This window comes from Watersipora subatra, chromosome 7 (assembly GCF_963576615.1).
Source record: "Watersipora subatra chromosome 7, tzWatSuba1.1, whole genome shotgun sequence".
In the NCBI taxonomy this organism is placed as follows: Eukaryota; Metazoa; Bryozoa; class Gymnolaemata; order Cheilostomatida; family Watersiporidae; genus Watersipora; species Watersipora subatra.
In genome coordinates this window covers 32,195,304-32,311,293 of record NC_088714.1, presented here as the reverse complement: position 1 = coordinate 32,311,293, position 115,990 = coordinate 32,195,304, and the positions used below count along the sequence as shown (strand labels likewise).

General features: G+C 34.9%; 2 protein-coding genes across 2 annotated transcripts; one reads left to right on the top strand and one right to left on the bottom strand.

The window, feature by feature from the left end:
* Positions 1–3,071: 3,071 nt before the first annotated feature.
* On the bottom strand, positions 3,072–41,098 carry LOC137400681 (regulator of G-protein signaling 22-like). Its single transcript, XM_068087013.1, has 25 exons — positions 41,080–41,098; positions 40,684–40,772; positions 38,717–38,931; positions 37,702–37,970; positions 36,217–36,393; positions 35,317–35,377; positions 33,969–34,197; positions 33,147–33,295; positions 31,862–32,047; positions 30,782–31,024; positions 29,588–29,668; positions 28,728–28,885; positions 27,475–27,634; positions 26,809–26,931; positions 22,037–22,214; positions 17,890–18,110; positions 15,587–15,719; positions 13,864–14,043; positions 13,029–13,157; positions 9,444–9,600; positions 8,022–8,155; positions 7,194–7,377; positions 6,689–6,852; positions 4,676–4,696; positions 3,072–3,908 (listed from the first exon to the last, which is right to left on the bottom strand). The coding sequence occupies exons 1-25, from the start codon at positions 41,096–41,098 to the stop codon at positions 3,759–3,761; spliced, it is 3,810 nt and encodes a 1,269-aa protein (XP_067943114.1). The 3' UTR covers positions 3,072–3,758.
* Positions 41,099–42,832: 1,734 nt separating this feature from the next.
* On the top strand, positions 42,833–66,176 carry LOC137400272 (polypeptide N-acetylgalactosaminyltransferase 2-like). Its single transcript, XM_068086601.1, has 12 exons — positions 42,833–43,020; positions 43,298–43,470; positions 49,610–49,711; positions 52,203–52,270; positions 53,541–53,728; positions 56,817–56,992; positions 57,240–57,470; positions 58,286–58,378; positions 59,755–59,838; positions 63,199–63,296; positions 63,635–63,771; positions 65,176–66,176. The coding sequence occupies exons 1-12, from the start codon at positions 42,919–42,921 to the stop codon at positions 65,332–65,334; spliced, it is 1,611 nt and encodes a 536-aa protein (XP_067942702.1). The 5' UTR covers positions 42,833–42,918; the 3' UTR covers positions 65,335–66,176.
* Positions 66,177–115,990: the final 49,814 nt, after the last annotated feature.

Here is a 115,990-nt window from a genome sequence, read left to right as displayed (position 1 = left end):
TTATTCAGTTACTTGGGGCTCGTTTATTAACTTCACTGCATCACTAGCTGCCTCATTATTTCTGCCTGTCTACAGCGCCCCATGTACTGCAAAGCTCACATTCATAAGTAACCTCTCTTAAACATAGTTGTCATTAGCGTGCAAAACTAAGCTGTGACAAATCTGCTCCAAATCATGAAATGAGCATGTTCCGCTAAGATCTTCCAGTCACATATTGATTGACACACAAACCCTTCTCACACTTATTTTTTTTAAATTTATATTGCTCAACAAACACATTACTTTTGGTAAAAATACTAATCAACTTTTTTTTAAACATGTGTGAAATTCCTCGTTAGTCAATGTATGTTCTGGAGTAGACTCTGGTAGGTTAGTAAATGTGTAATCAGTTCTCTGTTTTATAACACCAAGAGGGTCAAGCAGAAATGCCAGTGCTCATGCTGGCAGACATTTTTCAGTGTCAATGAGCATGTATAGTGTTATGTATAGCAATGTATAGTTAAGAGACAATTTTTTTCAAATAGTCCAAGGAACAACAGGATTCTCAAGCACAAATAAAAAAATTGGAGGAAGTCCAATATCCGTTGTTGCCATTTGTAGTGTTTACAGGTGTTAGGTATATTAGCAGATAGTATTAGTGTAAGCTCTTTAACATAGTATGATATTATCATATTATATCAAAGAGCTCCTGCTCTAAGATGATAATATTAAAGTTCCTGCTCTAATATTGTCATATTAGAGCAGGAACTTGGATAGAAGTTCTAAAACCAATAAAAACAGAAACTGTGAAAGCAAATAATAATAATAAGAACACACTACATTGTAAAATAACAGAGGACTCTAGTCTACATAAGGTAAAGACCGATGTGATTAGCAAACAATCGTGAGAAGTACACAAACAAAATCAAATGCCTTACTCATGCCTCACAAGCCTATTTCATAAAAGCAAAAAATATGAATGCCCCCTAAAGCTTGCCACCACCAAAATATATCTGTCAAATTAAAGTCAAACCTCAACATGTGAAGTAAAACTGTTATGGTAAAAGTGGAGTGTTCTTTGAACAAGTTCATTATCCTATTTGGAGCTTTTGAGACTTGCTTTTATCTTTGTTTTTGGGAGTTGTTCTCTCTCACCAATGTTCATCAACGTTTCAAGCCGACTCGCTAAAAATAGTCCTAATTATTATATTGATTAAACTACTCACGCTACCATCATAGATGTTTTTCTAACGATGTAACTATTAGAACTTAAAATATTAGAATAGAATGATGTCTATGTAAATGTTGGTCTTTGGCTAACAACCAGCTCTGTAACCGGCTGTAGAATAAGAGATAAAGTACTCCTGTGAATTTGCAGCAATCATCATGCTATCTTCGATCATTCGCAGAACAGTGCTTTCTCCTAGGCACTCTATTCAGAACATACAGAAGGCTACCAATGTTTCTGGCCCTCCAGCTAACCCCATATCAACCACTGTAAGCTATTAACTACTTTGCTTCGTCAAGGACTAAATAGGGTTTCAGCTCGTCTTTTAACATTGCCCGTAAACCTTTTGTCTCAGCATGTTCTAAACGTTCTGATTACTGCATACTTCATGTATTGATTGGAAATAACTTTTTCCAGAATTACTTTGATCATGTTATGCACTTTTCTCCATCTTTGCAGGTAAATGCTTGTTTAGAATAAGGGTTTTTATAATTCTTTATAATATTTCGAGTTCTTAAGAATATTCTTTCGTGAAAAAAACATCAATTGTTTTTAGTTACGAATACTAACGAACGCGTCGTATAAATCATAAGGAGTGAATGCCGGCACATTCACATCATCGCGATTCACGAAGTCAGTTAAACGTTTGTATTCAAGTGCAACAACGTCAAAGACATTAAAATATTGTAATGATTTACTATAGTAAGTTAATATAACCTAGTGGTATGTATATTCGCACTTATCTTTTACTATCTAACATCTTTTTGGTTTGCAATCGATAACTTGTAGTTATCGATTAGTGATTATCGAACAGTAGTTCCACTGAGCTAAGAAAAATTAAATCTCTTGAATCCTTGGAAGAGAGACGAGTTAAACTTCGTCATACTTTTGTTAGGAAAGTTCTGTGGGGTGATATTGACATAGCTTTGGGAGTTAGGGTTAGAGATAGCAGTTTACCAGAGGAGGCTTAGTCTCCTGCATTCTCCACTCGTTTTGGCCAATACTACCTACCTTTTATTAAAACTGACCAGCTTAAATATTTTTTCTGGTCTTGTTCTGTACGAGAACTGCGTACCGAGATCCAGTAGATGTTTAGAATAATATGAGTTCCGTTGTAATTTTTACCTCTTTAGAGGGTCTTTTGTGGAAAATTTTAAACTCAACTGACAAAATGTCATTTACGTAATGATCCGATCTGTGTGTTTATGAATCATCGATTTCGTCCAGCCATTTTTCCTCATTCCTTCATACTCAACTGTTGTGCATTAGGCTACGTTGGTCATTTTGGTTGGAATTGGCGTAGACTGAATATTTATTGGGAGACTTAACTATATAGTGTTCATTGTTATATGTTACAGGAAAAAGTTGTTTCGATAACTGCAATTTCCATTGCTATCTTGGCCTATCCTGCATGGGTGCTTGCTAACATCAAGTATTACAGATTTAAAGAGCCACAATCGTAATTAACATAAAGTTAACAGGTACGGCTTTTTACTATTGCTGTGGCATACTAGCAATACAGCCTACTATGACCATGGCAGTTTAGCTACATAAGCGTGCAAATTTTTGTTTCTGCAAATGTTACCTCTAGCTGTTACATATAGAATTGCATTCATCTTAGTATTAACTTGGAAAAGAAAACTAATTTTTGCTACTTATTCGCCTCTTTATCGCAACATCTGTACATTCTTTGTACGTTGGCCTCTATATTTCGCATGTTTTTGTATTTACTATAGATTGCATATGTGCAAAAGTATGCTGTACTCAATATTAAATTGTTAGTTTGGCGAATGCTACTTCAAACGAGGATTGCTAATGTGATATAAATATATATTCAGGGGAGATTATTCTTTCTTTTAGAGACTTCTAATGCCACATGGACTGAGTGTTACTGAATCTTAGACAACCTCTCTGAATGCTGATTACATTATGACACAACAGCCTTAGCGCTGTTTTGCTACGGTGCCATTAGAGAGACTATTTTAGTCCCAAACTCACATGTCAGTCCATGTGCAGCAGAACTCGTACATTCATTGATTTGTGTGCTTTTGTTGTGTAATTATGATATATATATAACAAGATTAATTTGATTACAAATAAACCGTTAGATATTATTTTTAGTTCATAATGTCATGAAGTACATAGATGCACAAAAACTGGGGAAAATGCTGGAGTCATATTTAAAGAATTGCTATAAATGTAGCGTTAATATAGCAAAAGCTATATAGGTCTAGGAATAAATAATGAGAGTCTTGGTCTCAGCATTCCAACATAGAAGAGCTGAATTGAGCAAGTCACAGAAAGAAGGTTGTTACCATGAAATATACATCAAAAACAAAGAAGATTCAATTATCAAAAACCAGTCAAGCTTGATCACTAAAAGCTGCATTGGTGCTGGCTCTAGGTTTCTATACCATAACTTGAAAACAACAATTAGAAACATGTGTGAAACTTGCACAGAAAAGCCGAATTATAAACTGTTATCATGTGACCAGGGTGTGTGTTATAGTTAAGTTGGGGGTGTTTATTAAGTGAAGAGTGCTATAATCTGTTAGGCTGGGACTGCTGAGCTCATATCAGCCTTGCTGGTTGACTGGAGACTGCTGAGACCACTCGTCCTTCTTCGGTTGGCTAGCATCTTTAATTGTTGCTGAGGTCCACGGGCTTTGGCCTCACCTCCTGCTTCAGCATCATCATCACTCTGCAATGTACAAGTAAGAAATGCTGTAACAAGGTAGCAATTACAGTATTTCCTACTCCGGCAGCAATAATAAAGTAGGTGCATTGAAGAGAACATCTGCAAACCTGTAGATACCACAACTTTTTGTGATTTTACTTTGTCTCTAAATTTTAGTATTAACACAAAGTCATGAGACCATCAAACATCATTTAACGGCATAATTAAATTTAAGTAAATTTAACTTCTAAAATATAGTATTGTTCATATTATTCTTTTTGTTTAAAACCGTGTCGAGCAGGGACTTGAAAGGATGGTAATGTAGCACATTTTAGGCAAGGTGCAATTTATTATCAAAAGGCTATAGTTTAGTTTGCATGCAAATGGCTTTATGCCAATTATTTTATACAAATCTATAGTATATTCACTATGCTAAATCAATAAAACACGCCAGCATTGCAATGAGAGATAGGATAATCAAGGTACCAGAAGAGTTCACACGCCACGCGCTTGCAACTGCTCCAACTTACATTAGACACGATCTTCTTCCATTGATGGCAGTCTAAACTCTAGATAGACTAATAAGAGAGCATAGAAAGTCAAGAAACATTCAACTAAAATCGTTTGAAAATCAGTTTGGTAGTCAGCAATGAAATTTTCAATATATCTGGAGTTGTCCACACTTTATACTAAAGGAGACAACTTCTAATGTGCATCAGAAGAGTAAAGGTTGGAAGCATTGACAACAGTGCAGAAACAGTACAAGGGGAAAGCATTGATTGATTGCAAACCTTGGCATCCTCAGACTCGTCCTAAATGAATAAGACAACACAGAATGTACAGTGTACTAATGTAAGGAATATAAGGTAGCCCATGCATTTTATATTAGCGGCGTGGCACAAATTTCATCGACAAACAGTAGGGTTACAAAGCATTATCACACGGCAACCTTAGCATCCTACCGAGATCGATCAAAATGTCGACATTTTTATCCCAACGTAGGACCACCTTCGGTCTAAAACATCAACTAGCCTAGTGAGCAATACAAGGCATGCATACGTACACAGTGTGTTATGGTTTATTTGTATAATATATACAAGACATGTCAAACAACAGAGCTACTCTGCACTAATCAATAATACACAGTCGGCTAGATTAAATATAGCCTGGAGTTAGCCTGTAGTCATTTTCTACGCATACCACCCTTATGACGTTTCTGAAAAGAACAAGAGTATAGCAAAATATTCAAGCTAAATAGCATTCTGGACACATCGTCTTACAAGGAGCCAATGAGAGAAATACTGCCACTTTACTAGTAAAGTAAGTTAATATAACTTACTTTAACTTAGTACACTCATTAAGCTGACATAATATGCATAACTTAACATGGTGAATAAATGGTAACTATTTGAAATTATGACAACATAACATGAAACCAATCAAGTCACAGCCTTGAAAAATTTCCATGACAGTTTGTAAACAATCTTGCAAAACTATCGCTTGATAGGTTGTTTCAGTAGAGCAAAAGACCGGTGCACAAATGATACGAAGCACTTAATCACCCCAAGCATCGTGCTGACTCACTAATATGAATTCAAGGTCACTTATTACACATATACAACAGGCAGACTACTTGGTAATTCATTTTAGGCATCTCATATAACAACAATCATTCGCACAAGATATATACTAAATCAGAATATTAGTTAATTCATTTAAACCCTCATTTGGTATATGTATACCTCAGCTGAACGCCACCATAAATATTGAAACAAATAAATTTGAAACGCAGCAACCAACCTGAAGTAACCAGTCATTCACAAGCATATGAATAACTAATGAATAACACTAAGCTTTGGGAACAGCATGATGGGTACATGATCATTAAATTAGAGTTGCTAATACGGTAGATTAAAGTTCTGTTCAAGTTTTCGTTAGAGTTGTGTAAACCTGACCATTAGATATAATGACCAATAAAAACTCAGTTGCTTAAATAAATCACTGATCACTATTTTTTATTACTATAGACAATTTATTAACATATTGTTACCTTCGAGGTGTTCCCAACTAACAATGTGATAGAAGTTGAACTACATGTACCTAGTAGAGACAATGGTTATATTGAACAGTGTTGGGCTGACAGTATGCAACCTCGAGCATATTGTGATGCTATTGTTCATTTGTAAAATACATCAACACAACTATAGTTTTTCTTGTTAAAAAATTGTTTAATCGTGTTTGCAACCAATAGGACTTTATCTTGCCCAAATAAGGAAGCTGTTCTCTGATATCAATAGTAGGCTACATAACCCATCCTAAAAGCTATAAAAAACCACACAAGTCATCTGATGAGTTTGGGAGTTTTCCCTCTAGAGTGTAAGGTAAGTATGCAAAAATTTGGGTACACAAATTCTGATGCACACTTCTAGGTAGCAGTTAAATATGTTTTTATTTACATAATTTATTTTATTATGAATTATTTATAATTTTATAATATTTTACGATTCTATTTTTATTTCTTGTTCATGTATTTTTTATACCAGACCATGCAATGTCTGTTAGTATGTTATTTGTTCAAATTGGTGATTTTATTGTTTATATGAGCCTCAAAGTACTATATTTTTTTAATTATTTTATGTTCTATTTATTGCACCTTTATTTGTTTTGCAAATTCAATTCTCTATATGTAAGGCTGAAACGCCTCAGTCAAACACGGATTATCACAGATTACCAAAGATGTATAACGAATTTTAAAACTTTTACTCATGAAATTGAAAAAAATATAAAAAAATTTGGCTGTTTACCTTGACTTTTAGTCCGTCAGTGATGCTGTAAGTCAGCGAGGATATCTTAGTCGTATGTACGGCAGCGTGTTTTATTACTGGAAGACTGAGACGGTCCTCTGTTGGAGGCGTCGCGTTTACAAACTCTTCATAGCGTTTCTGAACCACTTTCTGTCTCTTGCTCACTGCAGCAGTCACCATAGCAACCATTTGCAAACAGTAAGTGAACAGTTTTTTAATTACGCAATAGATAAACAATAAAAACAGCTACTAATAGTATTGATTTTAACAATAAGTTTTTGCATTATCTATCAGCTATGAAATAAAATAAAGCACATTTCAAAGCGCCCAGGTTGGATAGTTCACTTGCCCCATTTACAGCAGATACCCCTAAGCTAAAAAACTCTCCCAAAAAGTAAATTTGTTGACATAAAAATACTTTGAGACTCAAAATAAAAAAGAAACTTTAACGCACATAAAACCAAACAATCATTTTCAAAATATTTGCATTGTCTGAGAGACTCACAAGTTTTCTTGGTAGGATCTTCAGGAGGTTTGTAGGTCTTCATGAATCCTGCCCAGTATGGGAGAATCTCTTTGAACACAATAAACTGAGCTTCATCAAACAGGTTTGCCATTGTCTCCTTGCCTTGCATCACCTTCACCGCATTTTTCACCATTCGACTACACATCTCTGCTGATATATCGATCTGAAGACAACAGGAGTGGTGAATTGTCAAAAATTTTTAAAAAGCTGGCAATTTTAATGAAAAACCACTTATTTATGCAGACAAACGCTATCATACTTAGTCTGTTAAAACTATCTTATGTTGAAGCAGATATCCTTATAATGTTCTGTTGCATGCCGCTTAATTTGTTCACAAAACAATGACAAATGCTCTAATAAATGGCATACAGCATTAAAATGTGATACAACAAGTTTTTATTTTGTTTGAGAGACACATGGACAGAAGTGTAGACACAAAAATGAGTAGCTCTGATCACAGAGGCATTGTTGTTACTTCACAAAATGACTGGCGCTAAGTTACACTAAAAACAGTTTAAATTAATCTATATGTTGTTTTATTACTTTCACACATTATTTTTAATTTCTGGTTGTCCTACCAGTGCTTACAAAGTTGTAATGTTTCGAGAAATTTGAGTTTGGCATGTTGAAACTTACTTTGCGTGTCGAGACAAACAAACTTATCTTATGCTCAACAAGTGCCACAAAATTATTGATTGCCCTTGATACAACACCGGTGAAGCTAAAAGCGTGATGTCATGCACTGTTGGTATAAAAACATCTATGCCCAGCTCTTGCATAACCACTCTACTTGGTATTATGGTTTACCTGGCAGGAGGGCTGTATGGAAGATTCCAGAAAACAATCAACAATGGCTTGACATTTCTTCTTGACAAGCTCTTCGTCATTGAAGTTGTGAGAGAGTTCTTTGTACTTTTGGACTTCCAAGTAAAACATGAGATCTGTAAGCGCACAGAGAGCTGCAGATTTACTATAAAAATAATTTAAAGGAAAGCACTCGATTATTTTACCAGACTAATAGATTTTAGGCGGTGAAAAGGCAGTCATTATTGTCATAGGGAATAACACAAGATGTGAAAAATCCACCACTCCATGCTATTGCTGTGGTATATCTTGTCTTTAGAAAAGTTGCTTAGCACTAATAAAACGTTAACAAATATAGTGTAATATTCCTTACATAATATTATGATACTGCAGCATGTATTTAATAAATAAAACATTGTATAAATATGTACAGTCAAATCTCTACTTATACATCACTACGCAGATGTTTCAACAGACAACATAAAATTTCAGCAAATAGTGGACTTTAAACCAGAAGCAATTTTTAGCATAAACCGTTTTAAATCTGCTGAAGCATCACATTTTCAGTGAAGCTAGTAAAATTTTAAAAGCGCAAAAGAATATGAAAATTCTAAAAACATCTAAGATGAGTAGTTTAATATTTACTTAGTGTAAGTTACCACTTCTACCTCTGTATCTACAAATCATCAAAGTTAGTAATTAGGGTAAGTTACACCACATATCTCTATGACCGAGCCAACACTTCTGTTCCAATTTTCTTTAAGGTAAAGTAATAATGAAAGTATCATTTTAATGGTAGTTATTTCATTAATTCAGTTTGTACAAATAATTTAGTTTATACAAACTAACAAATACAATAATTATACAAATACTTGTACAACTTAGTTGTATCTAATGCACACAGCCTAATGTTAAGTGTGGTTGTACGCAGTACTTATTTAAGAGCTAGCATAGGTTTTCGGTTATGCAACAGATTAAATGAATTACAATGTATTCTTATACAAACATTTAATCCAACATACGAAGTTTTAGGGCACAAAGAAAATCAGAAATGAATTAACTTCCTACGTAGAGATTTTACTGTAGATGGAAGTGTAAGCGACGGTTGAGATGCTTATATAAAATATTGGAATAAATTTGAACGTAGTTTCTAGAATTCACCAATGAGAGACCAGTATTTCTTAGATGTACACAACAAGTTGGTTTGCAGACCCAGACTATGTGGTCTTCATTTTAAAATTTTAAGGCATCTCAACTTAAAACCTCCCTATAACTAAACATACCTCAATTCAACTTGCGGCTGTTGAACAGATCTACATATGAACACTAATATGAGTTTTGGTAAAATCCTGTATCGAGAAAAACAACTCCAAGAGAGAACACAATGCAAGGTTGTTTATTCCATAGATTTGAAAGAGAAATCACCTTTATCAATGAGGGGGCTATTATCCTCCTCCCCGTGTTTGATGAGGTACTTATAGAACGCATCCATCTGCACTGTAGGTTTACCATTGAGCAGCGAACCCTGGAGTGAATGCATTAAACTTAACTTGTCCTCTTTTGATGGAGGAGCTCTTCCAGTCTGTAACACCAGCGGATTTCTTCAGTAAAGACATGAAAAAAATTTGAGACATTTAAAAAACTGCGCTTTATTACACAGTTTGAGGAAATGACAATCTAAAATTTTAGCAGCATTTTACCATTCTACTGGTGGTTTGATGCTAATTTCTCAACCGCAATTTAGTCAGATTATGGTTATTGTTAAAAATTGTTGTCTTTATTTCTTACTTGCAAACTAACAAGATATATGTCAAGATTGTATGTGAAAAGAAGAGCTGTAGTTCACAGAGAAGTGTCGTGCTAATACTGTTACTACAACCAAATCGGAAAGCATTTGTTAGCTAAAGCAGCTTGAAAGTGCAGAAGTGAGCTGGTGGTTAGCGTAAGCAAAAAGATGGTCTTAGTCAATAAATTGTAGTTTGTTGTAAATGAGAGAAGTTCAGAAATGGGCTGGTAACATATGAGAGACTCAAATTGAATTGAATCTGAAGATGCTGGGGCTATACTAAAACTAGTAAAGACAACTAGCTAAAGCCTACAAACTAAAATAACAGCTTCAAACTTGAAACTGTGAAAATATCATACATGATACAATACAAGTATACATATAGTTGGAAAGACAAAACATTCCGATCAATTCAACGGGGTTGTCCAAATCAGTTTGCTAACCTACTCTTCCGGATGGTGTATTTAGGACTAAATCCACTGAACAACTAAACAATAACTTCAGCTACAAATGACATTTAGCTCTATGGTTGCTAGAGCTAAGGCTAGCACTAGCAAAAACTCTTCACTTACTCCTTTGTACCGTATTTTAGGTGGTGGAGATAAGAACCAATCAGATATGTCTGCCATGGACAGACGGGAGGTTCTTGACGCAGTGTAAGTTTGCACTGCGATCTTCAGACTCATCTGAACCAGAATGGTTAGAAATGCAAACTGTGAGACCGGAACAAGGAAAAGTAGTAGAAGTAGTTATTTTTGGAGAATTTAATGAATTACCACAAAAAGTGAAATCTTTCTAAACGCGTACAATTGATTGAATGTATGTATGAAGAGTCAACCCTCAGTCATGAACTTCTAACCTTGCAACCGCAAGTCTACACCCTTCATCATCATTTCTAACCATCTGCACCATTTTGAGTCAAAGTCAAAGAAAACAACTGTCAAAGTCAGTTAAAATTTAAAGCCTTTGTTTCACATCTTCGTGTTACCCTTCTCTCATAACATACTGATCCTATAGAATGCATGATGATGTAGGAGTTGTAGGCACCACCCTCAAATACATGCACTATACTTGCTTACAAAAAACCTTGACCTTATTTGACCTTTGATTATTATTTTATTTTGATATAATATTTTTATTTATCAGTTATAGACCTTCAAAAAACTGGCCAAAGATGAGAAATGATGTACCAGTAAAAACTTGCATAAAAGATGGCTCCTTAATACTATAATGAGTTGTATAAACAGAGTATTGACATGCATTGCACTGATCCAGGTTTATTACAATGACATGGTTACCTGTCTCTCAATTGTACTCCTACTAGCTAAAAGAAACTGCAAAGTGCTAAGTGACTAGTATGAATGTGGTCACACAGTGATTAGCTGATCACACACGCAAAATAGCGAGGCCCAGAGTGAACATGATGGCCTAACTTATATGTGATCGCGCTACAGTTTATTAAGGTTAAAATTACTATAAACATTAAGTTTTAGTTTGTAAAAAATAACTTTATTCACTATAACCTTAATTTTTTTGGCTGCGTATATATGACTGAATGGATAGATGATGATATTCTATGATCTGACACATAGCATCTTGTTATTTTATTTGTATGAGAATAGAGTTATGTTTGTATAGTTGACCTTTTAGTTTGATAACCTTTTTGAGTTTTAGAGGTGGCCAATATGCAAGCAGCTACGATACTTTCAAACAGGTTTAAATGTGTCAGTATTTGTCAAACTGTGAGAAGAACACTGTGTTAACAGAATCACAACACATGTTAACAGTGTTAACATGTGTTAACAGAATCACAACACATGTTAACAGTGTTAACATGTGTTAACAGAATTACAACACATGGAAACAGTTAGTAAATGGAGCTAAATCAAAATCGTTGTAAAATAGCTATTCTAATAAAATCTTGTACATGTACGTTTTTAACCAGAACTATAACATTTTGCAATATCTAGCATCGGATTTAAAGATTGGGAGTTGCCTTCTCTCAATATAAAATACTAACATTGAATGCACGATATTCATGCTCTTCAATACTCATGGGACAAGAAACATTCGTAGATGTGAATTCTGCACATAAAGTTACACCGTTATACGATTAACAAGGCCCACGCCAACTCATAAGTCGTGTGTAGTATGATGTAATAAACCTGAAAGATGAACTATACAGCATTACGTGCATGCATCTACAGAGCGTGCAACTCTCTCTCGAGGCAGTGAATCTCTCTTGAGATTACATCCCATTCCAACTCATTACCTGTTTCTTTTTACGCTGCTTTGGAGCAGCGAGGCCAGCAGGTTGCTCATTAGCATTTACGCTGCCGCCGTCGTCTCCTTCATCATCATCCTTGACGTGTGAAAAAATCTCTCAGAGTTAAAGCAAACGGTTCCAGAAAAATTTCAGATTTATCAAATGCTCAAAGTATGACCATTAGCAATTATAAAGAACTTTGCGCTAGAAACAAAAAGCTTTTACATTTTCTCACACTTCCTACCTTGTGATTTGACAAGTGTTTGAAACATGCTAACTAAACCTACAGAAGCAAGTCAGTAGTAAAAACTGTAAAACATTTTACAATTTTCAAATCAATAAATCATTGCATGTACCATATCACTTATTATTACATTATATATACATTATTATATATATTAATTATTATATACTATTTTACTATACTATTATAATACATTATATTATTATAACTATTATATCGTTATATATATATTACTATATATTATTATCATACATATTATTATATATTATATTACATATTTCCATATTACATTTACGTGGAAGAGTTTCAAATAAGCAATATGACAAGAGGAGGCAACCTTTAAAAAACTCTGACCTTAGTTTAAAAGTTGATTGCAGTTATTGCGGAACTAGCAATTAATTCATTTTTGGCAATATGAAATTCATCATTGAACTACGTAAGCAACAGTCCAGCATCATTCCAACATTTTATCTTTAAGTTGTGTTAATATTTTCCAAAAGTTCTTTTAATCACTAGTGAATGGGTAAAGCTGAAGACAAGAATCCTTTGTGTGGAAAAAATTTATGTCCTGTGAGTTGTCTTCTTTTTTATATATGCTATATTTGCGAAATATTATAGCCCTAAAAGTTATTAAAACTCTAGCCTACCTATTTGCGATAATAAGCACAACGAGGGTACTCAAATTTATGGAGTCTCAAGTTGTGCAGCAATTACCTTTCTTTGACGTCCTCCCTTCCTCCCTCTAGTCATTCCCATATCTGTGTCTGAAGACCTCATCGCGAGTTCCGCCTGAGACATTGTTGCTAGCACCCTTGGCTCCACGCCAAACTCTTCAGCCTGAGCCTAATACAACAAGTAGTTTATATAATCGCTTGTTGCCACCTGCTAACACAAGTCTACTCAAGAACTCAGGCTATTAACAACACCATAAGTCTACTCAAAAACTCAGGCTATTAACAACACCATTTAGATATAATTTTTTTAAACAAACAGATTATTTAGATTGCCACTATTGCCTTTGAAAGGAAATGTTTGTGAGACTTGAAGATTCATGAAAACATCAATACTCAAGTGTAACCAAAAATTCATGTCAATTGGCACTAGAAAAATGTAGGGCTATGTATAACTGCAATAATGCAAGTTGACTGAAATGATAGTTAGGGCTTGTCCCTCCTGCCAAAAAAGCTCCATTGATAAATCTTGATAAAGATGAAAGAGCTGACTGTTTGGAGATTGAGTTTGTCACACCTAGTGCTTGCATTAGTTGAGCATTCTGATTGGTTGCACTACTTTCATGGCATGATGCCGAGCATATTGGGTCACAGGCTTTCCTACTTAAAAATAGTGCCAGACAAATCCTTGGAGTATCTGGTCGAAATTACTTGGCATTGTGTTATGCGGTTTGTCCCCCAATTGACTACAATTATACAGCTGACTGTATAGAGACTGTATAGTTTGTACCTAATTTGTACAGAATTTGTACAAAGTTGTGCATAGTTTATACATGGTTGTACCTAGTTGGTAAAATGTTGGCTTATTTAAAATTTACCTCAAAGAACTGTCGAAACATAGGATTGATGAGAACGACAAGAGCTTTCTGAGCCTCGTTGAATGTTGCTGTCTTTGGTCTATCTTTCTCTGTAGCCAGACGTGACTTGACTTTTTCGTTGTTGAGTTTAACAGCCTTTTTGGCATTTGCCTCAAGATAGGTTTTGTATATGAAGGTTGCCTACAAGTGAAAGACATTGTATTCGGTTAAATCATTTAAGTACATTTCAGATCCTAAAAACTCACGGCAGTTGAGACTCCATGAAATATGCTCATGATTCTTGATAAAGAAAGAAGATTTGTAACAAAAAATACCCAAAAAACTAAAGGAACCAGAAGTTATTTGAAAGAAAGAACTACAAAATTATATATAATAGTATATCTTCTTGTTTTTTCTCACCTGAATGATCAAACGAGCCCAACTGGTGGAGTAAAAAACTTAAAACATTTAGGTTACAGTGAGCCCACACATGGATTTTTATTGATTAAAAATATAGCATGCTGCCGTCTCTTGGTATATCTTCTCTATGTCTAAAAATAGTATAATTAGCAATTAAAAGTTAGTTTACAATTGTTGTGGTCCAATAGGATGACCTTATTTGACTACAACAATTGTAAGAAAAGTGACGAGAAAAATTTCGAATCAGACGCATTGGTTAAATAAAATTGTAATGATGCTATTAGAATGTCTTTTTATAGTAAAATACTGCTGGTTAACTAGTTTGGGCAGAATTAAAGTTAGGCTACGCTAAAAATTAAATGTTTTCCAGCAGTGGTTCTTTACTTTGTTGGATATACTGAACCCCACCAGTTTCATATGCGCTTTCACTGAATTGTTCTTTATTTAAAAATAAAACATGATTTTTTCACATTCAAGACATAGTTCTATATTTTACTGGTGCACAAAATGAACTATGCATTAACATCACTGTCTTCAAGGAAAAAAATCAATACAATGCATGAACTCACGACAAATTACATATCTTTATATGAAGTCATGACCTTGTAAACCAGTGTCACATTTGCTGCTGCCTTTGAGAGACTAGTTCAGAAATGTGTGACTTCATCTTGACAAGTGCTACACTCGTGTCAATTTTAAAGCAGTCTGTTACTTTTTTTCGTTTTTACGTGCAGCATCCTCGAAAAGGATTGCTCGCAAAGATATACAAAATCTTTGCTTGGCCTATCACTTATGTGTCTTTACCTCCAGCTGACTTACCCTGAGCCTGACCAAACCCTTAGGGTTCCATGGAACTCAGGTTAAGAACCATAGCTCTAGATTTAGGAGAGCATCATAAGGTGGCTATAAACACAGTTATGCTTATCAATATGTTATTTAGTGTTTCATTATACCGTTTCACTAACCAATTACTGTTCACATACTTAAAAAATACTAGCAGATGAGTACAGCTGTTTTCTTAATTATTTGATCTAGAAAAAAAGACAATTAAAACGTTTTTTATAAACTTTTATATCTTACATAGCTGGATAGTTACCAGTAGCAGTAGCTAGTTAACAGTAGCATCTTAGAAAATAGATTTTTTCAAAGCTTTCTCGCCCTCAATACTATGAGATGAGTTCAAAACTTGTTTACCTACAATTACTTCCAAATAACACACCGTGTATCATCACTTGAGAGAAGTCCATGCTATAGTAACATTATGATGAAATTTAGATATCTAATAGCTGTATATTGCAGGTAAACAAAAGCACATCTGCATTACCTGCAAGTCTTTCTTGGTCTTAGGTTTAGACTCAGTCTTATGGTAGACGTCTATTTCATGGTAGAGGTTAACGGCGTTGATGAAGTCTCGTGCCTCATTATCAACCAGGTATTTCTTGAACATGGTCATCATTCTGTAAAGACGATTTCAATATTCATGTTATAAATTTATATTTTAGTCATGTAATCTGTAATGTATTACACTTGTAATATAATCACAACTTTACTCGAATGATGCTAAAATTAGGGTGCCAATAATTTGTCTGGTGAACTTAAAACAAAGACCAATAGACTAGATATTTTATAATACATAGTGACAATACGCTACGTGTACTACCACTATTATTATCATGCGTATTACCATTATTATTACTAGTACGCTGGCAGCCCTGTGGGCCATGAAAGACTATAATCTGCAATAATTATGTACAAGTTGGCAGAGTGGTGCAGAGGTAAGTGAGTTGATCTACCGCATCAAATATATGAGTTCAATTTTTGTATGATTGATTTTTTTTCTAACACTATAAGAGTGCCTTTGGACAAACGAACGAATAAACACGGCTCTCATTATAGTAAAATTTAAATATTATTGTTATTATTATCATGTAATAATGTAATGCCTATAATGTGTAATAAATACCTATAGACAATCTAGTGTTCAGACAAACACTTGTATATACTATCAATTTATTTTGCATCAGTTATCCTGCGCAACTTATTTGAAGTCATCCTCTCATGTAAATTTTCTTTCAATTCTTACACAAAAAATCTTAAACTAAACATGAATTGTTCTTTGCTATCTTGTATTCAAGTTACTTTTACAGTTTCCATTTTATTTGATAATAAGTATGTCTGCATATCGTAAATTGCCGTTATTATTATCAATTATCTATTTGATGGATTTTATTATTTTCATATTTTTACCGCTATTATTACAATATTAATTATTATTGTGAGTATTTTATCTTAAAATACTTAAACAGTAATATCATGATAATAATCATAGTAATAATATGATAGTAATTATGATAATAGAAAGGATAATGATAATACTAAAACAAGGTAATAACAGACAATAATAATAAAAGTAATAACAGTAACACAGTAAAAATCAGAAGTTATCATGTTTATTACAAGTTGCCCAAAATGCCAACATTATAATGAATAACCGGTAATATATAAAATAACTCAAATCATGGTTACTTTATAGTTGATGTTCAGCTCATTCTGTTGATAATACCCGAAACATTAAACTAGTTTTAATCTGCTACTAACTAAAGACTAACACACATTTACTATCAACTGACACAATAGAGTTGATTTTTTAAAGTAGAACCCCAAGGAAAATCCTTTACTCAAAAATACCCATATACATCAAAATGTACATCAAAATGCCCATATACATAATACATCTGACTCACTCAGTACTTGACCGCTAAAACCTAAAGCTAGTAAGGCACAGAATATGGTTGGTTGAATTTCTAGTTAAAATATGATGTCAGCTACAGCAGTAAATGAAGACCTCCTATTTCAACAAATCAAATATACTTAATTTAGTTTTTACTAGTACACTGGCAGTCTTGTGTATCACGAGAGATTGTGAGGTGAGCCAATAAAGCACAGATAATAACTATGGGCACAAATATTTGGCAATTTTTAGTGCGGCTGATTGCCACAGATGTTACTGTGTCGGTAACATCCGTGGCTGTCGGCTGCGAATCTTATCTTACCGTGCCAATCAGTCAAAAGACATGAGTACGAATCCCGCACCATGTAATCTTTTTCCACAACCTCAAACTGAGGCTTCAGACAGACAAATGAACACAGCTCTTATTATAGTAAAAATTTGTTGATTACGAAGGCTTATGAATAGAGAGAGTAGTGGCTTGCGGTATACTATTTGTGTATTGTTGCAGTTTATTTTCAATTTTCTGCAACCTCTTCACTTTCACATACAAAAGACTGAAACTTGTTAAGAAATTTTATGTATGTTGAAATGACCTAGGGTGCAAAATCAAATGTTTGCTCTAATTTGTCAGAAGTTCGTATGTTGCAGTGATTGTAAGTAGAAGTTTGTATGTTGAAGTGATTGTAAGTAGAGGTTCCACTGTAAGGCACTAGCATGGATTAGTTATACTTGATGAATATGAAATTGTATTATATTATTATTATACTATATTATTACATTCCCAAGTCTGTTTGCCAAAAGAAGCAAGACATTTCTTTTTTTGTAGCAGTTAAACATTGTCAGTAGCCAGTTTGTACCGGCCACTTGGCAAAGTACTAACAAAAGCAAACACTCACGTTCTGTTTTTTACCATATCCACAAAGTCTGCTTCTTTGTCATGTAATACAGCATTGATTCTGGCTGACTTCTGTTCATCCTTAGTAGGCGTTTCTCTTGAGAAACCACTTTTATGTGACTTTCCTGAGCGAGCAAACATTCCATCACCAAAGTCATCAATTGGCACCCCATCTGGTCCGAGTGCCACTTGGCCGGACTGGCGGCTTTTGGCATTCAGATCCTAAAAACATCAAAAATAAATCACTGACAAATTCTTTAAATTTTCTGATTATGTTGAAGTCAAAAAGCTTTTTGCCAGAAAATCGGGCATTGGATACACTTAAAATAAACGAGTCAAGTTCGCATATTAGTAAAAATACTATACAATAGCAACACAAATCTTAAAAAACTCTGTCCTGCAGAGGTGTATGAAACTTCAATAATAAGTTAGTGGGCTCAAGCAGCCTATTGGACTAAGAAGACAAGCTCTGACAGTATTTAATTTAGCACAACGGTAATAACAAGCTACGCTACAGCAGCTAGCAATTGGTTCATTTTCGGCAAGATAAAATTCAACATGAAACTACAGAAGTAACTATCTGATATCAATTTTACAGATCAGAGATGAATGCATCATTTTACATTCTAACTTGAGTTGAGCCTAAAAAGGTCTTATCGTTAAATTTGCAAGATACTCTGTTTTTTTATATAATTTATGGCTTGTGAATTGTCTTCTCTTTTATATATGCCATCTTCAAAGGTCATACCACCAATTCAATTTTACAAATCAGAGACAAACTCATTATATCCAATACTAAACCTTGTTAACTACCTTAACTAGTAGCTACTATTTTGTACTACAACAATGCACAATATTCTAGAATGTTCTTCAGCTAGAAACTTTAAAAAAGTACATTTAACGAGATTGTATACGTTGCTGACTTCGTACAGAACAATTAAACAAGGAAGGGAAGCAGTGAAAATTAGCTCGCAGAGGTTACACTCTTCAAATCCACACATTTTCAACCCACGCATGGTAGTCATACACTTGTGTGGCCCCTAGGCTCATCCAACCACGCAAACAGGGACATTCACTAGTAACCTTTGAGTGTAACGAGTCAGACTAACATATTCTAAATATAGATATATACTATACAAAAGTCAGGTTTTATTCCATAAAAATAAATCCTTTAATCAAATTCTTTAACCAAAATTAACACTGATATTATATTAGAAACACTCATTGTTACAATAACACTAATTCATTGAATATAACAGTTTTTAGTTGTTTTAATTAACTATTGAGCCAATGGTTTGGTTTCTATTGATTATTTATTAGTTATTGATAGTCTGAACAATAGTTTCTTTATTATATTTAAAGCACTTGAATAAAATATTCAAAAAATCTTTAATATTGGCATTGTTCCTTCGGGTGATCACATCATAGAATGATAATTTATATATTGCTCTTTTGACTATGTTAGAACGAGGCAACAGTATTAAATCATCATCCCGGCTGACTCAATGAACCATATTTATAAAAATTCATTTACTCCTAATTAGTTCCCTATGCACAGACTTGTTAATCTGAACTCATAGTAGTTGAATATTACAAAAAAGTTAAACGAGTTAAAAAAATGACAATTATATTTTTTTGTATAATTTAGATCTACTGATCTCAACATATCTTCTCTTTTATTTAGTTTAGAATTATAAGTTTCTTGACTTCAAAAAAAATAAACTGTTTGAGCTGGCTTTTAAAAGTTAACCACCATCTTAGACAGTTTTTAGAAATTATTCAACTTGACTACCAGATATGGCAAAACATGGCATGATAAAAACCCTGTAGGCTTAGAATGGGATACTTTAAATCCATCGGTTAACTTAGAGGCACAAGAAAGTTTTACCAGGTAGAAACGCACAACTGCAAATCATGCATAGGGTCATCAAAAGTTACCTTCTTACGTATTTGTGGTAGAACTAGTTTTTCTACCAATCGAGTTCGGCCAATTTTTGAATGAACCGACTCGAGTCGACTTGACTTAGGCCGATTTGATGTAGGCCGACTAGATTCAGCCGACTACAAAAAGACTGATTACAGTTGTTCAGTCTAGAACAGTTATATGAAAAAATAAACCTTGGACTGCACAACATCCACAAAAGTGTGTTTACTTATGCAAGTATTTATCTGTATATATATCTATACACGTGTATATATAAATCTTAAAGTCTGTCGTTTGGTCCAGCTATAGCTATTAAAACCTAGAAATGAAAGTTCCTCATTGTGGTGGATTTGATCTCGGAACCTCAGAGCTCTTTATTAGTAAGTTTAGCAATTCAGATAGTAGCATACTCAAATTAGTCATTGGCAATGTGCCAGAATAATGGCAAGTGGCAGGGAACTACCTTATCTGCCACTGTTTATAAGCTGTTTTTAATACCCAGGCAAGGCCGGGCATTCGGCTAATAGGTTCATAAACTCTGATAAAGTTCGTGAAGCATTAGTTTATAGAGAGATATAGTTGATACCTGATAGAGTTTGTGAAACATTAGCTTATAGAGAGATATAGTTGATATCTGATAGAGTTTGTGAAACATTAGTTTATATAGAGATATAGTTGATATCTGATAGAGTTTGTGAAACATTAGTTTATAGAGAGACATAGTTGATATCTGATAGAATTTGTGAAACATTAGTTTATAGAGAGACATAGTTGATATCTGATAGAGTTTGTGAAACATTAGTTTATAGAGAGACATAGTTGATATCTGATAGAGTTTGTGAAACATTAGTTTATAGAGAGACATAGTTGATATCTGATAGAGTTTGTGAAACATTAGTTTATAGAGAGATATAGTTGATATCTGATAGAGTTTGTGAAACATTAGTTTATAGAGAGACATAGTTGATATCTGATAGAGTTTGTGAAACATTAGTTTATAGAGAGACATAGTTGATATCTGATAGAGTTTGTGAAACATTAGTTTATATAGAGATATAGTTGATATCTGATAGAGTTTGTGAAACATTAGTTTATAGAGAGACATAGTTGATATCTGATAGAGTTTGTGAAACATTAGTTTATAGAGAGATATAGTTGATATCTGATAGAGTTTGTGAAACATTAGTTTATAGAGAGACATAGTTGATATCTGATAGAGTTTGTGAAACATTAGTTTATAGAGAGACATAGTTGATATCTGATAGAGTTTGTGAAACATTAGTTTATAGAGAGACATAGTTGATATCTGATAGAGTTTGTGAAACATTAGTTTATAGAGATATAGAGTTGATATCTGATAGAGTTTGTGAAACATTAGTTTATAGAGAGATATAGTTGATATCTGATAGAGTTTGTGAAACATTAGTTTATAGAGAGATATAGTTGATATCTGATAGAGTTTGTGAAACATTAGCTTATAGAGATATAGAGTTGATATCTGATAGAGTTTGTGAAACATTAGCTAATAGAGAGACATAGTTGATAGCTGATAGAGTTTGTGAGAGATTAGCTTACAAAAACTGGAAGATATTTATGAGTTGAAAGAGTTTGTGAGATTACAGTTAAAAGAGAAGTATATTAAGCTGATACAGAGAGTATTTAAGATGACATATAAACTTTAATAGATTGATAAAATAAAAGACAAACTTAGCACAGTATCCAATAACACAACTTGTGATTTCTCAACTGAAGTTATTATAGCAGAAAACAAACTAGGAGCAGTGGATTGTTATCAGTGAAGAGGATATTAGAAAGCATTATGGAGGATGCTACATATCTATACGCCAACCAAAAAGAAAACAATTGCGTGTTTTTACTGCTCCGAATAAGACTTTACCATAACCTACAATATAATGCAATTCTATAAGCGAGTTGGAGTTGTCATACCCTTCGCTGTACAGCAAATCACAAACTGGCATTCAATCAAACTTAAAACAGCGTTTACAAAAAAGGTTTTTCAGAGATTTTTTAACAACTGAACAGCATGGTATCTATGACTTGGGTTTTTGTAATAAAAATAAAAACTATTCTCAATACAAAATGAAAACATCAACAGTAGATTTCCATAATTTAAAAATAAGAAAAAATTGCCAATCACATTTAGAAGATCACTGAAAGGAAAGGCAACTACCCAGATGATATAATAAGGAATCAGTAGACTAACCACAATTCTCTGTTTTCGCTCCTCTTGTCGAGCTTTAACCATCTTGAGCAGAGCTTTCTGTTCTTTGAGAAGCTGCAACCTCCGTTCTTTTCGACGCTGCCGTCTTTCCTCCTTGGCGGACTGAGTGAGAGGTGTCCGTCTGAGCACCATGGTTGTCACCGAGGAGGCAGTTGGTTGCCTAACAACAGTGTAAACGATATATGATAAGTTACTCGTAATGAAGTTTACTATCAGTGACAATGTTATCAGTTATATTACTACTAATAATAGCAGGAATATTATATAAAATATTGACAAGGAACTGATGTTGTACTAAGTGCATTGAACATCTCTTTGCTCTCAGCACACATCTTCAAAATCTACTCATGTGAGAATCATACAAAAAGTTGCTCTTGAAGTAGGCTAATATTCACATGGATGTAAATTTGCATTACAAAATAAAAGTCAGCTTTCAAAAATGTGTTTTGAGAGTTCAAAAGGATTTTTGGTTTACATGCATATTGAAAGTAATAGATGCTAGTTATTATCTTCTCTTGTAAATTTTCCTCTTATCAAACAGCAAATTAGTCTTAGCAATAACCGCTCCTCTCAAGGTACTTTTAATATTACGGTTATATATATATGGTTGTAATTTAGTGATAATGTTGTTGGCTTTTTGGTCTAATCATACCTCATAGAGGTATGATTAGACTTGAGACTTGACTTTAGACTGGAGAGCCCAAATTTATAGTAAAAAAACTCTCATTATTCACTCAAGATCTAAGTACCCTTTAATTTTATGGCTTCTTTTAAGCTAACCACAAAATATAATGAGATATAGACAATCTAGATCATTATTGCATCATAGGCCTCCAACCATCCAATGATACGCTGCGTTATACCATCTTGGAGAATTCACCCCCTGCATTGTTTTAGTTATTGAATTTTAAAAACATCCCTAAAAGTAAACCCAGATTCAACACTGCACATATCTTATCACATGATAAAATTTAATTAGCTGAATATGCAAAGAGATTTCAGATTTGCTTAACAACTATAGCTGTAGCAGACTTGCCAACTATAGCTATAGCAGACTTGCCAACTATAGCAATAACAGACTTACCAACTATAGCAGATGTGCATATGATAATATTGACCTTAAGCTAGTAAGCGTGCTTAAACATACGCACTGCCAATCTACTTGTACAAGTTACTTCTATCTAAATATAGTTTATTTTGAATACTATTGTTTGAAAATGATGAATAAGAACGAACACACCTCTAGAAAGCCTCTGTAAAAACTATGAAGTCTATATAAAAATATAACTTTTTCATAACTCAAGCTGTTAACAGAAATTAGACTAAAAGTTTGCCATATCGATATGAATGATTTGAGAGAAGCTGAACGCAATCATTATCAGAAGAGAACATATGAGCAGAACATAGTAAGAACAGAAGAGAATACACTATTGGTCCACAAGAAGCAAAGATCTATTGCCCGCTTATACCACTGACCTGGAACAGTTTAATAAGAGTTGGACCAACCAGTAAGCGATGTTCCTGATGTGTTTATGTTAAAAGGTAGAGCGTATTATTTTAGCTGATTACTTTTCCCACGCTATATTTCAAATGCATGCTTGTTAGTGTGAACAAGCCCAGCTGGTGAATAGACTCATCTTTGTAATAAGTAGTTGTCTACTCTTTCATGCTATAAAGAGATCTCTGTGAGCTGTTTGTTTTATGCTTGAAAAATAGTGAATAATCTATCGGTAGAAACTATGTTGTATGTGAGAATAGGAAGTTAGCCAGCCATTCTATATGATATTGATGTTAATATATCATTTTATATGGAATTGTTATTAACACACTATTTTTATAACACTGATGTTAATAGGCTGTTTCATGCGGCATTGATGTTAACAGATTATCTTAAGACATTGTTAACAGAATACGCTATGACTTTGATGCTAACATATTATTCATTTTATATGAAATTGTTGTTAACAGCTTATTTTATATGCCACAAATGTTAGCATACCACTTTTATAACACTGATGCTAACAAAGTATTTTAGATGACACTAATATTAATAGACCATGTTATGATTTTGTTACCAAACTATGCCCTGACATCGATGTTAACATATTATTTTATGTGGAACTGATATTAACTATTTTATATGACATTGATGTTAACATACCACTTTTACAACACTGATGTTAACAGAGTATTTTATGTGACATTGATGTTAACAGAGTATTTTATATGACACTGATGTTAACAAGGCTATTTTATATGACACTAATGTTAACAGACCACATTGTTACTTTAGTGTTAAGACATCATTTTATATGAACTGGCTGTTAGCAAACTATTTTATATGATTTAATAATTATAAAAACTAATTATAGACAAGTTGAAGCTCTAGAATATAAAAAGCAAAAAAGATCAATAAAACTTTTTACACCTTTCATAAGAATGGAATGGAAAGTTAATGCAAAAATATTTTCCTCAACTGAAAAACATTTTAAAATGAAAAGCCTGTTAAAATATGGTATATTACTAGGAGAGTACCACTTATCGCACTAGAGAATTTGAAAATTACAAAAAATACCTATTTAGAATGTTATTTTTTTTCTAATTGCACTTAAACCAATAATAATAAATATTGATAAGCATGTTTGCTTACGATCACAAATTATTTAAATAAAGTTTGTCTACAAAGCGAACGAGCACAGCTGAGAAGCAAGTAATAGGTTGATGAGTATTTATATAGCATTACTTTTAATAAGCAATGTAGTAGTGAGGCCTCTGATAGGCTGTTGCATGTTTGTGAAGCATGAGTTCTATTATTAAGTGTAGCAGGAGAGTTTCATGATAGCTAGCAGAATGTTTGTATAGCGTGAATTCTGAAAAAAATCATTAAATCTCAGCATGTATTTAACTGTTTGAAAAGTCTGGATGCCAATTATTCACAAAATAAATTTAGCTTAATTTCAAATTTCATTAAATTTCTTAACACAGCAAATGACATTTATTAAATTCTAAAAGCCTAGGCTAAAAATGCTTCAGATTTATGGGAATTTAAAGCAGTGATGTCATCAAGTGCCATTTACACAACTATTTTTCCAGCAAAAAGATTCACACAATTTTATCATTTTGTGACTGGAAGCATCCAAACTTTTCAAACCCATTTAGCTAAGAAGTGAATCATGGTAATACCTGTTTGGAATCTGAGGGAGAGACCTGTAAACATGTGATTATTTGCATAAGCCAAACACGAGCAGACGAATCTACTATTTAGCTTAGTGAACCACAACACCAGCCGCTTTAGATGCATTACGGTTTGCCTATACTAAAAAGCACAGACACTGCAAAAATACACGTTAAATAAAAGGTAAGTCACTAGGGTCGTGTACAATTGAAATTGCGATCTGTCCATAGAGTGATGCTAAAATAGCTACTAATAACGGGACTAATGTGGTGTAACTCTAAAACAGGACACTCTAGTCTTGATAGTTTTATACATTTATTTGACATTGGCTATAGCACATGATAAAAAACTTATCTACTACTTTCAGCGCAGACCAAGCAAAACAGAGATCCAGAAGAAAAAACATTGCAAACTACAGTTCATATGCAGTTCGTGGTTTCGCACAAATATGTGAACTGGGTCAGTAGCACTACAACGTGTCAGGCACAGAACGTCATCTATTTTAGAATTACGCAGAATGTGTTAGTAAAGGTATAAAATTTGCCTTAAATACTTTGTGACCTCTCATTTTTTGGACTAAAACTTTCTCTAAGATGTCAACAAGTAGCGGTCTTGACTCATCAATCATTATAACCACCTCAATCGACATGAAAAGGTAAGCTAGTATCACAAAATATTAAACATTCATTTTCAGATGTTACTCTCCAAACTACTATCAAAATAATAATAATTATGAATTGCTATAAATAATATAAATAGCCTGAACTCTCTGTATAAAACTAAATAAAATACATTGTATTAACAACAGAAATTGAAAATAAATTTTATCAATACTAAAACCATAACGGAAACATATCTTCTCATGTTTATAAATGCAGCACCAGAACAACAGACAGCTCAGGATTTGTACTTAGAAATAGGCTGAGAACACCTCAAATCAAAAGGCAAGCTTTGTTACTATCTAGAATCGAAGTTGTGTATGATGCCGCTCTAAATACTCATATTTACAAAAAGTTCAATTAAGGTCTCTCATTGGTCAGTTGGCAGCACCCACAGAGACACATGCCACCACCTTTCTTATACACAATCAAACCAAATGTAAAGCGTTTTATTCTTAGTTAATGCTAATTGGAACTTATTTATCTTATAATACATTGTTATTAAACCAGAGTGGTCAGTTTATTATAATCAAAATGAACAATATATTTGCATTCATGGAGACAAGCATAGGGCTGAGTGCATTGGATAAGAGAATAGGCTTGAAACACACGCCCGCTACAGCAAGCAACTGTCGAGATATGACTTAGCAATTGTAGGAAAATGACTTCAAATCTTGCATTATATGCTGCTAATTATCAGTTTCTAGTGAATCCATGTGTCCTGTTTGTTTTAGTGCAAAACATACTTAGCAGTCGTTATTTCCTTTAACTATTTTCAGAACTGAGTTTGCTAAAAGGTTGTTATGATCCCTGTGAAACACACATGATGCAAAACTCATCAAAGCTACATTAGTAGTGCTGCAACATACTGCTCCCTTTACATGCAACAGGAGAAGGGATGTTGAGATCATGACACTTACCTAAGCCTCATGAGGGGTTTCTTTATGAGCACTCGGGAACTTTCAGGGTCACATATGACAAAAATCTTTTCAAGCGCAAATGATGGCCTTACATCTATCGTACCAAATCTGGCAGCTTGAGCACTGTAAATTGTAACAAAGACACTGTAAATTGTAACAAAGACACTATAAAGATGGCTCTGGAGTAAGTTAGAATTGGGAGACAAGCGTAATTAATAACTAACCTTTCAGTGAAATACTAGTAGAAATTTTACCTACCGTAAAACCTCTAATTGAACCTCTATTTGACCGCAACTATGGAAGGGTTGAAAAATAGAACGGCTTGGCGCTCTATTAGAGGTTTTACGGTATATTTCGATTATGCTTTATATATTAATTCCTGATTTCGAAATTGGCAAGTAAAATTGAGTCTTATCAAGTGTTGTTAAGCGACTACAAAATACTTATTTCAGAGACAGTACATGGCAGATAATTCTCTATGCAAGCTGATTTTCTTAGTCATTTTTGCTTTTAACAAACTTCTGAGCAATTCAAGTTTTGAACTTAAGAACTACATGCAAAAACGATTGCCAAAAAATATCCAAATTAAAATACGGTATTTCAGAGGGAACAGTTATAAAAAACACGAAGAGTAAGGTACTAGAGCATGAACAGTAAAGTACTCACTCGAGGAAAAGTTTCACGTCGTACTTTAGGTAGAGTTTCCAGGGCTCGATGAGCGAATCAACAGCGTGGGACTGCGCTGACTGTAGAAGGTCAGCGCTGACAAAATCTGTTGACTTTTTTAAGCAGTTTAAGATATCGGATCGAGCCCTTCCGCTGATATCTGTAACAGGAGGATAAGTTTATGTAAATTTGAACAAGTAAATTTCTTTTACTATATACGTAAAACTGAGAAGACACTTTAGTTATTTCAATGATGAATTTATGCAAAAATTTAGTATATTTTATTAGAAAGTAGCGGTATTTTTCTATTATTTGCGATTGTTTTCGATGTTTGAAATGATCTGATAGCCAGGATGTTGTAAGATTAAAATACACAAAACTTGATCACGGTTAAAACTCTCAGAAGAAAACTACGTGTTGAAATGACATCACTAGTATCATGGCTGACTGTCTCTCTCTTTATTGATATCGGCTACTGCGGTCAAGTTGCAGCGTTAAGCAAGTCTATTCTGTCGATATGTTTGCTGCGATGCTACTATAGACATCATAATCACACTTTTGCATGAATCCGAGCATCTCAACCGTAATCAAGTTTTGTTGATTTTAATTTTGAAACATCCTGGAAGTCAGATCACCTCAAACATCCAAAATAATCACAAAAGATAGAAAAATATCAATACTTTCTGATAAAATCTACAAAAATTTTGTGTAAGTTAAGCTTTACATAACAGTTACTGTACGCATATTAACATTTAGGCACAAGCGACCAAATTTAAAGCGCTTGAGATTTATCTTTCCAATAAAAGAAGGCAACTCTACACAAGCGATTAATATTATGCACATACATACAGTTCACTTAAGAATTCCTGACACAACATTTTATCCCATATTTCGATGATTAACTAAGAGTTTGCTCGCTATCTGAGTCTACATCTCACCTACATGTCTATTATCTATTGCCTGACAGTCTATGGTTTATAGCCTATAGTTTACAATCTATAGTTCATAGTCTGGAGCATATGGGTTAGAGGAATGAAGGATACTTCCATGGATGATATTGCATGACAGATATAATGCCAAGTTTTGCATTAAATGATAATGTAAAACAAGTGAAATTTTTTGTGGAATGTTTTTTCAGATACTAAATAAATCATAATTTGTAGTTTGTCTAAGCTTGCAAACAACGGGTTCTGGGAAAGACTTTGGGCTCTAGGAATAGAGATGAAAAATGCTTAAAATTTCACAACTCTTACCAATATCATAAGGACTGTTCTCTCCTATATACAAATTATATATATTCCACGCCTGATTCATTCTTAACAACCTGTCCGCTGACCTGTCCTCCGCGCTGCCGTAGTCTGTGACAGCCTCCCAAAAGAGCAATTTAGAAAGTAAAGTACACTTTTCAAATCTGCAAGCAAGAAGATGGATGACAAAATCGTTGAGTGGATTAGCATCAGGACCAATGAATATGACAAAATGTGTGAAAAATACTCATACTTTTTATTCATATAAACGGGAGATACAGGTTTTCTCAGCATCACCTTAGAAATGTAGTTAGACATAAAAATAACAATGAATGTAAATAGCTACGTGCATGAGGCAACAGCTTTTGCACATGTACAATGTATGTCCAGGGCAAGTCAATCTCATCTTCACTACTTTAATCTATGTTCGTGTAGGATCATTCGATATTTATGATTTATAAAATACCATGTGTAAAAAGTCAATGATCTGATAGAAACAGTGTAACTAGAAGTCAATAAATTGATAGAGGCGGTTTAACTAGAAGCCAATAGAGTGCAAGGAAAATGCGCATGATCCAGGATGGTCTTGCACTTTTTTCTTCACAAGTCGCTACTATCCTTCTAAATGGAATAGCTTGTACGCAATACAAGCCTTCACTCTTTCTTTGCACAAACTTGATTATAAAATGTTTTAATAAATTTCTAGCCACATAAAACTACCACTAGTTGCAGAATTTCAATTTAATATCTTACCAATCATCTTCTTCAATAAATGAATGCGCTTAGACCGCACTGGATGCCAGAAATGTAAAAACAACAAATCAAAGTTTGTCAATTTGGTACAAGAATAACATGTAAGAACATACTTGGCTAGGTAGGCTCTGAAGGGCCCTCCAGCATTTCTGTCACACTGGAGCGCTAGAAGCATCCTCTCTCGAATGTCACCACTAGAACAGACAACAAGATAATTTAGTCAAAACTAACCATGTAACTCCCTACTTTTACCCAGACAGATTCAGTCCAAGATCTTGGTAGTCATGCAGATGGACATGCATTGCAGGATTGCCAGAGGGCGGAGTTGAATGCACTTCCGGTCTGTCAAAACCAGTAGAATTGAAACCCTATTGGCTGCTCTCCAACCCTCTAACTTCCTATCAGTAAAATATTCCAGATTTATTGAAAACAGCTGAATGCACTTTTTAGCTGATATGACCTGTTTAGAAAAATACTTCCTTTATGATTTTCCACTGTAATTTGGCAAATGAGCCACAAATATAGCAAGTGTCCATAATCAACTTTGAAAATATAAAACTAAGAGTTGTCTTCTCTTTCATTTTGCAACAACAAACTCAAATTTCATTGCTTTTTATAAAACTTACATGATAGCTCTTACAAACTAATATGCAAAAAAATCATTGGTTCAAACATTAGTGAAAAAAATCTCAAATTTGGCTCCTAAACAGCTCCTAAAGTTGCAGTTTGTTAGATTCAAAGCTAACATCAGACCTATTTAACATCTTCTATGATAAAGAAAGTCTTGTTTAGTGAGCTTAAAATTAATAGTCAACACTAAGAGCTGTGGTGTTAGTGCAAAGTCATAACCTAGGGAGCTATGGCTATGTTGCTACTTTTATGACCACAGTTCACAACCTGAAATGCAAGTATGTATATGGAATTCTTTACATAGTACGAAACAAAAGCTACACATAAAGTCTTAACGTCATCTGGAATTTACGTTATAGGGGCGTCTACTGTATACAATATATCTGGTCCTTTGTGACAATTAGTGCATGTTTGTTTGTCTGCGTCACCTCACCTATATTACTCCACGTGTGATATTTTGCATGTTATTTCTTGTGCATCATTTTGTCTGCGTTACTTTGTGCATCTTCATGCAATGCTTGTCATTTTCCGACACCCTCATGCTAATTACTTGCAAAACTTCTATAACACTTTTCGTACTAGACGTTTTGTGCAGACACAAAGTAATTTCTTGAAGGGTTAACAAATAAGTTTAGATAAGACTGCAGCATTCATGAGTTCGAAAGATTTTTACCAACCGTCCTTCACTTTGGCTCACTGATTGAATAATTCTGGCAGACTTTACTCTGGCGTCGAGTTTACGCCCGCCTTGCAACACTGTAGTCCAGGTTTCTGAACCCGACTCGGCCAGCTGCATAATTCTGTTGTGGTCGATAGGTAGTGAGTTTACAAATGAGATCTTCGGAAGGAACTGATCGCTACGTTTATCGGTAGATGTCTGTTGACTGGCGACATTAAGCTGATGGAGTCCAAGCAGAGAGCTAAACAAACAAATACTCTATGTCATGGTTTAAAAATAAGTCATGTCATCTCACAAATATAAAAGCTCAAGTTTGTAACCATCTCAGGCCATCCAGTTATCGCAGTTAATAAGAAAATGCTAATACAACTAACAACAGCTATCAGTTTTTATATGTACTCTCTACAAGACACCAATAAACTCTAGGAATGAAATCTAGGTATCTAGGAATAGTTGTACCATCTCATTAATTTCTAATTATAACCAAAACTGTTTTGGTAAATCTTTACTATAATATGAGCCCTGTCCAGCCATTTATCTGAAACCACATGAAAAGCATTAGGAAAAAAGCTTGCTCCATACTGGAATTGAACTCAAATTTGTTGTTTTGGAGTCAAGTGTGCTACCAACTGCACCACTAGACAACCTTTCAACTTCATGGAATAATTGCGAACTTAATTATTATACATGAAGATCTCTCACGGTGCACGCGACTGCTAGAGTAATAAAGTGATATAATACTCTACCAACTGAAGAGCATTTTACTAAGACAGACCTTAGTCCGTGTTGTCATGATCGTTGTTATTCAAATCAAGATCGACAAGCAGACAATAAATGACAAAACTGCAATGTTTACGGATATCTTTCATGTCATATGTTGAAAATGACTCTGCATTTCGAGAGTAATATTTGCTCAAATTAATGTCCCATGCCATAAAATTTGTCTGGAAATATGATTGTAAATCACAATTCGACTGCACTTGCTGATCTACAACAAATTTAATCAGGATTATTTGAAACAAAATGTCTGAATCTAGCATCTCCGCTTTTTATCTACAAACAAAAATTAGGAATATACTTGAGCTCATTAGCCTTCTCCTTGTGTAGAATGAACCTCGGTAGCCAGTAGGTACGCAGTCGACGAAGAACGTCATACTGGGTGCGTATGAACACAGTGTGGCTGAGCTGGTAGGAGCTCGCAGCTTTCTGTATCTGCGCTCTGGCATCGGCAGTTAGGCTGAGCTTGTACTTGTCTTGAATATCTCTAAAATAAAAGAGATCACCAAAATTGCAGATTATTTCACACATACTTGTATTACCATAAGGAGGCAGAAACTCCAGCAAGGTTGTTAACATTTCTGTCATATTTTTAAATTTGCCAGCAATTTTATTTATTTCCAACCATTTTAAGAGTTGTCTTACTAAAACATTCACGAGTAACACTTTTCCTACATCTATGCTATGGTCTGTATTGCACTGCTACACAGACATCTGCAATAGATTTCTATTATAATCACTCAGAATTACTGTGTCAAATTTTATTGACACCTGCTATGCACCTCCTAACAATGCAACGGATCAATAGTCCAGAAATAAATACAGTAACTGGACTTGGAAGAGCTTAGCTCTAAGAGCTATCACTATGGTAACAGGTATTTTTAGCTTACTGCTTCTGATAATAATGTCTATGCAACCACATTTAAAAATCTGTAAATGAAATCCACTAAAATAACAGACAGAGAATGGAAATAAAAAATAAACAAAATTATAACATATTTAATGTCATAACCACAATTTACAAGGAAAACAGAACTTGAAATTGCGTCATATATTTGAGGTTCAAGCTTGGGTTCTCATAAAGCTTAGCCTATGCTCTCAAGGAACTAACCACTGGAGAGTAGAGTTTAGGTTGTTAAGCTGACAGTCTCCATCACATGTGTATCAATAGTAAATTGTACTTGAAAAGCAGGCTAAGGAAAGATGGAGGGGTCAATGCACAACAACTGTATCATCTTTGTTAACAAGGTTGATATTCTATGCAATCTACGCACAGTTACTGTTTAAATATCATCTGAAATTATCCAAACAAACCTTGAAAGCTGCATTGAACTCTTTGTCAAAATAGATTTTATGAACTGCTACATGCACAAAGGCTCCACCCTATGAAGTGTTTCCTCTTATAAGATTAAATATCTATACATAGCAAACCCATTCTTAATACAAGAGTGTCTAAAACTTACATAAAAAGAGTTAAGGCTGTTACTTTCTTTGGCTACTTATAGATTAAAGAAAATACCCTATAACAAAATCTTAGACTTGAAAAATTTTTTCTAAGAATTTTTTCTCGAATTTGAGCTATTTACCTGAACAGCTGATTTCTAGAAGCCATTTTCATGATTTCATCATGGTCAGCCATTGTGTCCTTGAATGTTTCGCAGTCGATCCAAAAGTTGAACAGGTCCATTCCATTTGTGTCAGCGAGGAACTCTGTCAACTCTGCCATGCCCGCTCTCTGATAATAATAATAACGATGATGATAGTAGTAATAATAATAATAGCTGCTAGTAATAGAGAGCAGAGAGTAAATTACTGCTGCAACAGATAGCTTAGTCTTTATAATGTACTAGCAGTAAGTCTGATGATGCCTGGGACTTCTGTTATTTTCAATCTGATAGACAGTAGGTGGGTGTCTGAGAGGCTGGTGATCAGGAACTAGACAATGTTTTGAAACCAAACACTTTCAGCGACCTGGTGGAAGGCACAGAACACATGCGTGTGTAGTTTGGATAAGATTAGGCAAATAATGTGGAACTGCATAGCGCTTACGCAGACTAACAGACAGACATGATGACAGAGTGGAAGACATTAATATACGTAGATATCTCATTAGTAATGTTCAGCAACTAGTTGACAATAAGTCAGTTTTCAAACCTGCTACCCCATTCATTCAGAAAAAGGGCACTAAGAGTTATGCTTAATGTCATTACAACTATTTCCTACCTGCAGATCTGCTGTTCTTGGACTATTTAATTATTGCCTATAAATGTAGAACGGCCCAAGAGCATCAGCTCTGCAGGTAATAAACCATCTTACTTCTACCAAAACCAATACTCTTTTTTGATTGTTTGAAATATCAACCTACTGTACTAAACAGCTTGGGCAGATGCAGGCTGTCAGTTACTTACAGAGCTAAAGATCCTCTCCTTCATTTGCTGCAAAGACATGTTGATCTTTCCTTCGAGATTCTTAATATCAGATTCCGTCTGCTGCTCGCTCGCCTTGTCCTCATTATATGTCACAAATTTATCTTCCTCTGTTCCACCGACAAGGTCGTCATTAATAAATATGTCACCAAAATCTGTATACATGGGTATGTGTAGAAACTCTTTGTAGTTCACCGGTGCTGATATCGATCTGAGGGAGAAGAATAAGTAACTTCAGATATAGAATATACACTGTATAGTAGTAGTAGTAGTAGTATGTAGTAGTAGTAGTAGTAGTAGTAGTAGTACTGTGTTCTATATACTTTTACTACTATGTCATAAAGGTAATAGTAGTAGTAATAGTAGTTGTAATAACAATCTTTACTATAATAAGAGCCGTATCTGTCCGTCTGTCTAAAGCCCGCTAAAAGGTTAGAAAAAAATACATTGCACAAGAATCAAACTCAGATACTCAGCTTAGCAGCCAGGAACGCTACCATCTGCACCTTTCTACATTCCAGAATAATTGTGCTCATACTTAATACACATGATGACTTCTCACAGCGTACCAGACTGCCAGGGTGTTAGTTACTATAGTAAGAATCATCTGTCTGAAGCCACACTAAGAACATTAATAAAAAAGGATTACACCCCAGAAGAATCGAACCCAGATGTTTGGATTTGCTACCATCTGCGCCACTCAATCACCTTTTCACAACATGGAATGATTGTGCACATATTTATTACACACATCGCTCTTTCACGGCACACTGTACTACCGGTGTACTAGTAAGAATAATAATTGTAGTATTATTAGTAGCAACAATAGTAGTAATGTTGGTGACATAAAAATTGTAAGAGAAAATATAGGATAAAATAATTGATAAAAGCATGATTATAATAAGTTGAGCAAAAATGGAGGAAATTCAAAGCTGATATCTAACAATATCTGTACCATCTCAGTTATTACTTATTATAACTAAAAGTGTTTTGGTGAATGTGATAGAACACTTTACTGACTGGAGGGCATTTTACTAAGACAAACCTTTGTTTGTGTTGTGATGGTCACTGCTATTCAAATCAAGATCGACAAGCGGACAGTGAATGAACGGGCAAACTCGCAACTTATCGAATTAATGCGGCTGCACATTCTTAATAACCTAGCAGCTATGCAAGCACAATATCAATCTTCAAGATGACCTTGGTTTGTTAGGTCATATTATTTTATAACCATTAAATGTTTTCTAACTATCGTGAAATCAGTGAAATAGACAATGTAACTGGTAAATGTTGATCCTTGGGCTATACAGAAAGGGTGAAGAAAACTTACCTTGGATATCCATATTTTCCATTTGAAGAGAAAAACCCTGAACCCTCTTCTTGAATTCCGGCTAAAATCAATCAATAGTAAACTAATGGCTAACAAGAATGAACAAAAAATTAAACAAACCAATGTATATTTTGGTAACAAAAATGTTCCACAATGCAAGACATGGCTTCAAATATTAGTAAAACTTTATAAGATTTCTGTAATTGTCGAAAATTCTTAATTTCTCATGCAACACTTTAAAGACAAAAACATAGATAAATATAATTTGACAAAAAAATACAGTCAACATATTTTTAGTATTACTTGCACAAAATCCAAATATATAAAGTAAACTGTTTGAGCTTGTACAAGTCAAGATGATTCTTAAAACTACACAAAGCCTAAAGAAGAGTAAATTTATTTACTACAACAAGAGCTGTGTCCATCCGACGTCACAGTTGGCGGTTAGGAAAAAGTTGCTGAACAGCTGGGAACAGTTGAAAAAAGAATTATACTGTACTGGGTTCAAACCCATAACATTTAGGACACACACCCAGCATTCTACCATTTGCACCAATCAATCACCTTCCAGAGATTAATTATTATTGTGTGTATAGTTATTGTCAGTTATTTATTGTTACACCTGATGATCTCTAATGGCACCCTAGACTGCAAGGGTGTTAGTGTTATAAAAATAACAATATAAAAAACAAAACAACCACTGACCAATTAAAAATCTAATAGCAAGAAATTGAGAGTTCCGTAGGAAGATACAAAATGTATCTAGTTAGTTGAGCAAATATTAAAGATGTGCTACCTTCACTATGATTATATTATTATATTATTTTAATTTTGTTCAAATACGTTTCATAGAATACTATTTCTATGGAGGGCTCATCCAAAGTATTAAAAATGGCAGACCTTGTGCATCTGTAGAGGTGAAGGTCATCTGTCTCACTGCACCAATGATGGCATTGTTATCTTCATCTCCTGTTTCAGTGTCACTAGATTTTCCTTTTCGTGAAAAAATAACTTTTTTGGTTTGGTTCGTCTGCTTTCCGGTCTGGCGTCTATGCTTGGCACTTTTAGCTGAACGAGCTAAAAGAAAAAAAAGAAAGGTGAAATAATCTAAATCTTTACTATAATAACAGCCGTGTTTGTCCAAAGCTATGCGTAAAAGTTAACAGACAAGATTGCTTTCAACCAAGTTCGAACTCACAACTTTCAGCTTAGCAGGTTGACACTCTACCACCTGCACCAATCGACCGCCTTTCCACATTTTAGAATAATTATACATATAGTTATTACACCTGACAGCGCATTGGACTGCGAGGGTTCTAGTCTCTAGAAAAATTGATCGTAAAGCATCCATGTGTTAGTCAAATTTGAAAATATTTTTACAGCTTTTCTAAGACTTCAACCTAAACCCAATGTTCCCAGGTCAGTAGTACTAGACTACCAGCCACAGTCTCCCTGACAAAATCATCGTGTAAATTAGGCACTTCAGTTTCTTTCACAAGATTTAATCAAACATTTACTAGAATGAATTTAAGACAAATACCTATAACCTACAGAAGATTATTATTCACAGAGTTATATTTTACGAAAGTTGTCTTTTCATGCATTTTTGCGGACTATTTTATTGGGAGAGGAACACATACGCAAATAAATTAATCTGTGAATCCAGCTAGCAATAGAGTACAAAACCTTCACATGCGTATAGCCCGTGTTTAACTTTATGTATGACTTTATATAATCGTATCTGCAAATCAAATCATATTACATACCATCTCTAAATCAAAATCATCATTGTCAATTTTATCGACTTGAGTAGAAGTTGTTGGAGGTGATTTCACAGTGAAAAACTGCAAGAGCGACTTTTGACAACGGTACGCTGAATTCTGAAAAATTGTGACCACCTTAAACAATTTTGGAAAGAATTGGGATGCATTTGCAATGGTCGCAACTTTAACCCTCAGCGATGGTTACAAATGAGTTTGGAACTCAGCTATGTTTACTGACTACGCTTGGCCACTAGTTTTTAATGTTAGGTAGTAGTTATTTTCCCTTTTTCTTTTAAGAAGAGAGCCAACTACTAATTATTCGCAGATTTTAACCATTCATGAAATTGTCTGTCCGCGAATACCTGAATTTTTAAATTCATCGAATAATATCACCCTGTAGGGTATCCTGTAGGCAAGACCACAATATTTCACAGATTAACTTTCGAATGTGGCCTCATTTTTAAGAAACCCCTAGCTAAGTCACCATTTTCAGCAAACTATAATTAGCCTGTGTTATAGGTTATTAACCTGGTCATATTTGTAAATTGTCCAAAATATTGTGTGAATCCAAGTGAACATCCACTCTAAAATGTTTGACATGTTAACCAACAATGCTACTAACCATGTCCAAGCTGGGCAGGCAGACTGACAGTGTGGCTCCCAGGCTGGCCTTCTGTATACACATCACGAGAATCTCCGTTCCAGCCTTCATCATATTCATCTTCATTAGCCGAGTTATCTGCTGAGTTACTGAGAGAAGAGACGTAGCTTTCAGTCTGCCGACTATAGCCTCTAATCTGTGAAGATTTATGGCTAGCGCTTCTTTGAAACCTTTCGTCTAAAGCTCTAAGCAACAACTTCAGTAGCTTTAGTTCTCGGAAGAGTTTGGTTCTAAAAGAAGAATTCACTTACTTAGAAATAGACTCTATTATGTAGAAATAGACTCTATTATGTAGAAATAGACTCTATTATGTAGAAATAGACTTTATTATGTAGAAATAGACTCTATTATGTAGAAATAGATATTATTAGTTATGTAGAGATAGATATGTAGATATTGTCACTTTTGTAGAAATAAGGATTATTATTTACGTGGAAATAGTGTATTTAAGTGAACCTTCTCAGCAACTATCTAGACATTGACTAGCAAAAAATCAGTGTATATAATAAAGATGTTGCTATTTAATCACTGGTTCCAACTTTGGCATGTATGCAATTGGGAAAAGGTTATTTTTATCGCCACCCTGACTAAGGTTAAACTTGTGGCCTCTTATGGAAAGGTAACTAAAAACTTTAGAAACTTCATGTGACATATTAATGTGCCACACATTGTTATTGTTTTAAATAGGCCTCACTGAGACATTTATCTGTACTACAATAATGCAAAAAAGTAGCTTATAATAGATAATAAATAAGTTGACTCAATATTTTTAGCAGCCTTAGCTTATGGTAGGCAGGAAATAACTTTGTATTCAAAGATATTAGCACTGGAACAAAGGCAAATCTGATTGGATTGTCTCATGTTACCATTTAAGTATTCAACTCCTGATTTCCGAAGTAATTCATCAACATGTCATACTACTGATAAATACTACTACTGATAAAGGTTAACAAAAATAAGATACTGTTCAACTCACTCTAGAAAGTAAGGAAGCCTATTGTTCTTACACCACTCCAACATACTTTCCCTCTCTTCATCAGATACGCCATAACGTTTACCACTTCGCGAACCAAATGGTGACCTGGATAAAGCTGATGTGGGCGGAACAGGAGTAGTTGGCTCAGCGGGTACAGTGATGACCTCCTGGAATGTCCCGACAAGCCGATCGTATTCTAATGGCTCAGCGAACGCCTAAAATAACAACAATAACCCGATATTTGCTATAATAAGAGCCCCAGCTGTCCAAAGCAATAGTTGGCAGCTGAGAAAAAAATTGCATCATACGGGATTCACACTCGTAACTTTCAACATGATTCACCAACAAGCTAACAATTGCACCAATCGACCGCCACCTGGCATTCCAGAATAATTGTATGTCTAGTTATTACAACTAATGATCTCTCATGCGGCACTGAACTGCCAGGGTTCTAGTAGCGGTAATAACAACTTGTATGTGTGTCTGCAACACAAATACACTAGTGAAACATTCCCGTATAGCACCGGTTTATTAATTTTATTACCTAATTTCCTGAAAAACTAAGTTTAAGAAATTCTTTTATAAAATACAACTGAATGACATTTCATGTTGAAAGAATTGAGAAAAAGGAACTTGGGGGAGATAAATCCTAAGAATTTGCAATTAAACAGATATAATTATGTCTGTTAATTGCAAATGTCAATTACTATATTGGCTGGGTTTCCATGCTTTGAGTGGGTTCGGAGTTGCTCGCTGCGAAAAAATTCACATCCTATGTTTTACAGGTTACACCCTAGTGTAAGGTGTAAAAAATTTCACTTTAAAGCTTAACTTTTTTATAGAAGAAGATAACTCCATTTTTATGGCCCAGCATGAGGTTAGCAAGCAAGTAGTAGTGTGATGTATATATTGTGCAGATAAATCATGTTTTTGTCTGTTGCAGAAACAGTAGGTAAGTGCATATTCTTGAAAAAAACTATCTTTAAGCCACTACTCTTATTCACAGTGTTTCCAGGCTTCGACTAGGTTCGGAGTTGCCCGCTTCCAATGAATTTACACCCTAATTTTAAAGACTCAGAGTTGCGCTATAGATCTTTCTAAGATTCGTGATGTATCCCTCAAAACAGAACTTGTTAAAGTAAACTCGCTCTCTTACAGCGAATGCCTTCGCACTAGTTAAGAGACGCGAAATGGCTTAGAATGCGTTCGGATTTCAACATTTCCATAATTCGGAATATAAGCAACTCTGAACCCAACAAAAGCAAGGAAATGCAGTGTTTATCTCTTATACGTAAAGGAATATTTGCAAAAACAAAGGAGTGCGAGGGAGATAAACCTGAAAAATCATGTCTAGCATACTTGAAGCTGTCCGTGATGCCAAGGACGGAGTATTAATCATTAGCAATTTGAACTGACAAATATAAATAAATGCAAATTGTTTATCACTAGATTATTGATTATTTGCTGAGAAGTTCCTCTAAGTACAACCTTCAGTTTGCTAGCTTTGAATGGTGCTAACATATTGGCCTCTTGAGTAAAAGAACTTAACGAGCAATATCTAGGAACATCTATATAACCACATGCGTGACTGTTATTTATATTGCTTGGCTCACGCTAATAACATGCAAGCCTGATTTGAATAACTACATCTAATTCTCACGAGGGTTTGCATGCACTCTTGAGTAGGATTTCCAAATATAGAGAATCATAATCAGTACAATAACTGGTCACGGAGTGTTGTTTCATCTGTCATATAAAGTTCAAATATTGGTTATAGTATTTATAGCTGCCACATGCTTGCTGCCAGCTTAGCGTGCAACAATTACAAGTTTAATGCTTATTCATAAACATGAGTAAACAAAAAAACAAAACTTTATTCAATGTTATTCATTATAAGTAAACAAAAAACATCAAATAAAGTACTTAAATGGGAAAACCAGTTCCTAGATGATGTCTATATAACTCACAGGAAGCTGCAGAAAAGCATTGAAATAGTCTAGAAATAAGTCATCATATGTGAGCAGGTCTTCCAACGTATCTTCATTTAGGTCAACAGCTGAAAAATAAAATAAAATGAAAAAACATTCTAATTAAAATACAAATGAGTAATAAAACAATGAGATGTAAAATAACATCAACTATTACGAAGCAAATACTCCAAAACAATTATGTAACCAAATTTAAACCTCTCCCAGAGTTTAAGAATAAACCTTATCTATGCTAAAACTGCATGACAATGCGTGTTTCAAGTACTTTTTTTTACCAAGCATACAAAAAATATACAGTCACTATGCAGTCATTGTACAATCAATATGTAAATGCAAGAAAATACAAGCCATAAATCAAGGAAAGTGAATTCAAACCTCTAATATACTCGGACATAACCGTATATCACAAATTAATGAAACTATCCAATTTATATGTTAAAAAAATGGCGTCTATAAATTTGTTAAAACATATTGTGTATTAATTTGCAGTAAACATATTTTTGTCCCCACAATCACATGAATACCTAAAACAAATCATAGTTTCATTCCAAACATAGAGATGTAAACGCATTAGCGCACTTGTAAATTGGTTTAAAAATTTAATATACATTAGCGTTTGCCACTAATTTTTTTAATTAGATTTGTTGCTACTATAAACAAGCCTATTGAAAAAACTTGCATTCAGCATATATATATGACTTGCTTGAGCGATTGGTAGTTTAAAATAGATATTCAAAGCTAAAATCGTGCAAGGACCGTTGGTGGTGTTAGAAAAATTTTAATGCTCCTGTGCTATATCAGTCCGAAGTTTGTAGAGACAGTTAAAAACCCCCAAGCTTACTCAGTGTTATAAGACTATACATACTCCGAATATTTTTTATTCAAAGTTAAAAAAACAATAGTCACAGCTCAGAGCATTCACCAATAATTGTACACATAATAAGAATCCTTCCTATAGCATGAATGACAACCTGTTCATACAATAACAATAGAATGGGTTAATAGGCAAATAAGATCATTTACCCTTCATGACTCTCTTGGCAATCTAGGAAAGAGCCATCAAGCTGTATGGAACAAGGTCAGTGTTGTTATAACATCTGCTGAAATGCAATATCACAAAGAATAAAAATACTGTATGTTTATAGACATGTTTCATCTTTATCTCTATTCCGGTCCTCGACCAGGTAAGTTCATGATTGAATTTTGTCAACAAAAAAACAATACAGTATAGCGCTTCGTTCATAACGTGTAGCCTATTTACCATAAAATTGATTTATTAATTCAGTAATTTGCGGAGGTATTCAATCTATGTTTAAAATCAAACAATTGTAAGTTGTGGCTCATATGGCTTTACCAATTAACCCGTATAAGCTAAACGCATTAAATAATTGTGAAGGTTTTAGTTAATGATTGCACACTGTAGACCTACGACCTGTATAAATTCCCATGTAGTAATGTAATATTTATTTGTACAAAATAAGCTAGAGTGTCAAAAACTTATTACCTTATTTAGTACCTTCCAGTAAATAAGTAATACAATTTTAATATGAAGTAATAAGCCAAATTGAATCGTTGAATTAGGTCTTTACCCAACTAACAATGCAGATGAAACCGTTGATCAATAGACACTATCAACGAAAAATTAAAAAACAGTGTTGCAACAAAATGATTTCACAGTGTTTCCCAGTTAAAAATTACCGCAAGTAAACACATTAAACATGTTTTCTATTTGATATTTGGAAGGACAGTCTGCGGTACAAACATTTTATGTGAATTGCCTAGCTTCATTAAAATGAGCAATTTGTTTGATGAAACTGATGAAATGTGAAACATACTGTATAAAATTTGTTTTAATACTCACTCAGGTTTTTAGTGTTTAATAACAATCCCAAAGTGCAAGGTTTAAAGGTGTTGTTCAAACATACTTGATTCGTTCTCAGTAGTTAGCAATAGAAGTCTTCATGCTCTATGCTAGTGGTTGTCAAGGGAAAGTAAGAGTACCAAGCAGCACGTCGGGAACACCGTGGATACCCGATTGATTGTGTAAAAATATGTATCCTGTTTGCTCTTACGAATAGAAGGCGTGGTTTTTAGCGCTCCACGATTCCTCTCAGTCGTTTGCGAGATATGCAAAGACTTTATCATATGTATCCGTCGCGCTGCTACATACCTGAATAATTATTGTCAGTATCTGATGCCAATACAAGCATTTCAATGAAACGATGGCTTCGCATGTTAGCTATGTTAATAGCTTTGTGGCTTTTTATTATGACAGGATATATTTTTCGCGTTTGGAGAGGGCCTACTTCTAGCGAGGTACGTTGAATAATTCGGCCATAATGGTAGACATACCGTAATTAATGCTTTATATACATTTATTTGTAAATAAGCTATAGTACGTTTGAATGAGATTGTTATATTTTTAATTGGTTTTCAGTAGCAGCATTTTCTTTACTGCAATTTGGTCACAGATGCCCTAAGCCAAAACTAAAAACAGACCTGATACACGACGTTTATGTTGTAACGAGAGTATATTTACCGGAACCAAATATTCTCTAGACTCATTGGTTTTACGTATAGGTTTCTATTGTAGGCTGTCAAGAGCACTAAAAGCAAGGTAGTGATGCAAGAGTTCGATGCAGCAGCATATATTGATGCAAAGAGAGTTGCAGACGGTGAGGATGCCTATATGTCCAATAAATTCAACCAACGGGCGAGTGACGATTTAGCTTTGGATAGGCCTGTACCTGATGTTCGCAATTCTAGGTATGGTTTTACGCATCTTCTGGTGGTTTGTTTCTTCTAAAATATTTCCAACTTTGTAAATAGCATTGGTTGTTTTGTTTTTAGTATAATTTGTGCCGTCTACCTGGGAATAAGCATAGGTTTAAAAAATTAGCTTTATGTTTTAATGAATAAAATTTAGAGCAACCTATTTCTTTATTGATGATCGTTGCGAAGAGTAAAGGAAAAGTTTTTTACAGATTTCTACTAGCTATGACATGGCATTAAATAGCAGTCAATTCTCTACTATCACCCTTGTGTATACACAGTAAATCTTCTATTATAACCCTTCTGTATACCCAGTCAGACCTCTACTATAACCTTTGTGTATACAAAGTCCAACTTAACTATAAAAACCTCATATTATTGCTCAATATTTTAATCTTTCATATATATAATTCAAAATTTATGTCATTTTCTACATTGTATTGCTCTGTGTAATTAATTACTTCAAGTATTTTTTAAAAAGCTGTAAGATGTTGGGGAATGTCGAATGAATTAAATTAATTACAGTGTATTCCTATAAGAATATTTATTCCAACACACAACAGCTTCAACATGCCAAGCAGATCTCAGAATGAATTAACTTGGTATGTAGACATTTGACAATGATAAATTTGGTAAGTAGAGGTTTTACTGTAATTAACTTTGTGTGTAGAGGTTTGAGTGTAATTAGCTTGGTATGTAGATGTTTGACTGTGGTTAACTTTCCATGTAGAGATTTGACTGTAATGCACTTGGTATGTAGAGGTTTGACTGTAATAACTTTTTATATATATGTTTGACTATAATTACATTGATATGTAGGTGTTTGACTGTACTCATTATCACCTGAGCCATTGAACTTCAGCGCGTCTTTTCATTCCTTCACTTCTGTAATTACAAAGGTCATATTTGGCTGGTTGTAGTAGCCTTGATGGTGGCTGCAATTTCTATTATAAGCTTCACCATTTTTAAGATAAAGTTTATAAGTTCTAAAATGAGTAAAGGCCTACCAGTCTGTCTATACTGTTATAGGCTCATTTAGCCAGAGAAGTGTTAGTGTATAACTTGCTAATGGAAACATCACTAGACTTCCAATTAGTAAATTATTAATCAATCATATCAGACTCGGCCAGTCCACTTCCTTGACAAGCTGTGGTTTGTTGTGACGTGCTTTAGCTACTTCCTTTAAACGCTTTTGCTATGGTTGCTGGGCTCTGCATGGTTTAAATTTGATTGCACTTGTAGGACCCGCTCAAGTTCGGCACTTACGGGCGGACTAAGTTTTCAACAAAAAATTTGTTTCACAAAAATAATTGTAACGGTTCTAAACGATGATAGATTGACGAGGAATGCACTGCACTCATAAATAGACCTGCGGGAGTTGTTTAATTCCATTGTTTCAGCTAATGTTCTGCCAGCAAATCCTTTTTTTTTCAAAAAAGAAAGTCAAAAATTTGTGCAATGAGCAAGAAGAATTGAAAGAGCTTGACGAGGCTGTAATTCAACACGTATATATGTATAATCTTTTGGTGGGCATTCATAATCATCAGCAAAACGATGTTTTTCGTTACATGCCAAAAAATGAAATGACAGAAATCAGGATTTATTTAATGAGTTGAACAAAAGTGTTTTAAAAGTTGATAATCTAATAGTATTGCGGAGGAGTCGAGATAATGAATTGAAGGTTGTAGTAACAGGAAGTTTATAAACTTAAACATGTGATGGTGGATTTAGTATGTTGTTTGTTTCTATTTGGTGTCACAAAATAGAAACGATGTTTGTCATAATTGTGGGAGGATAAATATCTATATTCTGGCATAGTTTACGCAGGATTTTGAAACCTGTAACACAAATGCAGAAATGTGTCAATTGTGACGGTAAAATGTTTAAAGATTTTGTGATGTGATTGGTGGAACTGTGGTGAGCTGAAATACGTAGTCAGTAGTACGCAAGTCTCAGTATAGATTTCTGTAAGAGGAATATCATATTTGTCACATCAACAGATTTGCTGTATGTAAACAATGTTTATCATCTGATATGCTGTTGTTTAGTTGAGGCCGGCCGCGTTATCAGCTTTATGTTTAGTTTAGTAGATCGTAGTAGTAAGCAATGATATTCTATGTTGTCTAAAGTAGCACTGTCTCACGCGCGTGAGGGACAGCGGAATAATGCTTCAGTTCCTAGATTTTAATCTCGAGGACTGGTAACCTGTTTACTGATGGTTGATCTGAAGGATTTTTAAACATTAATATTTCAAAATGTGAATCTAAGACAGTACTTCCTTATGGACACTATTCCTTGTTTTTATCTCCTGGTGCATAAATAAATAGGTTCTTTGGATTCCTATCTCTTCAGCATCTGATATGCAACTGACCTTGGGAGAAACACAGAATTTTTTATTTCGTACTCAGTGATAGGTGATTGTTTTGCGATGTATTCAGTAGCAGTATTATATTACCGAATAATTACCTGAACTTGTTAAGAATGTATTCAGTAATCTAATTACCCTGCTGTCACATTCCCGCGTAGTTTCAAGCATTTTATGTTCTGAAATTTGATAGTCATGCTCAGATATTCCAATACGGTAGTCTAAATATAGACAGCAGGACAGAGCCTACTTGTCGAGACTAACCTAACCGGTGTTAGAAATATGTTATGTTTTGGATGTACATCTAGAGAAGGTAGCGATACTTTCAATGTTTTGTCATTCATTTTGTTATTGTTTACCTGTACAACGGAAGCGGAAGACTTTGTCAGAGTTTAGTCCTACTAACTGCTAAGTATAAACTTGCAGCAGAACGTGTGAGAGGTCCGGAAAATCCACTAGATATTCTCCTGTCATACAGCCTACGACCAAAGTGATAATGGAAAAAGAAAGGGTACTGCCGGTTGAGAAATGCAATATTAGCAGTCAAATGGCACTGCAGTGCAATAGGAGAACTGCAATGGTAGCTGCAATGGTAGCTGTAATGTACTGGGTGTTATTATGTACAACAAACAGCAATAATAAAAGGAAAAGATTATATGTTTATATCACTCCCCTGCAATAGGAGAAATGCAATATTAGAAGTAAAATGGCAAGCTGCTGTGTAATATACACAGGCTGGGGGCTGTATATCATTGGTCATAGCAACCAATATCAACAAGTTGTGATATTTATCTAGATTTCTGTATTTATATCTAAAAATTATGCTGAATTTAAAAATCTAAACAGATTTTAGCTGGTTGTCATAGAAATAGATGTATATCTATAAGAAAATGTAGGCCTATTACTTAATTTTGCAGATATTAAAAATGGCTTGGCAGTACCGCGATATTGGGCACAGCCGCAGTATCATCAACAAAATCTTTAAAAAAATAATAACAGTAACATATTGCACTCCATCGGCCACTATATACTTTGATCTTGTAAATTCGAATGATTATTCTTATAACTAAATCTTATAATAATCTTATAAAATCGAATAATTATTCTTACAATTAAATATTGTAATAATCTTATAAGAATCATTAGAAAAATATCATCGCCACTTCCTTTACTTTCACTGCTTTGGACATCAGTTGGAATATCAAATTACTCATTATAAGTGTCCAAAATGTCATAGTCCAGTAGAATCGGCAAAAAGAAAATGATTACTTTTCAGTACTTCTACGTTAATTACAGAAACTTTTGGCAATTGGACAATGCCATAGATTGGTGACATGTGCACGTTTTTCTTGTGAAATGCGCACGACTTAATGGTTCTACTCTCTGTCGCACGGCCTTATCGGTGTTTCGTTGGCCGGTCTTAATTTTAATTAAAAAAGGCTTGTCAAGTTTTAATGGCGATTTTAGGCCAAATTAAACTATTTATGTATAATCCGATCAGATGGGTTAGTTTTAGGATATTGCGTCAACTTTTCAAAGACTTGGTAACATATTTAAATATGTTTATATGCGTTTTGTAGCATTATTATACTTAAACGACTCTACACAAAAATGGTTAAATTTTTTGATGAGATTTCGGTACAAGGGCTTGGTAACGGTTGTTGACGGATAATTTTTCGGGAGTTGTGTGTTCGTATGCATTTATCATAAAGCTCCCAAACAATCGCTTCGCTCGTGTTTGGTCATGGTTTGGTCATATTTAGGAGTGATCTTGAGAATTGCATTCGCTACAATCGATATCATCAAGTTGTAAGCTAGTTGCATTTGTAAAATAGCTATGAAATAGCAATTTTATAGCATATGTACATTCCCTTGGCATGCATAATCACTTGTGTATACGTTCTAGTCCATATTTATGTAAAGTAAGATTCCATACAGTGATAGTGTATCGACACCTGGGTGCGTCAGTGCCGAAGCGCTACCCTGGGCCGACAAGCAGACCATGTTTTCATAGGGCGCTATAGTAGAGTGATAGTTGTGCGACACCTTATTTCGTTGCATACTTGTGTCTGCATATAAAGCAACAGGAAAGCAAGGCCTACGGTGCCTGTCGGTCACTAAGGTCATTTTCATGGCACAAATATGGTGCATCGCACAGGTGTTTCACTTCCAAACAGCCACACTAAATCATGATGGAGTGAAAGCGACACAGCTGTTTCTATGATGGCGTTGCAGTGCCAGATGTGTCCGCTACATCATTGCTGTATGGACACTTAGCTATAATAGTCTCCATGTAGGATTGACCAGTCTAGACTTAGGCCCTTGTCATGGGAAAAATGTTAAAAGTATTGCAAGAAAAGAGATGTCTGCATTAGAACTATCTTAACAGATGACTGTTCCTAGGCATCAACCTTATATCTGTAACTGCTTGTGTAGTTTTCACCAGCGCTCGCTCATTCAGGATACAGCTAATGAGTGGCTAAACAATCGAGTGTTTTGTGTCATCTCAAGTTTCTTACGATATTGATCAGCTCAAAATCTGTCGTGTAAGTGCTTGCTTGGAAAAGCTTTTGGATCGCTGGTATCTTATTGGCTAATTTCATTATGAGTGATGAGTGCACTTTGTTTTTTGAGAGTTGCGTAAAACTTGATGCTGTTTCAATAACTTTGTATGGTGGACTAAAACAAAGGAGGTTAATGTAATTAAAAATCGTAATGGGGACTTCATTGCTCAGCGGTGTCATATCTGCTCTAACTGACTGGTAAAGCGTGAACACTACAGCCTTTGCTGAAGATTGATAGACTAAAGTATTGACATGTGGAATGATCATTTAAAGGGTTCCACCTATATCCGTGCTCTGACCTGTTGTTGGCTTTTTCGTCTTACTATCGCTGGTGAGGGGTTGACAGGTGTAATAACTAACTGCACAACTAATCCATAATATGGCAAGGCGATTGATTGGCACAAGTGGGTGGAGTGTCGGTCTAGCGAGCCGGAAGTTGTGAATTCAAATACTGTTAAAAGCAATCATTTTCCTGACCATGCATGGAAGAAGATACACATACACTTCTCTTCCTCCTAATCGTTGCTTCAGATGAACGCAGCACTTATTATAGTAAGAAGTGGGCTATTATATCAAGAAATCAGTTTGCTTTGTACACAGGTTGTTCTACACTTTTAACAAGGTTTTTCAAGTTTTCTATTTTACAAAATATGAATGTATGTAGTGATGTTATGTTATTCATGTGTCCATTTACGTTCCTTGGGCTAATGGAAAGAAAGACGGAGCCGATTGATGTTTGAATGCGTTATTCATTTTATGAGTGACAGGGTTTGTACAGCCTCGCAGCCAATTACTGCATTTCCTGTTTGTGTACCAGTCATTATTTTATAAAGGGCATGTTGTTTCAATGAAGCTTTTTATTGATGTCAGAGTGATCATTTGCAAATGTCTAGTTTTTGATTTGGTGAAAGACATTAGGGAAGTTGTATGTAGGACCAGAGGTAGGCCTACATAGACTGGGAGTCGTCATCTATTGACTGAGCCATATTCAGCGTGCCTAGTTAATAAATAGTTAGCAATATATTCAGCTATGTGTATGAAGGATTAATCACAGCATGTTGTTCATACTCTACTGTCAGTAGTCAAGGCCAAATGATTAATTTATGTTTACTAAATAAAATTGAAATGTGCGTTTTGAGTAGTTTGTATTTGTCCTCAAAAGTTCAAATTAGGAGCATTAATATTATTTATGGTATTAACGCAGGTGCTCCAGTTTGCAATACTCTACAGATGAGCTCCCTGATACCTCCGTCATTATAACATTCCACAATGAGGCTCGCTCCACCCTTCTTAGAACCATAATCAGGTAAGACCCAAAACTACTTTCAGAAAAGCCTTAGAACCATAAGTGAGTCGTAGTACCTTAGGGGTGAGCTTTAGGGACACAGTAGTAGGACCTGAGACCAAAGATGAGCCTCAAGGCTGAGGAGAGCCTTGGATAGGAGAGCTTTAGAACTACGGTTAGCCTGAGTATCATGGTAGGTAAGTCTTAGAACCACAGTAGTTGAACCCTAGGACCAAAGAAGATAAGCCTCAGGACCACAGCTGGAAAGCCTTAGTACAATGTTAGGTGACCCTTAGGACTACAATAGTTAAAGGTTGACTCGCAACAAAATTCACATTACAGTTATTTGGTATCAAAAGATTCACCATGTCTTACTCTGCTGTGTTGTAGGTGCAAAATATGTGGAAATGGGATTACAAGCTCTTAAAAGCTAAAAAACGAACAGTTAATCGCAGCCTCCACGAAAACGCCTTAGGTTGGAATCCCTTTATTTCGACGACGCACTCAACGTGGTTATTGTTTTGACAAGTGATGTTATCACGTGAAATGAAAGGCTAATAAAAGGCTGAATATAAAACTTGTCGTAGCACTAGTTTATGACAAACACTTCGGGTTTTACCGAAGACCCTGTATCAAATATAGATGCCCACTACTTCACAGTTTCATTTCAGTTTGGTCTAATCATCTAGTCGTAATCTGATCATGTGACCCATACTTCCTGCCAATTGGGGCGAACAATTTCTGCAGCATTTTCTGACTATCACAGGCGACCAACAGGCTCATCATGTCCATCAGAGGATGATATGCACTCCTTCGAGCTAAGGTTAAAAATTAAACAAATTTTTACGGTAGGTTTTGAGATATCAGTGCTCAAAGTGACAGCATTACAATGATGATGAAATAGACGCGTAAGGATAATAGACATGGTTTTATTGAACGCGTGAAGTATATTTGTGAAAATATTTCGACGAATGAGGTTGCGTGAAAGGGTAAACAGATGCCATTTTGTTCAACTACGTCCCATTTAAGCCGTTTTGGAAAGGGATTCCAACTTGCGGCGTTCTCGTGATGGCTGCGATTAACTGTTCGTTTTTGAGCTTTTAGAGCTTGTAATCTCATTCCCACATATTTGGCACCTACAGCACAGCAGAGTAAAACATGGTGAATCTTTTGATACCAAATAACTGTCATGTGAATGTTGTTGCAAACCAACCTTTAAGCCTCAAGACCACAAAAGGAAAGCCTTAGGACCATACTAGCTGAGCCTTAGGACCACTGTAGGTGCTCAGGATCACAGTAGGTGGACCTTAAAGGTGCAAACAGGCTAGGCGATATTTAGTGCATTATCGCGCTGCGTGCCGCTACTCTGCGCTAGAACTCAATCAGCGATAATGCTAGACATTCTCTCTCACAACTTTAGCGCATGCGAGATGCATTTTGATTGGTTGATTTCTCCCAGAATGCAATTCTATGGCTGATAATTTTTTGTATCGACGTTCACCAACACACAGCAACAACATTTTGCTATTTTGTTACGATTGAAACATCATCAAATTGAACCCTACATTTTTCTTATATGTACTAAGAGCACACCCAGTTCTATATGACACAACACACAAAAATTACAAAGAAACCCAATTGAAAACCAACATTTGGGAGTCAATTGTTGCGCAGGTTGACCATATTGAGAATGTTAAATATTTATTATATATTAAAAATGAAAACTACTATAAAGTAAACTATAAATAAAAATTGTAAAATATTACTATTAAAATACAAGAATTATTTTTTTCTTCTGTCTTTGTGTTGTGTACATTCCATGAAAGTTAGATAGGCCTAATAATAAAAGCGGAAGTTGTTTACGTCGTTGTCTGGAAGGTGCCATTTTGACTTGAATTTATTAACAGTTCCGAAGAAAATAATTATACTGAATTTTATTGGCAGTTTGTAAGTGTGCCCATGTATGGTTTGCCGGTGAATCGCTCAAATGTGTTCAGGCACACGCCAGCGATATCTTCGCGCTTCTCGTGGCGCACGCGATAAAATCACCTAGTGTGTTTTCACCTTGAAGCTAGTTCAATTATGCTATCCTGATGTCGCTGAAATATTCACATCATTAATATCTGAAAACAATAGTATTCATGTAATCTGATACCAAATGGTTTATCAAGTGTTTATAGAGCATCCAAATCTCATGCGGTGTTAATGTGGTGTTACATGAGATGATAACTCCCTATCTAATATGTTAGTTGTCATTTCATCTTAGTCTTACTATTCATTTTCTTTTTACTAAAATATGCTACTATTATTATTGCTAGTAAGTATTATGATCTGCTGTCATCAGAGTTATATTAAATTGTTGTTGTATCCTGCTGACAGAGAAACCCTTTAGTTGGGTTGTTCATCAGTAAATTTACATTAGTTTTTGAGATTGCAATACATTTGGGCAGCTGGTTGCCTAGACACAGATGTTCAATAACGCCCAACATTGACATCTAACCTTAAATTTCAGTGTCCTGAACAGGAGTCCAGCTTCTCTCATAAAGGAGATCATACTAGTAGATGACTACAGTGATGATCGTAAGTGCATCTAATTGGGATTTGTCTTCTACTTTTTTAGTATGCTTTTGAACTCTATAAATACTTGAAACTATGATTGCTCAGTCATTCATGAAATCGCATTGCTGATGTTAGGCTGATGTTAGTAGGTTAGAGCAGTCAATTTCGACTATCAGGTGTGGATTGGCTAGAATAGTAGCGAAGTTTGTTTTTCCTTGCTATTTTTTCGGCCTTTTTTTTTCTTGAACTCTACTGCTTTTATGATACAAATACATTATTACTAGTACCCAGCCAATTCAGTGCGCTGTAAGTGATTGTCAGGTGTACCGATAAAGTGCAGAGAATAAGTATGTGTATAATTATTCTGAAATTCCTTTATGTGGTTGATTGGCGCAGTTGTTAGTGTTGGTCCACTATGCCGAAAATTGCGAGTTGGAAGTATGTTGCAATCTTTTTCCCTACATTCAGCTGTGGCTTCAAATGCACAGAAACAACTTTTATCATAGTAGAGATTTATAGTGTGGGGGTCATTAGGCGAAATATATTTATTGCAGATATTAAATGTGAGATATTCTTACGAAAAATCTCTTTATAAGAATAATTCCTAGAGTACTTAGTTTGATTTTTACTCTATTGGAGTTTCGCCCTCTTTTTTGTAATAGCAAATACATTTTTTAAGTGGTTTCAGCTCTTTCCATAGCTCTAATGATGATAAAGTTTTGGTGAGTTCTTGACACCCGCCCCACCATCTTCAGCTTCTATTAATCACTATTTAGGTTCTCAGGCTGCACTAATCTAAAATATAAACTGCCTTGCACTAATTATGTTATGCATATGACTATTTTGTTGCATTTTGATAAAAAAAACTCTTGAATATAGAAATTTTTTTTATAAAATATAGAAAATTTTGATAATAGCATTAATAATTTGTCTTTATTCTGTTCTGTGCGTCTTTAAAATAGGTTTTCACTAGCCTATCTACACCATTTAGGCATACATATTTATAGTTTGAAGTTGTTTTTTACAGAAAGGTTTACTTGAACAAATATTCATCAAAGTAACTCTGCCTTTAATATTTTCTAGATATGTTACCGGTTGCTTTTTTGTTATTGATAGGGTTAGGTTACTATTATTATTATTATTGGTAGGGTTAGGTAAATTACCCTGTTTCACTTACAAAATGAGTTTTTGTATTTGGTCTGCTTTTTTACTTGGGTGTGCCTTGCTTTGCCTAAGATTTATCATCGCGTGTATATTGGCTCACGAGATCGATTCGATGTGCTCATTACAGCGGAAGACGGTCATGCTTTGGCTAGTATTAACAAAGTTACAGTCATTAGAAATGCAAAAAGAGAGGGCCTTATGAGGTCAAGGGTGAAGGGTGCTGACGCAGCAACCGGGACGGTGTTGACCTTTCTCGACAGTCACTGCGAATGCAACGAACAGTGGCTTGAGCCTCTTTTACACCGAATACATGAGGTGAGCCTTTCTCGTAACCATAGTTGGCCTTAGGGTCAGTTCCAATTGGTTACTTCCTGGTCAGATTCACATGCACTACGTTTCCATTCTTCGAATGGGTTTCGGAGTTGTCGCTTGCAGACAGAATCACGCCTTAGCGCTTTTTATGGTTCGGGGTCGCACTATAGATCTTTTCAAGATTTGTGATGTATCCTTCTAACAAAACTTGTTAAAGAAGACTCACTGTCAGGTCAAGGTCACTTTTAAATTCATGTGTTGTCAATTAGTTGCACTAAAAAGTTATTATTTCGTCATCCTCATCCAGCAACCCATCCTTGGAATGTAAATGTTAATGTAAGGACAGAAAGTCAACCAGAATAGGTAGTGAGTAGCGGTTGTAGGTTTTTGTAGCAGAGACCTGCATGGAATTTTATTTTACTTCTTCTGGGAAGAGCTTAGCCAAGTATTATCGATTTGGATCCATCAGCAGGGAGCGTTTTTATGATCTCAAAGATACCACCAATACCTTCACACTAATCTAGTGAAACGGCATCAAATGCGTTTGGATTTTACCGTTTACATGATTCGTAGAGGAAGCAATTCCGAATCTATTCACAGCATGGAAAATTCGTGAGGGAGAGATTTACATACATGTAGTATTGATTTTGCTACCTTGTCTCCTGTGAGTATTTACTAGCAGTTGTATATCAAGGTACTAGTAAGTACACTTCAGAATGCTGCTCATGAACATTGCATTGCCTTCCGTGACAATGCAATGTTTCTCTCAGCAAGGACTTGGTTGGCCTAGAGATGATCACAGATTCATTCAATGAAATGTGTTACACTGGTATACTTTAGGTTTGACACTAGACACTTGACACTTAATAAAGTGTGTTACACTGGTATACTCTAGGTTTGACACTAGACACTTGACACTTAATGAAGTGTGTTACACTGATATACTCTAGGTTTGACACTAGACACTTGACACTTAATGAAGTGTGTTACACTGGTATACTCTAGGCTAGACACTTGACACTTAATGAAGTGTGTTACACTGGTATACTCTAGGTTTGACACTAAACACTTGACATTTAATGAAGTGTGTTACACTGATATACTCTAGGTTTGACACTAGACACTTGACACTTAATGAAGTGTGTTACACTGGTATACTCTAGGCTTGACACTTAACACTTAGAAACTTGATAACTTAAAATATGTTTGCCTTGGCATGTATACCTCAAGGATTAATAAGTATGTTTTTTTTTAAATGCTTCTGCTAACTCAGCAAAGAGGAGATGATGATGTAAGCATTTAGAAAAAGCCTTCCTTATATTTATTCTTCGAATTTAAAACTTGAAATAAACAAACCACAGTAAAGAAGACAAATTTTTACTTACCAATTTTTTGTATAGTTCTACATAATGCATTAGTTTTAATTCTATGTGCAATTACTTGAAATATTTATTATTATTGTTTTATAAGTATTGACTAAAGCAAAGTGTAATATTTTGGTTGAAAAGATTATTCCGACATGTGATGGTTTTAACATGAAAAGCAAATATCAGAACATGCTAAGATTGTATGTCAAAGTTTGTCTGTACAGTAATACTTCAACTTACGAGTGCTCCAACGTACGAGAAACTTGAGATACGAGCCAGCTTTCAAGCAAGTTTTAGCACTAACATACGAGCCATGTTTGAGATACGAGCACTTGAGTCAGTTGCCAAGTATGCCGGAAGTGTTTTATGAGAACAGAATCACTCTGTATTTTCCAACTGCTCAGGTTATACTTTTGTACCGTGTTTTTGTGCGCGATTTCCACTGCAGAATTATGTGAATTAAAAGTACTGTGCGTAGACCAAAAGTTTGTCAGTCAAATGAAAGATAATGCAAAGACTAAGCAAATGATAACAATTGATATTAAACGAAAAATTATTAAAAAATATGCGAAATGTGTATGCGTGATTGAGCTAGCTCGGCAATATGACAGAAATACATTCATAATTATCAAACAAAAGGATTATATTCAGGGCATTTAGTTCGCAAAAGGACTAACCATAGTTTCTAAACGGCGCAGCGATCTTCACGACTGCTGATGGCATTGGACAAACAATTGGCCGGTGACAGCGTAACTGAAACGATGCTATGTGAAAAGGCCGGCGCTATCTATCCAAACTGTTTAATAGACATTCGGACAAGTTGGCTAGTGGTCGTGCATTAACCATTTGTGACGACACCTGTGTTCGTCCTAATCGCAACATGTTGCAAGGGCGACAAAGGCAAACGTCCTTAGATAGGTTTATCTTAAAACGGCCGGCTAGTCGTGAAAGCGAAAAAAAGGAAAGATTTCTCGCTAACCAGTGAGAAATTTCAAACTATGAACGCCGAAGAAATTTTAATTACGTTTAGTTGAAAATGAAAGTTTGCTTTTAGGTTTGCTTCTAAGTTTGTCTTTTAACACTTTGATAAAATCCAAATTTATCAAAGTCAACTGTTGTAACGAAGGATAACTTGTATCTCCCTCCCTGGCAAATGCGAGTGTTAACTGCTTTTGTATGTATTTAATTTTACATTTTAATTAATCACATTTCCTTGCATTATTTTTTATTTGTTGCTTTTTGAAAGCATGTAGTACGTAAGGACAATAACCAACATGTTCTTTCTGTTACAATATCTTGTTTTGAGTGTTTTATTTGCTTTTTTAGAGTATGGAAACCAATCAATATATATTTAATTGTTCTATATATAAATAAATTGCACCAACATGCGAGTAAATTGACATACGAGCTCAGTCTCGGAACGCATTAAGCTCGTAAGTTGAAGTATGACTGTACCATTAGATGAAAAGCATTTGTTGCTAGTTGGCTCACACTTGGAAGTAAAATATAGATTATGAACACTAATAAGAAAGGGTGTCGAGCTTGGAAACTAGTTGAGATGTGTAAGTTATAAGGTCTTTATCTTTGTGGTATTTGCCTTTGGAATCGTTTTTCCTTGTTTAATAATCGGATTATCTTTGACTTTTCATTTCTTAGCTGAAAACTCTGTACAGCTCTCCAGTTTATCAAGCTTGTTGGTAATACATCTTTCTCTTCACATTCAGAGTAAGAAAGCGGTTGTCTCTCCTGTGATAGATGTCATAAACATGGATAACTTTGACTATGTGGCTGCTGCCAGCAATCTCAAAGGAGGGTTTGACTGGAATCTTGTTTTTAAATGGGACTCTATGTCAGCGGAAGAGATTGCTGCCAGATCAAGTAATCCTATCGCCCCGATAAGGTTTGTATTTCATGTTTTAGTTTAAATTTCATCAGTATCTTCATACGCAATCTTTCAAGAAATTTTGCAATTCTTATGTGGGAATAATGTAATATATTGAAAAATATTTTTTACAAATTTAGGCCACATTTTATAAAAATTAGTAATTGAAAGTAGAGGCTTGACTGTGTCAAGTTGAAAGTTTGAGGAGTTTTTACTATAAATGGTTGATGACTCTTTTCGGATTGGTCACTATGTTTTTCTGTAGAACACCGATGATAGCTGGCGGTCTGTTTAGTATCGATAGGAGCTGGTTCAATGAAGTTGGCAAGTATGACATGCAGATGGAAGTCTGGGGTGGAGAGAACCTCGAGATCTCCTTCCGTGTCTGGCAATGTCATGGCAGCCTTGAAATCATTCCCTGCAGCAGGGTCGGGCATGTCTTCAGGAAACAGCATCCCTACACATTCCCTGGCGGCAGTGGTCGTGTCTTTGCTAAGTATGTCTTATAATATGGAGCATGCCTTATAATATAATATGCCTGACACGGTTAATGGTTAACTTCATTAGCCATCAACCTCATCCTTAATGGTTGGATGAGCTGTTTCTTAAAAAGTGAAACCAAACATATTTATTTGTTTGGTTAAGCTTCATGAATGTATAGGAGGTTCTAGTGTTTAGTCTGCAGTTGTATTGTACCTACTAGTAGTGTCTCCATGATTACTGTAATGATATCATTGTAGTTGATAGCTAGAAATCGCAACTACATTATTTGATTTATCCTAAAATCTATGCTGGTCTGAGGTTGGCTACCCACATAGCACAACAGAGTCCTTGAAAATTTATATGTTCTTCTTATAACTGTTAATTCTTCCATCAGCAGTTGAGAAGCTGCCTCTCTAAATTCAACAGAATCTGTGTTTATTGGTTGGGAGTTGGATGACTTGTTTTAATCACTATTTGTATTATATTTCTTGTTACGCTTGTTACAATGCAGTACAACAGACTAGCTTATGTATCCCTACGCAATGGCCAGTGTTTGAAGCTACTTATGAATTGGTTTGCTGATGTTAGTTTTCAGGCTATGTGTGCCAGTTTTGTTTCATACTAGGTTTAGGCTGTGGTCGCAAGTAAACTCAAGTTGTTGTACACTGCTACATGTACATCAACTCTCAGGTTGATGTACACATAGCAGTGTACATCAACTGGTGCGTTGATGTACACTGCTATTGGACAATTAGGTTTGAAGGTGGGACTGTAGCACAGTCTTAAGAGTATACCAGCAGTCTTATGAGTAGTTATTCTGTTTGCTAGAAATACAAGGAGGGCTGCCGAAGTCTGGATGGACGACTACAAGGAGCACTACTACAAGGCTGTACCCTCTGCTAAGCATGTACCTTTTGGAAAGTACGTGTACTACATCATTCTTCGTATGTCTCTTATGTAGATAAGGTGTCATCTGCACTTCTGACTACAACCAAATTTGTCTATAGTTGTATTTTTAGATTGAGCACTAGCACTATGATACGTGAAGTTTGTTGTAAAATTATTAGCTCGTTAGTGTGCAGTGTGTGTATAGTTTTTGTAGTTGTAGAGAATAAAAATTATAGAGTCACCTGTTTGAGGTCAAATAAGATTGCAAATAAATAAATTTGGTTGGATGTGTGACGTTTCGTCTTTATGATTTCATTTGCAACCGACTAATTTTTGTGCGATTTACACTAACTACCTAACACTCACTCACTAGAAAATGCATTCTTTTATTAGAACATAACAATTCAGATTGGCAGAATTAAATGTTAATAATATTGAAAGGTAAATAATTGTTTTTAGAATTTGGTTTGTGCAGTCCTTTACCTTCTTACCTTTTCTGACTCTGCATCTTCACTTCTAGAGTCAACAGAAAACTCATCGCGGTCGATCTAGTTTGAAGCCGCCATGATGTTTTATGGTTTATGTTGATGTCAACATAGCTTTAGTATTTTGATTATAATTATTGCAGAATATTTCATTGAGACAAAGTTTTGATTTTGACGGGATTAGTCAAATTTTATTTTACATAATAATCTAAATTTTTCTTTCATAACTTAGAAATGACAATACTTGGAATGGCTAAAGTTTCAAGGTGAGATAACTCATGTTGGTAGCCTAGCAACGATCACAATACACGATTATACTCACAATGGTTGCGAATGATTTGAAACAGCTGTACTGTTATCATAGCATTGCGAGAGAAGAGATATACCTGACACACATTCTCACAGCTGTGATGTTGTCCAATCTTGGTTGAAGGAGACATACATGTTGGCTTGTATAAGGCAAATGTTCAGTTGTTTAAGGACAGTGGAAGGAGAGATACATATCTGTCATGTATAATACAGCCTTACAGTTGTCTAAGCATGGCTGAAGGAGAGATATGTCCTATCTTATCCAAACATCTCTCAAACATCTTCCGCAGCCCACCTTGTACTTCTAGTAAATAGAAGAACTACTTTGAGGTTGCCTTGCTTTTAATAATGTCACTAAGTTGTTTGGCAGCTGCTGAGAGATGAACTCAACAGGAGAAACTGATCAACATTCTGGTGCAGTGACATGAGCTTATATCTGTACTCAATTTTTACCTGTATTGACTTGAGTCAAGCTTCTAGTAATGGCTGAGGCCTATAAACTGAAGTCGGGTTTGGTATGCCCTCTGGTTTTTGGAGTTGCCTTATCAATGGTGGAAATGTCTGCACATAGCGATGTAATCAATGTTGGTGCTATAGTTGCTATTATTATTTCAGCATAATGGAAAGGAAAAAGCTGAGAGAGCGATTGAAGTGTAAATCCTTTGAGTGGTTCATTGTCAACATATACCCAGAGCTAAAGTAAGTGCTTGCATGCTCACTGGAAACATGCGCTCACAATAAAGCTGTTTATATCGGCAGCGGTCGCTCTGGCTGTTTTGAAGCTCACACGACACTACTAGAGTAGCATTCATTGTCCATGATTAACACATTGATTAAGAACAGAGTCTTGTCGACTGATGTTTTGCTCCTACTGTGATAAACACCAATAAAATTAAATTTTACTTAGTTTCTTTAGTCAGTGCAGACTGAAATTTTCAGACACCTGGTATAAAATGGAGTTTCGATTGTGTTTCAAATAATGTTTTTCTAAAGCTCTTCATTACAAAATTGCTTTCAACCAAAAAATTTTATTAGCTTCAAAGCAATTTCTGCGAGCTTTTTTCCTTTCTTTTGCGAAAGAACATTATGGATGGTTTAAAAAAATTATTTGAAACAATCAAATCATCATTTTATACCAGATGTTAGAAGATTTCTTAGTTTGCCTTGGCTATAGGTACTTTTCATAAACATTTGTGTGATAATTCTAATGTCAATAGTGCTATCACTATGTTATTTTTGTATCCTTAGAACGATTTTAAAAGAATATATATCTTTGAGTTATATTGATGGCAAAATTCGCATTTCATGTATATTCACAAGTAGGATGTAGTACGGCATTCCAAGTTGTTTGTCTATGTTAGAGTTTTGTCAGGTGTGGTATAGGCTAGATAGAGAGTTTAATTGGCTACCTCTATGGAGTGAATAAGATTTGTCTTTTTTGATTGCTAAGCTTTGAGTGTGCTGGTTGTGGATGCTAGTGGTTTCTGCTTTCTGATTGCTCCACCTGATGACTACGACATCAAAACCGGGCACATTTTATAATTTGTGTATTTTTTGCTTTTAGCTAATTGTATTTTGATAAGTCTGTACTTATATACAACAATTACTGTATATATGTCAAATAGTGTTAAGTGGTATTTGTCTTATCTATATTAAAGTTGAAATTACTGCTAGTGTTTTATTTTTAGTGTTGTGAAGAAAACTAACCTTATCAATGGGAAATCTTTGTGGTTTTTTAATGTTTTTTTTGTCGGTCAACATTCCTTCAGCTCTCCATAGTTCGATGGAGCTCAAGCTTTTTATAAAGCAGTAGTTATGACATATTTTAGTGTTATGGAAAACACTTAATTCTAAGCATCACAGACCAGAAATCTGCAATCATCATGTATCAAATAGTAGCAGATTGTTCATGTTGATAAAAAACAAGTTTTCATCGGTTTCTATTCAGTTCATAATTATTTGCATAAGGAGTTCTGTTTTGTTAAGGTTTTATCTGAATATTTTATTATTCTAATTAAAATTCTAGCAAACGAGTTTATGCATATATTGCCAAACTACTTGGTGCAACAATGACTACTCTCAAAAGCTTTTTAAAGACTAGTAAATATGTGTCTAATAGTGTAGAAAACCATTTTTCTGGTTCTATCGAAGTGATACCGTAATACCTCTATGGAAATCAATGGTTCAATGCATAATAGTATCCAAATATAACATGTTATCTGGATAACGTAATTTTTGTGCCACCAAAATGGAACCTTTTAGTGAAGAGACTTCTAGTCATTTATCAAAAAGCAAATGCCACTAATGTGATTACAACTTGATAAGTTTGGTTCTTATCAAGGTGTAATCAGCTGATTCAGAAATGGGTGCCCTTTATCTTACGCTCGCTTGGTGACAGGTGATTACAGGTGATTACAGGTGATTCGGGTTGATCTGTTGCAGACAAAAGATTAGGAAGCAGTGATTTGGGGCCAGTTCTTCCACTTTATCAGCTCTATCTCGACTAACTATCAGAAGTCGCTCTCTCATGCACTATCAGCTGATTTATCCGCTCTCATTTGCCTTGTTAATTCACTTATCGCTGTGCAGCAGCATGTGTGTATTTCATTGCATCCTACTTCCTGTTATTTTGTAGCGTAAACAAACCGCTCAGGTTGTATTACATAAAATATGCTAGTCGTACTTGGTTCTATGTTTCTTTTTTTATTTCACAGAAAGTCGGCAAAAATCACTTTTGGAAATGTTTTGGTGTATTAGTAGAAGAGAATTTCTAGCTTTTCTGATTCAATCACCGAGTCATGTGATGTCTTCCAAGAATAGCTATGTAGTGAAAAGCCTATGTATAGTTAGGGAAAGCAAGTTTTGTAAAGAGAACTAATTTTTTATTTAGTTTAAGGAGATTTTTGCTTCAGAAATATTCTCCATTTCAATTTTAGATTGTTGCAATTTTTCCTTTGTTCAACCATTTTTGGTGCTAGCTGCTTTCCACGCGTGAAACATTTGTTATTGATTTGAATTTTGATTAACATATCATAGATACATAGATATTTGTAGTTTTATTGTATGATGAGCATACATGAAGGCCTTTCTCTCTGTTGCCCTCACATCTGTACATAAGATATTTATTTTGTGAATGCGATCTCCAAGCGTAGTCTTATCGGTTAATAAACCTTTATGAAGTTATCTGTTCTTGTCTCCTCTGAGCGGCATTCGGTAATGTTTTTAAAATTTTGTTGACTGCACCGATTTTATGTATATCATGAATGAATTTATTGTCTATTTTGTAAGAAACCTATTTTAATCATAGGTGGGCAGGCGCAATAATATTGTACAGTATTTGACCCATCCATGCATCTGCACCTCGATATTTCATACTTTGCATAGAAAGGCTTACTGGCGTTACTTTCCTGTGAAGTCAAATACCAGTGCAAAAAGGTGTTGACAACTTCCAAGATAAAGCTTTTCAAATTGACAAAAGATCAACTAACAGGGAGAAATTTGATTGATCTGTAGCTACAGATCACTGTAGCCCTTATAACTTATAAGGGCTACAGTGATAACCCTAAACCCTATCAATGCCATAGTGATCTGTAGATACAGATCACTACGGTTAACTAAAGTTATAAGGAAATCATCAAAAGCTGCCCATTAGCAATTGTTTTCTTTGTGATGAAACTCGTTTCTCTAGGGTAAGGGTATTTTCAATCCTAGGTTTGTCGTATGATCATCCTTTAATTTAAAAAAACATGTTTTATATCTTTTGTTAGAAAAAGCAAAACTAACATACAGTAATTGTATTAGCAATATGGTTATAGCAAATTAGCTTATGGCTTGGAATTCTTTGGTTCCTGCCAAATAATAGGATCTGGTTGTCTAACCTGTCATAGTGAAGCATTTGTAAACTGGCTATACTGTCAGTAAAACAGCAATTGGCTGAGTATAAAATACTGCACTATGATTCCAAAAATCTATTTATAAGTGCTTAACCTAAGAAGCTAAAATAGCCTGTGTAACTTGATGATAGTCCCAGAGTATATATTGTGTAGTAAAATGTGTTAGGGAGGAGATGGAGGAAGTTGGCATGCTGACCCAAACTGGGCGCGAATGTGTTGAAAGAGGTGGCGACTCCCAGCTAGTACTCAGAGACTGTGAAACTGGTAAGCGATAACTGTTTACTCGAGTTTTTTTCATTACCATTGTTTATGATAAATAGTAAACATCCAACAAATTAATTTTATTATAACTAGTAAAACTTTTCATGCGTTTTTATTAGAACAGTAAGTTGTTAAAATGGCACTAGCTAAAGTCTTTTCACACCCGTTAGACAACTAGCATGGCTTTTATCACTTTCCAAAGTAAATAAACCGAGACAAATACTAAAAAGTCAAGCATAATATTTTTTTATCTTGCCCTAGTGAAAGCATTTTGTACTTCAGTCAGCAAACCAATTGAACCTTTAAACTTGAAGCTTGCAACTGTATTCTTACAATTGTAGGGGATTATTCACCTCAGAGTTGGATGTACAACAAGAACTTTCAAATGATGCTAGAAGGCAGGTGCATGTCGATAGGAGACGAGTACAAGGTTCCTGTCCCTATCGTGGAGGAGTGTGATGAGGAATCGGACTACCAGGTCAGTTACCATGGTGACAAGCTCATCGCTTTACATGTCACTGAGTATTACTTCATATAAGAGATGATATAATACTTCATCTCTGATATGAAGTAATCGTATGAGAGAACGATTACTTCATATTAGAGAGAGTGGTAGGTGGAATGTAAGCCTAGACTACAGAGTAAATCTTTTGGTGATATCATAATTTAATCATTTATATGCAGTTCACTCAACTAAGGTTCATTTTGCTCATTCATTTACTGTCAATATATACCATCATCAGATTTACCAAGTCAATTGTGCATTCTAGAAGGAGTTGTCTGTCTATGCGCTGCACATGGTACCATGAATCATGATAAATCTCAATTTTTGTCTGTCTGCGTGTCCAGTTATAGCGATTAAGGAATTAAAAATTTGCTGCACGCTGAATTTGAACTCAGAACCTCCAGTTCTGCAAAAAGGCATTTATCTGATCACTTCTGTCCAACTGGCTATGATATGGAATAAATTGGGCACATACTTATTACACATGCCAATCTTATATGGCTTCACGCATAACACTGCAGCTAATGTTATGCATGAAGCCATACTAAAGAAAAATGTGTGCCCGTACGGAAAAAGTGCTTAAGCTCACATGGCCAACAAGACTATTGCAATCAGTATAGATCTGTGGTTGGCATTGCAGCCAGTAAACTAAGAATTTCATAGAAATAAATACAGTGCACAGAAATAAACACCGGCACAGAAATAAACACGGTACACAGAAATAAACACGCTACACAGAAATAAACACTGTACACAGAAATAAACACAGTACACAGAAATAAACACAGTACGCAGAAAGAAACACAGTGCACAGAAATAAACACGGTACACAGAAATAAACATAGTACACAGAAATAAACATGATTCACAGAAATAAACACGCTACACAGAAATAAACATGGTACACGGAAATAAACACTGTACACAGAAATAAACACAGTACACAGAAATAAACACAGTACACAGAAAGAAACACAGTGCACAGAAATAAACACAGTACACAGAGCGAAACACAGTGCACAGAAATATACAAAATACCTTCATTAAAAGTTAGAATAGCAAATGTACATGATGAGTAAAAATTAATTTTTTGTGCAAACAATCTTTTATTATCCATCCAACGCCAAGCATTAATCTAGTATCTGCTTTAAAATAGACAATCATGTCAAAAAAATTTATGTTATTGTTATTTTTTGACTTAAACTATAAAGACCCTATAATTGCAAGTCGGCACACTTTTTCCTAGACCTAAATCAATGTCAAATTTAGCAGAATAAGCATAGATGATGCTATTCTCGGAGTCTATGCCTTAGACTTGCACAGTCATAAATGTCTGCTGAGTAACTTCCATAACCAGTCAACTGTTTCTTTATGTAGAAATGGACAATGGACAAGAATACCGGTTTTCTGCGCCATCTTGACCTTGACCTGTGTCTGAATAAACTCTCCGAGACAGGACTTGGCCTTACTGAGTGTGATCCAGACAATCACAGTATGACCTGGTTTCTTATTAGTCCTGAAGTCAGCAAGATATGAGACAGTCTATCAGGCATTATACAGGGTCAAAACAAACTATAGATTTTATTATTATAGCTTTTTATGAGAGACCGTTTTATAGGTCTGTTTCTTCCGTGTAATAGAAATTTGCTGTTTTTATAATTACTGCAGTGTACATCATAAAGTATTTGCAAGAGTAAGAGTATTTGCAAAACAAGATTTCATTGGCCATTATGCAGAATAAGAAATCAAATTGTGTGTTAGTTTTACTTATGAGATTCTATTATTTCCATTTAATAAATTTTTATGTCAACAACAGCAAAATATAAAATGAGGAAAGTAAAAGATGCACAAAAATTTATTTACGTATTAAAAGGAATATGTAAATGTTCATGATAGGTATCTAAGCTGTTGTATGTGAGTGTTTGTGTGCACATGTGAGTGTGCGCTTGTTTGTGTGTGTTACACACAAAAGTGATAATTGAATAAATAGTTGATTCACGATTCTACTAAGGATCACTCTGAACTAATCTGATAGGGCATATGACTTCCCTTTGCATCAAGTCAAAAACCTACATATCATTGGGTAAAGTTAGGGTGCAGCTGATTTCAAATAAAATTGAGTTCTTTTTGTGGCCAGTGGAACTTGCATCAGTTTTTCTTTCCGATGGTATATTTGAGTAGCACTTACTTTATAAAAATGAGTGTCCAGAATGTATACTTCTATTTATGCATCGGGAACAAGGTTCTTGTCAATTCAAGTTTCCAATTACAATTCATTTTTTCATGATGTGGCACCTAAAGTAGTTATTAAAATTAATGTTTTTTTATGCCACTAGCTTTTTGTAAGTACTTTGCATTTTACTCATTTCAAACTTTCTCAGCGATTCCTCCTGTTGTGCCATTTATACTACTACTGTGGTTATAGTAGTTGACTGTAGGGGGCATTAGTTAGCTCTCACTTTTTTACGCTAATTTATTTTGATTATAAAAATATAGATGAACTACTGAAAACTCAAGCATTTCGCGTAAATGAAGCCAGTAATTACATTAACAGATGATTTTTTCAGTGTTTATGTGAATAGGAGAGAGGCTAGTGGCATGAGACTATTAAACAACTCATATAAATTTCCACTGAAGTATTAAAATGTGGTTTAAATAAATTTATGATTCCATTCAGCCGTATATTCATTTTCATGTTACTAATAGTGGTGTGCAAAAGTATGACAACTCCCAAAGGCCTAAACAATATGACATACATTGTTTCATTTAATGTTGCTGCGGTGAAAATCACCAAAACTTAGCAACTCTCAACATATATCATTTTATACACAATTTATGAGCAGTTCAAATATGCAATCAAAACGTAATATATTTCAACTCCATTGTTTTTCTTCAACAAAAACCTGACACTTGTCCATAGCACAAATTTATAGCCAGCTCTTTGCTTTGAGATATTTCTACGTTGTAGGTACAATCCTCAGACGTTTCCTCTGCGTTGTACAGCGAGACTAAGCAGATTATAAAACTTTCAAGAATGTTTTTGAGATATGCACCGATTGAAAAGTTTACTCTATGTTTTGAGATCAGATCTCAGTTTAGCATGTAACTCTTGTCGTCAAAGATCAGAACATTTTCATTTAATTAGATGATAAGATTACACATCACGCTTTAAAATGATGTACAGATTTATGCACTTAGAACTGAGATGAAATATGAGAAGATCTTTCAATCAATAACTAACACTCATTGCCATAATTTTGCACATCGCTGTATATACATTGTTTGACGCAATACAAATAGGAACTTCATTAAGATAACTTTCACTTGCTAAGAATTTTTTACAGAGATTTGTCCAGAAAAACATGAAGGAAAACGAAAAGGGCAATGTAATAGAAAACATCTTTAGAATGTGAGACAAGTTTGACAGGTTGTTAAGAAGGATACTGTGAGATGTTAAATACAATTCAAAAGGTCAATTAATTAATGTAGTTTTTGATTGCCTCCTTGGGAAATATTATTGATATGATTTCAACAACATTCGTGTAAATGACTTTTTACGTGAATCGCATACAGTTTGATGTTTAACTTTTACAGAGACTTTTACAGTCAATTTTATGATTCTGCCATCTTAAATGTTCTTTTAGAACCTGTAAAAACTTTAACTTCCAGCAGCACCAAATGTGTGATGTCGGCAGCAGCTACCTATGCAACCACACCCTTTTCATTATCTAGCAGAGTGTCTTTAGCTGCCAAACAATAATAAACAATACAAACAACTAATTCAGGAATAATGACCAGATCTGTATCTTTCTTCGCTACCTGGTATCTTTTTCTTCAAGAAAATAAATGGTTAAGGAGAAAAACACAAAAAAGAAGACAAAAAGAGAAAAACAGGCTTGAAAAGAAGACATTCTTGTCTTTTTTTTAAAGGTCATGAACTTTGGCCTGGTGTAGACTGCACTAGGCCCCTAAAATGCACAAGAAATTGTGCACTCCTTGCTACTTGTGTTCTTATGTTGATTCCTTCATACACACAACAGCTCATACTGCCATTTAGCTCAATATATCAATTACACGTCATATTGATCCTAGTTCTACATAAACACTAGCAACTGCTCATTTTATCAATCTGTTCCCTTTCAGATGTGATATAGAGGTATTGATTAGTCTATGTTCGCAGTAAATAATTTACAGTGATGGATTATAGATGAGCTGACATCTATTTGTTTACTGCTATGGTGACCTATTGTCAATGTACAATACCATACCTATTGTCAAGGTACAATACCGTACCTATTGTCAATGTACAATACCGAAGATATACATTATTTAGAGACAATGGCATCTTTATTGTGTGACGACACATCTTCTTATCGATCACATGTGATACTCAACCAGTATGTGCATTATCTAATAGCCAAAATGGCCGCCTCAGCAATTTCATAAAGTAGCGGATTCGTTGTTTTGACGATGCTTCACATTTTCATATATGTCGCTGCTTTTGTGACAACTGTTGCGGGTAAGTTACCATTTGACACAAGTAGATACTTACTGTATAAGATGACGTTAAGGTAGGTGCTGGCTCTTTTAAGAAGAGCTACTTGTAATAATTTTTGAGTGTGATTTAAATTAGCCTTAACATATGCCAGATGTTAATGGTTTCTTCAAACAAATTGTTTAACAGAACTTGTATGACTCACTATAACCAGCAATGTTAGATTTCACGAAAGCTTAGGCTAAATAATAACTGAGTACAATTCACAGGCTATTATAGAACTGCCACAGGACACTTGTTATTACTAGAAGTATTGGAGCATGATTCAGCCATTACGGAACAAGATAAATTAGAATTCTGCGAGAATTACTCGATGAAATAATAGAAGAAATGACAGATGGCTGGTTATCCTAAAACTTTATCAACCAATAGATATTGAATAAATATTAGGCCTAATAATATAATATTTACTCCTCATGATGGCTGACCAAGCAATAGTTAAACTTTTTCTCAAAACTTTGGCAAAGTTTAGCTATTAGAAAGATGGTGTGCTCTGTGGCACACCTAGGATGCTTTCAGAATTTTTGGCAATGTAATAAAAAGACACGCAATGTGTTCAGATTTGAATCGCATACCACTCATATTTTACAAGAATTATGATGCCGTTTACCTTGCTTGGTTGCATGAGGGTGCATGATAAATAAAGCGGGTAGTTCATTGACAGTGGATGAGTCTGTGGTAGGGCAATTCATCATAAACACCTGGAAGCAGCTCCCTGGTCTTCCCTGAGGCACTCAGCTAGCCCTATTAAACACTATTTTGATGGCCCAACAGTATCTAAGCTCAGATGTTCTATGTAATGTCTTACACCAACGTCTTGTTGTGAAATGAATTGTCTGCTGAACTCTGTAAGAGATTAGGGCTACGCTGTCCTTGGTTTTTTATCACTAAAGAACAATAGTTTGTTTTCATGAACACAGGAAAACCCACTGGTGTGTTACAACAAAACTTGTTTTAAAACAGTTTGTATTTTCTCAATAAAAACCTCAAGAATTGGTGGCCTGAAAATGAGTTGAGCAATCCAGTAAAAAGTTTGAGGAGTGAGGCACCCAATATTAAAACTGCTATGAAAAGAAAACACCACAGACAATTTCTTACTATATCTATTCTTACTACACAGTCTTATATGAAATACCAAATATACTAGGTGAATGCCCGATGTTGCCTGATTAATAAAAAGACTGCGCAGAAAACTAGTTTTTATTTAACATCTACAACATTTACCATTTTAACTTTCAAACTTCATATCATGAGAAAAGTGTTTTTGTGCAGTTCAAATAAATTAAGAGAAAAAATAAACAGTGAGTACATAGAATTGTGTATATAAAAAAGGTTACTGTTACAGCAGAAGCTCGTTGTATTCAAAGTGTTGATGGATGATAATGGTACCTCTCGATACTGGTAGAAACATGAAAATGAGATATCGGACTTTCTTTGCCTGACACTTTGTCTGACCGAATGGAGGGAATGGAGAGTCAATTCCTACTCTAGATAATACGTGATAAGCATTTAGCTTTTACAGATTTACAAAAAACTGGAAATATGAGTGTAATGACACAGTTGAAATTGAAACAGCACATTTGAAAATTACAAATTAAGTAATAAGTAATAGTGAAAAAATTAACTTTCAAAAAAGTTTTAAAAAATAACAAACGCAAAAGGTCATATTAATTAATAATAAAAAGTGCACATTTGACATATTGCAAAAAGGATGTGGTGCAGTATATGGTAAGAGAGATGGGAGTGATGAGAACGGCTTAGTCTGGTGGTTACGGATGCTTGTTAGTAGAGTTGCTAGTAGAGTTGTTAGTAGAGTTATTAGTAGACTTGTTAGTAGACTTGTTAGTAGACTTGTTAGTAGACTTGTTAGTAGACTTGTTAGTAGACTTGTTAGTAGACTGGTTAGTAGACTTGTGATTACGGATGCTTGTTAGTAGACTTGTTAGTATACTGGCGACTTGAATGTCACGAGTACAAATCCAGTAGGAAAGAGATTTTCCGTAGATAAAACTCTATTGCTATAACTGGATGAATGACAGACAAATATCGAGATTTGTATAATAAGCCTTCATCAAGCACTAGAATATGACTGTGGAGTGATATCTTCATATACCTGCCTTTTAAGTTTAAACCTGCATGTAGATGGCTATTTTCAGATTCGTATATCAGAAACATTGCATAGTACTAGTAACTCGGTTGACTTTCTAATGTTGCATACAAAAAACCAGTTAGGTGAAGGTGTTTGCATAAATTTAAAAACTTGTTTCAGGTCAGTGTGGGTTACCTCCTACTGTGCTGCATGGCACAGCTGACAGCACTCCGATCAGCAGTGGGGCAGGCAACACCATTACTTATACATGTGATGAGGGTTATGAATTTGATTTTACTACAGACGGCGCATCCACATATACTATAGAGTGCCTAAACACAGATGTCTGGGAGACAATACAAGATTGTCAGAGTAGGATATATTCATGCTGATTATATAGTTTTTATTTTCTCATTTTTAAATATTTAATATCAATGTGTTTGTTATTTCTCTTGAAAGTTATATATTTTATATTACTACTCTAATTTTACAAATTATATTAGAAAAAAGTGAAATTTATTATGATGCATTGGTGTTATTTTAGCTTTAGACATGCATGTATTTCGAAATCAATGTAGCTACGAAAACAAGCTTTTAATCCCAAAAAAGACTAGATATGACATCATAAACTTGATGTTTTATTACAAACAAATCATTGGCTATAAAAATAGAGTACATAAAATGTATGCGTATCTAATATTTATCCAGAGAAGTATCAAAAAACATTGAAGTTTTGGTTGGGCAGCCAATAAGACACAGATTCTACTAGTTTTCACAATATTTATTATCTAATAAGTTGAATGATTCTTTTATGCTAGTATTACACCTACGACTATCATTATAAGCAATCAAAACCTTCTGGTCAGCGTGTCGAGTCATGAGGTTATGACCGCATTCTCCAAGTCATATATTTATGCTCTGAAATACGCAACATTACAATGAGATTGCTGCACATGATTTGCTTGCATTATTCATACTAGTACCATGCTGTGAGAGACCAGCAGGTGTAATAACAATACATACAGTTATTCAACATTACCAGTGAGCAGTAAGTGCAGTTGTTGGAGTGTCTGCCTACTTAGCTGAGATTTGGGAGCTCATATCCTGTATGATGCAATTTTTTTCCCAGTTGTCACTCTTATTATAGCAAAGATTAGTGTATATCGAGTTGTCCTTCTGTCACCATGGGTGGATGTTGGGAAAAGAATTGCATCATATGGGATTCAAACTCTAACACCCAGCTTAGCTGCCAGGCATGCTACCATCTGCACCAGGCAACCATCATGCTGCATTTTGGAATAATTGTGCAAATACTTATTACCCCTGATGATCTCTCATGGTACTATAGACTGCCCGTATGCTCGCATATACAGTTGCCTTATTTCCCCTGATGATCTCTCATGGTACTATAGACTGCCCGTATGCTCGCATATACAGTTGCCTTATTACCCCTGATGATCTCTCATGGTACTATAGACTGCCCGTATGCTCGCATATACAGTTGCCTTATTACCCCTGATGATCTCTCATGGTACTATAGACTGCCCGTATGCTCGCATATACAGTTGCCTTATTACCCCTGATGATCTCTCATGGTACTATAGACTGCCCGTATGCTCGCATATACAGTATGTATAAAAATAATGAGCCCTAACAAGTGTATTTTTTTATTCTAATTATTCTACCAACTCGTTTTCTCATTATAGAGGTCCAGTGCCCCGTTCTTCCTGAAGATGCCCAGCTAAGCAACAATGACAACACTTACCAGGCACAAGTGACAATGTCATGTGATAACACAAGCCACGCTCGAATACCTGGTGTAGCCGTGGGCCAGAGCCTGACTGTCACTTGTCAAGCTAATAAGAAATGGGACTTATGGGACGGTTCCAATGATGGATGTGTCCGTGAGTGTATATATGACATGTCTTCGTTTTACATCAGCTATGTTTGTGTGGTCTCTGGGAATGTTAGTAGACAGCATACAGCTCTATAGATCACTAGCATACAGTATAGTTAATACAGATAGTACAGTATACATCAATAGCATATTACTATACTAACATACAGTTATGATTTTGCTCTATAGAGCCTAAATATTTAAAGCTGCATGCTATAGGCATAGCCAAAAACTACCAACACCCTTGTTTACCAAGTATATGCTTACATGAGTTGGATCATAGGCTATACTTGTTATATGAGCTGCTTTTCAGAAATAGAGTTATCCGCAAACACCAAAGTTATACGCATTGCACATTACAATAGCCTCTTAATAAATCAGCTGCCTTTTATAACATCATTGCCTTTAAACTGTGCAATAATAAAGTATAATTTTAATATTTAATCAAATGAATTTACAAGTAAGTACAAACCTATGAGATGCTGCAAATAGTTTAAGCTGACAGGCAAGTTCACCTATTCATATAAGTGAGAGATTTAAAATGACAAATTTCGAACAAGTTGAATTTCGTTAAAGTCAGCTAGTAGATCAGGGGCAGTAAGTTTTACAATCAAGGTAATGCCGTGTTACCAGAACTTGTCATATTCAACAGATGTAGATGTACCATTGACTTCTTTTTGGTCTCTCCGACTTGCAAGTAGTTTTGGACAACTCCAGATTAGTGCAAACTATAAATAGGTTGGTGGAGGCAGCATCTTGGGTATACCTTTGAAGCAAAATCATATTTGACTAAATGTAAAAATACTTTTTTAATCACCAAAATGTTTGCTTTTGTTAATGCAAAAAGTAATTATTATTTAACTATAAAAATTGTTAGCTAATGATGTTCTGCATTTGACAGAGTTTCTACATACTGTTTGAGCGCGGAATTTTTGTACATTAAAAATGCGCAATTGAAGTCTTAAACTCTGATAATAATCCAACACGGCAAATTGTCTACATTTCTATTACACGCATATTGAAAGCGCATAACATATTATGAGAACGCATTGCGAGAACGTATTACGAGAACGTATTGCGCGAACGTATTACGAGAACGTATTACGAGAACGTATTACATGAACGTATTACAAAAAGTATTACAAGAACGTATTACAAAAATGATTTACAAAAACATGTTGCAAGAAAATATTACAAGAATGTTATACAAGAACATATTACAAGAACATTTTACAAGAACTTATTACAAGAACTTATTACAAGAACGTATTACAAGAACGTTTTATAAGGAAGTTTTACAAGAACGTATTACAAGAACGTATTACAAGAATACAAGAATGTATTACAAGAACGTATGACAAGAATGTATTACAAGAACGTTTTATAAGAATGTTTTACAAGAACGTATTACAAGAACGTATTACAAGAACGTATTACAAGAACGTATTACATGAACGTATTACAAACATTTATACATTGAAAGAGTAGCATTGGTATTTACCTTCTCCTGTTTGTTCATTAAATCTTGTTTTTATCAAGATAAGTTAATCTTGTAAATGAGAAGGTAAAAGCTAATTAAATTAAATGTTAAATTGATCATTGTCATATCTTACTGTCAACCAGAGATACTCTGTGATCTACCTATCGCCAACAACTCTGAGGCCGATGTACCTGTACGGAAACGCGGAGATATAAATACCTTCACATGCAACACAGGGTACTACTTTAATGGAGATGTAAGTCTCCAAACAGTGATCGTCACGTGCAATGAAAACGGATATTGGGAGGATGGCAACAGTGTCACAGAATGGGAATGCATTCGTAAGTATATGTACATGTATATGCTACTTGTAAGTACATGTATATACTATTTGTAAGTACATGTATATACCATTCATAAGTACATGTATATAACATTTGTAAGTACATGTATAATTTATTCGTAAGTACGTGTGTATACCATTTGTAAGTATATGTATATATTATTGCCCACTTTCATTTGCTGTTTTTGGTTAGGTCAGGTAAAAATCATAAAAGAGAAAATCCACTATTTTGTAGATGTCAGGGAGAAAATTTACCAAGCTACCGTAGTAGTCTATATTAATTTTAACGGTGATTGTATCTGGTAGACTCAAAGACCCAAAAGCATTTAAAATGTGCTTTTAGTACCTGCCAATACTTTAACTCACAACAGCACCAAATGTGTGATGTCGGCAGCAGCTATCTATACAACCAAACCCTTTTTGTTATCTAGCAGAGTGTCTCTAGCTGCCAAACAGTAATAAACCAAACAAACATCTAATTGAAGACTGATGACCAGCTCTGTATCTTTCTTTGTTGCTTGACATATTTTTCTCCAAGAAAATCATCTATGCAAGATATGTTTGTAACTCATAACACAGTTTAATAAACTCCACTTTTGAGAGAAGAACACATGTAACTTGAAATGAAAACACTCATCTTGTTTTTTTAACCTTGAAAAGTTCATGATATTAATATTTTGTTTTTGATTAATTATTGTCGCACTGTAGATATTTGTGAAAATTTTTGCAAAATTGCTGACAATAAAATCAATAAAAGTCAGCTGTCTACTTTTGTAAAATATTTTGCCTCAAATCTAGAGGCTGTATTTGACGTTGATTTGCGTCTAGCGAAAATGTGCACTAATTTGTAATTCTAGGCTCCTTATTATCTAACCCAAAACAATAACAGGAAGGAACACAAATTTCTTTGACGTGATTGCCTATTTTATAGCGGATACTAACATTGATTCTTTGCGTTGCTTGGGTAATGGATTCAGTTACAATAATATATTACAATATATCTATGTTCAATATATCTAGCTTCAATATATCTTTTTCTATATATATAAAACACAAAGTTTGTTTTTCTGTCAGTCAGTTTGCTTATGAAAATAAAACTGCAGATAGTTAGGTAAAAACAAACATAGGGTCAAATAAAAAAATTTTTGGGGCAGCAATTTACGCTGCTTTGATCGAGGTTCTCTTTAGGGTGGGTTTTGCGGCTCAAGCTTATTGAAGATGAAATAAACAATAAACAATGATTTATTAATTAAATTGTTCGATTTACAGCAAAGGAGTGTGATGACCTGGCAGCAACATATGGCCTAGAAAATGTGATCATAACTCCTGAAACTCGACACGTTGATGAAAAGGTTTTGATTGCTTGCAAGGAAGGCCATGAGTTTAATGATAGCAGCATAGAGAAGCAATCAACTTGCTTGCGAAATGAAACTTGGGATTATGTTCCCTTTGACTGCCAGCGTAAGTCGTTCAGTTAAATACTATGAATTTTTTTTAGAGATTTTGTTACCTGAGAAGGGTAATTAGTTAAGACCTCAAAAACTCAGTTAGTCAGTGGTCACACAGACTTCTGAAGACACAAGATTATAGTAGTGGATTCATAAATAATAATCTTACAATAATCACTATAATTTCACGACTCTGAGGTAACTGCACCATCAGTTTTATGCTTTGGAGCCCATTAAAAACTGTACATTGATTAAATATGAATAATGAATTGATGACTATACAGTGTATGATCAGACGAGAAATCCATCTAAGACCTAAGGCTATACTGAGCATAGAATTACCTTGAATTTATATTCTTTTTTTAGTGAACTCTGTTAAGTTTAGCTAGAGGTAAAATAGGGTTGAGATGGACCAACTTTTAAGCAAGGAAAATATCACATAAAACAGTTCTTATATATATTTATCTATATATATAGATAAATATATATAGAGGTAGTTACATAGATATCTATATATATATATAGATATCTATCTTATATATTTATATATATAAATAAATGAATAAACAAATATATATAACTATGTATTTAAATCTAAACTTATATATACTATGTTTCATACTTTAGTAAAGTTCAATCTAAACTTTTTAGCAATAATAGTATATAGATATCATTATATTCCTATGAGTATTAATTCAAATTTTCAAATAAACAACTATATAAGTCTGATGAAAAGATGTCTCTAAGTGATTAGATGTCAGGTTTATAACATTGTAGCCAAACTGTGTCCTCCAGTTGCCAACATCTCTCGTGCTAACATAAGCACCTTTGACAACTGGTATCTGACTGTCGTGAACTTTACTTGCAATGAAGGTTATTTCTTCCCTGATGGAAGCCTCTGGAGAATCTCTGAATGTAACAAATATGGCAAATGGTCTGTTTCGATACCTAATTGTGGGGGTAAGTTGAAAAAAGATTCAAAACCATTTTTCTCAATGAGAACTGTAATGTTGATAAATATCAGGTGAAAATTATGTTGATACAAGATATTTTTATGCAAAAAGACTATGATATCGTAGCCTGACCATGTCTATTATTGTATTTACTAAAGATTTGCATATCTCAAAACTTCCAATCAGCAAATTACATTCCTAAGAGTTGTTATTCACAGTTCGAGGACACCTCCGACAATAAGACTGCTACAAAGGTAAAATGTTGAGCAAAATTCAGTTAATAATGGGACTACAGTATATCATCTGAGATGCTTCTAGCAGTAACTAGGAATAAAATTGCTATTACTATTATTCTGTCATTTATCTGGCTCCAAAAACTAAGAAAAAAGTAACAATCTGAATCAGAAAATGTCAACTCCGAATTTGTTGTAACCGGATCCTCCAAGCGGGTCTGCTTATATAAAATTGTAACAATGTTAGCTCGGCAAAGGAAAAACTTGAAAGGCATTTAAAAGCAATGGGTAGATGCAGTGTAAAGCATTCACTTTTTAGTCAAATATAATATTAATAAATACAATATCTCATTAAGTGGTAAGTAAATTATTAACAGCTCATCAGATTGTGATTGCAACAAGTAGTGAGAAAATCAAAATTATGATAAGAACCATGTGTAATAATTGTGTGTGTAAATAAGTAATTGTTGTAATATGGTGTGGGCAACTCACTAAACATTTTAACGAGCTTCAGTTGAGGGAGAACCACACAATTGGCTTAAAAAGCCAAACAATCGTTTTGTCTTTTTTAACACTTATTTTGTTTTTGGTTCATTATTATCACATTGAGTTGGCTTTTGTAAGGAATTTTGCAAATTCACATGTCGTATTTTATAAAATATGTTGCCTCAAGTTTAGAGGCAACTCTGCTATTGCTGATGGCAAGTACCTGAACTACATCACTTTATTGAAGAGGACTTCTTCTTTAACCTTTAAAGAAGTGTCAACATTTTAACTGTAATTGTGTCAGCATTTTTGTTTGTTTAAAGAAACAAACAAAAATGTTGACACAGAGTTACATGCTATTTGTGAATCATATTCCATAAACATTCACATATGTTTTTTGTTACAACCTAATCAATTAGAACAAATCTATTTTATTTTCACTGTATCTTTAGATGCTCAGTCGATAGAAACAAACTTTGAAGACATGACGTTCGATGTAGAAGGAGCGCAGTCATACAGCATTTTAGCGTATGCCATATTCGGAGCTATAGTAGTGGCGGTCGTTGTCCTAGATGTTGTAACCTTCGGTCGGCAGATTTCCTTTTTAAAGGTATGATAGAAATTGTTGTTGCGATTACATTTAACCTTGCTTGTAATATGTAGCCTTTTCACTAATATGGTCACAGATTCGCTTGACGTATCTGTTGATGGTATTTACGCAATTGCAAGCAAGTTAGTGATTTGTTTTTGGTGTTTTTGCATTGCATGCATCTTATTAGCTGAATCTGTTAGTGGAGAAAACAATGGTATACATTGGTCCATCAGGCAGTAGTCTGGTTAGCTCCCATTTTATGGCTTCTTGCATAACCTGTTATCATTGCTTACTAATTTGGTGATAATGCCTGCTTCCTGCAGATAAAAGCTAGTTCTCCAGTCCTTCATAAGGTTTAACTATATCACAACACGTGATAATAAGATAATTATAAGAAACATAAATTTTTGCTGTTTTCATTAAACTTTTGGTGACAAGTTAATTACGATTCAAAGTTGATCAAATAGATCAATGAAGCAATTAGTATGATGACCTTCACATTGTCCAAATCTTTTAAAAATGTTAAACATATCAATGCTTTTGTCAATGGCAGTCATTTTGTAATGTGTAGTCAATAAAGTATTGAAAGAATTTTACCCACCTATTGTAGGCTAGGAGTGTGTATTAGTTGCTAGTAACCAAGCCACTATTCTTATTTTTTGGGCATGCTGAGTTTAATATATATCACAAAAATGAGAATGAACTAAAAATCAAATAGTTAAAGACATATAACTTACATTTAAAATTGCAATTATATTGTTTTCTATAATCAGCCATTTCTTATTTAATTAGCACTTTACGCGTGAATTTCATAACCATGTCGTGTTGAGAATAACGAGAGATTACTAGCTTATGCATTCAAACTTTATAGATCCAGTAAAACAAATTCAAAATTTGTACAACAGTTGTCAGGCGATTTCTTCATTTATTTTTCATTCGGTTTTTTAAATAGACAAACTTGGCATCACGGTTTAAATGTTTGAGACCAGATGAGGAGGACCTGGAGTCCCTAGACGGTGATGAGATTATGAGAGCTTCTACCATTAGCCTCGGTAAGTGAATTGGTAACCCTAATTGATGCGCTGGTTATACCATCAAGTATGGCTATCATTTAAGCCAGCTGTGCCCAGCCTACGGCTATACTCGGCCCATGAAGCTGTTTCATGTGGTCCACTGCTATGCAGCTCATAAGAACAACAAATTACACATGTATGTAGTTATAGTACTAGTTGAATAAAATAACTAGTAATAAAACAGTCTATGCGCAGAAAATTTATTTTCATTTACCATATACAACATTTACCATTTTAACTTTCAAACTTCATATCATGAGAAAAGTGTTTTTGATCGGTTCAAATAAATTAAGAGATAAAATAAACAATGAGTACATGGAATTGTGTGTACAGTTTGTATTTTCTCAATAAAAACCTCAAGAATTGGTGGCCTGAAAATGAGTTGAGCAATCCAGTAAAAAGTTTGAGGAGTGAGGCACCCAATATTAAAACTGCTATGAAAAGAAAACACCACAGACAATTTCTTACTATATCTATTCTTACTACACAGTCTTATATGAAATACCAAATATACTAGGTGAATGCCCGATGTTGCCTGATTAATAAAAAGACTGCGCAGAAAACTAGTTTTTATTTAACATCTACAACATTTACCATTTTAACTTTCAAACTTCATATCATGAGAAAAGTGTTTTTGTGCAGTTCAAATAAATTAAGAGATAAAATAAACAGTGAGTACATGGAATTGTGTGTATAAAAAGGACTACTGTTGCAGCAGAAGCTCGTTGTCTTCAAAGTGTTGATGGAGGATAATGGTACCTCTCGATACTGGTAGAAACATGAAAATGAGATATCAGACATTGATACGTTGTCTGACCGAACTGAGAAAATATGTAGAAGCTATTCCTATTTCAGATAATACAATTGTCTACGTGAAAAGCATTTAGCTTTTACAGATTTGCCAAAACTAGAAATGTGAGTGTAACGGCACATTTGAAAGTTACAAATTTAAGAAATAGGTAATGGTAAAAAATTAGCATTTTAAAAAATTTTCAAAAAAGTAACAAACACAAATTGTAATTTGTAATGTTAACAAATAATAAAACATGCACATTTGGTGTGCAATCGCGTAAAGGATATACAGTATATGATAAAAGTGGTAGTACATGATAAGAACAACTTAGCCTTGTGGTTACATAATATGATGGTTAGTAGACTTGCTGTTTGAAAGTCTTGAGTTCAAACCCAGTACAAAGGTGATTTTTCATTGCTAAAACTCTATTGCTGTAACTGAACAAATGAATGATGAGAGACAAACCTTCAAATACATTTGTATATAGACTAACTAACTGAATGCTCAGCATTGCACCGGTGTTAAAAAACATCCTATAAACAGTGGCAGGTAATGTAGTTGTCTGCCACAAGATTTTTTTGAAGATTTACTGATAAGATGAGATATAACTGTTGAGAGGGGGACGAGGTACCGTAATGCCGCTACTGAGTCTCCATCTACTTAATATTTTCCAGAAACCAGACACAGAGTTTTTAATCTTCCTCCTATCTCTCACGCTAATAGACCCTTTTATGTCACTCGCTATGGTATCTTTCACTGAGCACTTCTGAGGCAGGTGCCTCCAGATAAGACAAATCAAAATTTAACTTCACATTAAAAACTACTCCGTTTATTCAATTGAAATGGTTTTAAACCGTGTTACAGCTCAGGCTTATATTGCAAATATTCACTTTGATATTTTGCATGTGTTTTGGCCAGCATGATTTACCTAAATGTCGAGTGCGGTCCCCGTTTAAAAAAAGGTTGGGCACCGCTGATTTAAACCAATCATTTCATAATGTCGCGACAGAAATATCATCTTCATAACTGCTGAGTTAATTTGTTTAATTTGCTTGGTGGCCATGTCATAGTGCAAGAGTTTGATCGATATATAGTTTATATTTATTGAATACATAAATAGTTACCATTAATTCACGGTTTGTCAAACCTATTCTGGATTTAGGGCGAGGTCGAATTACTCCAGCTGCCAGCACCGTGGATTTACAGTACCCTGACAAATCAAAACAGTCTCAGCTGAACACCCTCGAGGAAGTAGAAATTGTGAATGAAGAGTTACAGACAGCAGAGATTGCTGGAAAGAAGAATCTAATACCTAGAACAAGGTAAGACAAACCCTACAGGGGCGTTGAGGCCTCACTGAAAACCATGCTGATCTGATCCGTATGTGCAGTAAAGAAACGGTTTTTTAAGTTTCTTTTATGTTAAGGTAATGCTCATTTTTGGCGCTAAAACTAAGCTAAACATTGAGGACAATAATTTTTAGAACAAACAACATGTTCAAGATACTAAAATTATGAATAAAATAATACTGGTTAAGAATTTTTATTGGTTAGATTATTTACACAAAAAGAAACAAACCATTATGCATGAGATGTCATATAGATATAATACCTTGTGATTTCACATCATTATGCACATTTTAAATCAAATCATTAGCATGCTTGCACATCTTGCTACAATTACCGTTATATATATGCTAGAGAAATGTATTTCTGAAAAGATTGATAGAAGTTATTTGATTATCTGGTGTCACAGTCACACTTTTGCATTTAAAATGCATACGATAAGTAAATACCAGAACAGAACAAAAACTAGCCTGACTATTTCTGCAGCAGGCATCGCTTTAAGCTGCTTGTAGTGATTTGTTTGTGCACTTTCAAACATTTTCAGCCATTGAACTCTGAACTTTTGGTCTTTATCCTAACATTAGTTTCTTGTCTTATACCATTAGTATTTAAAATATGAAAATTATGAAGTAAACATGAAAAGCAAAATTCTTTGAACAAAAAGTCTTACTGCTAGTGGCCATATCTAATGCTATCTTACAGATTAATTGACCATCTATTTCCGTTACCAATAGCAAGTTTTATTTGACAAGTTGTGTTTGGTTAGCATTTTGATAGTGTAATAAATTGATAAGTAGGGGCAAATTAAAAGTGCTGAAACTAATTTGAATTTGGTTGGTAGGCTGGCCTCTGCCAAATCAAGTATCCAGAATGCTATGCAAAAGGCAACAACAGCTGTTGGATTTAAGAGTACGATGACTACCATAAGAAAGAATGAATTTGCTTCAATGGGTCTGCCACTTGGAGCACAAAATTATGGAAAGATTGTCGGTAAGAGAAGTTACAGTATTATTGGGAAGGTTGTTAGTAATATTATGTGTTTCCTCCTGTAAATATAAAGATGAACTCTGAATTGGTCGTTGATAAAAGAAGGTATAGTATAAGCCTACCACAAGTTAAAAATAGAGGCTGTGCGTGACATATATATGCAAGTAGAAAATGGTAGAATAGTAAATATGAGGCTAGTTTGTAAGATGAGAAGACAACAAATAGAGATGGAACAACTTCTACCCATCTACTGCAGATATTTTGGCACACCGTTAGGAAATAGAGTGATCGAATACAATAGCATTATATTTTCTTTAAATATCTATCTATTTTAAAAGCATTCCTGTTTTAATACCATATCTAAAAACGATATAAAAAATAATACTTTGGAAACTCATACGAACTGTTAGATACGAGTTGTTAGATGTTTTCAGTGATATCGTTATAAACTATTACATTATTAGCCGGCATCAATCCTCTTTAGATGCTCAATATGTTTGTGTTGACCTAAAATGTGGTCTAGCAATTAAAAAATTAAAACAACTCTCGTGATCAGATGGTTTGCAACAGAAAAGCTAGGTAAAAACTACAGGTATTCTAGTATAGGTATTCTACCTATAGTTTTTACCTAGCTTTTCAGTTGCAAACCATCTGATCACAATAGTTGTTTTAATTTTTTAATTGCTAGACCACATTTTAGGTCAACACAAACATATTGAGCATCTAAAGAGGGTTGATGCCGGCTAATAATGTAATAGTTTATAACGATATCACTGAAAACATCTAACAGCTCGTATTAACCCCACAGATAGCAAAACCAGATCATTATTTTTGACATTAACTAATGGTATCAGGTCAAAAAGACAACTGCATAAAACACCTGAAAAAATGTAAAAGAAGAAATGTAGACTGAAGGTTACTTGCTAGATAAACATTTTGCAGAGATGAGGCCTCCGTCCCCAACTAAAGAGGATGACGAGGAATCAGAAGAGTCTGACTATTCGGATGAAGATTCAGAGGAAGATCAGGTGTAGGAAACTGGGGCATGTGTGCAAGTACTGGTATAAAGCCAAACCAGACAAGATAGTTATTTTATTTTAGTACTTTTGCTGGAAATAAATGCAAAACCAATATTTTTCATGCTTCATATCATTTGTCGAGCACATTTCTCACGTTAAATATCGAAAATGAATGAATAACAATATTTTTAATATCCTACTAGATGCTTATGTTAAACAGCAATTCAACGGTTAGTTCACCAGTTTTCGTGCTTTCAGGTTACTTTGGATGAACATGAATCTTCTCTGCTGTTACATAGCATTGCTTTTTTAAGCCTATTGACCAGACATATAAACCCATAATGCTGCTGAGTTACACAGGCTAGGCTTGTGTTAGCTATACCTAGCCTAGCCAATGCTTCTATTTCATGTACTTTTGAATTACTTTGGATAATTTGCATAAATATATAAAGTTATATTGTCAACCATATAAAACTTAACAGTAACAAGCAAAGATAAACAGCGAGAACACAGTATGACGAAACTTCACAAAGTGGAACAATACAGCTACTCAAAAACGATCCTTCACGGGTGCAAATATCTTCTGTAAGGCAGGACTGAGCGAACAGAATTCTTGACTTTTGTTAGTCAAATCACTCAGACCTCGTCTACGTATGGGAGTTGCGTAAGATGGAATCCTCTGTGCAGAAATTCTATTGGGGGAGCTAGGATTTGAATGATTTCTAAGCCTCTTGCTTATCGGCGGCTGGTGAAGAGAGCTGAAGCTATTGATGTACCGTTTGAGAGTATGGCTAGGTGGCTGAGGAGCGCTCCAAGATTGTCCACGACTCAGGCGATATGATGGAGGAGGTGAATGGCTGCACCTAGTGGCTTTGGTTTGCACCATATTGCTACTAAATGCTTGCTGAAATGAATGATTATTTTTATCTGAGCCATTGAAAATGTCTGATACGCTCATGGAGACACTAGCATCCATTTTAGTTTGTTTGTCATATGAATTTGGTTGATCGATTCCAAAACTGGAGGTAACCGCGGTAGCATGCATAATAGACTCATCAGTAGTACTTCTGGCCAGAGCCTTTAGGGACCAATCGTGTTCACTCTTGTTGCCGACAGACTTGATTTTTGTATCACAATGCTGAAGAACCCACTGAGCTACATAGACATTGCTTTTGTGTGAGGACAAAGGTGTTTGATCTAGTCCACAAGGAGGAGCGATTGGAGAAGGTAGGTGTGGGCACAAGACACCGTGCAAACTCTTAAACGATGGCTGAAGGATGCTCTTAGATGAGTTTGCTGAAGTCTGGATCTTCTCTGATTTTTGTCTAAATTTCATTTTCTCCTCGTTGGATCTGCTACAAAATATTATAGCTTATTTAGAAATTAGGTTGACTGAATTGAAATTGATATCTGTCTCAATCTCATTCACAATCTTTGAAGCGCAATGGTAACAATAACCTAAAGCGCACTGAATACATATTATTTTATCAAATAATGACAACTACAAACCATAGTATTGGTATGGGACCCAGTTGAAGCACCTTACTTCAAGAAAGAATAAAAACAACAGGAGTCACGTTACATGAAAAAAAAATTAAGATAACAAAAAAAATTTGCAACTTGTGAGACACTTGCAATTTGCAACAGCGATAGTCAATTGTTTGTGATACTGAGCAGCTATATACATGTAGATTATTTAGTAGACTGAACCAACCTTCTACAGCCAGTGTAAAAATATTATAATCAGTATTTATTATCATTGTTGTTTAATCCATGGATGCAGTTACTCTACTAGTATTATTAATCTACAAGTGTTGCCTTGTTAATCCACTAAACTAATGTTGCTAATCCTCTAGTGTAGTTAATCAATTGGTGATGTTAATCTGCTAGTGTTGTTGATCATCTAGCGTTGTTAAATCACTATTGTTGTTAATCCTCTAGTTTTGTTAATCCACTATTTTTGTTAATCCACAATTGTTGTTAACCTACTAATGCTGTTAATACATTAGAGCTGTTAATCCACTAGTGCTGTTAATACACTAGTGCTGTTAATCCACTAGTGCTGTTAATCCACCAGTGTCGCTAATTACTAGTGTTTTAATTCGCTAATGCAATCCTCTAAAATAAGTAAAATTGCTTACATTTTACGATGGTGTTTGTTATTCCCCTCAGTAGTTTTGGGCTTGAGCAGATCTGAGAGTTCCTCATCAGATTTGCAAAGAATAACACTGTCCGCTTGCTGTTGTGCACCGTCACTAGAGGCTTCAAGACCTACTGGTCGATCTAATACTGTTCCAAGAACTTCCAATTTTTCGGTACCTGATAAATATAATATAGTGATTGAGAAATGAGCATTCTGCAGGTATGGATGTACCTGCATGTACCTGGATGTACCTGGATGTACCTGGATGTTACCTAACATATCATAAAAATGTTCTATGTTCAGATGAAGTAAACTAAAATAAAAACAATGTTGGAGCAATGACCATTATAGGCGAAGCATGTTTTAAAAAAGCTACAATTCTATCATTAAGTAAAAAAAACCATGATTGATTATTAACACCTACACCTGTAGTTAATACGTACATCTGTGGACATCTAATCACATTAAATTTCAAACTTTGGAACATCAATATTTTACCATACAGGCTATAGCAGATGGTCAATAACATACATAAAATATCTCCCATTTATTTACTGAAGGAACTCAGATGAAACGGATTCTTCTGGTATACAAACAAACAAACAAAAATTATGATACACTTACTAATTTATCATTTTTAAATAAACAACTTGAGCAAATTCACGCATACATGTAGTTTATTCTGTAAGGCAAGCAAAAATTTCTGGGTTCTAAATAAACCTTTCTGTATATCAGAGCGAACTCACGAGCTCACCTAATCAGAAAACAAACTACCACTAGATATTTTAAGTTATAAATCAGAACTGTATGAAACAATCTACCTACTTTAGTTGTTGGGTTATTACCATCTCCTATGTCAGAAGATGTTGGCAAACCCATCATTCAAGAAGCTCAAGCACACAAGTTGATTATTTAGAGAGAAAGTTTACAAAGGTATGTGAATTACATTAGTTCAGTCTGTAAATGGGCACAGTTTCAATAGCCCTCTTGGATTTATACACTCTCATGTTTCTATAATCTACAAGAAACTGTTATTTCCCAGACTACAAAAGACTACACCAATACTGGTCTATAAATAGCATTAATCATCTATGTGAAAAATAAACAGCTTACAAGCAGATAGCGAAGGGATAACAAACAAATAGGTTTCAAAATGATTTTTGTTAGCAAGGAATGAGTGTTTTTTATCGCGCAGCTCATATTAGTGATTGTTGTTTTTTGGTCTATGAAGAAGAAACTTCCAGTCACCTAGAACATTCCACCAAGATACTAATACTTTTCACTAGAACAAATAATCCTCAGGGAAAACTGAGACACGCGATGAAACATGACAACTGTGTGAAGTTCAGCTGTTGATTATACATCCGCTACTTCCTGTGAATAGCAGATACTATCAACTAGTATCCCCTGAACCTTAATATATTCTACTTCCTGTGGATAGCAGATACTATCAACTAGCATCCCCTGAACCTTAATATAGTCTACTTTCTGTGGATAGCAGATACTATCAACTAGTATCCCCTGAACCTTAAAATAGTCTACTTCCTGTGGATAGCAGATACTATCAACTAGTATCCCTTGAACCTTAATATAGTCTACTTCCTATGGATAGCAGATACTATCAACTAGTATCCCTTGAACCTTAACATAGTCTACTTCCTGTGGATAGCAGATACTATCAACTAGTATCCCCTGAACCTTAATATAGTCTACTTCCTGTGGATAGCAGATACTATCAACTAGTATCCCCTGAACCTTAATATAGTCTACTTTCTGTGGATAGCAGATACTATCAACTAGTATCCCCTGAACCTTAAAATAGTCTACTTCCTGTGGATAGCAGATACTATCAACTAGTATCCCTTGAACCTTAATATAGTCTACTTCCTATGGATAGCAGATACTATCAACTAGTATCCCTTGAACCTTAATATAGTCTACTTCCTGTGGATAGCAGATACTATCAACTAGTATCCCTTGAACCTTAATATAGTCTACTTCCTGTGGATAGCAGATACTATCAACTAGTATCCCCTGAACCTTAATATAGTCTACTTCCTATGGATAGCAGATACTATCAACTAGTATCCCTTGAACCTTAATATAGTCTACTTCCTGTGGATAGCAGATACTATCAACTAGTATCCCCTGAACCTTAATATAGTCTACTTCCTATGGATAGCAGATACTATCAACTAGTATCCCTTGAACCTTAATATAGTCTACTTCCTGTGGATAGCAGATACTATCAACTAGTATCCCTTGAACCTTAATATAGTCTACTTCCTGTGGATAGCAGATACTATCAACTAGTATCCCCTGAACCTTAATATAGTCTACTTCCTATGGATAGCAGATACTATCAACTATTATCCCTTGAACCTTAATATAGTCTACTTCCTGTGGATAGCAGATACTATCAACTAGTATCCCTTGAACCTTAATATAGTCTACTTCCTGTGGATAGCAGATACTATCAACTAGTATCCCCTGAACCTTAATATAGTCTACTTCCTATGGATAGCAGATACTATCAACTAGTATCCCTTGAACCTTAATATAGTCTACTTCCTATGGATAGCAGATACTATCAACTAGTATCCCTTGAACCTTAATATAGTCTACTTCCTGTGGATAGCAGATACTATCAACTATTATACCCTGAACCTTAATATAGTCTACTTCCTGTGGATAGCAGATACTATCAACTAGTATCCCCTGAACCTTAATATAGTCTACTTCCTATGGATAGCAGATACTATCAACTATTATCCCTTGAACCTTAATATAGTCTACTTCCTGTGGATAGCAGATACTATCAACTAGTATCCCTTGAACCTTAATATAGTCTACTTCCTGTGGATAGCAGATACTATCAACTAGTATCCCCTGAACCTTAATATAGTCTACTTCCTATGGATAGCAGATACTATCAACTAGTATCCCTTGAACCTTAATATAGTCTACTTCCTGTGGATAGCAGATACTATCAACTAGTATCCCTTGAACCTTAATATAGTCTACTTCCTGTGGATAGCAGATACTATCAACTATTATACCCTGAACCTTAATATAGTCTACTTCCTGTGGATAGCAGATACTATCAACTATTATACCTTGAACCTTAATATAGTCTACTTCCTGTGAATAGCAGATACTATCAACTAGTATCCCTTGAACCTTAATATAGTCTACTTCCTGTGGATAGCAGATACTATCAACTAGTATCCCTTGAACCTTAATATAGTCTACTTCCTGTGGATAGCAGATACTATCAACTAGTATCTCCTGAACCTTAATATAGTCTACTTCCTGTGGATAGCAGATACTATCAACTAGTATCCCTTGAACCTTAATATAGTCTACTTCCTATGGATAGCAGATACTATCAACTAGTATCCCTTGAACCTTAATATAGTCTACTTCCTATGGATAGCAGATACTATCAACTAGTATCCCCTGAACCTTAATATAGTCTACTTCCTGTGGATAGCAGATACTATCAACTATTATACCCTGAACCTTAATATAGTCTACTTCCTGTGGATAGCAGATACTATCAACTATTATACCTTGAACCTTAATATAGTCTACTTCCTGTGAATAGCAGATACTATCAACTAGTATCCCTTGAACCTTAATATAGTCTACTTCCTATGGATAGCAGATACTATCAACTAGTATCCCTTGAACCTTAATATAGACTACTTCCTGTGGATAGCAGATACTATCAACTAGTATCCCCTGAACCTTAATATAGTCTACTTCCTATGGATAGCAGATACTATCAACTAGTATCCCTTGAACCTTAACATAGTCTACTTCCTGTGGATAGCAGATACTATCAACTAGTATCCCTTGAACCTTAATATAGTCTACTTCCTGTGGATAGCAGATACTATCAACTAGTATCCCTTGAACCTTAATATAGTCTACTTCCTGTGGATAGCAGATACTATCAACTAGTATCCCTTGAACCTTAATATAGTCTACTTCCTGTGGATAGCAGATACTATCAACTAGTATCCCTTGAACCTTAATATAGTCTACTTCCTGTGGATAGCAGATACTATCAACTATTATACCTTGAACCTTAATATAGTCTACTTCCTGTGAATAGCAGATACTATCAACTAGTATCCCTTGAACCTTAACATAGTCTACTTCCTGTGGATAGCAGATACTATCAACTAGTATCCCTTGAACCTTAATATAGTCTACTTCCTGTGGATAGCAGATACTATCAACTATTATACCTTGAACCTTAATATAGTCTACTTCCTATGGATAGCAGATACTATCAACTAGTATCCCTTGAACCTTAATATAGTCTACTTCCTGTGGATAGCAGATACTATCAACTAGTATCTCCTGAACCTTAATATAGTCTACTTCCTATGGATAGCAGATACTATCAACTAGTATCCCTTGAACCTTAATATAGTCTACTTCCTGTGGATAGCAGATACTATCAACTAGTATCCCTTGAACCTTAATATAGTCTACTTTCTGTGGATAGCAGATGCTATCAACTAGTATCCCTTGAACCTTAATATAGTCTACTTCCTGTGGATAGCAGATACTATCAACTAGTATCCCCTGAACCTTAATATAGTCTACTTCCTATGGATAGCAGATACTATCAACTATTATCCCTTGAACCTTAATATAGTCTACTTCCTGTGGATAGCAGATACTATCAACTATTATCCCTTGAACCTTAATATAGTCTACTTCCTATGGATAGCAGATACTATCAACTAGTATCCCCTGAACCTTAATATAGTCTACTTCCTGTGGATAGCAGATACTATCAACTAGTATCCCTTGAACCTTAATATAGTCTACTTCCTGTGGATAGCAGATACTATCAACTAGTATCCCCTGAACCTTAATATAGTCTACTTCCTATGGATAGCAGATACTATCAACTAGTATCCCTTGAACCTTAATATAGTCTACTTCCTGTGGATAGCAGATACTATCAACTATTATCCCTTGAACCTTAATATAGTCTACTTCCTATGGATAGCAGATACTATCAACTAGTATCCCCTGAACCTTAATATAGTCTACTTCCTGTGGATAGCAGATACTATCAACTATTATCCCTTGAACCTTAATATAGTCTACTTCCTATGGATAGCAGATACTATCAACTAGTATCCCCTGAACCTTAATATAGTCTACTTCCTGTGGATAGCAGATACTATCAACTAGTATCCCTTGAACCTTAATATAGTCTACTTCCTGTGGATAGCAGATACTATCAACTAGTATCCCTTGAACCTTAATATAGTCTACTTCCTATGGATAGCAGATACTATCAACTAGTATCCCCTGAACCTTAATATAGTCTACTTCCTGTGGATAGCAGATACTATCAACTAGTATCCCTTGAACCTTAATATAGTCTACTTCCTGTGGATAGCAGATACTATCAACTAGTATCCCCTGAACTTTAATATAGTCTACTTCCTATGGATAGCAGATACTATCAACTAGTATCCCCTGAACCTTAATATAGTCTACTTCCTGTGGATAGCAGATACTATCAACTAGTATCCCTTGAACCTTAATATAGTCTACTTCCTGTGGATAGCAGATACTATCAACTAGTATCCCTTGAACCTTAATATAGTCTACTTCCTATGGATAGCAGATACTATCAACTAGTATCCCTTGAACCTTAATATAGTCTACTTCCTGTGGATAGCAGATACTATCAACTAGTATCCCTTGAACCTTAATATAGTCTACTTCCTGTGGATAGCAGATACTATCAACTAGTATCCCTTGAACCTTAATATAGTCTACTTCCTGTGAATAGCAGATACTATCAACTAGTATCCCTTGAACCTTAATATAGTCTACTTCCTATGGATAGCAGATACTATCAACTAGTATCCCTTGAACCTTAATATAGTCTACTTCCTGTGAATAGCAGATACTATCAACTATTATACCTTGAACCTTAATATAGTCTACTTCCTGTGGATAGCAGATACTATCAACTAGTATCTCCTGAACCTTAATATAGTCTACTTCCTATGGATAGCAGATACTATCAACTAGTATCCCTTGAACCTTAATATAGTCTACTTCCTGTGGATAGCGGATACTATCAACTAGTATCCCTTGAACCTTAATATAGTCTACTTCCTATGGATAGCAGATACTATCAACTATTATACCCTGAACCTTAATATAGTCTACTTCCTGTGGATAGCAGATACTATCAACTATTATCCCTTGAACCTTAATATAGTCTACTTCCTATGGATAGCAGATACTATCAACTATTATCCCTTGAACCTTAATATAGTCTACTTCCTATGGATAGCAGATACTATCAACTAGTATCCCCTGAACCTTAATATAGTCTACTTCCTGTGGATAGCAGATACTATCAACTAGTATCCCTTGAACCTTAATATAGTCTACTTCCTATGGATAGCAGATACTATCAACTAGTATCCCTTGAACCTTAATATAGTCTACTTCCTGTGGATAGCAGATACTATCAACTAGTATCCCCTGAACCTTAATATAGTCTACTTCCTATGGATAGCAGATACTATCAACTAGTATCCCTTGAACCTTAATATAGTCTACTTCCTGTGGATAGCAGATACTATCATCTAGTATCCCTTGAACCTTAATATAGTCTACTTCCTGTGGATAGCAGATACTATCAACTAGTATCCCCTGAACCTTAATATAGTCTACTTCCTGTGGATAGCAGATACTATCAACTATTATCCCCTGAACCTTAATATAGTCTACTTCCTGTGAATAGCAGATACTATCAACTAGTATCCCTTGAACCTTAATATAGTCTACTTCCTATGGATAGCAGATACTATCAACTAGTATCCCCTGAACCTTAATATAGTCTACTTCCTGTGAATAGCAGATACTATCAACTAGTATCCCTTGAACCTTAATATAGTCTACTTCCTGTGGATAGCAGATACTATCAACTATTATCCCCTGAACCTTAATATAGTCTACTTCCTGTGAATAGCAGATACTATCAACTATTATACCCTGAACTTTAATATAGTCTACTTCCTGTGGATAGCAGATACTATAAACTAGTATCCCTTGAACCTTAATATAGTCTACTTCCTGTGAATAGCAGATACTATCAACTATTATACCCTGAACCTTAATATAGTCTACTTCCTGTGGATAGCAGATACTATCAACTAGTATCCCTTGAACCTTAATATAGTCTACTTCCTGTGGATAGCAGATACTATCAACTAGTATCCCTTGAACCTTAATATAGTCTACTTCCTGTGAATAGCAGATACTATCAACTAGTATCCCTTGAACCTTAATATAGCCTACTTCCTGTGGATAGCAGATACTATCAACTAGTATCCCTTGAACCTTAATATAGTCTACTTCCTGTGAATAGCAGATACTATCAACTAGTATCCCTTGAACCTTAATATAGTCTACTTCCTGTGAATAGCAGATACTATCAACTATTATACCCTGAACCTTAATATAGTCTACTTCCTGTGGATAGCAGATACTATCAACTAGTATCCCTTGAACCTTAATATAGTCTACTTCCTGTGGATAGCAGATACTATCAACTAGTATCCCTTGAACCTTAATATAGTCTACTTCCTGTGGATAGCAGATACTATCAACTAGTATCCCTTGAACCTTAATATAGTCTACTTCCTGTGGATAGCAGATACTATCAACTAGTATCCCTTGAACCTTAATATAGTCTACTTCCTGTGGATAGCAGATACTATCAACTAGTATCCCTTGAACCTTAATATAGTCTACTTCCTGTGGATAGCAGATACTATCAACTATTATACCCTGAACCTTAATATAGTCTACTTCCTGTGGATAGCAGATACTATCAACTAGTATCCCTTGAACCTTAATATAGTCTACTTCCTGTGGATAGCAGATACTATCAACTAGTATCCCCTGAACTTTAATATAGTCTACTTCCTGTGGATAGCAGATACTATCAACTAGTATCCCTTGAACCTTAATATAGTCTACTTCCTATGGATAGCAGATACTCTCAACTAGTATCCCTGAACCTTAATATAGTCTACTTCCTATGGATAGCAGATACTATCAACTAGTATCCCTTGAACCTTAATATAGTCTACTTCCTGTGAATAGCAGATACTATCAACTAGTATCCCTTGAACCTTAATATAGTCTACTTCCTGTGAATAGCAGATACTATCAACTATTATACCCTGAACCTTAATATAGTCTACTTCCTGTGGATAGCAGATATTATCAACTAGTATCCCTTGAACCTTAATATAGTCTACTTCCTGTGGATAGCAGATACTATCAACTAGTATCCCTTGAACCTTAATATAGTCTACTTCCTGTGGATAGCAGATACTATCAACTAGTATCCCTTGAACCTTAATATAGTCTACTTCCTGTGGATAGCAGATACTATCAACTAGTATCCCTTGAACCTTAATATAGTCTACTTCCTGTGGATAGCAGATACTATCAACTAGTATCCCTTGAACCTTAATATAGTCTACTTCCTGTGGATAGCAGATACTATCAACTATTATACCCTGAACCTTAATATAGTCTACTTCCTGTGGATAGCAGATACTATCAACTAGTATCCCTTGAACCTTAATATAGTCTACTTCCTGTGGATAGCAGATACTATCAACTAGTATCCCCTGAACTTTAATATAGTCTACTTCCTGTGGATAGCAGATACTATCAACTAGTATCCCTTGAACCTTAATATAGTCTACTTCCTATGGATAGCAGATACTATCAACTAGTATCCCTGAACCTTAATATAGTCTACTTCCTATGGATAGCAGATACTATCAACTAGTATCCCTTGAACCTTAATATAGTCTACTTCCTGTGGATAGCAGATACTATCAACTAGTATCCCTTGAACCTTAATATAGTCTACTTCCTGTGAATAGCAGATACTATCAACTATTATCCCTTGAACCTTAATATAGTCTACTTCCTATGGATAGCAGATACTATCAACTAGTATCCCTTGAACCTTAACATAGTCTACTTCCTGTGGATAGCAGATACTATCAACTATTATACCCTGAACTTTAATATAGTCTACTTCCTATGGATAGCAGATACTATCAACTATTATACCTTGAACCTTAATATAGTCTACTTCCTGTGAATAGCAGATACTATCAACTAGTATCCCTTGAACCTTAATATAGTCTACTTCCTGTGGATAGCAGATACTATCAACTAGTATCCCTTGAACCTTAATATAGTCTACTTCCTGTGGATAGCAGATACTATCAACTAGTATCCCTTGAACCTTAATATAGTCTACTTCCTGTGGATAGCAGATACTATCAACTATTATACCTTGAACCTTAATATAGTCTACTTCCTATGGATAGCAGATACTATCAACTAGTATCCCTTGAACCTTAATATAGTCTACTTCCTGTGGATAGCAGATACTATCAACTAGTATCCCTTGAACCTTAATATAGTCTACTTCCTGTGGATAGCAGATACTATCAACTAGTATCCCCTGAACCTTAATATAGTCTACTTCCTGTGGATAGCAGATACTATCAACTATTATACCTTGAACCTTAATATAGTCTACTTCCTGTGGATAGCAGATACTATCAACTAGTATCCCTTGAACCTTAATATAGTCTACTTCCTGTGGATAGCAGATACTATCAACTAGTATCCCTTGAACCTTAATATAGTCTACTTCCTGTGGATAGCAGATACTATCAACTAGTATCCCTTGAACCTTAATATAGTCTACTTCCTGTGGATAGCAGATACTATCAACTAGTATCCCTTGAACCTTAATATAGTCTACTTCCTGTGGATAGCAGATACTATCAACTAGTATCCCTTGAACCTTAATATAGTCTACTTCCTGTGGATAGCAGATACTATCAACTAGTATCCCCTGAACTTTAATATAGTCCACTTCCTATGGATAGCAGATACTATCAACTAGTATCCCTTGAACCTTAATATAGTCTACTTCCTGTGGATAGCAGATGCTATCAACTAGTATCCCCTGAACCTTAATATAGTCTACTTCCTATGGATAGCAGATACTATCAACTATTATACCCTGAACTTTAATGTAGTCTACTTTTTGTGGATAGCAGATACTATCAACTATTATACCCTGAACCTTAATATAGTCTACTTCCTATGGATAGCAGATACTATCAACTAGTATCCCTTGAACCTTAACATAGTCTACTTCCTATGGATAGCAGATACTATCAACTATTATACCCTGAACCTTAATATAGTCTACTTCCTATGGATAGCAGATACTATCAACTAGTATCCCTTGAACCTTAACATAGTCTACTTCCTATGGATAGCAGATACTATCAACTATTATACCCTGAACCTTAATATAGTCTACTTCCTATGGATAGCAGATACTATCAACTAGTATCCCTTGAACCTTAACATAGTCTACTTCCTATGGATAGCAGATACTATCAACTATTATACCCTGAACCTTAATATAGTCTACTTCCTATGGATAGCAGATACTATCAACTAGTATCCCTTGAACCTTAATATAGTCTACTTCCTGTGAATAGCAGATACTATCAACTATTATACCCTGAACCTTAATATAGTCTACTTCCTATGGATAGCAGATACTATCAACTAGTATCCCTTGAACCTTAACATAGTCTACTTCCTATGGATAGCAGATACTATCAACTATTATACCCTGAACATTAATATAGTCTACTTCCTATGGATAGCAGATACTATCAACTAGTATCCCTTGAACCTTAACATAGTCTACTTCCTATGGATAGCAGATACTATCAACTATTATACCCTGAACCTTAATATAGTCTACTTCCTATGGATAGCAGATACTATCAACTAGTATCCCTTGAACCTTAATATAGTCTACTTCCTGTGGATAGCAGATACTATCAACTAGTATCCCTTGAACCTTAATATAGTCTACTTCCTATGGATAGCAGATACTATCAACTATTATACCCTGAACTTTAATATAGTCTACTTCCTGTGGATAGCAGATACTATCAACTAGTATCCCCTGAACCTTAATATAGTCTACTTCCTGTGAATAGCAGATACTATCAACTAGTATCCCTTGAACCTTAAAATAGTCTACTTCCTGTGAATAGCAGATACTATCAACTAGTATCCCTTGAACCTTAACATAGTCTACTTCCTGTGGATAGCAGATACTATCAACTATTATCCCTTGAACCTTAATATAGTCTACTTCCTGTGGATAGCAGATACTATCAACTAGTATCTCCTGAACCTTAATATAGTCTACTTCCTATGGATAGCAGATACTATCAACTAGTATCCCTTGAACCTTAATATAGTCTACTTCCTGTGGATAGCAGATACTATCAACTAGTATCCCTTGAACCTTAAAATAGTCTACTTCCTGTGAATAGCAGATACTATCAACTAGTATCCCCTGAACCTTAATATAGTCTACTTCCTGTGGATAGCAGATACTATCAACTAGTATCCCTTGAACCTTAATATAGTCTACTTCCTGTGGATAGCAGATACTATCAACTAGTATCCCTTGAACCTTGATATAGTCTACTTCCTGTGGATAGCAGATACTATCAACTAGTATCCCTTGAACCTTAATATAGTCTACTTCCTATGGATAGCAGATACTATCAACTATTATACCCTGAACTTTAATGTAGTCTACTTTTTGTGGATAGCAGATACTATCAACTAGTATCCCTTGAACCTTAATATAGTCTACTTCCTATGGATAGCAGATACTATCAACTATTATCCCTTGAACCTTAATATAGTCTACTTCCTATGGATAGCAGATACTATCAACTAGTATCCCCTGAACCTTAAAATAGTCTACTTCCTGTGGATAGCAGATACTATCAACTAGTATCCCCTGAACCTTAATATAGTCTACTTCCTGTGGATAGCAGATACTATCAACTAGTATCCCTTGAACCTTAATATAGTCTACTTCCTATGGATAGCAGATACTATCAACTATTATCCCTTGATCCTTAATATAGTCTACTTCCTGTGAATAGCAGATACTATCAACTAGTATCCCTTGAACCTTAATATAGTCTACTTCCTGTGGATAGCAGATACTATCAACTAGTATCCCTTGAACCTTAATATAGTCTACTTCCTGTGGATAGCAGATACTATCAACTAGTATACCCTGAACTTTAATGTAGTCTACTTTTTGTGGATAAGGAATACTATCAACTAGTATCCCCTGAACCTTAATATAGTCTACTTCCTGTGGATAGCAGATACTATCAACTATTATCCCCTGAACCTTAATATAGTCTACTTCCTGTGAATAGCAGATACTATCAACTAGTATCCCTTGAACCTTAATATAGTCTACTTCCTATGGATAGCAGATACTATCAACTAGTATCCCCTGAACCTTAATATAGTCTACTTCCTGTGAATAGCAGATACTATCAACTAGTATCCCTTGAACCTTAATATAGTCTACTTCCTGTGGATAGCAGATACTATCAACTATTATCCCCTGAACCTTAATATAGTCTACTTCCTGTGAATAGCAGATACTATCAACTATTATACCCTGAACTTTAATATAGTCTACTTCCTGTGGATAGCAGATACTATAAACTAGTATCCCTTGAACCTTAATATAGTCTACTTCCTGTGAATAGCAGATACTATCAACTATTATACCCTGAACCTTAATATAGTCTACTTCCTGTGGATAGCAGATACTATCAACTAGTATCCCTTGAACCTTAATATAGTCTACTTCCTGTGGATAGCAGATACTATCAACTAGTATCCCTTGAACCTTAATATAGTCTACTTCCTGTGAATAGCAGATACTATCAACTAGTATCCCTTGAACCTTAATATAGCCTACTTCCTGTGGATAGCAGATACTATCAACTAGTATCCCTTGAACCTTAATATAGTCTACTTCCTGTGAATAGCAGATACTATCAACTAGTATCCCTTGAACCTTAATATAGTCTACTTCCTGTGAATAGCAGATACTATCAACTATTATACCCTGAACCTTAATATAGTCTACTTCCTGTGGATAGCAGATACTATCAACTAGTATCCCTTGAACCTTAATATAGTCTACTTCCTGTGGATAGCAGATACTATCAACTAGTATCCCTTGAACCTTAATATAGTCTACTTCCTGTGGATAGCAGATACTATCAACTAGTATCCCTTGAACCTTAATATAGTCTACTTCCTGTGGATAGCAGATACTATCAACTAGTATCCCTTGAACCTTAATATAGTCTACTTCCTGTGGATAGCAGATACTATCAACTAGTATCCCTTGAACCTTAATATAGTCTACTTCCTGTGGATAGCAGATACTATCAACTATTATACCCTGAACCTTAATATAGTCTACTTCCTGTGGATAGCAGATACTATCAACTAGTATCCCTTGAACCTTAATATAGTCTACTTCCTGTGGATAGCAGATACTATCAACTAGTATCCCCTGAACTTTAATATAGTCTACTTCCTGTGGATAGCAGATACTATCAACTAGTATCCCTTGAACCTTAATATAGTCTACTTCCTATGGATAGCAGATACTCTCAACTAGTATCCCTGAACCTTAATATAGTCTACTTCCTATGGATAGCAGATACTATCAACTAGTATCCCTTGAACCTTAATATAGTCTACTTCCTGTGAATAGCAGATACTATCAACTAGTATCCCTTGAACCTTAATATAGTCTACTTCCTGTGAATAGCAGATACTATCAACTATTATACCCTGAACCTTAATATAGTCTACTTCCTGTGGATAGCAGATATTATCAACTAGTATCCCTTGAACCTTAATATAGTCTACTTCCTGTGGATAGCAGATACTATCAACTAGTATCCCTTGAACCTTAATATAGTCTACTTCCTGTGGATAGCAGATACTATCAACTAGTATCCCTTGAACCTTAATATAGTCTACTTCCTGTGGATAGCAGATACTATCAACTAGTATCCCTTGAACCTTAATATAGTCTACTTCCTGTGGATAGCAGATACTATCAACTAGTATCCCTTGAACCTTAATATAGTCTACTTCCTGTGGATAGCAGATACTATCAACTATTATACCCTGAACCTTAATATAGTCTACTTCCTGTGGATAGCAGATACTATCAACTAGTATCCCTTGAACCTTAATATAGTCTACTTCCTGTGGATAGCAGATACTATCAACTAGTATCCCCTGAACTTTAATATAGTCTACTTCCTGTGGATAGCAGATACTATCAACTAGTATCCCTTGAACCTTAATATAGTCTACTTCCTATGGATAGCAGATACTATCAACTAGTATCCCTGAACCTTAATATAGTCTACTTCCTATGGATAGCAGATACTATCAACTAGTATCCCTTGAACCTTAATATAGTCTACTTCCTGTGGATAGCAGATACTATCAACTAGTATCCCTTGAACCTTAATATAGTCTACTTCCTGTGAATAGCAGATACTATCAACTATTATCCCTTGAACCTTAATATAGTCTACTTCCTATGGATAGCAGATACTATCAACTAGTATCCCTTGAACCTTAACATAGTCTACTTCCTGTGGATAGCAGATACTATCAACTATTATACCCTGAACTTTAATATAGTCTACTTCCTATGGATAGCAGATACTATCAACTATTATACCTTGAACCTTAATATAGTCTACTTCCTGTGAATAGCAGATACTATCAACTAGTATCCCTTGAACCTTAATATAGTCTACTTCCTGTGGATAGCAGATACTATCAACTAGTATCCCTTGAACCTTAATATAGTCTACTTCCTGTGGATAGCAGATACTATCAACTAGTATCCCTTGAACCTTAATATAGTCTACTTCCTGTGGATAGCAGATACTATCAACTATTATACCTTGAACCTTAATATAGTCTACTTCCTATGGATAGCAGATACTATCAACTAGTATCCCTTGAACCTTAATATAGTCTACTTCCTGTGGATAGCAGATACTATCAACTAGTATCCCTTGAACCTTAATATAGTCTACTTCCTGTGGATAGCAGATACTATCAACTAGTATCCCCTGAACCTTAATATAGTCTACTTCCTGTGGATAGCAGATACTATCAACTATTATACCTTGAACCTTAATATAGTCTACTTCCTGTGGATAGCAGATACTATCAACTAGTATCCCTTGAACCTTAATATAGTCTACTTCCTGTGGATAGCAGATACTATCAACTAGTATCCCTTGAACCTTAATATAGTCTACTTCCTGTGGATAGCAGATACTATCAACTAGTATCCCTTGAACCTTAATATAGTCTACTTCCTGTGGATAGCAGATACTATCAACTAGTATCCCTTGAACCTTAATATAGTCTACTTCCTGTGGATAGCAGATACTATCAACTAGTATCCCTTGAACCTTAATATAGTCTACTTCCTGTGGATAGCAGATACTATCAACTAGTATCCCCTGAACTTTAATATAGTCCACTTCCTATGGATAGCAGATACTATCAACTAGTATCCCTTGAACCTTAATATAGTCTACTTCCTGTGGATAGCAGATACTATCAACTAGTATCCCCTGAACCTTAATATAGTCTACTTCCTATGGATAGCAGATACTATCAATTATTATACCCTGAACTTTAATGTAGTCTACTTTTTGTGGATAGCAGATACTATCAACTATTATACCCTGAACCTTAATATAGTCTACTTCCTATGGATAGCAGATACTATCAACTAGTATCCCTTGAACCTTAACATAGTCTACTTCCTATGGATAGCAGATACTATCAACTATTATACCCTGAACCTTAATATAGTCTACTTCCTATGGATAGCAGATACTATCAACTAGTATCCCTTGAACCTTAACATAGTCTACTTCCTATGGATAGCAGATACTATCAACTATTATACCCTGAACCTTAATATAGTCTACTTCCTATGGATAGCAGATACTATCAACTAGTATCCCTTGAACCTTAACATAGTCTACTTCCTATGGATAGCAGATACTATCAACTATTATACCCTGAACCTTAATATAGTCTACTTCCTATGGATAGCAGATACTATCAACTAGTATCCCTTGAACCTTAATATAGTCTACTTCCTGTGAATAGCAGATACTATCAACTATTATACCCTGAACCTTAATATAGTCTACTTCCTATGGATAGCAGATACTATCAACTAGTATCCCTTGAACCTTAACATAGTCTACTTCCTATGGATAGCAGATACTATCAACTATTATACCCTGAACATTAATATAGTCTACTTCCTATGGATAGCAGATACTATCAACTAGTATCCCTTGAACCTTAACATAGTCTACTTCCTATGGATAGCAGATACTATCAACTATTATACCCTGAACCTTAATATAGTCTACTTCCTATGGATAGCAGATACTATCAACTAGTATCCCTTGAACCTTAATATAGTCTACTTCCTGTGGATAGCAGATACTATCAACTAGTATCCCTTGAACCTTAATATAGTCTACTTCCTATGGATAGCAGATACTATCAACTATTATACCCTGAACTTTAATATAGTCTACTTCCTGTGGATAGCAGATACTATCAACTAGTATCCCCTGAACCTTAATATAGTCTACTTCCTGTGAATAGCAGATACTATCAACTAGTATCCCTTGAACCTTAAAATAGTCTACTTCCTGTGAATAGCAGATACTATCAACTAGTATCCCTTGAACCTTAACATAGTCTACTTCCTGTGGATAGCAGATACTATCAACTATTATCCCTTGAACCTTAATATAGTCTACTTCCTGTGGATAGCAGATACTATCAACTAGTATCTCCTGAACCTTAATATAGTCTACTTCCTATGGATAGCAGATACTATCAACTAGTATCCCTTGAACCTTAATATAGTCTACTTCCTGTGGATAGCAGATACTATCAACTAGTATCCCTTGAACCTTAAAATAGTCTACTTCCTGTGAATAGCAGATACTATCAACTAGTATCCCCTGAACCTTAATATAGTCTACTTCCTGTGGATAGCAGATACTATCAACTAGTATCCCTTGAACCTTAATATAGTCTACTTCCTGTGGATAGCAGATACTATCAACTAGTATCCCTTGAACCTTAATATAGTCTACTTCCTGTGGATAGCAGATACTATCAACTAGTATCCCTTGAACCTTAATATAGTCTACTTCCTATGGATAGCAGATACTATCAACTATTATACCCTGAACTTTAATGTAGTCTACTTTTTGTGGATAGCAGATACTATCAACTAGTATCCCTTGAACCTTAATATAGTCTACTTCCTATGGATAGCAGATACTATCAACTATTATCCCTTGAACCTTAATATAGTCTACTTCCTATGGATAGCAGATACTATCAACTAGTATCCCCTGAACCTTAAAATAGTCTACTTCCTGTGGATAGCAGATACTATCAACTAGTATCCCCTGAACCTTAATATAGTCTACTTCCTGTGGATAGCAGATACTATCAACTAGTATCCCTTGAACCTTAATATAGTCTACTTCCTATGGATAGCAGATACTATCAACTATTATCCCTTGATCCTTAATATAGTCTACTTCCTGTGAATAGCAGATACTATCAACTAGTATCCCTTGAACCTTAATATAGTCTACTTCCTGTGGATAGCAGATACTATCAACTAGTATCCCTTGAACCTTAATATAGTCTACTTCCTGTGGATAGCAGATACTATCAACTAGTATACCCTGAACTTTAATGTAGTCTACTTTTTGTGGATAAGGAATACTATCAACTAGTATCCCCTGAACCTTAAAATAGTCTACTTCCTGTGGATAGCAGATACTATCAACTAGTATCCCTTGAACCTTAATATAGTCTACTTCCTATGGATAGCAGATACTATCAACTAGTATCCCTTGAACCTTAATATAGTCTACTTCCTATGGATAGCAGATACTATCAACTAGTATCCCCTGAACCTTAATATAGTCTACTTCCTGTGAATAGCAGATACTATCAACTATTATCCCTTGAACCTTAATATAGTCTACTTCCTGTGGATAGCAGATACTATCAACTAGTATCCCTTGAACCTTAATATAGTCTACTTCCTGTGAATAGCAGATACTATCAACTAGTATCCCTTGAACCTTAATATAGTCTACTTCCTATGGATAGCAGATACTATCAACTAGTATCCCCTGAACCTTAATATAGTCTACTTCCTGTGGATAGCAGATACTATCAACTATTATACCCTGAACCTTAAAATAGTCTACTTCCTGTGGATAGCAGATACTATCAACTATTATCCCTTGAACCTTAATATAGTCTACTTCCTATGGATAGCAGATACTATCAACTAGTATCCCTTGAACCTTAATATAGTCTACTTCCTATGGATAGCAGATACTATCAACTATTATACCCTGAACCTTAATATAGTCTACTTCCTATGGATAGCAGATACTATCAACTAGTATCCCTTGAACCTTAATATAGTCTACTTCCTGTGGATAGCAGATACTATCAACTAGTATCCCTTGAACCTTAATATAGTCTACTTCCTATGGATAGCAGATACTATCAACTAGTATCCCTTGAACCTTAATATAGTCTACTTCCTATGAATAGCAGATACTATCAACTAGTATCCCTTGAACCTTAATATAGTCTACTTCCTGTGGATAGCAGATACTATCAACTATTATCCCTTGAACCTTAATATAGTCTACTTCCTATGGATAGCAGATACTATCAACTAGTATCCCTTGAACCTTAATATAGTCTACTTCCTGTGGATAGCAGATACTATCAACTATTATACCCTGAACCTTAATATAGTCTACTTCCTATGGATAGCAGATACTATCAACTAGTATCCCTTGAACCTTAATATAGTCTACTTCCTATGGATAGCAGATACTATCAACTAGTATCCCTTGAACCTTAATATAGTCTACTTCCTGTGAATAGCAGATACTATCAACTAGTATCCCTTGAACCTTAATATAGTCTACTTCCTGTGGATAGCAGATACTATCAACTATTATACCTTGAACCTTAATATAGTCTACTTCCTGTGGATAGCAGATACTATCAACTAGTATCTCCTGAACCTTAATATAGTCTACTTCCTATGGATAGCAGATACTATCAACTATTATACCCTGAACCTTAATATAGTCTACTTCCTATGGATAGCAGATACTATCAACTAGTATCCCTTGAACCTTAATATAGTCTACTTCCTGTGGATAGCAGATACTATCAACTATTATCCCTTGAACCTTAATATAGTCTACTTCCTATGGATAGCAGATACTATCAACTAGTATCCCCTGAACCTTAATATAGTCTACTTCCTGTGGATAGCAGATACTATCAACTATTATCCCTTGAACCTTAATATAGTCTACTTCCTATGGATAGCAGATACTATCAACTAGTATCCCCTGAACCTTAATATAGTCTACTTCCTGTGGATAGCAGATACTATCAACTAGTATCCCTTGAACCTTAATATAGTCTACTTCCTGTGGATAGCAGATACTATCAACTAGTATCCCTTGAACCTTAATATAGTCTACTTCCTGTGAATAGCAGATACTATCAACTAGTATCCCTTGAACCTTAACATAGTCTACTTCCTATGGATAGCAGATACTATCAACTAGTATCCCTTGAACCTTAATATAGTCTACTTCCTGTGGATAGCAGATACTATCAACTAGTATCCCTTGAACCTTAATATAGTCTACTTCCTGTGAATAGCAGATACTATCAACTATTATACCTTGAACCTTAATATAGTCTACTTCCTGTGGATAGCAGATACTATCAACTAGTATCTCCTGAACCTTAATATAGTCTACTTCCTATGAATAGCAGATACTATCAACTAGTATCCCTTGAACCTTAATATAGTCTACTTTCTGTGGATAGCAGATACTATCAACTAGTATCCCTTGAACCTTAATATAGTCTACTTCCTATGGATAGCAGATACTATCAACTAGTATCCCTTGAACCTTAATATAGTCTACTTCCTGTGGATAGCAGATACTATCAACTAGTATCCCTTGAACCTTAATATAGTCTACTTCCTGTGAATAGCAGATACTATCAACTAGTATCCCTTGAACCTTAACATAGTCTACTTCCTATGGATAGCAGATACTATCAACTAGTATCCCTTGAACCTTAATATAGTCTACTTCCTGTGGATAGCAGATACTATCAACTAGTATCCCTTGAACCTTAATATAGACTACTTCCTGTGAATAGCAGATACTATCAACTATTATACCTTGAACCTTAATATAGTCTACTTCCTGTGGATAGCAGATACTATCAACTAGTATCCCTTGAACCTTAATATAGTCTACTTCCTATGGATAGCAGATACTATCAACTAGTATCCCTTGAACCTTAATATAGTCTACTTCCTGTGGATAGCAGATACTATCAACTAGTATCCCTTGAACCTTAATATAGACTACTTCCTGTGAATAGCAGATACTATCAACTATTATACCTTGAACTTTAATATAGTCTACTTCCTGTGGATAGCAGATACTATCAACTAGTATCTCCTGAACCTTAATATAGTCTACTTCCTATGGATAGCAGATACTATCAACTAGTATCCCTTGAACCTTAATATAGTCTACTTCCTGTGGATAGCAGATACTATCAACTAGTATCCCTTGAACCTTAATGTAGTCTACTTCCTGTGGATAGCAGATACTATCAACTATTATACCTTGAACCTTAATATAGTCTACTTCCTGTGGATAGCAGATACTATCAACTAGTATCCCTTGAACCTTAATATAGTCTACTTCCTGTGGATAGCAGATACTATCAACTAGTATCTCCTGAACCTTAATATAGTCTACTTCCTATGGATAGCAGATACTATCAACTAGTATCCCTTGAACCTTAATATAGTCTACTTCCTGTGGATAGCAGATACTATCAACTAGTATCCCCTGAACCTTAATATAGTCTACTTCCTGTGGATAGCAGATACTATCAACTAGTATCCCTTGAACCTTAATATAGTCTACTTTCTGTGGATAGCAGATACTATCAACTAGTATCCCTTGAACCTTAATATAGTCTACTTCCTGTGAATAGCAGAAACTATCAACTAGTATCCCTTGAACCTTAATATAGTCTACTTCCTATGGATAGCAGATACTATCAACTATTATACCCTGAACCTTAATATAGTCTACTTCCTATGGATAGCAGATACTATCAACTAGTATCCCTTGAACCTTAATATAGTCTACTTCCTATGGATAGCAGATACTATCAACTAGTATCCCTTGAACCTTAATATAGTCTACTTCCTATGGATAGCAGATACTATCAACTATTATACCCTGAACCTTAATATAGTCTACTTCCTGTGGATAGCAGATACTATCAACTAGTATCCCTTGAACCTTAATATAGTCTACTTTCTGTGGATAGCAGATACTATCAACTAGTATCCCTTGAACCTTAATATAGTCTACTTCCTATGGATAGCAGATACTATCAACTAGTATCCCTTGAACCTTAATATAGTCTACTTCCTGTGGATAGCAGATACTATCAACTATTATCCCTTGAACCTTAATATAGTCTACTTCCTATGGATAGCAGATACTATCAACTAGTATCCCCTGAACCTTAATATAGTCTACTTCCTGTGGATAGCAGATACTATCAACTAGTATCCCTTGAACCTTAATATAGTCTACTTCCTGTGGATAGCAGATACTATCAACTAGTATCCCCTGAACCTTAATATAGTCTACTTCCTATGGATAGCAGATACTATCAACTAGTATCCCCTGAACCTTAATATAGTCTACTTCCTGTGAATAGCAGATACTATCAACTAGTATCCCTTGAACCTTAATATAGTCTACTTCCTATGGATAGCAGATACTATCAACTAGTATCCCTTGAACCTTAATATAGTCTACTTCCTATGGATAGCAGATACTATCAACTAGTATCCCTTGAACCTTAATATAGTCTACTTTCTGTGGATAGCAGATACTATCAACTAGTATCCCTTGAACCTTAATATAGTCTACTTCCTATGGATAGCAGATACTATCAACTATTATCCCTTGAACCTTAATATAGTCTACTTCCTATGGATAGCAGATACTATCAACTAGTATCCCCTGAACCTTAATATAGTCTACTTCCTGTGGATAGCAGATACTATCAACTAGTATCCCTTGAACCTTAATATAGTCTACTTCCTGTGGATAGCAGATACTATCAACTAGTATCCCCTGAACCTTAATATAGTCTACTTCCTATGGATAGCAGATACTATCAACTAGTATCCCTTGAACCTTAATATAGTCTACTTCCTGTGGATAGCAGATACTATCAACTATTATCCCTTGAACCTTAATATAGTCTACTTCCTATGGATAGCAGATACTATCAACTAGTATCCCCTGAACCTTAATATAGTCTACTTCCTGTGGATAGCAGATACTATCAACTGTTATCCCTTGAACCTTAATATAGTCTACTTCCTATGGATAGCAGATACTATCAACTAGTATCCCCTGAACCTTAATATAGTCTACTTCCTGTGGATAGCAGATACTATCAACTAGTATCCCTTGAACCTTAATATAGTCTACTTCCTGTGGATAGCAGATACTATCAACTAGTATCCCTTGAACCTTAATATAGTCTACTTCCTATGGATAGCAGATACTATCAACTAGTATCCCCTGAACCTTAATATAGTCTACTTCCTGTGGATAGCAGATACTATCAACTAGTATCCCTTGAACCTTAATATAGTCTACTTCCTGTGGATAGCAGATACTATCAACTAGTATCCCCTGAACCTTAATATAGTCTACTTCCTATGGATAGCAGATACTATCAACTAGTATCCCCTGAACCTTAATATAGTCTACTTCCTGTGGATAGCAGATACTATCAACTAGTATCCCCTGAACCTTAATATAGTCTACTTCCTATGGATAGCAGATACTATCAACTAGTATCCCTTGAACCTTAATATAGTCTACTTCCTGTGGATAGCAGATACTATCAACTAGTATCCCTTGAACCTTAATATAGTCTACTTCCTGTGAATAGCAGATACTATCAACTATTATACCTTGAACCTTAATATAGTCTACTTCCTGTGAATAGCAGATACTATCAACTAGTATCCCTTGAACCTTAATATAGTCTACTTCCTGTGAATAGCAGATACTATCAACTAGTATCCCTTGAACCTTAATATAGTCTACTTCCTGTGGATAGCGGATACTATCAACTAGTATCCCTTGAACCTTAATATAGTCTACTTCCTATGGATAGCAGATACTATCAACTATTATACCCTGAACCTTAATATAGTCTACTTCCTGTGGATAGCAGATACTATCAACTATTATCCCTTGAACCTTAATATAGTCTACTTCCTATGGATAGCAGATACTATCAACTATTATCCCTTGAACCTTAATATAGTCTACTTCCTATGGATAGCAGATACTATCAACTAGTATCCCCTGAACCTTAATATAGTCTACTTCCTGTGGATAGCAGATACTATCAACTAGTATCCCTTGAACCTTAATATAGTCTACTTCCTATGGATAGCAGATACTATCAACTAGTATCCCTTGAACCTTAATATAGTCTACTTCCTGTGGATAGCAGATACTATCAACTATTATCCCTTGAACCTTAATATAGTCTACTTCCTATGGATAGCAGATACTATCAACTAGTATCCCTTGAACCTTAATATAGTCTACTTCCTGTGGATAGCAGATACTATCAACTAGTATCCCTTGAACCTTAATATAGTCTACTTCCTGTGGATAGCAGATACTATCAACTAGTATCCCTTGAACCTTAATATAGTCTACTTCCTATGGATAGCAGATACTATCAACTAGTATCCCTTGAACCTTAATATAGTCTACTTCCTGTGGATAGCAGATACTATCAACTATTATCCCTTGAACCTTAATATAGTCTACTTCCTGTGGATAGCAGATACTATCAACTAGTATCCCTTGAACCTTAATATAGTCTACTTCCTGTGGATAGCAGATACTATCAACTATTATACCTTGAACCTTAATATAGTCTACTTCCTGTGGATAGCAGATACTATCAACTATTATCCCTTGAACCTTAATATAGTCTACTTCCTGTGAATAGCAGATACTATCAACTAGTATCCCTTGAACCTTAATATAGTCTACTTCCTGTGGATAGCAGATACTATCAACTAGTATCCCTTGAACCTTAATATAGTCTACTTCCTGTGGATAGCAGATACTATCAACTAGTATCCCTTGAACCTTAATATAGTCTACTTCCTGTGGATAGCAGATACTATCAACTAGTATCCCCTGAACCTTAATATAGTCTACTTCCTGTGGATAGCAGATACTATCAACTAGTATCCCCTGAACCTTAATATAGTCTACTTCCTGTGGATAGCAGATACTATCAACTATTATACCCTGAACCTTAATATAGTCTACTTCCTGTGAATAGCAGATACTATCAACTAGTATCCCTTGAACCTTAATATAGTCTACTTCCTGTGAATAGCAGATACTATCAACTAGTATCCCTTGAACCTTAATATAGTCTACTTCCTGTGGATAGCAGATACTATCAACTATTATACCCTGAACTTTAATATAGTCTACTTCCTGTGAATAGCAGATACTATCAACTAGTATCCCTTGAACCTTAATATAGTCTACTTCCTGTGGATAGCAGATACTATCAACTATTATACCCTGAACTTTAATGTAGTCTACTTCCTGTGGATAGCAGATACTATCAACTATTATACCCTGAACTTTAATGTAGTCTACTTCCTGTGGATAGCAGATACTATCAACTAGTATCCCTTGAACCTTAATATAGTCTACTTCCTGTGGATAGCAGATACTATCAACTAGTATCCCTTGAACCTTAATATAGTCTACTTCCTGTGAATAGCAGATACTATCAACTAGTATCCCTTGAACCTTAATATAGTCTACTTCCTGTGGATAGCAGATACTATCAACTAGTATCCCCTGAACCTTAATATAGTCTACTTCCTGTGGATAGCAGATACTATCAACTATTATACCCTGAACCTTAAAATAGTCTACTTCCTGTGGATAGCAGATACTATCAACTAGTATCCCTTGAACCTTAATATAGTCTACTTCCTATGGATAGCAGATACTATCAACTAGTATCCCTTGAACCTTAATATAGTCTACTTCCTGTGAATAGCAGATACTATCAACTAGTATCCGTTGAACCTTAATATAGCCTACTTCCTGTGGATAGCAGATACTATCAACTAGTATCCCTTGAACCTTAATATAGTCTACTTCCTGTGAATAGCAGATACTATCAACTAGTATCCCTTGAACCTTAATATAGTCTACTTCCTGTGGATAGCAGATACTATCAACTAGTATCCCCTGAACCTTAATATAGTCTACTTCCTATGGATAGCAGATACTATCAACTAGTATCCCTTGAACCTTAATATAGTCTACTTCCTGTGGATAGCAGATACTATCAACTAGTATCCCTTGAACCTTAATATAGTCTACTTCCTATGGATAGCAGATACTATCAACTAGTATCCCCTGAACCTTAATATAGTCTACTTCCTGTGAATAGCAGATACTATCAACTAGTATCCCTTGAACCTTAATATAGTCTACTTCCTGTGGATAGCAGATACTATCAACTATTATCCCCTGAACCTTAATATAGTCTACTTCCTGTGAATAGCAGATACTATCAACTAGTATCCCTTGAACCTTAATATAGTCTACTTCCTATGGATAGCAGATACTATCAACTAGTATCCCCTGAACCTTAATATAGTCTACTTCCTGTGAATAGCAGATACTATCAACTATTATACCCTGAACTTTAATATAGTCTACTTCCTGTGGATAGCAGATACTATCAACTAGTATCCCTTGAACCTTAATATAGTCTACTTCCTGTGAATAGCAGATACTATCAACTATTATACCCTGAACCTTAATATAGTCTACTTCCTGTGGATAGCAGATACTATCAACTAGTATCCCTTGAACCTTAATATAGTCTACTTCCTGTGGATAGCAGATACTATCAACTAGTATCCCTTGAACCTTAATATAGTCTACTTCCTGTGAATAGCAGATACTATCAACTAGTATCCCTTGAACCTTAATATAGCCTACTTCCTGTGGATAGCAGATACTATCAACTAGTATCCCTTGAACCTTAATATAGTCTACTTCCTGTGAATAGCAGATACTATCAACTAGTATCCCTTGAACCTTAATATAGTCTACTTCCTGTGAATAGCAGATACTATCAACTATTATACCCTGAACCTTAATATAGTCTACTTTCTGTGGATAGCAGATACTATCAACTAGTATCCCTTGAACCTTAATATAGTCTACTTCCTATGGATAGCAGATACTATCAACTATTATACCTTGAACCTTAATATAGTCTACTTCCTGTGAATAGCAGATACTATCAACTATTATACCCTGAACCTTAATATAGTCTACTTTCTGTGGATAGCAGATACTATCAACTAGTATCCCTTGAACCTTAATATAGTCTACTTCCTGTGGATAGCAGATACTATCAACTATTATCCCCTGAACCTTAATATAGTCTACTTCCTGTGGATAGCAGATACTATCAACTATTATCCCTTGAACCTTAATATAGTCTACTTCCTGTGGATAGCAGATACTATCAACTATTATCCCCTGAACCTTAATATAGTCTACTTCCTGTGGATAGCAGATACTATCAACTATTATCCCTTGAACCTTAATATAGTCTACTTCCTATGGATAGCAGATACTATCAACTAGTATCCCTTGAACCTTAATATAGTCTACTTCCTGTGGATAGCAGATACTATCAACTATTATACCTTGAACCTTAATATAGTCTACTTCCTATGGATAGCAGATACTATCAACTAGTATCCCCTGAACCTTAATATAGTCTACTTCCTGTGAATAGCAGATACTATCAACTAGTATCCCTTGAACCTTAATATAGTCTACTTCCTGTGGATAGCAGATACTATCAACTATTATCCCCTGAACCTTAATATAGTCTACTTCCTGTGAATAGCAGATACTATCAACTAGTATCCCTTGAACCTTAATATAGTCTACTTCCTGTGAATAGCAGATACTATCAACTATTATACCCTGAACCTTAATATAGTCTACTTTCTGTGGATAGCAGATACTATCAACTAGTATCCCTTGAACCTTAATATAGTCTACTTCCTATGGATAGCAGATACTATCAACTATTATACCTTGAACCTTAATATAGTCTACTTCCTGTGAATAGCAGATACTATCAACTATTATACCCTGAACCTTAATATAGTCTACTTTCTGTGGATAGCAGATACTATCAACTAGTATCCCTTGAACCTTAATATAGTCTACTTCCTATGGATAGCAGATACTATCAACTATTATACCTTGAACCTTAATATAGTCTACTTCCTATGGATAGCAGATACTATCAACTAGTATCCCTTGAACCTTAATATAGTCTACTTCCTATGGATAGCAGATACTATCAACTATTATACCTTGAACCTTAATATAGTCTACTTCCTGTGGATAGCAGATACTATCAACTATTATACCTTGAACCTTAATATAGTCTACTTCCTGTGGATAGCAGATACTATCAACTATTATCCCTTGAACCTTAATATAGTCTACTTCCTGTGGATAGCAGATACTATCAACTATTATACCCTGAACTTTAATGTAGTCTACTTTTTGTGGATAGCAGATACTTTCAACTAGTATCCCCTGAACCTTAATATAGTCTACTTCCTATGGATAGCAGATACTATCAACTAGTATCCCCTGAACCTTAATATAGTCTACTTCCTATGGATAGCAGATACTATCAACTAGTATCCCTTGAACCTTAATATAGTCTACTTCCTGTGAATAGCAGATACTATCAACTAGTATCCCTTGAACCTTAATATAGTCTACTTCCTGTGGATAGCAGATACTATCAACTAGTATCCCTTGAACCTTAATATAGTCTACTTCCTGTGGATAGCAGATACTATCAACTAGTATCCCTTGAACCTTAATATAGTCTACTTCCTATGGATAGCAGATACTATCAACTATTATACCTTGAACCTTAATATAGTCTACTTCCTGTGGATAGCAGATACTATCAACTATTATACCCTGAACTTTAATATAGTCTACTTCCTGTGAATAGCAGATACTATCAACTAGTATCCCTTGAACCTTAATATAGTCTACTTCCTGTGGATAGCAGATACTATCAACTATTATCCCTTGAACCTTAATATAGTCTACTTCCTGTGGATAGCAGATACTATCAACTATTATACCCTGAACTTTAATGTAGTCTACTTTTTGTGGATAGCAGATACTTTCAACTAGTATCCCCTGAACCTTAATATAGTCTACTTCCTATGGATAGCAGATACTATCAACTAGTATCCCCTGAACCTTAATATAGTCTACTTCCTATGGATAGCAGATACTATCAACTAGTATCCCTTGAACCTTAATATAGTCTACTTCCTGTGAATAGCAGATACTATCAACTAGTATCCCTTGAACCTTAATATAGTCTACTTCCTGTGGATAGCAGATACTATCAACTAGTATCCCTTGAACCTTAATATAGTCTACTTCCTGTGGATAGCAGATACTATCAACTAGTATCCCTTGAACCTTAATATAGTCTACTTCCTGTGAATAGCAGATACTATCAACTAGTATCCCTTGAACCTTAATATAGTCTACTTCCTATGGATAGCAGATACTATCAACTATTATACCCTGAACCTTAATATAGTCTACTTCCTGTGGATAGCAGATACTATCAACTAGTATCCCTTGAACCTTAATATAGTCTACTTCCTGTGGATAGCAGATACTATCAACTAGTATCCCTTGAACCTTAATATAGTCTACTTCCTGTGGATAGCAGATACTATCAACTAGTATCCCTTGAACCTTAATATAGTCTACTTCCTGTGGATAGCAGATACTATCAACTAGTATCCCTTGAACCTTAATATAGTCTACTTCCTATGGATAGCAGATACTATCAACTAGTATCCCTTGAACCTTAATATAGTCTACTTCCTGTGGATAGCAGATACTATCAACTAGTATCCCTTGAACCTTAATATAGTCTACTTCCTGTGGATAGCAGATACTATCAACTAGTATCCCTTGAACCTTAATATAGTCTACTTCCTATGGATAGCAGATACTATCAACTAGTATCCCTTGAACCTTAATATAGTCTACTTCCTGTGGATAGCAGATACTATCAACTAGTATCCCTTGAACCTTAATATAGTCTACTTCCTGTGGATAGCAGATACTATCAACTAGTATCCCTTGAACCTTAATATAGTCTACTTCCTGTGGATAGCAGATACTATCAACTATTATCCCTTGAACCTTAATATAGTCTACTTCCTGTGAATAGCAGATACTATCAACTATTATACCCTGAACCTTAATATAGTCTACTTCCTGTGAATAGCAGATACTATCAACTAGTATCCCTTGAACCTTAATATAGTCTACTTCCTGTGAATAGCAGATACTATCAACTATTATACCCTGAACCTTAATATAGTCTACTTCCTGTGAATAGCAGATACTATCAACTAGTATCCCTTGAACCTTAATATAGTCTACTTCCTGTGGATAGCAGATACTATCAACTATTATACCCTGAACCTTAATATAGTCTACTTCCTGTGAATAGCAGATACTATCAACTAGTATCCCTTGAACCTTAATATAGTCTACTTCCTGTGGATAGCAGATACTATCAACTATTATACCCTGAACTTTAATATAGTCTACTTCCTGTGGATAGCAGATACTATCAACTAGTATCCCTTGAACCTTAATATAGTCTACTTCCTGTGGATAGCAGATACTATCAACTATTATACCCTGAACTTTAATATAGTCTACTTCCTGTGGATAGCAGATACTATCAACTATTATACCCTGAACTTTAATATAGTCTACTTCCTGTGGATAGCAGATACTATCAACTAGTATCCCTTGAACCTTAATATAGTCTACTTCCTGTGGATAGCAGATACTATCAACTATTATACCCTGAACCTTAATATAGTCTACTTCCTATGGATAGCAGATACTATCAACTAGTATCCCTTGAACCTTAATATAGTCTACTTCCTGTGGATAGCAGATACTATCAACTATTATACCCTGAACTTTAATATAGTCTACTTCCTGTGGATAGCAGATACTATCAACTAGTATCCCTTGAACCTTAATATAGTCTACTTCCTGTGGATAGCAGATACTATCAACTATTATACCCTGAACCTTAATATAGTCTACTTCCTATGGATAGCAGATACTATCAACTAGTATCTCTTGAACCTTAATATAGTCTACTTCCTGTGGATAGCAGATACTATCAACTAGTATCCCTTGAACCTTAATATAGTCTACTTCCTGTGAATAGCAGATACTATCAACTAGTATCCCTTGAACCTTAATATAGTCTACTTCCTATGGATAGCAGATACTATCAACTATTAT

Coding starts and splice junctions, on each gene's coding strand:
- LOC137400681 (XM_068087013.1), bottom strand. Junction 15,720..17,889: donor GATATGGTAAAAAACAGAAC/GTGAGTGTTTGC, acceptor TCGTCTTTACAG/AATGATGACCATGTTCAAGA. Junction 8,156..9,443: donor TAGCCCCCTCATTGATAAAG/GTGATTTCTCTT, acceptor GTGCGCTTACAG/ATCTCATGTTTTACTTGGAA.
- LOC137400272 (XM_068086601.1), top strand. CDS start 42,919: ATGAAACGATGGCTTCGCATGTTAGCTATGTTAATAGCTTTGTGGCTT. Junction 63,297..63,634: donor ACTCAGAGACTGTGAAACTG/GTAAGCGATAAC, acceptor TTACAATTGTAG/GGGATTATTCACCTCAGAGT. Junction 63,772..65,175: donor ATGAGGAATCGGACTACCAG/GTCAGTTACCAT, acceptor TTCTTTATGTAG/AAATGGACAATGGACAAGAA.